Source organism: Tamandua tetradactyla, chromosome 23 (assembly GCF_023851605.1).
Source record: "Tamandua tetradactyla isolate mTamTet1 chromosome 23, mTamTet1.pri, whole genome shotgun sequence".
Taxonomy (NCBI): Eukaryota; Metazoa; Chordata; class Mammalia; order Pilosa; family Myrmecophagidae; genus Tamandua; species Tamandua tetradactyla.
Genome location: NC_135349.1, coordinates 13,925,605 through 14,069,783, shown reverse-complemented (window position 1 = coordinate 14,069,783; position 144,179 = coordinate 13,925,605). Strand labels below are relative to the sequence as shown.

At 41.4% G+C, this 144,179-nt stretch overlaps 2 long non-coding RNA genes across 4 annotated transcripts; one reads left to right on the top strand and one right to left on the bottom strand.

The window, feature by feature from the left end:
• Nucleotides 1–35,027: 35,027 nt before the first annotated feature.
• Nucleotides 35,028–94,448, bottom strand: LOC143666499 (uncharacterized). 3 transcript variants are annotated; one of them, XR_013167664.1, is made up of 4 exons: nucleotides 94,248–94,448; nucleotides 76,473–76,611; nucleotides 72,991–73,084; nucleotides 35,028–35,204 (listed from the first exon to the last, which is right to left on the bottom strand). It is a non-coding gene; the product is annotated as an uncharacterized LOC143666499 (long non-coding RNA). The 3 variants fall into 3 exon arrangements; XR_013167665.1 differs by lacking the exon at nucleotides 35,028–35,204 and adding an exon at nucleotides 53,410–53,713; XR_013167666.1 differs by lacking the exon at nucleotides 35,028–35,204 and adding an exon at nucleotides 55,662–55,892.
• Nucleotides 94,449–108,974: 14,526 nt separating this feature from the next.
• Nucleotides 108,975–112,304, top strand: LOC143666502 (uncharacterized). Its single transcript, XR_013167669.1, has 3 exons — nucleotides 108,975–109,262; nucleotides 110,329–110,415; nucleotides 112,171–112,304. It is a non-coding gene; the product is annotated as an uncharacterized LOC143666502 (long non-coding RNA).
• Nucleotides 112,305–144,179: the final 31,875 nt, after the last annotated feature.

Below are 144,179 nucleotides of genomic sequence, written 5' to 3'. Positions count from 1 at the left end.
TTACAGGAAAGCAAAGATTGGAGATGGAATTTCCAGGAAAGATTTGTGGAAACTCCTTTTGTCTGATGGGCATGATCCTTGTCTACTACATAGGAAGCCAACAAGAGTTTTGTGGCATCTGTGTAAATAGAATTACTGCCAGTCTGAACTAAAAGGCTCAGAAAAGGGACAAAGTGAAAGTAAAATGTGTTCAGAGGCAGAACCATGAAGGGTAAGGTCTGAAGTCAAGAAACCTGGGGCCAGGAGAGCAGACTAACCCAAGTATTATGAGAGGGTGAGTTTGCCCCAAAGGCAGAAGACTACTTTGCAGTGGAAGAGTTGTGCCACCTCAGGCCTTGGAAAGGGTGGAACACATTCCTTGGGGATTGGGGAGAGCCTGGCTGCCACCACATGGTGGCATTGAGCGGGTGCCTGGAGATGGCAGAGAGCCTGGGTGCAGCCCTGATGCTTGGAGAGGGTGGAGCCGAGAAAAGGTGGTCTCCCTAATGTCCTCCAAGGTTGCATTTGGAGAGAGGTGGGTCGCTGCATAGGCCCCTGCAAAGGGTGGAACTGCTGCTTTCTAAAACCCTGAAGATAAATGGCTCTCAGACTTTGAAATCTAATGGAGCTTGCCCTGCAGGTTTTCGAAACTGCTTGGGTCCAGTGACCCTTGTGTTCCTTCCCCTTTCTCCCTATGGAAATAGGAACATCTGTCCTATGACTGTCTCTCCTTTGTATGTTGGCAGCAAATAACTTGTTCTGAGTTTTATAGATCCAGAACCAGAGGAGAATTTTGCTTTGGGGCAGACCATGCCTGTAGCTGACTTTGTTGAGATTTTGTACTGTTTCTGACTTTTATTGTATTTGCATTATTACTGAAATTGTTTTAGGCTTTCTGATATTGTTATGGAATGAAAGTATCTTTGCGTTTTGAAAGAACATGTCTTTTTGGGGTCTAAAGGGTGGAATGTGCTGGTTTGAATCTGTTTTGTACTCCAGAAAAGCCAAGTTCTTTAATCCTCATTCAATATTGATGTGTGGAATCCTTTTGATTATTTCCGTGGAGATGTAACCCACCCAATTGTGGGTGGTAACTTTTGGTTAGATGGTTTCCATGGAGATATGGAAACCATTCAAGGTGGGGTTGCTTAGTGGAGCCCTTTAAGAGGTAACCATTTTGGAAAAAGCTTTAGAGCAACCAGAACGGACAGAACCAACAGAATGGACAGAGCCCTGGGGAAACCATTGAAGAGAAATCTAGCAGATCTCATCCTGTACCCTTCGAGCTGAGAGAGAAACCCTGAATGTCATTGGCATTCTTGAACCAAGGTATCTTTTCCTGGATGCCTTAGATTGGACATTTTGCTTTAATTTGGGCATTTTCACAGGCATAGAACTGTAAACTTGCAACTCAGTAAATTCCCCTTTTTAAAAGCTGTTCTGTTTCTGGTATACGGCATTCTAGCAGCTTGCAAACTAGAACAGGGTGTTTATAATATTCTCTTATTGTTGATATTGTCTCATTATCTTCAGTTGGTTCTCTTTGAGTCATGTCTTTTTCAATCTTTATATTGTGCATTTTTCTCTTGTTCTTAAGTGCTCTCAACAGAAGTTGATTTATTTTTTTCAAGTCTTTTCTAAGAACTTCTGGCTTTGATGACACACTCTGTTTTGATTTTATTTTAAACTTTATTATTTTGTTATTTTCATCCTACTGTTTTTTCTGAGTTTATTTTGTGCTCTGTTTCTGACTTCTTAAATTATATGCTTTGATTATTGTTTTTTAGCTTTTATTTTTTCTAATATAAGCATTTAAGTTTATAAATGTGTCTATGAGTATAGCTTTAGTGCATCCTAACAGTTTTAATATATAATATTTTATTATAGTTCAGGCACAAGTATTTAAACAATCCCATGATTTCTTCTTTGACTCACGAGTTATTTTAAAGTGTATATGTTTAAATGTCAATAATCAAACGTGGTGATGCAAATGTAACATTGATTAGTTATATGTTTGGAAATTTTCCAAATAAAACTTTTTTTAAGTGTGCTTCTGAAATATTCAAATATGAAGATTTTAAAGTTATCTTTTAAAATTGTTGGTATCTGATTTAATTAAATTTTAGTGAGTGTAGTATAGAGGATGCCAGTTCCATGAAAGGTTTAAGGAACTTTCCGGTCTGTAATGTAGTTAGTTTTAATAAATGTTTCTTAAGTGGTTGAGAAGAATATGATTTCTCTAATTGTTTGGTGCAGAAACACATACACACACATATTCATTAGGTCAAGCTTGTTAATTGTGTAGTTCAAACCCTCCGTAATTTACTGCTTTATTTACTCCTAGGAAAGATGTGTTTTACTCTTCCACTCTTTTGATGAATTTGACAATTTCTCATATGGTTCTTTAATTTTCATATGATAGATGAGACTTTGCCATTAATCATGAGCAAACATAGAATTGTTAAATCTTTCTGTGTCCATGATAGCAATCCTCTTTTTATTTTAATGAGAGAAATTGTGGGTTTACAGAAAAATCATGCATAAAATATAGGATTCCCATATACTACCTGATTATTAACACCTTGCATTGGTGTGGTACGTTTGCTACAATTGATGAAAGCATATTTTTATAATTGTACTATTAACTATAGTTACTATTAGTACATTGAACCCTAAAACCCAATGAATTTAGGGTTCATTGTTTGTGTTGTGCAGTTCCATGGAGTTTTTTAAAAAAATTTTATTCTAGTGCCCTATATACAACTTAGCATTTCCCCTTTTAACTACCTTCAAATATCTAATTCAGTGCTGTTAATCATGCTCACAATGCAGAGTCAAGGTTTTAAATGTACAGAGCTTCTATTTAGCAATATGTATATTTTTGGCAATGGATGTGTGATGTTACCACAATCCTCTTTATTCCTAACAGTGCTTTTTGCTTTAAAGTCTATTTTATTTATCAATATAATATACCGAATTTTACTGTCCTTTTAATTTTCATTGTGTATACTGGTTCTTTAAAAACCCAATCTGACATTCTCTATTGACTGGTGACTATCAGTCAGTCCATTAACATTTATGACTGGTATAGTTAAACTTCTTTCTGGCATCAACGTTTCTACTTTCCATTTGATCTGCTTTTTCTGTTCTTTGACAGTTTTCTTTTCCTATCTTCTTTTGAATCGATTGTATTTTGAAATTCCATGTTTTGCCCCTACTGTTGAAAGTTATTCATTTTATTTCTATTCTTTAGCACCACCCTTAAAATTTCAATATGCTTCAATAGCTTAAAGTCCAAAGTTAATTAATATTTCCCTCTGAACTATAATGGACCTTTGGAACACTTTAAATTCAATCACTTAACCCTGTCTTACATATTATTGTAGATCAATATTTGGTTTTGTGTTGATTATTCCTTTTTACCCACAAATTAGATATTATTATTTTTGTGGTTTTATTTTGCAAATGTTTTAGATCAGGGGTCAGCAAACTTGTCCAAAAAAGGGCCAGATGTGCTGCAGTAGGGTCTTCACCACAATGATTCAATTCTGTTGTTGTAATACAAAAAAAACCCATACACAATAAACAAACGAAGGAGTGTCTCTGCTCTGTTAAAGCTGTATTTACAACACAGGCAGTGGACTGGACTTTGCTAACACCTGCCTTAGATGTCCTGATATGATCATCACCTTATTTAGGTGCCATTCCTTCTTGAATTTTAGACTTTCCTTCTAGATTTCTTCTTTTTCTTCAAGTAAATCCTTTAGATGATCCTTTGGTGGAGATCTGTTAGCCATAGACTTTCTCAGAATTTTTCACTTTGTCTTTAATTAAAGCTCCTTATTGGATGGAATGATGGTTTAGGTGGATATTTTCTCTCTCAATACCTGGTAGGGGGTGGGTGGGTGGTAAGAAAAAGCAATCCTATTATTTTCATATTGATTTTCCAATTAAATTCCCAGTCTCAATGAGCTAATAAAAAACCCCAACCTAGTTCCTGCTGGGCCAGCCTCCCATCACCATCTTCATAAGACTATGTTTAAAAGCTCCTACACTCACTCAATGGTGAGGCATTAATAAAAACGAGAGCCTCTTAGCACTTTAGAGTTACCATTCTATGCTTTTTGGCTTTTATAGGGGCCATTAAAGAATTCTGGAGGCAGTTTAATTAGCATTGTTGTGCAGGTGATCTGTCATTTGTATTTAGTTCCTCTTCAAATCTGGTGGTTATTTTTGATGTCTAATTTTTGCTCATTTTTATTATACGCTTTATTTCTTTAAATATTTTAAGGGCAGTTATTTTATCATCTGTATCAGATTATTCTAATATTGAAAGTTCTTGGGACTCTTGTGTGTTATTCTTGCTGACTACTGCTTGTGGTGACTTTCTTCCTTGTTTATTTTTGCAATTTTCAATTGAGCTCATATTAAATAGGAGATTCCTGAAAGGGCCTGGATGAGAGTCATATCCTCTACAGGATTGGTGCTTTCCTTGTTAGTTGCCTGTTGTGCTATCAACCTTAGGTCGCTTTCGTCTAATTACTTACCTTGGGTTTTCCTGCCCCAGCCAGAGAGTAAATACAACCTCGTGCTCATCTGAGGGCAGGACTTGAATATAACTTCTCAGAGGAGATCTCCCCTCCCTCAGCCTTGATTGAGACAAACACATGTGGATTCCTGTCTTAGTTTGTAAGCTGCCGGAATGCAATATACCAGAAATGGAATGGGGAATTAAGTAAATTGCAAATTTACAGTCCTAAGGCAATGAAAATGTTCAAACTAAGGCATCCAGGGAAAACTACTCTGATTCAAGAAAGGCCGATGGGTCCAGAACACCTCTCTCAGCTGGGAAGGCACATGGCAGTGTCTGCTAGATTTCTCTCCAGGCTTTTTCAATGGCTTCCCCGGGGACGTTTTCCTTCTGGATTTTTGAAGGTCTTTGGCTGTGTGGGCTCTCTTGGTTCTAAAGCTTTTTCCAAAATGGTTCCTTCTTAAATGGGTCCAATAAAGAACCCCACGGTGAATGGGTGGAGACGCATCTCCATGGAAACCATCTAATCAGAAGTTGCCACCTGCAATTGGGTGGGTCACATCTCCTTGGGAACAATCAAAAAGATCCACCCACTATACTGAATGAGGATTAAAGGACATGGCTTTTCTGGGGTACAGAATAGTTTCAGACCGGCACAATTCCTTTCCTAGCCGGAGGTTTTTTTTTTCCTGGCTCACCTTTTTATTAGAGTGCAGTTCTTTAGGGGTCCTGGTTTTGAGTGGGGAGTCCCAGTTATAAATCCTCACCATGCCCATATGGAAAACTTGCCCCTTCATTCCTTGCCAAGCCCTTAAAACCCAGATCCAGGAATCCTGATATCCTGACATCCCAGGGTAGTTTTGGTGTGTGGATGCACTTACCACTTTGATGTCTGCCCCCACTTCATTTGGATCCCTGGGAATTTTTTAAAATTTCTTATGAGCTTTGCTTATAAGTATAAAAAGTGCATTTGCTGTAGTAAACCCAGTACCTATTTGTTTCACAGTGGAAATTTTCCCAGAATACTTTTCTCACTCAATTATCAGAAGAAGAATATGAGAAGAGTCTATCTCCTGCATTCCATTCTCTTCTTTTCATATATTTTGCAGTTGTTTTGTTAGCATAAGTGCTAACACTTCTCCCCCTACCACGCCCCCTGTGCTCATATTTATCAGGATCAGTCCTATTTGTTCCAATAGAGTGTGAGTGAAATCTCCTGGACTCTGCTGTCTTTCTCTTTTCCTTGTCTTAGAATGCAGCAAGTTGTGAGGTTGGGGAAGGAGGGAGGGAGGGGAAAAGGGGGGTGGGGGGGGGAGGGAGAGAGAGAGAGAGAGAGAGAGAGAGAGAGAGAGAGAGAATGAGTTGGGCCGTTACAGCAGGTGGATTGGTTTCTGATTTCCATTCTGCAATTTTCTTTAAAATCTCATCCTAGAGTTCTCATTGAGGTTACTCTTGGGCCTTGGTCATTTTCCCAATTCAAGACAGAGCCTTAAAATTTCTCTTTGAACAGGTGTTTAGTCCCAGGGGTCTTTACTTGACTTTGTCCATCCCCTCCCAGGGGCTGTCTTCACTCTTCCTAGCCAATGACTGGCACAGGTGACGCACACAGGTTTTGACCACCATATTCTGGTTTATGCGAAGAGAGGGACAAACGTGGATGTCTGTGTTTCTTTCCCTTCCAAGTCTCTCCCTCCCTCAGGTTAGCTTGTCTTATTTATTTTCTTTCTGGCATTGCTAAATCCCTGTTATTGCTGAAGATAATTAGCTTTGAGCAATTATAATCATTCTCTATTCCCTCTCTAGCTTTCCTCTCAGCCAGGGAGATGCAAAGGTGAGTCACTGGGAGAGAGGGGAGGGCTTCAGTTCTTGAAACATTTTCTGTATCTTTTCCTGCAACTGCACACACATCTTAGCAGCCTGTTTCTCTAGAAATTAGAAGGTATTTGTGAGATGGTTTAGGACTGGGTCCGTTTAACATCTTTATTAGGTTCTGTTTTGGTGGGACATGGCTATCAGAAATGCTAGACCTTTACCCTTAGCCCTTTGGAAAGGATTATGGCATAAGCGTGTGGGTCTTATCTCCTTCTCCTCCTTCTGCTATTGATTGCTCCTATTTTATGCTGTTTTTTATTTATCTTTTAAACATACTTTGTGACTTTTGAGAGCTGAAGAAACTGTATCCCCGCTTTATCCCTTGCTATTTCCTTACTTGTACATTATAGAGCCATCAGAACCATGCACACCTTGCTTTCAGTATGGGGTGAGGGCCTTGAAATCAGAAACACACAGATTAAAATTCTAGCTCTGCCATTTATGGTGATTTTGAGCAAGTTACTCATTCCCTGTGTGTCTCAGTTTTACCCTTTAATATAGTGATACATATATTACTGTTGTGAGGTCTGGAATACATATATGAATAAAACAAGGTTCCTTCAATGAAAGAGGTCATTTCCAAGGACAGGCTGAAAAAATACTCGTTACTTCAATGGGAGAGGGCTGAGTTCAGTGGAAGGATGCTGTGGAGGACCCACAAGGGGAACTTAAGTCTTGGTGGTGGTAGAGGAACAAGTGAGGGGGAGGTGTTACTAACGTGAACTTGAGGGTCCAAGTGAGCGGTAAAACTAGGAAGGATGCAGGAACAAGACCATAGTAGCCTTAAATGTCCTTCATTGGATTATGGAGTTTATCTTCTTAGTAAAGGCAAATATTGGACATTTTAAAACTGAGAGGTGTCATGATCAAGTTTGTGTTTTAGAAATTCAGACAGAGTAGCACTGAGAAAGATGGGTTAGAGAGAAATGGGGTGGACTATATGAATTCAATGCAACAATATCTCCTATCCCACATACTGTTCTTACAATGTGACTTTGACATACCTTCCATCGAGAAATATCTGGTTAGGCTTAGGATGCTATGACTTTCATGACCAGATCAGAAAATGCAATGCAAAGCACAAGAAAAGATGCTCAAAAACATTAGCCATGAAGAAAATGCAAATCAAAACCATAATGAGATACCACATCCCACCCACTAGGACGGCTAAATGGATAATAACAAGCGTTGATGAAGATCTGGAGAAATTGGAACTTTTGTATTGCTGGTAGAGATGCAAAATAGTGCAGCCATCGTGGGGAACAATTTGGCAGTTCCTCAAAATGTTAAACATAGAATTACCATATAGCCTGGCAATTCCAATCTTAGCGATATACCTCAAAGAATTGAAAGTAAGGATTCAGACACAACTTGTACTCCAGTGGTTATTATTTACAATATTCACATTTGCATTATTCACAATAGCTAAAAAGTGGAAACAACCTATGGATCTGTCAATGCATAAATGGATAAATGAAATTTGGCATATCCACACAATGGAATACTATGCAGCTATAAAAAGGAATGAAATTCTGATACATACTACCACATGAATGAATCTTGAAAGCATTATGCTGATATAAACTGGGCACAAAAGGATGCATATTGTATGATTCCACTCATATGAAATATCTAGAGTAAGCAAATTCACAGAGACAGAAAGCAGATTAGAGGTTACCAGGGGCTGGGGGGTGGAGAGAGTAGAGGGAGGAGGGAGAATGGGGAGCTATTGCTTAATGGGTAAAGCATTTCTATTTTGGGTCATGAAAAAGTTTTAGTGATGAGAAAGTGGTGATGGTAGCACAATATTGTCAACGTGATTAATGCCACTGAAGCGATTTAAAAATGTACATTAAAAATGTCAACCAATGACAAATTTTATGTGATATACGTAAATGCATTTTTTAAAGAAGACAATACAGTTTCTTCTAGCTCTCTTGCTATGTTTGCTCTTGAAACTCAGTCACTATACCATGAGGATGCTCAAGCTTTTGTGGATAGGCCCACATGGCTGACCGCTGCACCAGTTTACGAGCCATATGAGTGCACTGCCTTGGGAGTGGATCCTGTAGCCCCTAGCTGGGCCCTCCCAGCTGATGCTACATGGAACAGGGAAGAGCTGAGCCTGCTAATCCCTGCCCCAATTGCACACTTGAGAGCAAAATAAATTATTGTTATTGTTTCAAAACACCATGGTTTGGAATGGTTTGCTACATAGCAATAGATGACTGATAGAAGGAGAGAGAACAAAAGCAGGACATCAACGGGGAACATAAATATTCAGTCAACAGAGGATGAGGGCCTTAGCTAGAGCATTAGTTAATTAATTGGGAAGAAACTGTGACATGCCTGACACTGTGCAATGCCATAGGACTAGAATTTGAACTGAATAGACCACCCTTTCCTTCCAGAGGTTGAATAGCTCATGGGCAATGAGCAAGTGTAAATGTGGAATGGCTTTCCTGAGGTTTTAAATGTATTTGTCTGAAGAGATATGCTCTTCATAGCCAACATTTAGAGAATATTCTTTAAAAATATATAGACAAACTAGAGAATGCATTATTACAGGGGTAAAAGTTTTGGCATCCAGATAGCAGGCAAATGATACTGGTTTTTCTTGTTTTTTTTTTTTTTTTTTTTTTTACATGGGCAGGCACCAAGAATCGAACCGGGTCCTTGGGCATGGCAGGCAAGCATTCTTACCTGCTGAGCCACTGTGGCCCGCCCGATACTGGTTTTACTATGTAAGCCCTGTTGAACATTTTAGGCAGTGGAGATTTCCTAGGTTTTTTTTTTTTTTTTTTTCTCCATCAGAGAAAACCTTCACTTCATGTGGGTACTTTCCTTGCTCCCCTGGCATTGTGTGATTTTTAGTTCAAAGCACAAAGCACTTGCTTTTTGCGTCAGTGCGTGTTATATTTTCTTTTTCTTTTTTGTAGAGGCAGAGAGTGGGAGGATTACCACCGTTTTCTTTTCAAGTGCTCTCAGTCTCTGAGATCAAAGGAAGGGCTTTAGAGTCTTAGTTTGTCTGAGATTTTAATATAAGAACAATCTTGGTTTGGGTCTTGAGTAAATCATTTTCACTTAAACACCAGTGAGAAAGAGCACTAGCCTATATGCCGTAAACCACAAAGTCCTACACAAATGTCAATTATTTTAAAAAGGAATTTGGGCTTTAATGATATTCAGGGAATTGCTGGTCAGTTCAGACATTTCATTTAAGAAGTAAGTATTCATTTATTCTGTGTCACTCCTACATTTGCAAGAATAGCCACCACCACTCTCCATCTTATTTTTTGCCCCAAAGTTTTTCCTTTCTTTCTCTTTCTTTTTAACCACCACAACGAAGAGTCAACTTCATGCCCTGATTCGCCTTGTCAGCCAGTGCAATCTGGCTTTAATTCTCATCATTCTACTGGGAACGACCTTTTGAGTCATCAATTGCTTTTTGTTGCCAAATTCGTTGACCTCTTCTTAGTGTACAACTGGCCCAAACTCTCTGCAGCATTTGGTACTGTTGATTCTTATCAGTTCTTGATATTCTGGTCTCATCTGGTTTCTGTGTTAACACTGTTGATTCTTACTTCTCTTGTTGCTTCTTCTGCCTTTCTTGTTGGATTTTCTTTCTCCCTGTTTTCAAACGCTGATGTTACCCAGGGTTTAGCTCCTAAATCCTGTCCAATCTCCCTAGACATTGCCATCTACTTCCAAGACTACTGCCTATCTAATGACCATCTATATTCTTATGAATCTCAAAAACCCTGTCCACTGTCCTTGAAGTACAAATGCCTAGGACTGAGGATTGAAAAAATGAACCAGGTATAGTCTCTTGCTGCAGGGAGCTTACAATCCAAGAAGGGAGATGAGATGTGGACACACAGCGTCAAGAGCTGGTGTTATGCCTTTTTAAGTTTGGACTTCCCTATTGTGTCTAGCATATAGCAGCTACACAAGATTTAGGGTAATATGACCAAGAGTGACTGCTTTCATTGCACAGAAGTGACATTATAACTGGAGAGGTTTAAGACTGACACAAAGGTGGATTTCCTGTTTTATTTAAAACTGGAGAGAGGTCATGACGAAAATAAAACTCCATGCCATTTTTAACCTGTAAGTAGGAATTCATCAAGCAGTGTTGTTTAATTATAAGCAATAAAAATGGACTCCAGAAAACTGAAACAAAGAAGAGAAGTTTTTTGAAAAGACAAGCAATACTTCTTGGTATTGAAGAAAAAATGGAATAACGGGGCTGCTGGAAGGAAAGGTGCAACAGCATTCTGGAAACCCCAATAATGCAAACACACAGGCCATCTCTTTAGGAAGTTGACATCAATGACTCACCTCCAGCTGTCTTCTTGTCTGTTGTTGTTCGGGATTCCAATTATTGGCCATCTGGGGTCATGTGCCCATTCCTGGGGTCAGAGATTGCCCCACCAGAACACCAAAAAATGAAGATCTGTAGGCTAAGACCAAAAACACCGACCATAATGGGGGGGAAAAGTGGATTAGTAAAGCAAAGTGTCTGGTTCACTGGAGGCATTCAATAAAAGACCATTGAGCAAAGAAATAAATGAACCAATAGTTGGATTTTTAAGGTGACAACTAATATCTCTATCAATGGTACTAAACCCAGCTGAAGCTTTCAGGGCATTTGAGTCTGGCTGATGTGATGAATAAAATATGTTTCTATCCAATTGGGAAGCAAGTGCACTGTATATAACTGACTTATTGGGATTCAAAAATCACCCTGGTCGTTACCAAACCAAATGAGAATAAACCCAGAAGAAGCATCTGTGCCTCACACTATTGTTTTCTTCACCGATAGGAGCATTATGGGATGTTAAGGGATGCCAGAGAGGATGCAATAATGTTCCTCTGGATACAGAACACTTGAGATTTGACAGTTTCACATTTGTCTTTATTTCTGTTAAGGCAGGATCCTGACAAGGCTATATTTCGCCACCCACTTTCGCTGTTTTCTTGTAAATGGTAGTGAATGAAAGAGGGGAAATAAAGACACCTTATTAATCAACTTGGTTACAATTTTAGAGCACTGTGCCCAGAAGGACACACTGAACTATTAGTGTCAGTCAGGAAAACACATGACTCAAACAAATTAAAGACCTTAGAAATTCAACAGGTAGATTGGAGTCAGGTTTCTGGGCAACCAGACATTGTGCCCTTAAGCCTGTCTGGGTAGCATTTGCTACTCAAGACATGAAAAGCACAGCTCTATCTATCCATTTGTCCCTTTTCATGCCTTAAGCCTTGCTTTAGTTTAGGTTTTTTTTCTGCAGCTGCACCCAACTTCCAGGCACCATCTACTGTTTCCCTATTCCTGTGGACCAAACCAGCCCCAAACCACTAAGTTTAAAACTTCAGCCGCTAACCTTAAAGCAACAATTTATTATTGTCTCTTACAGTTCTGCAAGTGGGCTAAGCTCAGCTGGGAGTTTGTTGCGTGCAGGTCTCTTAAGCCATTGCAGTCTGATATTGGCTGGGGCAGAAGCCATTGAAGGTTCACCCAGGATGGATGTTGAAGATAATGGTTTCACTCACCTGTCTGGTCCCTCAGCTGGGAAGGCTGGGCCAGCTGGACATCTCTCTATTCCCATGTGGCTTCTCCATGTGTTTATCTTAAGCTTCCTCATGGCATACATATTTTAGGATAGTGCATGCTTTCCAAGAGCCCTAGGTGGAAGCTGCAAGGCTTCCTGTGACCTAATCTCAGAAGCTACACAGAGTCACTTTTGCCACATTCTATTGATTTTAAGTAAGTTGCAAAGTGTTTTAGTTTCCTGGGCTACTCAAAGCAAATACCACACAATGGGTCAGATTAGACAATGGGAATTCATTTGCTCATGGATTTGAGGCCAGGAATATGTCCAAATCGAGGCATCATCAGGGAAATGAAGTCTTCCCAAAGACTAGTAGCCAGCGATCCCTGCCTTCTTTGCCACACAGCAAGGCACATGGCAGCTTCTGCTAGTGTCTCCCTTCTTTTTCAGGGTTTCCTCGATTTCCACTCTTCGCTTTGTCTGAATTTCATTCTTTTTTAAAGGAGTCCAGTATTAGGATTAGGACCCATCCTGATTGAGGTAGGCCACACCTCAACTGAAATAACCTCATCAGAAGGTCCTATTTACAATGGGTCCATATGCACAGGAATGGGTTAACTTTAAGAACATGTTTTTCTGAGGTACGTACAGTTTCAAACCATCTTGGAGGGCCAGCTTAAATCCAAGGGGAGGGGATTAGATGGGAGTGTGAGGACCAGGAGGCTTGTCTCATTGGGGAGCCATCTTTGAAGAGAGTCTACTATAAGTCCCTTCCCATGCATGTTACCTCTGGGGTTTCCCATTCTGGAGTCCTGTTCCCTCAAGCCACATGCATTTGTCTGTCTTCCCCCAGCCATATTGCTCCACCATCCTGCCAACTTGCCTATGTCATTCTTACTTATCCCCTAGACCTCACACCAACAACCATCCTTCAGGAAAGCAGTCCTTGACTGCCCAGTTTAAAACTCTGAATGGGTTCCTTTATCTCATGGCACCAAACTCAGTTTGTCCTTACATCCAGCCACATGATAACTTGATGAATAGATGTCTCTTCCACATCACCAAGCTCAAAAGAACGGTGACCCATGTTCTATTCATCTGGTTTTTTTAAAAATCAATATGTGCCCCTTACACTTAGCACATAGAGACTGCCCAGAAACCTTTGTTAAATGGATGAATGAATGAGCCTTCCCCTTTTCAGACTGACATGTTCTATTTGGGGGACTTCTCTTTCAAGAGGACCCACTTAACCTGTTGGGAACAAACCTTCTCATGGAGTAAAAGAGATTTGGTTCAATGTAGGAGACCAAGAACTGCTTAAAGGAATAAGAAAAGAGGAGCAAGCCAGTGGGATTTTCAGAGACTTTGTCTTCTTACTGGGACACAGAGGAGTGACATGGCAGGATGGACGGAATTCCATAGGAATGATGTATACTGGACATGGAGAGCAGGATGAGTGAGTTTCTACCTGAGCCAGGAACTGAGAGCAGTTGTCCCATGTAACACCTGCAGTAGGGAATCTGGGCTGGTGGCTCTGGCCTTGGTAGGTGGGATATTTAAGCAGAAAGGCTGGTATGAGTCTGGAAAGACTGTCAGGTGGATTCACAGCACGTTCATGGAGCCCCAGGTGACTGGAAGGAGGCTGAACCACCACCTGAGATCTAAAAGCTAGGAGGCGTCCTGGGGGGTTGAGGCACAGCATTGTAAACTGAGAGTCCCAGGTTCACCAGCCTTCTGAGGCCACACCTTCCTTTATTAACCAAATCCTGTAAGTCCAGCTTCACTGTCAGAACCTTGATGTTTTCTCCTTCTTAGGCATGCTGTCTGCTGCTGCATCATCAAATTCCTGGTTGTCTGGAACTGCTGTGCCCCTCTGCACGATTTCACACCAAAGGTGAACAGAGGTGCCTCACCGTCAACCCACAACTGACTTCACTACAGAATCTGGGATTGGGAAACAGTGGAGAACGAGAGCACAGGGCAGGAAACAAATTAAAGCAGATATCAGGTGTTGCCATTTTTAACATGTATTGGCCAGTCCTTATTGCGGAAAGTCTCCTTAAGGCTGTATTTATTTCTTCCTGGTTATTTTGGGGAGGCCCAGTACTCCTTAAAGCAAAGACCCTGTTGCAGCCACCTCAGCCAGCCCCCCAGGAAAACTCTCTGCGCCTACAAGGTGAAGACTCGAAGTCTCAACATCAAAAGTACATATTTTTTCATTCTTTCTCAAAATACCTTAATCAAAGAAGATGCCTTTTACCAATTTTCACTGGGGGGTATAGCAGTGAAAACAACACACACAGTCCTTTTCCTTTTAGGTTCTGCTGCTCCTTCTCACTGCCCTCCCTCCTGTTCTAGTTTGCAAGCTGCTGGAATGCAATATACAAGAAACAGAACAGCTTTTAAAAGGGGGGATTTATTAAGTTGCAAGTTTACAGTTCTAGGCCTGTGATAATGTCCAAACTAAAGCAAGGTTATAGAAATGTCCAATCTAAGGCAGCCAAGGAAAGATCCTTTGGTTCAAGAAGGCCTATGAAGTTCAGGGTTTCTCTCTTAACTGGAAAGGCATATGCTGAACATGGCAACATCTGCTAGTTTTCTTTCCAGGCTTCTTCTTTTCATGAAGCTTCCCTGGGGAAGCATATTCCATCTTCATCTCCAGAGGTCTCTGGCTGTATGGGCTCTCGTGGTTCTCGTGGCTCTCACGCTTTCTCCAAAATGTTTCCTCTTTTAAAGTATTCCAGTGAAGTAATCAAGACCCCCCTGGAATGGGTGGAGTCACATCTCCCTCTAATCAAAGGTTAAGACCCACAATTGGGTGGGTCATATTTCCATGGAAACAATTAAAAGCTCCCACACAGCAATATTGAATGAGGATTAATGAACATGTCTTTTCTTGGGTCTGCAAATTCAAACCAGCACATCTCCCCTCCCTTCCCTGTCCCCCAGTCCCTTCCGTTCAAAGCAAGCATCATCTTGGTATTCTGCACCCTGCCCCCCCCCTAAATGTCAGTCTTATGGAACTGACAGGGATCTTTAGCTGCCAGAGGCAATTTTCAGCCTCTGCCCACTTCTACTAACAGGGCTGGCAGATTTCACAAGAATTTCTCACTTTTCTAAACCTGAACAGTTTCGCTTTTTTTTTTTTTTAACTATCTTACTGATAATACCAGAACTATGAATTTTTGTTTAAAAATGGTCTGATTCTCAAATAGAAGTTTATTCTGTAACTTCAATATATCACTTGTTTTATAAGAATGCACACAATTTACCATGGAAAAATACAATAGTTTATAAAGACGGAATTCATTTGCCACCATATTATTTTTATTTTGTTTTGTTTAATTACCAGCATTGTACCAGAATAACATTTAGTTTTGTCTTTGCAAATTCAGGCAGCTCTTGCTTTGCATGATAGTGGAGGACCATAAATGGCTGTGCAAGCTGAAACTAAGCAAAGAGATTTTTTTTTTAATTTTTATTTATATAACGTACAAGCACATACATTCTTAACATACAAACATTCCATACGTGGTGTACGATCAGTGGCTTGCAATATCATCACATTGTTGTATATTCATCACTTTGATCATTTCTTAGAACATTTGCATCACTCCAGAAAAAGACACAAAAAGAAATAAGAAAAAACTCATACATACCTGTCATGGTCAGGTTCATGTGTCAACTTGGCCTAGTGGTGGTACCTGTTTGTCTGGTTGGGCGCATGCTGGCCTGTCTATTGCGATGAGAACACTTCATAGAATTAGATCATGATCACATCAGCTACATCCACAGCTGATTCCATTTGTAATCAGCCAAGGGGAGTGTCTTCTGCAGTAAATGATGCTTAATTTAATCACTGGAAGCCTTTTAAGGTGGATTCAGAAGAGACAGGCTCTCTCCCTGCTTTGATCATTGAGCCTCTCCTGTGGAGTTCATCCAGACCCTCCATGGGAATCATCAGCCTCACAGCCTGCCCTGCAGATTTTGGACTCTGTGTTCCCACGGTTACATGAGACACTTTTACAAATTTTACATTTGAGAGTGTTCCCTGTTGATTCTGTTTCTCTAGAGAACCCTAACTAATACAACACCATACTCCTCCCCCCTCCCCGCACTGACTACCAATACTTCCATCTATCTAATATATATATATATTTTTTAATGGGAGTTTTTAAGCTTTTTTATTGTATAGTATAACAAAAATACAAAGCAAAGAAATAAAAAGGCAATAGTTTTCAAAGTACTCTTCAACAAGTAATTACAGGACAGATTCCAGACTTTGTCATAGGCAACCATAGAGTCTCTCATATTTTTCCTTCTAGGTGCTCCAGGACATAGGAGGCTAGAGGACTTAAATATTTTTTTTATCATCACAATCAACTTTTTCCTTTATTTTTGGTGAAAAATAACATATATACAAAAAAGCTATCAATTTCAAAGCACAGCACCACAATCAGTTGTAGAACATATTTCAGAGTTTGACATGGTTTACAATTTCACAATTTTAGTTTTTTACTTCTAGCTGCTCTAAATTACTGGAGACTAGAAGAGAAATCAAATTAATGATTTGATATTTAAATTCATTTATTAAATCCTATCTGCTCTGTGTAACTCCACCATCATCTTTGATCTTTCTATCTGTCTCTGGGCTTTGGCCATTCTAATATGGGGTAGGGAGATGGAACTATCTGATGTTCTGGAGAGGCTGGGCTAGGTTTCAGGACTTATCTGGACCAAGGATCCATCTGGAGGTTGTAGGTTTCTGGAAAGTTACTCTAGTGCATGGAACCCTTGTGGAATATTGCCCTATGTGTCCTTTAGGATTGGCTGGAATGGTTCTGGTTGGGGGTTGGCAGGTCATGACAGGTAGAAATGTTTACCTGAAGCTTGCATAAGAGCAACCTCCAGAGTAGCCTCTCAACTCTATTTGAACTCTCTCTGCCACTGATACCTTATTAATTATGCTTCTTTTCCCCCTTTTGGTCATGATGGAATTGTTGATCCCATGATACCAGGTCTGAATTCATCCCTGGGAATCATCTCCCACATCGCCAGGGAGACTTTCCCCCCTGGATGTCAAGTCCAGTGTAGGGGGGAGGGCAATGACTTCACTTGCAGAGTTGGGCTTAGAGAGACTGCAGCCACATCTGAGCAACAACAGAGGTCCTCCAGAAGTAACTCTTAGGCATGCCTATAGGTAGTTTAAGCTTCTCTGCTACCTACATAAGCTTCACAAGAGTAAGCTTCCCGATCGAGGGCATGGCCTATTGATTTGTGTATCCCTAAAATTTGACACAGTACCAGGGGATTCCCTGATGTAAGGAGTTTAATAGTTCCCCAATATATATATATTTTTTAATTTTAACATTTGTTCCCCCCATCATTCATTTACTCCTAATCTACACATTTTACTCATCTGTCCATACTGTAGATAAAAGGAGCATCAGACACAAGATTTTCACAATCACACAGCACACTGTGAACTCTATATAATTATACAATCATCTTCAAGAAACATGGCTACTGGAACACAGCTCTATAGTTTCAGGCACTTTCCTCTAGCCTAATTTTAGGCTAATCTAAAAGGGGATACCTATATAATGCGTAAGAAAAATCTTTAGGATAACCTCTCGACTCTGTTTGAAATCTCTCAACCAGACACTATTTTGTCTCATTTCTCTCTTCCTCCTTTTGGTCGAGAAGGTTTTCTCAATTCCTTGATGCTGAGTCTCAGCTCATTCTGGAATTTCTGTACCACGTTGCCAGGGAGGTTTACACCTCTGGGAGTCATGTCGCACGTAGAGAGGGGGAGGGTGGTGAGTTTGCTTGCCGTATTGGCTGAGAGAGAGATAGGTTACATCTGAGCAAAAAAGATTATGTAGGATTAGTCTATCCTTTGCAGGGATAAGTTTCATGTGAACAATCCCCAAGACTGAGGGCTCAGCCTATTGGTTTGGTTGTCCCTACTGTTTGGGAGAATATCAGGAGTTCTCCAAAAGGAGAAGTTGAATTTCCCCTCTTTCTCGCCATTCCCCTAAGGGGACTAAGCAAAGAGATCCTAATGATTAATGGGAAATGGGAAGCAATTGTGATTTTTCTACAACCTTAAAATTTTTTATCAGATCATTAAGACTTTCTTGCAGTCAGGTATAAATATTTAGGGAGACTTTAAAAAGTAAAACTAAAATTTACTTGGTACAATGTCATTTTAAAAATTCGAAATGTTTAGAATTAAAGGGTTTTATTTATTTGTTAAAAGTTTATCAGGGGCGGTGCATAGTGGCTCAGTGGCAGAATTCTCACCTGCCATTCCAGAGACCCGGGTTGGATTCCTGGACCCTGCCCATGCGAAAAAAAAGCTTATCGGGGTAGTTGGAGCAGGTCTTGTCTTCTTTTCTTGGTATATCTTAGGTTACAAAGAGAGCACCTTGGTGAACTGTGTCATTCCTTTCTAAGCTTGAATCCGCTTCCAATGTTTTATTCTTTGCACTTTCAACATCGTGAAGTGTCTCTGAGAGTTCTCTTAATGTGAAAATTTTTGCAGGTGTCATTTCCTCTCGGACATCTTTATCTTTTTCATTCCAACTACTTTCCTCATTTACTGTGATAAATACGTTAAGTTCACCTTTGCCGAATAGTCTTTTGCTGCATAACCAGAGACTTGGTGGCAATGTCAAAATTCCTGTGGTCAAAATGTGACTGCGTGATTGTGAAAACCTTGTGTCTGATACTCCTTTTATCTACGGTGTGGACATATGAGTAAAACACATGGATTAAAAATAAATAAATAATAGAGGAAACAAATGTTAAATTAAAAAAATGTATATATTGGGTAGATGGAGATACTAGTGGTCAATGAGAGGGAGGGGTAAGGGATATGGTATGTATGAGTTTTTTCTTTTTTCTTTTTATTTCTCTTTCTGGAGTGATGCAAATGTTCTAAAAAATGATCATGGTGATGAATATACAACTATGTGATGATGTTGTGAGCCACTGATTATACACCATGTATGGAATGTTTGTATGTTAAGAATGTATGTGCTTGTACACTGTTGTATCAAAAAAATTAAAAATAAATAAATAAATAAATAAATAAGAATATTAAAAAAAATTCCTATGGTCGGCTAGTTCTTCTATAACACTATTTATGTGTGAATCAAGATTTACTTCCAGCATTATCCCTTCATTTCTTTGCTGTACTTTGATCTTTGTTGGCCAATTGCCTCTTTTGATTATCCATTTTTATAAAATGTTCTATGGATTTACCACTGGAAACAAGGCGGCAGCACAACTGCATGCTTTCTGTCTGTATGGGAATTGAATAACAGATACGAAGTGTCTTAGTTTGCCAGGCTACTATGATGGATAGCACACAGTGGGTTGGTGTAAATAATGGAAATTTATCAATGAGTAGTTTTGAGGCTAGAAGGAGTCCAAAATCAATATATCAGTAAGGTTTGTTTTCTCCCTGATATCTGCAGTGTTCTGATGCTGGCCATTAGCAATCCTTGGAATTCTTTGGCTTGCATTGCTGCCTCCTATTAAGTGGCAATGTCCTCTATGTTTTGGTTTCTGTGACTTTGTAGTTCTCTTTATGCGACCTCCAGTGATATGGATCAAAACCCAACCCAAGAGGGCTGTGTGGTGGTGGCTCAGCAGGTAGAATTCTCACCTGCCATGCAAAAAAAAAAACACAACAAACCCAAGAGTGCACAGGAGGTGTGCTGGTAGAATGTTCGCCTTTCATATGGGAGACCCGGGTTTGATTTCCAGACCATGCACCCAAAAAAAACCCAACCCAATTCAGTTGGGCCACACCTTAACTAAAAATAACATCTTCAAAAGGTCCTATTTACAATGAGTTCATACGAAGGTGCAGATTAAGATTAAGAACATGTGTTTATTGGGGTATGTAATTCAACCTACCACATGCAATGACCAACCAGGAAAGACTTTCAAAGATATGATGTGATTGGTCAGCAATCAGGAGCTACATCTGTTATTTATGTAGCAATTTGTGCATTGATGTGCAAACACCAAAGTTTTTACTTTATACATATATTCACAGTTAACATATAGCAGTAACTGAAATTCGAACCATGTTGCTGGAGGACTATGTTATTTAACTAAACCATGGTAATTGAAATTCGTGCCTATCAGAGCCATGCGAACCAAGGACAGCCTGTATATGCTAATTAAGCTGCACTGTGTATGGGCTTTGCTTTTTGGGTTCCTGCAATTTAGAGCCATATATGACCTGAGAAAATAAGTCTTGATTTTTTACCAGGGGTTTGCCGTTTTGATAGGCATATAACCTATTTTGTAATTTAAGAACTGCCTAGCAGCTGTTTATTATACATTCCTGCCTACCCTCCCCCACTGGCCTGCTATGAGCGTTAATATTTTTCCAAAGGGCTTATTCACCTTTGATTTGGATCATTGAAGCCAAGTAGGAACTAGAAGCAATGTTTATTTATCTTGTTTACTTTAGCTCAGAGTTGTCTTATCTATAAACCACCACCTATTTGGCTTAGGTTGCTGTTTTAGTTTGTCAACGCTGCTGGAATGCAACATACCAGAAATGGAACAGCTTTTAAAAAGGCAATGTCTAAACTAAGACATCCAGGTAAAGTCACCTAGACTCAAGATGGCCAACGGTATGGAACACTTCTATCAGCTGTGAAGGCATGTAGCTGGCATCTGCTGGGGTCTTTGGCTTCTCATTCCAAACAGTTTCCCTGGGGCCCTTTACTTTCTTCATCTCCAAACGTCTGGACCTTGTATTGCTATGAGGCTTTTTCCAAAATAGTTCCCTCTTAAAGAACTCCACTAAGCAACCCCACCTTGAACAGATGGAGCTACATCTCCATGGAAACAATTTAATCAAAAAGATCCTACCCAACAATATGGAATGAAGATTAAAGAACATAGCTTTTCTGGAGTGTATAACAGTTGCAAACCAGCACGTTCATTAACTTTAAATTCATTCATTCAGTTATTTGTTAAAGATATATTAGGCACCTTCTGTGGTAAGCTCTGTTGAGGATACAAAAATGAATTTAACATGGATAGTGCCCATTACAATTTAGTAGGCAGGCTCAACATTATAATTTAGTTTCATGTTAGAATTCTTGTTAACTTCACAGTCTATTTTTCTTACTGTATTTTGTCAGGCTTTTGGGAAATGAATTCCAACAAAAAAAAGCAACTGAATTCCTACTGATGTAACAAGGAGGGCTTAAAGCATTAATACGTTTGCATAAATACCAGCTTACTGATTTTAACAAAACTTTGAGCCAAATACATTTCTGGTTTAAAGTAAATGCATTTCAAATTTCACTTATCTGCATCTATGATTGCACATGTGGTCAATTTAGGGAAGGAAAATTCATAGTCCTGGGATTCATTATTATCATTAGGAATAGATTTATAGCCATTTCTTGGCTATAAATCCACAGATTCTTTTTGTTTTTAGAGTTTAATATTGTTATTGCATCCCCATCTTTTTAATTAAAACTTTCAAACATACAGAAACGTTGAATGAATCCTACAAAGAATACATATATCCACAAATTAGGTTGAACAATTGTTAGCATATTTGCTTTACTTATATATGTAGTTGAATACATATTTACAGTTTTCTCTGAAACATTTTAAGTTATAGAGATCATGACATTTTATTCCAAATTATTTAATCACATTTTCCCTAACAATAAGAACATTCTTTACAAATAACAGTAGCATAATTGCACCTACGAAATTTGTTATAATTCCCTGATACCACCTTATATTGAATTCTTATTTAAATTTTCCCTATTTTCTCCCCAAATATCTTCTATAGGTATTTTTCTTGAACCAAGAATTAATCAAGAGTTACACTTTATATTCTTTGTCTATTTGATCTCTTTCAGTTTATAATAGATCCCTAACTACTTTCCCCTTGACATTGATTTTTTTAAGTTGGAATCTATAATTATTTGTACATTATACATTTTAGTTAAATAATGATCTGAGTTTGAGTCCTAGTTCTAGCTGAGCAAATTTGAGGTCAACTAACTGTTAAGAGCCTTAGTGTACATATCTGTATTAAGGAGGTTAGAAAAGATTAGAAGGATAATGCATATGAAATTGCTTTGTAAATGACAAGAGCTATACAGTCTCAGTTATTTTTAATGTGATATTTTAAAAAGTTATTTTGAAAGTCATAATGTTATAATATTATATTGCAAGTTTTAAAAATCCGAGAAAGAGCTGTTTTCGATAAAAAATAATTAACAAACTCTGTATTCTATAAAATTCATTTGAATTTTTCTTCTTTCCCCTCCTTTAAAGCCAGTATGAACACAAAAAGAAGGTACCAATGTGCATTTTCATCTCATCACTGCAGTTTTAAAATGACTAATAAGACCGCTGACCAGGGGCACACAGAGACCCTTCCAGAGACCTCAGTCCTGCCAGCTGCTGTGTGGTGAATCCCCAGCTCTGCCCTCTTTGCTGAGAACCCTGTGACTGGGCTCTGGCCCAAGATGAAACTCCGATAGGACTTTTGCTTTTGTCCTAGATGGAATAACAGCGAAGGGATTTACGATCCTGTCGTAAAACACCCAGACCAAACATATAGACCAATGTTTTTCAAAGACCAGTGATCCCCCAGAGACAAGAAACAAATGAGGTGAGCCCTACAGTTGCCTCAGTTTACTGTTGTGCATGAATTGAGGAGATGGAGCTGAATGCCCACGGAGAGCACAGTGATTAGAGTTCACAGGGCAGGCTACAGAAGAGAGGAGTGAGATGCCTCCTCCAGTGCTCAGCAGAGCGCTAATCAGAGCATGCCTGTGAGGAAACCAAACGGATTAGAAAACCCACCTGGTATTCTTACGCAACCAGCAGTGACGCCTGTTTCCACCCAAGGGACTGGGAAAACGTATAACTCCTGGGGCATTGGGTAGAGTACTCAGGAAGGTGTTGCCTCAATACTGGAGGATAATTAGCCTTGAATTGAACCCTGCTCCAGCTCCACCTAACAAATCATAAAAGCACGACCAGAAAAGATCAAACTGCTTCTAAGTAACTTAACTGTGTCCCAGAACAAACCTTAACAATAGTCACAGGAATACAAAAATATCCAAAATCCAATAAGAAATATTTACAATGTCTGCTATCCAATAAAATATTTCCAGACATACAAGGAGGCAGGAAAACAAGATAAATGTTACAGAGACTAACCAATCAATTAAAACAACCCAGAATTGGCACTGATGTTAGAATAAGCAGACAAGGACATAAAAATACTTTTTTTATAACTATATTCCATATGTTAAAAAAGTTAAGTAGTCATGGTATATATGAAAATAGGATACAAATCAAAGTTGTAAAGAGGAAAATTATAATGACTGAGATGAAAAGTATACTGAATGGGATTAATAGAATATTAGATATAGCAGAAGAAATGGCTAGTGAACTTGAAGACATACAAATTGATATTAAAAATGAATCAGAATTTCTTGGCCCCCATGCGCCAAAAAAAGAGAAAGGAATTGGAGCAAAAATAAATTTTTAAAAAATGAACATTGCACCAGCCATCTGTGAGATAACTTTGAGCAATCTAACATACATGTAATTGGAGTTCCTAGAGGAGAGGAAAGAGAGGGGAAGAAAAATTTAAAGAAATAATGACCAAAACAATTTTCAAATTCGATGAAAACTATAAACCCACAGAGATGAGAAGCTCAATGAAACTTAAGCATAAGAAATATAATGAGAAGTACATGTTGGCACATCATAATGAAGTCATTCAAACCATTTGTAAAGAAAAAATGCTTAAAGCAGTCAGAGGAAAAATACAAGTTATGTACCAGCAAAATTAAAATAAGGATAACATCAGATTTCTCATTGGAAATCATGATGCAAGTGAGAAGACAGTGAAGGAATATTTTAAAAGCACTAAAAGAAAAATCTGTCCACCTAGAATTCTATGGCCATTGAAAATCTTTCAAAACCAAGGTGAAATAAAGATATTTCAAGTATACAGAAGCTGGAAGAATTTATCACCAGCACATTTGCTCTATAAGAAATATTAAAGAAAGTACTTCCAGCAGAAGGAAAATCATACCAGTTGAAATATGGATCCACATAAAGAATGGAAAGCACCAGAAATGGTAAGTACATGGGTAAATATATAAGAATTTTTTCTCATTATTTGAACCCCCCTAAAAGACAATTGACTGCTTAAAACAAAATTATAACAATGTATTTGAGAGTTTTTAACATATATAAGTAAAATGTATGAACATATGTGAAGCAGTAAGCTATCATTTGAAGGTAGACTGTGAAAAGTTGAAAAGAGCAATCACTAAAATAACTTCTAAGAAAACAAGGGAGATAAATAGAATCATAAACAATGTGAATTTAATCCAAAAGAAAGCAGAGAAAGAGGGTAAAATTTACAAAGAAAAGAATGGCAAGGTGATAGACCTAAATGTAAACACATCAATAGTCACTTTAAACGCTGTTGCTTGGTGCAGTGTTCTATATATGTCAACAAGATTTTGCTGGTTGATTGTGTTACTCAATCCTTCTGTATCCATACTGGTTTTCTGTTTAGTATTTCTATCAGTTGCTAAGAGTTGAAGTCCCCAACTGTAACTGGATTTATCTTTTTCTCTTTTCAGCACTATCAGTTTTTGCCTCAAATATTTTGAGGTTTTGTTGTTTGGTAGAACCATATTTAGGATCATTGAGTCTCCTTGGTTGATTGATCCTTTTATCATTATGTAATGCCCCTTTTTGTCTCTAATAATTTTCTTTGCTTTTAAATCATTTTTTGTCTGATATTAATACAGTTTCTCTTACTTTTTATTGGTTAATATTTGTATCATATATCTTTTTCCATTCTTTTACTTTCATTATGCCTATTTGTTGTAATTGAAGTGAGTTTCTCGTAGACAAGCCTACTGGTGGATCATGTTTTTATTTTTTTATATCAACTCCGCCAATCTCTGTTTTTTTTTTTTTTTGTATGTTGTATGGCAGGGTCACATTTCATTATTTTTCCATGTGAATATCCTGTTATTGCAGCACCATTTGTTGAATTTTTGTTTTTTTGTTGTATTTTGTTTGTTTGTTTTTGGGGAAGAGCATGGATGGGGAATTGAGCCCAGGTCTCCTGCATGGCAGGCAAGAATTCTACCACTGAACTATCCTTGCACCCCACCCCCCCAATCTCTGCCTTTTAATTGGTATATTTAGACCATTAACATTTAAGATAATTATTGATATGTTAAGGTTTAAGTTTGTCATTTCATTGTTTTCTGTTTGTTTCCTCAGTTTTTCATTCCTCTCTTTCTCTTTTCTTACCTTCCTGTGGATTACTTGAACTTTTTTTTTTAGGATTCCATCTTGATTTATTTATAGTGTTTTGAGTACCTGGTTTTGTATAATTTTCTTAGTGTTTATCCTAAGTATTACAGGCTATTGGTATCAACACTTTACCATTTCAAGTAAAGCGTAGAAAGCTTGCTTCCACAGTCCCTTTATTCTCATCAGTTTTAAAACATAATGGTTTTTAAGTGTTTCCTCTATGTACAATGAGCACTATATTAGATAAATAGTATTGTAATTTTTGCTTGGTAAGTATTATTTACAAAACTCATTAGAAGGATAGTTAATCATATTTATTCCTATTTTCACCTGTTTCCATCATTTTTCCTTTCTGAAATTCTAAGCCTTCTCTTGTCACCATTTCTTTTATATTTAGGGGACTTTAGCTAGTGATTCTTCAAGGGTAGGTTTGCTAGCAACAAATTATCTAGTTTTCTTTCAGTTGAGAATGTCTTTATTTCTCTTTCACTCTGACAGATATTTTGGCTGGATATAGAATTCACAGTTGTTTATTTATTTATTTTTTCAGTATTTGAAATACGTGCCAGATCCTTTTGTACTCCATTTCTTCTGGTTTCTGAGGAGAAATCTTCTGTTATTAGTGTTGAATTGGTGTTCTCTAATTACTGTGTCTTTTCTCTTGCTTCTTTTACAAATTTTCGTCTTTGGTTTTCAGAAATTTAATTATGATGTGTCTTGGTGGAGATTTCTTCTAGTTTATCCTATTTGTGTTTTGCTCAGATTCTTGAATCTGTTTTCACCAAATTGGAGACATTTTAAGTAATCATTTCTTGAGTACCTTTTTCAGTTTCTCTTTGCTCTCCTTCTGGAACTTCAGTGATAAGAATATTAGCTCTTTTGTTATTGTACCACGGGTCACAGAGGCTCGTTTCCTTTTTTTTTTCAGGTTATTATTTTCTCTTTTGTTCAGATTGGATAAATTTGATTGATCTGTCTTCATGTTCACTAATTCTATCCTTTGTCATCTCCACTCTACTATTAAGACCACCCAGTGACTTACTTATTTTGGTGATTATATTTTAAGTTCTATAATTTCCATTTAGCTCTTTTTGCTTCTATTTCTTTGTGGAGGTTTTCTATTTTTTCATTTTTTAAAAAGAATTTGTAATCACTTGTTGAAGCATTTTTGTGATGTCTGCTTTAAAATCCTTTTCAGGTTATTGGAACATCTGATTTACCTTAGGTGTCTGTTGATCGTATTTTCTCATTCAAGTTGTGGTTTTCCTAGGTATTGGTATGACAAGTGATCTTTTTACTGTATCCTAGATATTTTGAATATTATGTTACCAGATTCTGAATCCTGTTTAAGCTTTTTTTTTTTTTTAAATTTATTGACTTATAGCATAAGGGACAGATGAGTGTGTATGTTCAGCTTCCTACTGATCCCATCAAGACCCCTGCCTCATTGCTGAGGGTTGGATGGACCCATGGATATTGGGGAGTATGAAACTGGAGGTTTGACTCATGTACTTTTGTTGCTTCAGGATGGGAGCTAAAGCTCAGTTCCCTGCTGACACCAGGGGAGTAAATGGGCAGAGGGGGCTGGGTGTCAACAACCCCACCTTGCACCATTTGATGCCAGATGGGGGTGGAGGCTCAGTTACCTGTTGGGCTCCCACTGACACCAGAGTGGGAGTATAATAGAGTCTTGACCAGCCCCAGTGCTCACTGCCTTTTTCAGTCTCATTGATACTAGGTGGAGGTAGATAAGCCCCTGCTGGACTCTACTGACACTCTCCTGGAACAGCCTACTTCTATCAGATGTGGCAAAGAAGTTCAGCTTCTCACTCAGCCCCATTGATACTGTCCCAGCAGGGCAGTTGGAAGACCCTTGCTTACACTGGGTGGGGGATAGAATATTAGTTCCCAGCTTGGTCCCACAAATGCTATCCCAGCAGGGGAATGGTGATCTGCCACCTGTTTCCACAAGTGAGGCATGGATAAGCAGCTACCTTTTCAGCTCGACTAACACCACCTGGAAGGGGAATCAGAGAGTCACCTGTTTCCACTGAGTGGAGGATGGAAAATTAGACCCTGATTCACTCTCAGGACTACTGCAAAGGGGAAACTGGAGCTCTGCTGCCTGTTTCTGCAGTGTAGGGAAGTGCAACCAGCTACTGGCTTGTCTTGTTGACACCAAATGGCAAAAATCAGAGCTCTGTCACTTGCTTCCATGGGGTGGGAGGATGGGGCAGGAAGGCCAGCTCTCTACTTGACACTGTTGAAACTGTGTTTTTTGAAGGGGTGATTTTTTGTCCCTAACAGTGTTTGTTGGAGTAAATAGGGTATTGCCAAAAAGGTGTTCTCTTCTTAGGCTACCCTTTTCTGGTCCTTTGACTAGGGAGGAGCAGGCTTTTCTTAGAGTGTTTTTGTTTGTGTCCCACTTGGAGGCTTCTAGAGCACTTTGCGCAGGATATGTGGGAGGCAATATAGAAACCCAGGGACCTCCCTGCCATACTGTTCCTCAAGTCCTGAGGCTCCTAGGAATTCCCTTTTCTTTCCACCTTTCAAAGTCTTCCCATGCTTGCTTGTTGTGCTATACCCAGGGATTTTTTAATTGTAAGGAGCAGGACCTGAGAGGAACGAAGCTATTCCATCTTCACTGGAACCTATCCCTTTATTCTTTTATTGACTGATAAGTCTTGCTTGGCATATAATATGTTCTCATTAAATGGTATATATGGTACTGTGGAAGGGTCATAGGACTGAGAATCAAGTTTGAACTGACACTGTAATTCATTACAGCTATCCTGATGATTGAGCAGAATGGGCAGTAGGTAAAGAGTTAATTTTAACGTATTTATTGTGCTCCTACTATATGAATAAGGCTTTGATAAATATGATGCACCCGATAATAATCATTACTCTCTTTCCTTAATGCTTTTCAGTATATAAATAGATACATTGTCTCTGAGCATCCTTACAGTATTGCTCTGTTGGGACCTGACTGTGTAACCTTTATTCCCATGTCATAGGTAAGATGGTCCTGGTGTAGTTGAATTAGAGCATATGTACAAGTCAATGTCTGATGCCAAATGCTGCCTTTAGACAAAGAGAAGCTGTGGGTGAGCTAGGAAGAAAAGCTCTGTCTAAAGTTAATTAAATGTAGCCAAGTACCCCACATTTAGCCAAGTGAACCCACATTTCTGACTTCTGATAGAATTCCCTGATTCAGAATTTTCTTTCTTCTCTTCACACCTCAGTCTGACCCTTTATTGGCTCGGGGCAAGATAGTAGCCTTAAATTTTCTGCAAGTTAAGACCTAGCAGGATATCTGAGCCCAGTTTTGAGGGATAGTCAAGAGCTAGCCATGGTGACAAAAATCCACATAAAGTTATAACCCTAAACCTAATCCCATCAAGATGGTAGCCACAATGGTACCAGGCCATTTATGACTTATGTTCAGGGGCAGGTAGGTTCATATTAGGTACCATACCCAGGCCCACATGGACCTCCTTCCATGGATAATGGGTTTAGAGTCTCATCATCAGGCTTCTGAGTGCCTTCATGAGTTGTTGATGCTCTCACTCCTGGGCCTTGACTCTGTCTTTTCGAATACAGACTGAGTCAGAAGACTCAAACCATATAGGCACTAAGCTTCTCTTCTGGTTTAGCTTTCACTTTGTATGAGGCCCAAGAATGGGATGGGTCCATTGGTTTTCACTTTACGCAATGTCTAAGTGTGACCTGATGTAGGAGAAAAGACCCCTGGAGCATGTGGACCATATGGTCTTGAGTGGCTTCTGGGTGTGTCCCCTGGAGTCAGGAAGATGAGAAGAATGTGTGTCAGTGCATTTCCTCTGGTCTGTTTCTCAATTCATCTAAGGCTTGACATTGTTTAGTTGTGATATAATAGGCCACTATTCAACATTTCTAAGCCTTAGTTTTCTTATCTGTAAAATAAGAGAGTCCAGTAGACGACTACTTCTAAGGCCTTCTTCCTCTAAAACTTTTTGTGTCTTAAGGATTATGGGTAGGGAAAAAGAACAATAATAGGAAAAACCTGTTTTCTGGAAAGCTGTACCTCTCTCCCAAAGACGTTGGTCATTGTCAAACCCAAAATATTTACCAGCTTCCCTCTCCTTGATTTTCACAGCTATGTGTATTTTGAGAGAAATACAACCCATGTGTTTTTTAAATTAATTTACACTTAACTTGACAAAATATTGTTTCTCATAGGTTTTTGATGTCTTGGAAACCTTTTCTGCCTTCTTTATAAGCCATTTCCTTTTTAGAACACAGAGAGTTGGTTGTATTTGCTTCAATAAACTCCTGAGACCTCTCACTTGGGGGTTAAACAGTTCTTGAATTTATTTGAACTTCCAAACCTGTAAGGTTGGATTGGAGCCATCAGCTCTTATCTTTGTGGTCTCTCCTCACAGGAGTATCTGATGCTTTTCCCACCAAAATGAGCCTTATTCGGCTCCTGCATCATCTCTCATTGGTGCAGGATGCATAAATTAAGAGTCATCCAGCTGAAATGTTGTAGACTTGATATAAATGGAGTCTGATCTTCCCCCGTGTCCTGTCCTCATGCTGGGCTGCTGCCTCCTCTCCTTGGCATTTCTGCTACTTGCTGGGAGCAGAGCCCTGCTCTGGTGCACCTGGCAGAGCACAGACCCTTGCTCCTGGTCTCCTCTGCTAGGTGCCTGTATAGCTCTCCAACTCCAGCTAATGACCATGTTCCTGCTATATATAGACTGATTGGCCAGCCATGGATGTCCCATGCCAAATCAGACTCAGGCTGTCAGCATCCCAGTTCATAGATTCCCTCACACGGTTACTTCCTCCAGGAATGTCTGGTAAGGGATGAGCCCCGTTTTCTGCACATCACTGACCTCCAGCCTCTATTCTTTTAGAAAATCTGACTCTGGGCAAGGGTTGGCCTACTGGATTAAACTCGTCTTAAACTCGGTTCTTTGGTTCCACGTTTCTGGTACTTTAAATTGTTGGCTAGTCTCCAAACTGCACAGGCTCCTCCCCACTGGAAATTCTGATCTCCCCACCCTAATACACACTGGGTGAGAGCGAGTGGACTAGCTGCAGGTGAGGCTAGAGAGATAGGTGAAGGCTTCAATTACAGTAGTGGATCTCACATTTCAGCGTGGACCAGAACGTCTGGAAAGCTTGTCAAACTCAGATTGCTGGGCCTCACCCCAGAGTGTCTGATTGTCTAGATTTGGGATGGGACTTGGGAATTTGCATTCCTAACAAGTTCCCAGGAGACGCTGAAGCTGCTGGCCTGGGGACCAGGCTTTGAGAACCATTGTATCAAAGCAAGACTAGCTGTGAGCAGGAATAAGAAGAGCAAGGCTTTGGAAGGAGGCTGTGATGGCTGAACCTGCTGTTATGGGGCCCTGGAGTACTTCCAAGGACAGGCATTGGGCCCTAAACAACCCTACCATGTTGGCTTCCCTAGTCCCCCTGGCCACTCTTGCCTGAAGTGAAGACAGACAAGGATTAAATCATCCACAGAGGTCATCACCTGGAGCAGCCAGTCCCTCCCCAGCCCTTCTCCAGCCTCCCTCTGCCTCCTAAGGCAGCCCTCTCCTGAGTCCCTTCTGCTGAGGAAAGCATGGAGGTGAGAGATGGTGAGTGTAGTCTACATGGGTGAATTGATAAAAAGGAAGCCAAAGAGCCTGTGAAATGCTGAGGTTCATTCTGCCTTTCCTTTTTTGGACTTCAAATCCCCCCCACTTCTGCTCTTTCAAGCGGGAACTTGGCAGCCTCCACTCCTCTCCCTGGCCTTGGAATTGATCTGCGCTGGTGCCCTTTCCAAAGGAGACCAGCCCTCCTGTGCAGACAGATGCGCCCGGCTGCCATTTCAGCAGGCGCATCTTGCACCTGGGTGGAAAAATGGCCATGCTAATAAAGAATTACAATTTACATGAGAATGACAAGGGGGAAACGTGAAGAGACTGATAGGGTTTGCCCACAGCCAAATCCTTTCTGCCTGAGTACATTCGATTTGAATTCCTCTAGAAACACCAGCTCCACTGCGCTTGGGCAATATTGAAAAGGTCAGCGGAGGCAATGTCAGACATGGACTGTGGCTGCTCTACAAGAGCTCTGGTGGCGATGCATAACAATGTATTACAGTGGTCACCAGCACTCTGGCTCTCAGACTGCTCTCTATTTATCGGACAGCAACAGATTTTTCTTTTTCATTCTCTTTCCCATCTTTTTTGTGCTCCCCTTGAATATCGGTATAGAGCCAGCTAATAAGTTTTTCCAAGTCACAGCGAGGATAAATGTTTTGATCTGACCCACGTGCAGCTCTCCTCAGAACATTTGCACATTAAATATAAATCGCTGCAACTCCGGGGGCTTAGAGGTCTGCACACGGCGCTTACCTTGGAGAGCATTTGGCATAACACAAACCTTCTGATCCTCTGCCCTGTTTTGCCTCAGGCATAGTCCTGTTGAGGATCTGTTCTCTGGGCTTTGAGGAAGCAGATCTGTGATTTGTAGGGAATAAACAGTGGATTGGAAGTGAAGAGACCGGAGGGGGTGGGGGCGGGGTGGCTCAGGCTGCGTTCTCCAGAAGCAGACGCTGGGGCAATGTTTGGGGTGCGTGATGCCTATTGGGGATCCCTAGTGAAAGGAAGGGGAAGGAAAGAGAATGGGGCAGAGGAAGAAGTTGAACTGGGTGCCGGTCCTATAAGGGTCAAGCTCGCCCTGGGTCACATGAAACTGTTGGGGCCTTTTGGACCCCACCTCCTCCAGGATGTGGCAGTGGGCACACGGCGGTGGAGCCAGACCTGGAGGTGAGGACAGCTGGGGCCAGCACACCACCAAGTCCAGGCCGTGACCTTGGGGCAAGACACAGCCTTTCTGGCTCTACTTCTGTTCCTTTCAAAGAATGGAACTGGGTTGGATGATCCCTGGGTTTGCTTCTTCCGGATTGTGTGAAACAAGGGCCAGGGGGGGAGGTGTTATCTCTGTTCCCACCCGGCCACAGGGAGGGCTGGCCAGCCTGGGAGGATTCGGAAAGACACACATCTGGGTCACCTTCCTGCCTCTGCCCTACAGAAGCATCTCAGCCATGGGGCCTGGCTTCTCCGCTTGTGCCCAGCCCTGGAACCAGGATATGGGGTGCAGGAGAGGTGTCTGTGCTGGCCATGACCCCTTCCTTCCCTCGTATGTGGTGGGAGATTGCAGGCATCCCCCTCCCTGCCTACATTGCAGACGGCTCTAAAAGTGGGCGGAGAGAGTAACTGGAGCCTAAAGGGCCAAAGCATTTATTGGATTTTAGTCAAATTTTGAGCACAAAGAGAAGATCTGTCAGCAGTCCTGGGAAATAAAAAAAACAAAACACATGACATGTTTTGAAGCAGGTTTTTTAAATACTCGCCTGCAGGGTTACAAAGTGGCAACAATCAAGGCCTGTTTGTGGAATACCTAGCATGCATCAGGAACAGACTTAAAACTTGGGTCCGGGGCCGTGCACGAGACACGGTTGTTTTCGGGCTCTGAGAGACTTAACATCCGGCAGGAAGACAGGCAAAGCAGTGCCATGTAATTAAAACGGTTTCAGCTGCGATGAGAGCCAGGTGGAAAGTGACGTGGGTGCAATGATGGAGAATGACAGAGACCTGCTTGGACGAGGTGAGCAGGGGGGGAGTCTCAGGGCCCAGGGAGAGCCAGGTGAGAGGCAGGTGAGGGTGGAGGGGCTGGAACCCAGAGCACGTGTTTCCGAGAAGTTGTACCAGCCTTTAGAATTCCCGGAACTTACCTATTTGGATGCTGTTCTGTAGTTTCTATAATTTTTTCCTTTTCTCCTATGTGAATATATTTCGATTTGAAAATATCCACCTACCTTGGGTGTTAAACTGGAAAATAGAAAAAAAAAGAGGATTTTTTTTTTTGATCTATAGTTGGACCAGAGGTGAAAGGAGATGTTCACTGGGGCAGTGAGCCTCAGGGGCAAAAATCAAGCCAGATGGGAGACTCCAGCAGCCATGCCACCTGGGGGTAATGGTCCCCCTTCCTCCACCTCAGGCTTCCGTCCTTGCCTAGGTGCCTGTGCGTCCTGGATGCCTTTGGGTGTGTGAGCTTCTCCTCCCGGGGTTTCCTGGCCAGGCAGCCTGTGCTGCAGAGAGAGGGCGTGGATTTGGAGCCCTGGAGCCCTGGCGTGGATTCCGGTTCTGCTGCTTGTTGGTTGAGGCCCTGAGCTCCTTATTTGCCTTTTCTGGGTCTTTCCCTGCCCCTCTGAAGAAAAGGAAAGCACCTGCAGTACTAGTCTCTGGGGTTTGGCCTGCAGAACCTACGGCCTGGAGCAAAGCGGGCGCTTGCTTCCCTCTCAGGTGTATTTAACCTGGCAATCAGAGTAATTTGCTTACAGTGTAAGCCAGGGTCAGAGTAATTTGCTTACAGTGTAAGCCGGGGTCACGTGGCTCCTGTGTTCACAGCCCTCCAGTGGCTCCCGCAAGAGCAGACCCCTGTTCTCTCTGCCTTTGCCTCCTTCTCCCACCCCACTGGCTCCTCACACTTCCTGAATTCCACCAGCATCCTTCTGCCACAGGTCTCCCCACCCGCCCCTCTGGTCTCAACCAGTCTTCCCCATCGCCACAGCTTTCCTTAAATGCTATTTTCGCAGTGAGGTGCTGTACCCCTTTAAATGTATACTCCCCACTTTTTGTCCCCCTTCCTGTCCCCTTATTATTCTCCCATAGCCTTTATCCTATTTTAAATATTTTTTCTTTTATTGATTTATCTCATTGTCTACTCACCCATCAGATTATAAATTCCATGACGGAAGGTTTTTATCTGTTTTGTTTATACCATAGTATGCAGCACCTATCATTTTCACTAGCACATAGTCGGTTTCAAACAATATTTGTTGAATGAATGAAGAATGTTTCTTTCTTCTCTCCTCCCATGATGCTCTGAGGCAGGGTTGGCCTTCCCTCCTTTGTGTTTCTAAAGCATCTTGGCACATTTCTACGTCGTCTTACCCGGGCTTGCCTTCCTGATGTGACACTGAGCTCCTCGAGGATGGGGCTGGTATTTGTCCTCTTGGGGTGTCCTCCAGTGTAGCACAGTGCCTGGCACATGGTCCTGGGTCCAATCACGATAGATCCATTGCAAAGCTGGCATCGAGGGAAAGCTGCCAGGCTCAACGTCTTCTGTGCTCAGACCTCTGAGGAGTCAATTCAACTCAATAAACATTCATTGAGTAATTTCTATATGTCAGACACTGCTCTGGGGACAAAAAAAAAATAAGACAAAATTTCTGTCCTTAAGTCTACTGGTAAAGACAGAGAAAATAGATGCAATTGATTGTTTTTTTTGGGGAGTGGGTGGGTACATGGTCTGGGAATCAAACCTGGGTCTCACCTGGAAGGTGAGCATTCTAACCACTAAACTACAGTTGATTCTTTATATTTGCGGTTATGTCTATAAAGTCACTATGAACGCTGAATTAGCAAAATCTTGAACCGTTGCTCTGAAGGGAAATACAGGGTTAGCGTTCCCATGAGCTTCTAGTCACATTTCATCATCTGATCAATATGTAACAATATTTTATGCATGTCTCTGTTTAAAGACACCTCATGGCTTTTGCTTCCTCCTTAAATTTGGATTAAGTGATTCCCTGAGAAATTCTTTGTTTTACCAGCCTTTTAGAGATTTTTTTAGATGTCCCCTTTTTGTCCCTTCTAGAGACAATACCGTACCTTCAGAGCATTTTAAAGCAACTTTTAAATGCTGTTTATAGTAGGAGAACTGAAATAAGAAGGCAGAGCACCGCTGTTTGACTTCAGTTGGGAACCTGCATGCCCGGCAATTCAAATTTTTCACTGCTCGTCCGTGTCCGTGAATAACTGCAAATGGCCAGGGAAGTGCCACGAATATGGAATCTGCAAATAATGGAGATCGCCTGTAATTCTAATAACATGGTGGTAAATGCCATACTGGAGGTAGGCCAGGGGTGGTGAGAAAGCACATGTGTCTTCTTAGAGGCCATGAGGCCTGCGCTGGGTCTTGACAGTCTGCCACTTCCCAGAGAAGGTGCAGGAGGGAGGGGTGGGGGGTGTGGGAGACAGACTCTCTATATAAAGAAAAAGGCTCGAGCAAAGGCGTGGAAGCATGGAATGGCCATGTGTGTGGGCAGCTGCTCTTGGGTTTTGTGGAAATCCAAAGTGCATGGCAAGGAATGAAGAGAGGTGGGTTTGGAGGAATGCAGATGTGGGGCCAGGTGATGGAGGGTCTTACACGCTGATGAATTTGAGCTTTATTCTGAATGAGGTAGGGAGTCATTGAGGGGAACTGTGAAAGGAGTTGGGGACACTCAGCATGAGGGGCCATTTGCTGTCTTCCATTCTGTGAAGAATTATTATAGGAAGAAGGAGATTTTGCATGTCATTCCACAATGCTGGCTGAAAACAAGCAATACTCTCTTTCTTTTTTTTTGCATAGGCAGGCACTGGGAAATGAAAGCTATACTTTTTTTTATAATCCTCTAAGCTATATTTCTGAGGCTTGGCTGCCTGCGTGGAAGTGCAGACTGCATTCCTGGAGGTTTTGAACCAAGGGATGGAAATTTTGGGTAGTGCTTCTCCACGTGCTTTCAGCGCACACCACCAGCATTAAAACCACCTGGGAGGCCACACTGTCATGTTACTACATCTTCAAAGGATCCTACTTACAAATAGATTCACACCCATAGGAGTGAGGAGCAAGATAAAGAACATGGTTTTTGTTGGGGGAAGTAATTCAATCTACCGTATTCCAGGAATCTGCATTTTAAGCAAGTGTGTCATGAATTTTGAGAACCGTAGCTGGAGATGGGAGTGTTTTGCATAGAGAGCTGGACTGGGTGACCTCTAAGGTTCCTTCCAAAACTTTTGTCTCTTATTGTCCACAGAAGAGGATTTGAGAAGCTATAGCTGGACACTTTTGGCAGGGGGAAGGATGGGAGATGGGATGTGGCCTACAGGTGTCCTTCTAGATCATCTGCCTGACGAATTGTTTTTTATCTCTCTTCCTTTCCTTAGAACTGGCTGTTCTAGGAGGTTTAAAAAAAAAAAAAAAAAGATGGGTCTTTGTCCCAACCCATTTCCTTTAAGTCATTTCAATCCATCTGTTCACTGATGTCAAAGAAATGCACCAGGAGAATGAGATTAATTGGGCTGAGTGTAGATCAGAGTTTAGGAATAGGAAGAAAAGAGGTTCTTTAAATGTGATGACTACTTAGCCCTAATGTGTCCGGTGGAACTAATTTAGTTTTGTAGCCCGCGTGAGCACAGGGAGCCAAAAATAACCACTCACGTTGGCCCTTCCACTTTCAACTTCTTTTGGGCATTAAACCCTCCCTACCTCACCTGCCATGCATCAGGAGGTGGCCTGAAGGTTTGGCCTTTAGTACTTTGTGTTTCTCCCTTATATTTTGTTACCTTCTCAGCTGTGAATGTGAGTGATGAATTTTTCTTATGAAGTCACTGCTGACACCTCATCACAAGAACTTCAGACCTGTTATTCAATTTGTCAAACCAGATGATACAGCCCCTGAACTTGTTTAGAAAACATTTTTACAAAAATTAAATTACACTTTTGCCATCTTCATCCCAGTCTCCAGGGTGGAAAAAAAAAAACAAACCAACTGAGTTGAGCAGTCTTTGTGTGTTCATTTTTGGTTGCACTGCTAGATGCTGAAATGGGCTCCAGCTGGGAAGCTGCGTTCATTCAATGAGAATTTATTGTTTATTTCGTTTTATTTTTTGTTGCCTCCATTATTGTATGGTAAACATTCTTCTCCAGCATTGCTCCAAGATTGGAGAATGCATAATTTAAGTTTCAGAGTCACACCTGTTTTCTATTAGTTGTTGTCCATTATTTTAATTCTCCGCCTATTGCGTGTGTTCTGAAAATGTAAGTAAATCAATGTCTTCATTCAAAAATGAGACCCTGAGTAGCATTTCACAAGCGAAATTTGTATTATCCACATCAAATGTAATGAAGACTTGCAATGAATAACTCTTGATTATCAGGTGCACATATCCTAGGAATCCAAGAAGTAGAATAATTAGGAGCAGCGCGAAGGTTTCCAAGCCATAGATTTCACAGAGGAATCATGCTAAGTGATTGGGTAAAAGAATGAGGGTGCTTCAAAAGTGCTCTCTGGAGAGTGAATGTGAATGCTGCGTTTAATGGAAAATAATCAGAAAACATGCTTTTGACAGAAAAAGAGCAGAGAAAGGAAGAGAGTACCCATTAGGGTCAAGAAACCCTGGTCCAAGTTTCCTCTCTGCCAGTAACCAGTATGATGGTATGAGTTGCTGCCCTTTCTAGAACCCCCTCCCCATTTATTTTTTGATAAAAATGAAAGGATCTCATTTGCCCATTTCAGATAAAGCCTCTGCAAAAATGTCACGACATGGAAGAAAGTGATAGCATGCATTCATCCCAGTATACATCTATATTGGTGTGATATTTTATTTTGTTAAATTAGGTATTTGCGCTAAGTTGTATCTACTTGGTAAACAACTAGTTTTGTTTTTCTAAAAAACACAAAAAAAGTTAGACTCCAGTGGAGAAAATGGTAAGCAATCATTCTCAACCAGATACTTTATCTGAACTACAGTACACAGAAACTGACTTGAGTAACAATTTTCTCAATTTTTCCAGTGATGGGACCAATATCCTTAGCAGGGATATCAGAAGAGGGGGCATCTTCTGGTCTCTTTACATTTGTGCAGTATCCTTCACCAAAGACTTGGACCCAAGAGAACTATAAGTTGTGTGTTCTTGGGAGCTTCTCAGGATTAGTGTTGCTTTCTTCAGAAAATGTGGACTTGGGTGACAAACCTTCTGTCAATGCTTTCTCCATTGCACTTGCATTGGTACCCATATCACACATAGAGAGGTTTCCCTGCATTCTTTGGGGGGTACTGGTTTTGTTAAGCCCAAGGACTTATAATTTCCAGGTGTGTAGTAGATGCCCCACTGTCAACTGAAGTACTGCAGGGAAGGGCTTCTTATTTAACCTGTCTTTTCTCTTCTTAACCATGACATGGCAAGCTCATTCTCCTGATTTGTTAAATTCTTTCTATTTTAAACCTAGATCAAGTCGATGAAGGGTCAGGATTAAAGCCCAGGTTTCTGACTCCTTGAAGAGGGCTCTTTCCACCATAATGCACTGCCTCTTTTCTAGGTGGTTTCCACGTTGTGCTTGGCACACTCAATCATGGAGTACGAATGTAGACTTTAACAACATTAAGTGCGTGCTTGTGTGTGTGTGTGAGAGAGAGTAAATGTGTCATCATAGTGTGGGAAGGTCAGTCCACAGTTGATGGCGTTATGTGCTGGATGTTGGAAAAGGGAAAATATAGTCTAGAGCTGCATGAAAATCCTGACTATTATTTTCTCCCAAATCCCAGTTTCCACTGAAGTTGATGGAATCATCATTCACAGTATTCACCCCTTCCCTCCTTTTATCAGAACTATACATCCTTGGACTTTGCGATATGACTTTGAGGTAGTTCCTGCTGGAGAGAGGGTGGATCCATTTCCTAGTACGATGGATGTTGAGTGTGATCATGTGACCTGCTTTTGCTAATGGAATGTGGGCAAAAGTTATAATGTACATTTGTTTTAATTTCTTTGAAGGCCACTCCTCATCTCTTTGATATCTGTGCATCCCATATGAAAGGCCTTCTGTTACCTGGGGCTAACTACTTAGAGAAGTAGGTAGAGACCAGAGGGGCAGCTTTCCTTCCCCTTTCTGACTGGATTCTATCAGCACAATTGTCTGCAATTCCTTATCATGCTCCACAAATATCATTTCCTTGCCCCAGAGCTTACTAGTTGCTCTTTCCTTTCCTTCCCAGACTAATTTTAATTTGTTCCTTAAGGATCAGCTCAGACAAAACCCCCTAATCCTCTGAGGAGGAAATCTGAGTGCTATGCCCAGGCTTGCGAAGTACTGCTTTGCTCTTTGCTGAAGTATTCTGTGTGTATCTCTCATAGTGGGCTGAGGGGTGTATAGGGGGTGAGGAAGTGGATTCACCCTCAACCCACTACTCTTTCTAGAAGATGGCTATAATCTGTTTCTCTCAATAGGCAGTGAGTTCTTTGAGAATGGCAAGCTAAGTGCTGTTCACCTGGGTAACCTCAGTTGAAAAATAAGTGAAATTGAGCCACCACGATACCATTTGCCCTGCCAGAGCAAGCCTTGCCTGATGCCAGCTCTCACTCTGCCCTTTTCAGTCACATGAGTTGATGTACAGTACTTTATTATCTGAATGACATTTTGTGTTAATTACATTGAGATTTCATCCTAGCTAATATCTGGTATTTTAGCACTATTCTCTTGCTTTCTGATCTCCAGTCTTCCCACCATGGTTTTCACTTGGTCTCACTTATCTTAAGGGGATAACTTATTATGATTTGCTAGGCTGATAGCTAGAAAGGTCACATTCCATGTTTGAAAGTGAACTTCTATAGACATGACATTTATTTGCTGGCTGATGCTACAAATTATCTCTAACTGTTTTTGAGTGTGCAAATTAAAACAATACATTAGGCAGATAATCCTTTAAAGAAAAACATTTTACCCATTAACTAAAGAATAAGTAGGGTGGTGCAATGGTGGCTCAGTGGCAGAATTCTCGCCTGCCATGCCAGAGACCCGGGTTTGATTCCTGGAGCCTGCCCATGCCCCCGAAAAAGAATAAGTAAATGTTCTAAGTAGGCATAAAAACAATAAAAGAAACTTAGATTTTATCTAAAATGTATTTTGAAAGAAAAAGCATAATGTAGCCAGGCAGCTTGGATGTTCAGGCAAGCAATGTGCAGGTCTATAGGAGAGAAAAGGCCTGGTTCCAAGGTGTCTGAGCCTAACATTATGCTAACCTGGTGACTTTGGGGAAGCTACATCCCCTGCTGGCCTTCATTTTTTGCTTCTGTAAAATGAAAGAAGAGAAGCAGATGATCTCCCAGGTCCTTTCCGGCTTTAAACTTCCATGATGTATGGTGGTTTGAATTCAATTGATTATTTTCCAGACTCTTTCGTGTATGTGGCTCAGCCCCAGCTCTCCCTGCTCAACCTTTCTGACAGTGATAAGTTGCAAAGTCATATAGAAGGGAGTTTTCTGTCTTCAATTCAGGAGACATATCTAGCTCTATTACTTGGGGTAACTCAATTCAATTCACATTTGATTCAATGTTGACTGAATAGTTACTTCAGCCAAATTACAAAGGAGGCTCCTGGTTTCCCTTGTGGACCTTGGAAACCTGATGATTTTCTACTCTCTCTCATTCAATCAACAAACATTTATTGATTGTCTACTGTAGTCTGGATATTGAGCATACAAAGATAAATCAAATGGGGCCTCCATCTGTTGAGGGATTACCAAACAGTGCTCTAAATAAAAACAGGCTCTGAAGTCACACTCACTTGGGTTAGACTCCTACCTCTCAATTTCCTGGCTGGGTAAAGTAATTTTATGGATTTATGCTTGATAATTTATTCTGCAAAATTAGTGGTAATAGTAGTATCTATTTTAGAGGGTTTGTGTTAGGACTCAATATATAAAGGCTAGCAAATTAAGTGCTCAATATAGACAGGTTAGTGGCTCATGTGTTATAAAAAGTGTAAGTCCAATAAAAGATTTAAGGGTTTATGTAAAAATGCTTAACTTTCACTGAATTCATGGAAAGACGGCATTTGCACTGGGCTTTGGAAGCATTTTGGGGTCTTGTGGATAGGGAAAGGGTTGAAGGAGACTCTGGACTGAAGGAATGGCAAGACAAAGCTTGCAGCATGCTTGTGATAGGGGATGAAAAGTGAGACCATCAGCCCTAGGAGATAAGATAGGAAATGTAGGATTTAGTCATAATCTGAAGAGCTCTGAACATCAGGGTGAAGGATTCTTTAGTCAATAGGGAGTCATTGAAGGTTTTTCAAGGGAAATGACATCATACCTCAATTTTAGAATTTGAATTCTGGCAAGACAGCAGGTCCCAAGTAGGAGAACAGTCAGGAAGCCAATGCAGAACCCCAGGTAAGCCATCCAGAAGGCTGTAACCAGTGTAGTAGCAGGAGGACAGAGAAGGAGGAGGAATTTAGAGGTAGAGATGACAGGCTTTGGTAACTTATTAGGTGGAGGAGATGAAGAAAGAAGGACAACAGAATGAATGTTGATCCTATCAACTGAGACAGGGAATACAGGATGCCAGTTGGGTTGGAAGATGATGGGGGAGGTAAATTTTTTTGTTTAGTCTTAAAGTACCTATGAACCTCCCTCCTCCTGCCCTCCCTCCTCCCTCCCTCCACATACCCTGTAAGTGATGCTAGGAGTTGAATAAAACAGGCTTGGAAGCCATGGTTGTAGAGCTTGTAACTTAGAGGAACAGAGAACTATGTAGTACCACAAGGAAACAAACAGGGAGCAGGGAAAAAGAATAATAGCAGTGGAGAGCTCAGCGAAGGCCTCTCTGGAAGGTAATGTCCAAGCCAAGACCTGATGGACAAGAGAGGAGAGAGGAGCCTTGTAGGCAGAGGGAATGGCATAGGCACAGGCTCTAGAAAGTAAAGGTGGGCAGTGTGGCTGGTAAAGAGCATGGAATAGGGAAGAAGTCTAGGGATATGCCATTCTTAGGCCTGTAGGATGTCATGAGAATGGGACATAAATAAAGCATGAATTTAACATGAACAGATTTAAATTCTAAAAGAAAATTCTGGGTACTGTATGGTGGAAAAATGTAATTGGGGATATTGGTTAAATGACCATTCCTTTCTAGACATAATGGTGGATGAAATTAGAGTACCTCACAGGTTGGAGCTTGAGCAAAGATTTACTTTGGAGAGGGCTGTCCATGGGAGTGAGTGAAAGGGAGGAATCAAGGACAATTCCCAGATTTCTGGTTTGAGCAATTAGTAACTGGCACCATTTATTTACTATGATGAGGAAGATGGGGAAGGAACAAGAGAGAATCAAGAATATGGGTTTAAACATCATACATTTGAATTATCTGTGAGACTTCAAAAGAACTAACAAGTAGACCATTGGGCACACCAATTTGGAGCTCAAAGAAGAGGTCCATGCTGAAGATAAAATTTTGGGAGTCACAAGCAATCATTCCTGTAACAATATTTGTTGAGCACTTACTATTCCCTAATAACTGCTGGAAATAAATCAGTAATAAGACAGACAAGGTACCTGCCTTCATAAGATTTACATTCTAGCGATGAAACTAGACTGTAAGCAACTAAATAAACAAAATAATTAACAAATTTGTTAAGTGATGAGATAGAGTAAGCATGGGAGGCCATTTAGACACTTTGAGCAGAGAAGGCTCTTTGGACGAGGTGATATTTGAGGAAAGGATGAGAAGATTTGGGGGAGAAATATTTCAAGGGCATCTCAAAGCTGAAAGACTGGGAGCTGTGAAATGACCTGGCATGATCAAAGAAATCAAAGAAGTCCACTGAAAGAGTCAAAAGCCCTAGGGGAATATCAGAAGGAGTCAATATTTATGTCAGTTAGAAGAGAGGAAGAGAGCAGTCACCCATGTGATGTCCAGCAGGGTCCTGGAACTCCAAGCCTGGGAACTGGGAATCAGGCTTGTCCTAGAGATTGGGATTTGGGCATCAGAAATGCAAATGTGATAAGTCAAGGAGAAGACATGCTTACTCTTGTAGAGTGCATGGAATGAATAGAGAAGAAGGGAACTAGGCATGAAACTTTGAAGCAATGAACAAGCTCTGATGGAGACAGAGAACAAGTAGCTGCGAGGTGAGAGGAAACAGGGAGACTGGCTATAGGGAGGGATATGTTCAAAAGGTCTAGGCAGTTTGTGGTGTGAGGGGCAGCTCAGAGGCCAGGGAGCAAGGGAGGGAGACGAATGAGCAGCTGAAAAGGCACTGGAATGATGGCAAAGGAAGTTGGATTACAGTGGGCTGGCGCAAAAGCCCAAGAGGTAAGAAAATGGATTCAGCAAGTGGGAACTGTTTCAAAATTTTTGCAATGAGTAAAAGAGAAGATGGATTGGATTATAGTTTGACAAAGAGGAAGATTTGTAGGAAGTTTCTTTGTTTTGAAGAATTTTCTCCTTTCCTGAGAATAGGCTCTGTGCCAAATCTGTGCTCCTGTGCTGAGGCATCAGGTGAGCTTGCTCTTCAGTGTCTGGGGCTGCCGAAGCCAAGACCACACAGCTACTGCCCACTTGGCCCCAAACCCTTTCTTTTGGCTCCTGTAAAGAACCAAGCAACCAACCAACCAAGCAAAGCTAGTACAATGATCCAGCATATTCTCCACATTTTACTCTAAGATGGCTGGTGGGTTTTGTCATTCCTTGCCAGATTTCCAACTCATATGCCTACTTCTGAAAGCCTGTGCATAGAAAGTGCACAATAAATAGCTGTGGTTTGGTTTGATGGATTTGCGTGACAAAGGACTTTGCTGCTTCCATAAGCATGTCAGCAATTTCTCATCACAATACATGGTGGGCACCGACTCTTTCAAAATTTACAGCATGTCATATCTGTGGGAGGAGGGTGTCTCCACTGGAGACTCTCAGTTTGAGGATTGATATGCCACTGACTGTTCTTTTCAAGCATAAGAAATTTCCTTTGCCAACACCTCACTCTTCTAATTGCATTTAAAAACAGATAATGCTTTAAAAAGTCAAATAATATCAAGTGCAGGTACTGGGGAAGTGGAAATACAGTGTAGGCAGGATGTGCATGCCTCCTCTGAGATTCAAGATGTCAAACTGTGTTACTTTGGTTATTGCTTTACAGTATTTCAAATCGTGTTACATTATATCACGCCACTCTGGAATATGAAGTGAGCCCCAAACTGTCGAATAATGGGCAAACACAAGGGTTGCCTGACAGTATGAATTATCCTCGAGTGGTTTGGCATAAAGTAATCACACCACTCCTATAGGGACAGGGCAAAAAAAAAAAAAAAAAAAAAAAATAGAGCTAGGTACTCTGCACCGAAAAGTATTGTAATCAGATGCACTGACCCAACCCCAGCAGCCACTGCCAGGCTTGTGGGTCTGTTCCCATGTCACCCCACAAGTCACTCTGCGGACACCTGCATCTGAAGAAGGGAGAGCTGTCCCAACCCAGGTTCTTCCAGATAAATAGAGCTGTTGCTCATCCAGAAAGGGAAATCAGTGGCAGGGGGAAATGACCATTTAATTCATCCTGCAAGACTGCATTTCCCCATCAGGCTGGTAGTCGCCTGATTCATGGCCCCTGCCACACAGTCACAGAAGAGTAGGAATGGTCTGGTTCACAGCTCTGAGGATGTGGCTTTATTTTACCAATAGGCGTTTCACAAACTGTGTGTGTGTGTGCTGCTTTATAAAAGCGAAGACATTCTATTTTTAAAAGTGCTTTTTATAATCTGGATTTGCATCTCTATTAAAAATTGCAAATAATACGCATTTAAAATATGAGCTGCAATTGCAACTGGTGGTAGTGGAAGCTTGGGAGAAAATGTCCAGTGGAGAAGTCAGGCAGCGAGGCATGGTTTCATTGCTTTCCAGCAGCCTGTGCTTCACTCACCCTGTGGACAAAGGCGAGCTTGGTCATGGGCCAAGTCCGGTCTGGAGGGGCATTTTGGAGGCAGATTGAAGCCAACTGCTGGTGTGAAGAACTTCACATTTTATTATGAATAGCTGAAGGGGCAGCTGGGACAACATTACATTGCATCATGATGGGGCTGGAGCCTGGGGAGCGGTCAGCAAGGTTGGTTCTAAGGAGTGACCAGAAATTTCCTTTGCCAACACCTCACTCCTCTAATTGCATTTTGAAACAGAGCAGAGGATCAAGAAGAGTGGTTCAGAATGAGCACTGGACCTGAAGGGTACTTTGTCATTTTATGCAAAGCAGGATCAGTTAACTTAAAGGAGCCAGAGATAAGTGACATGCTAAGAGATCATTCTTGTTCTCCTCCTGGATTATTTCCTATGACTTCCTGACTTGGGTCCTATGATCTAGCCTGTGGCTTCCCTTTCCTCCCTACACACTGCCATTTGTTTCCTTAAATGTGTCCTTGTCAGGTTCCAGCTTACCCAAGTTGGAGCCTTTCTTCAAAGCATGACTTAAGTTCCACCTTTTGTCGGAAGCCTTTCCTCAATTCTCACCCAATCCTGCTCTCTCACTGGGCTTCTCTGGAAAATTACTGTTATTTTCACTTTATCTTATAGTATTTCTGGAAGATTAGGTCCACTCCTGTGTGTCCTGGGAACCCATCTGTGGTTCTGGAGCCGTCTGTCTCAGAGGTTTTTTTTTTAAGGACAAAGTAAGAGAATCACCCAGAGGCTTCCAGAATGTGTGATTCCGATTCTGTTTTGGACAGAGGATGGCAGAGGGAATGCATGAAAATTCAGAAAGACTCACCTCCCAGCAGTGGAGTTTTCTGGCAGTGGGTGTGACTTCTCCTGCCTGGTCAACACCCTCTCCTGTCCCTGAGTGCACTGTTCCAGGGCAGTTCTGGATCTCAGTGGCTCACTCAGTCCATTCAGGAAGGGAATGAAGATCCAAGGAATCTGCCTCTGGGTGCCATCCCCAGGGCTGGTGACACTTAGTAGCAGATCTCTGTGTCCCCCAGGGCCCTGCCCCAGGAGATTTCTTGCTCTTTCAGAGGAGGCCTGTTGGAGCTGCCCAAGAAGTTGTTCCCTTGGGTGGCTGTGCAGCATTCCCCAGAAGACCTTGCAAAGGGGCTCATCACCTGCCCCCACTTCAGAGTGTCGTTGCTGCTGCAGGTTGAATGAGTTCCGCCATAACCATTCACTCTAGAGACTTATTAGTCAGAAGGGAATGACCCTTTGGGTGGGCCCTTTCAAAAAATGATGTAAGGGGTGGCATATCTATTCTTCTTTTATGACTCAGATTTGACGTCACCTCCTCTGGGGCCTTGCAAGCACCATGTATCTCCAAGCACAGGGGAAGCTCTTCTCGGTACCTTGTTAAACTCCTTGGTTACCTCCTTTATGGGGCCACTTTGCAGTGATCTGTTTACATGTTGAGCTCCCCATCGCAGCCTTTTGAAGCACTTTGAAGAAATAGAACGGTTTCCATATTGAGCGTATAAGCCTTTCTCATGACTCAGAAACCTCATACTGTATATTTATTTCAATTTGTTGTGTCCCTGATCCCAATGGTAGAAAAGTTAAAATACCCCTCAAGTGAGTTAAAATTTTTTGTAATTTAAAAATTTTTTATTTGGAAATGCTTTCAAACTTACAGGATAGTTATAAAGTAATACAAACCCTGTCAAAGAACGTCACCATCCCCCATCCCCCAAGATACACAGATCCACCAAGTTTAGCATTTTGTCTTATTTGCTGTATCATTTTATCTACCCATCAGTCCATCCATAAAGTTATCTATCCACCCGTCTGTCTGTGTTTTTATCAATCCATTTTCTGAACTCTTGTATAGTTTGTTTATATCATGCTCCTTGAACACTTAATTCTTTCATGTACATATCCTATGAGCAAGGATATTCACTTATACTGCAGTTATCAAGTCAACAAAATTTAAAATAGGTATAAAGCTTACACTCTCTACTCCAATTTTTATATGTCTCGAAAATATCCTTTGGGGCTTTTTCTCCTCCATTATTAGATTCTGTCCAAGATCGTGTATTGCATTTAATTGTCATTGTCTTTTTAGTTGTTCATTCTTTTTTTTTCTTTCAATTGTAGAGACATATAGACAATATAAACTTTCCCATCTCAGTCACTCCAGGGAGCAGGATGAAGATGATGTGCGGATCTGGGCATGTTTAGAGCTGGGCTTAAGCCAAACGTCTTAGGGAAAATATACCTAAACCCGCATGTTTGCCAGCATTTCCCATTTACTTTCTAAGACTTTGAAGCCACCAAGAGTCAGAGTCTGTTTTTCTTAACAGGAGTTTTTGATAGCATTTGACGACTGGCAGTGATCTTATCTTCTTTATTGACTTATCCGAAAGCTGTATACTTCTTTTCCTTTGCTGCCACGTATGACCTGGGCCTACAGTACAGGAGTTACAGGATTATGGATTCTTAGTCACTTATCCAATATCTCTCTGCTGGATAAGGCCACGTTTGAGGATGTAGCTGAGAATGGCTTAAATGCACATACCTGAGGCAGCCTGGCTAGGTCAGAATCTGGAAGTACTTCCCACTTGCTGGATGGTGAATTTGATTGGGATTGATCAAAGATTTATTGCATTCTATGACTATATACCGAATGCCTACATGGTGCCAGCATGGTAGCTGCAAGTGCTTGGAAGAATTCCAGTTCAAAATTTCAAGTAAGGTATCCAAAGATAAGGCAACAGTCCATTGGTGGTGGTCCAGGAAAGAAGTCTGTATCTGTATACCTAACACCAAGTGCTGGAGTTGCCTCCTGGTCAGGAAGGTAGGCAGAATGTGTCTGCAGTTGGAAATGGAGAGAAACTGAGGTTGGTAGTTGGCATCTGAGAAATCTGAGAAAAGATATCAGGCACTTGGATCCCAGCCTGAATTTCCAGGACCAAAGTCCTAGTCCTGAAATGGGGTAGTCTGGAGAGATGCTAAGAGTCTAGCCAGGTGCTGGTTCCAGAGAGACAGATAGTATGTTATGAGGCCAGGACCCAGATTCTAGAGGGAACCACGATTGTTGAGTCCTGGAGTGCTGGGCTGTAGCCTTCAAATTCCACCTACCTAAAGCCAGGGATGGGGTAGAGCTGCACCTCTGGTTGGAAGGCAAAGGCATCTGTGGCAGAGACTGTTGGGACGTTGCCCAGATTTGTCTTTGTGGCACAGTATGATTTGCATGCTTGCCTCCTAACAGCTCACACTTGTACCCTTCTTCAGATGATTACTCTTGGGCTGCTGGAGCTGCACCGCCGGATGCACCAGACAAGAAAGTTTGCATTCTCCTGAGGACGCCCACGGTCATGACTTTGAAGAGTAATGACCTCAGTGGGATAAATTACATGCCAGGTGTATTAGCTTCCTTTTGCTGCTATAACAAATCAGCACACACTTGGTAGCTTAGAACAACACAACACAACACAAATTTATTCGCTTTCCCTGCCTCTGTTGTGGGATTCTGTTAGGCCAGGTCAGGGAAGCATTCCTGGAGGAAACTGATTAGCGAGTCACAGGAGCAAAGTAGGAAAAGCAAAGGCGCCAAGGAGAGTTCTGAAGTCCCAACCTCAACCTAATCTCCTGGGGAACCCTGGGCTGGTAGATCGAATAGGCCTACCCCTCTTCACACACACCCCCAAGATACATCAGGTCCTGATTCCTGGAACCTGTAAATGTTACCTTATTTGGAAATAGGGCCTTTGTTTTAAGGCTCTTGAATGAGCTCATCCTGCATTGTCTGGTTGGGCCCTAAATGTCACAAGTGTCCTTCTAGCAGAGGTGGAAGGAGATGCGATTCACACACAGAGAGGCTGCGAGTAAAGAGAGGCAGAATTTGGAGCAATGCAGCCTCTAGTCCAAGGGCTGCTGGCAGCTGCCCGAGGCTGGAAGAGGCGGGGAGTAGACCATCCCCTAGAGCCTCTGGAGGGAGTGCAGCCTTGCTGACATCTTGATTTTTTCCTAATAATGTTGATTTTTGGCCTCTGGTCCCCAGAACTGGGAAACAATACATTTCTGTGGTTGAAGCCACCTGGTTTGTGGTACCTTGTTCCAGCAGCCACAGGAAAGGAGCATAGGCCCCCCTTTGACTCTCTTTCCTTGCCTGGGGCTCCTAGCCTTGACCTAAGGTACGGGCAGGGTTTGGGCTGGCCTTGTTGTATAGAACACGTTTCTCTTCAGAGTCAGAGAAGCCAAATTTCATTTCTACCTTCAGAACCACAGAAATACCATCTGGGAGAGGTTCGTTACTTTGCTAAGTAAAATGACAGCAGGAGTTATGGGATTATTTAATATTCTCATCCATAGCCGAAGACACATCGTGGGTCAGGTTTTTACCACCATTTCATCTCTTATCTACAGGAGACCCTGGCAACGTAAGTGGGAAATACGTGGGTGCCAGTTATTGTACATCATTTGGCTTAATAATAAAACAAAACTGTTGTTTACTTTGAGCCTGCTTCTGGAAAATTACATTATAGAGGACCTTGTGAATTGACAGAACAGAATCCTTAATATTATTATTTTTAATTAAATTATATAAGAAGGTCTGATCCCATTTCTGGGCCCATGCTGATAATCCCTGTGTGTGAGCAATGAAAATGATTAGAAAAAAAAAATATATATATATGCTTTATATATATGCCCAGGTCTCAGAATAAAATGCAGTTGTGAAACAGACCACTTATGATTTCAGTAACTAAATCTAGTCCACAATGTACCCAATTTAATGGTCAGTTTTGTCCTTAAGCAAATGGTATTATACTAAAATTCCCATGTTGAAATAAATATTCCTTTTGCAATTGTCCTGTTTCAGATAGCCTTATGTCACGTTGGGGAAATCATCACAGAGTCAGAAGCTTCGTGTGGAGAGGGGAGGACAGAGAAGACAGCCATCCTGGCATAAATGTTGCTTGAGTTAACCACGTGATTTAACCACAGTGGATGTATTTCTCAACCCCACTTGATGCTTGGCTCTCCCAGGGAAGAGACTTGTGTGAACTTACCTTCTTTCTCCTCCACTTTGAGGACATGGCCTGGCATGCAGAAAGTTCTCAATAAACATTTGGCTTCCAGTGTGGGTTCAATTGAGTTCAATTCAACAAACACAAAACAGCCTAAAGGTTTCTGGTGTTGTCACAGTAGAAAGCTGTTGAGAGGTTGGGTAATAAAATCCACCTCTGGCCACTGGTGGTTTTGTATAAATTAGATTTGCAAATGAGTTAGAGTCTGCTTTGTGAGTTAGACCTTTGTTTATTTAGGACTCAGTGAAAGGAATCCTGCCATTTCCATTCTTGTCAAACATCTCGGCAGTATCCAGTTTTCCAGGTCCAGTGTCTGCCTGGATTACTTGAAAGCTACAGCCTGCCTGGCGACGGGGGGCAGGGTGGAGGTGGAAGGTTTTTATAAGGACTCTATTCTCTTCAGTTTTCTGAATCCAGGATTTTTATTGCCAAGCCTATTCCTTCCGTTTCGATTCAGTGGGACTAAGGAGGTTATTGTCCGTCCTGTCTGGCTCCATTTAAAGGCCTCCGTTTGCTCACACTGCAGAGTTTATCCAGAATACCAGGTTGTCTTTTTAACTTCTCATCATTCTCAGTTCTCCTGGGTCCTTCACCGAGTTCTCCTTCCTTCTCCCATTTTCTTTTGGCTCCACCATTTTTAATTTGAACTGAGCTGCTGTCCTGTCTCTGACCTCGACATGCCTTTGCATGATGGGACTTGTGGCATCTGCCCTCTGCCTCTCACCAGCTCCCTGTGGTGCCCCACCCGAGTTCAGGTCCCTCCCCCCCTCCACCCCTTCCACTTGCCTTGTTCCCTCAAGAGTGGGGAATTGGCCTACTCTTGTCATAAATCGCTTGGGAAAAGAGAGCACAGGCTAAGGCCAGTAGATGAAACATCTGCATATTTTTTCTTCTCCATTAATTCTTTCTGTGGACTCCTTCATTTCCCCATGGCCTGCCTGCCTTGGCTCCTCCTACCTGCGCTCACTGATGCTCCGGGTGGATTTAGGCCACCCTTTCATCTACCCACATTCCTGAGCCAAGCCTGGTAGAGACCACATTGCTGTGTCTCTCCATGCGAAGACTCAGTTTTGAGTTATTCATTGGGCTGTCTTGATCCTTGAGAGGCTGCCCCGGGACTGCCCACCTTATCCCACTGTGGTCCCTTAGTTACTCCACCATCCTTTTGTTATCTGAGTTCCTGTGCTTGATTTCCCTCAGACTTGAGCTTCCCCCTGCTTCTAATTCTCCATCCTTCCAGCTCCCCCAGCCCCTGGACAGATTACTTACTCTTGTCAGTTCCCCACCCCTGCCCTTTGAGCAGATCCTATCCCAGAGAAAACCTCCTGACCATTTGTGGATTTCTGTACTGGCGTTGTTCATATGAATGTTGTTCAACCTCAAATTAACACCAAAGACCTTCCTGAATTATGATGAAAAAGTGCCGGGCTCTCTTGGACACTGGTTCAGGCCTGGTTTTGCTGACTTTCCAGTATTGATCAGGCCAGTATGCTCTTCACCCTCTTCTCCTCACATCCAGGCTGTTTCATCCAGGCTTCTCCAGAGAAACAGAACCAAGGGCTTAGTTCATGCAATGAGAGATTTATTATAAGGAATTGGTGCACCTGGTTGTAGGGGCAGGCAAGCCGGAATGCCACAGGGCATTTCCGCTGAGGCTGGAAATTCCCACAGGAGTGATGTGTAAGTTTTGAGTCCAAATTCCTTAGGCTTGGAAACTCAGATAGGAGTCGGGGGCGGGGGGGTGTAGTTTTGAGGCAGAATCCCTTCTCCTTCCTGGAACCCTCTGTTCTTTGCATTTAAGTCCTCCTACTGATTGGATGAGGCCCACCCACATTATCAAGGGAAGTCTCCTTTAGTTAAAGTCAGTTACATCAACTGATCCCATCTGTGGAATCCCTCCCACAGCCACATGTAGACTAGTGTTTGATCAAACAACTGGACACCATAACAGACCCAATCTGGCACATAAAATGAACCATCACACATGCGTTAACAAATCCTGAGATATGCCTGTATGTTTGTTTATTTCACAAGCATTGACTTTTTTATTTTTGTATGCTGTATGGCGGGGGTCGCATGTCATTCTTTTTCATGTAACTATTCTGTTATTGCAGCACCATTTGCTGAATTTTTTTTTGGGGGGGGGGCAATGCATGGGCCAGCAGTCGAACCCAGGTTTCCCACATAGCAGGCAAGAATTCCACCACTGAACTACACTTGCATCCCCCCAAGCATTGACTTTTAGGTAGTTCAGACAGCCAAAACGCAAGCAAGAGCACACGTTGCAATACAGAGGAAAACAATTCCATGCCATATGGGTGATGATGTTGAGACTCATTCAGAAATATATTTAATGCCTCAGATGCTCTTGGGTGTTTTTTAACACTAACACTTGACTGAAATTACTTTATGCCCTTGTATTTTTGTGTTCTCTGGCTGTTGTCTTTAGATACATGAGTTGTGACTTCTAAAGTAACATGACTATGTTTTAAAACAAATTTACCACATCGACTATTACTAGTTTGTATTATGTGCTATGATTTTTCAATGCTCCTTCATAGGCTTCAGTATATTTCACTAAAATGCATGTTGCACGTTGAAGCACTCAATGAGAGCTTCTGCATTTGTTCCACTGATACAGTCACTGCACAAACGTTTTGGAAATCTTAATTTGGGTTCAAAAGAACATCACATGACATGCAAAACAAGAAGCATCTTTATAGTAGCCTGGAGTGGTAGGTATACAAATGCGAGTGAGAATCAATCAGACACCTGGAAGGCTTGTTAAAACACAGATCATTGCTCAATCCCTCAGTTTCTGGTTCAGTATGTCTGGGGCGGGGCCTTATAATTTGTATTTCTAAGAAGTCCCCAGGGAATAGGGATGCTGCTGGTCCAAGGACCCCATTTGGATCTTGACCCTACCCATGAAACTCTTTAACTACAGAGATAGTTCAAGGAAGCATATACCAAAATGTTCGTAGCAGATGGTTTTGTAATTGTGACAAATTAGAAACAAAAAGCAGGAGAATAGATAAATTATAGTATTTTCCTACAGTGAATCACCCAATGAAAGTGAAAAATGAATGAACTAGAGCCACATCTGTCAATCTGGATAAATCTTACAAATTGACTGAGAAAAGCAAGTTGTAGAAAGATGAATATAGTACATTATTGTTTAAAGTTCAAGAATATGCAAAACAATGCCATATGTCATTTAAATACATTTGCAGTAAAACTGTAAAGACACCTGTGGGAACGAAATACCCCAGGTGAGGAACGTTAGCCATCCTGAGCAAGGGGGGAAGAAACGCCAGCGATTGGAATGAAATACCCCAGGTGAGGAACGTTAGCCATCCTGAGCAAGGGGGGAAGAAACGCCAGCGACTGGATAAAGTGGCACAGGGAGGACTTGAAATTTATTTGTGATGTTTTATTTCTTAAACTGGGGGGGTGCATTCACAAGTGTACGTAATATCATCCTTTAAAACTTTTTCATGATATTAAAAAAAAACAATAAATGAATACATGACCAAATTACCACCTTGTGGTGCTTGCTTTTACAAAGCCGAGATACTTCTACGCAGGTTTTTTTGCATTTCCATGCTAAACTACACCCCATATTTTCCTCCCCCACATGGTAGTGCTCTCATAACCCATTTTACCCATCTGACTTGGTAATGGATATCTTTGATGGCAGATTAAGTTCTTGGAAATGGCATTAGGCTTTGCCACAGTGAAGAAAGTCTGAAGATGGTACTGTGGTTCTGAAAATGGATTGTAAAGAGCATCATAGTTAGGCAAACATAGACTTTTCATGGACATACTCTGAATAGACAATATAGAGGGATATGGGTAGAGTGGGAGCCCGTGAATGCATATAAAGTTATCAAACCACATATCAGAAGGAAGGCTGAGGTTTCGTAGCTTCTTTGTTTCTCAGAAGTCAATAAAAACCACTCTGTGAAACACCTTTACACTTAGCCTGCTAAGTATGTATAACATTTCTACAGTGACTTCCTTCTATACCAGGTGGGGGCATTTTCAGAATTCTGCTCAGAATAGAAAGAGGGAGGCCTTTTTTTTTTCTGTAGATATTCTGTAGATATTCCCACTTTCAGCCGTTCCCTGATGAGAGATGTTGCCATTACAAAAAGCCTGATACATGTGATATTGACTTGGCATTTGTGTGCTGGGCTTTGAGGACACCAGTACTGGAGTCTGCAGAAGCACAGATCCGTGTTCTGCAATGGACAAACACTTGGTAAAGCATTGCCTGCAGTAAATTGGAAAGCAGACTTAGTGCTTTTAAGGCTGCAGCTCTAGGGGATGAGGTTGGAAAATAGAATATTTTGAAGTATGTGCTGGATTTTACTTCAGCAAAGGAAAGAATGGAAACTGTTTTTCGTTTGTTTGTTTTTTTAGTTCTGGTTCTCTGGTCCTTGCTTCGACACTGTGTATATTGAGTGTATGAAGGGCAGAGAACGTTTCTTTTGGTTCTCTGTAGATAATTTACTACATCATGAAGAGCTTCCTAAGAACTAGATGGCAATGCCTGTTCATCAGTCAATTCCTATACTTTGTGCTGGATGAAGTAATGGAGGCTCTGGGTTGTCTCTTCTGGGAAGTGGGGGAGTATATCGCATTTGTGGAAAAGGAGGAGAGAACAGGGCATGTGGATATGATGGCCAAAAGAAACAACAGTGGTGAGATGGCTAACTGCCTGCCGACAGTATCTTTTGTCCCAGGGTTGAGAGAATAAGGGGAAAGTATTGCTGACCCCCACTGGCGTCTAGATGATTGGTTTTTGCCAATGAACTGTGACTTAAGTGCCATTTCCAAGCTAAAGAGGTTAAAAGGTGTTTGTGCCTCCTGTATCCTATTTCACTCTATACCCTGGCTGGACTCAGAGAACTCTGAGCCAGAGAGAGAAGGAGCCAACCACAAATTGGAAGGCATCTGGGGCCCTAAGTCAATTTGTGGAAGGCTATTGACCAACTAGGAAAGCCTGCAGTGCACTGCTACTTAAACAAGAATTAGCTTTATTTTGTGATAAGCCACTGAAACTAAGTCTTTATTTGTGACAGCAGCTAGTGTCGTTCAAAATAATACATGTGCATAGAATTTCAAAAGCCCTGTCTAGAGGCATATGAAGGGCAGATATCACTGTTCTCAGACCCAGTAGTGAGGACCAGAATGAAGACAGGAACAGAATAATTTTTCTATAAGACTTCTCCATTGGAGATTTTCTCCATTTCTTACTTTGGTCCTGGGTGATTGTATTCTCAATGGAAAATTAACTTTGCTGGGAGGCCTTGTGATGTTACCTGCCCCCTGCCCCTGCTTTTTTGCCCTTCCATGTGGGCTTTTACTGGGCACTTGAGGGAACCAGGAGAGCTTTGTATTTTGCATTAGAGAGCTCTCTATTTTTGATGGAAGAAACAAGCAAATGCATCTCATTTGCCACTGGTCATGCTGTGATGACAGATAATTAGAAACTTTAATCAATCTTGTTTTGTCAGCATGACTCTCATATCAAAAAGAGACTGGGTTTTAATAAAAAACCACAAATAAATATAAATTTAGGACTATGAAGCATCAATAATGAAGTATAATGATGTTAAGTAATGATATCTTGCAATACTTTCACCAAACCTTTTATATGTATGAAATTCGTTTCCTCCACACCTCTCTGAGTTTTCATTTGCACATAATTTTCATTTATTTATTTGTCCTTCATATCTCACAAATCACTGCTTCAAGTTTCATGGACGTGGATGAAGCAAGGCTCCATCTCAGGCCACAACAGTTGTCTCAGCATTTAACACTTTCAGAACAGGCTTTTGAATCAGACAACTCTAATTTAAATTTCCGATTCTATCATTTTCCAGTTCTGTGACCTTCAGAAAGTTGTCTCATTGCTCTAAGTGCAGCCTCTTTCATGATCTGTAAATTAAGGATACATTTTCCAACCTCATAATGCTGTATTAATCAAGGGAGGTAATAAACGCAAAGTATCCAGCATGCTGTCTGGTGTAGCTTGAAAATACGTGCTTGAAAAATGTTACATTTTTTTTCTGTGTCACTTTCTAAAACAGAACATTCTCCCTGCCATCCCCCTCTTGCAGGGAATAGATTCTTTAGCTCTGTGCCTAGAATTTATCAATTTTTTTTTTACACCCTCCCTTCACCATTAAGAGCTTGTAGAGGGGCATTTGGGCATGTAAACGAACCATGATGTCAAGTGTGCTAGTTAAGGTATTTTCTGGATGCACCAGCAGCCCAGGGGAGCTTGGCTGCACACTCCTTTCATTGCCCAACTTGGAGAATTGTATATCTTAATCTAACCATTTGCAAAGAGGAGAAGAAATCTTTCTTTTGGAGAATGTGAAAGATTGAGGTATGAGGTGGCCCACAGTCCTGGAAGGCATTCTGCATGTCGAGGCCTGTTGACTGCATTTTGGGGCTTGTTACTATGCCAGAAATTCTGGAGAGGTTTTGGCAGAAAGACTGATTCTGGGAATCATGAGTATGTGCTGTTTCTGGTGTGATGAGGGATGGAGCTTAGTTAAGGATACAGCTAGAGGCCAAGTAGTACTTGGGTTGCGCACACTGTTTTAATTTCATTCGGTTTCACGTGTGATGGCATCCAAAGGCTTGCATATGTATGTTGGATGCTGTACATGCCCTTCACGTTTTAATTTCAATGTCTTTATTCATGGTGGTTCTACTCCCTGCTGCTTTCTCTCCATTGATCCAAACCATGTCCATTTTTCCAGACTCAATCGAGGTCTCCCTCTCTCCCCAAAGTGTTTCTTGGCCAAATCTCCTCTATAGTGATCCTTTATATATTTTTTAACTTCATTTCACTCATAACACAAGTATGCAGTTCATATTACCACCAGCACACAATTTAAGGTCATTTGTATTTTTCTTGACTTTGTATGTTTATTTATGTTTCCTTGATAGTAGGCTTGTTGATATAAACCTTCATCCGTTTAACCATTCAACCAGGCTGTACTGGCCCAAGACCCACCATATGCCAAACATAATGTTGATTGCTTTCACAGAAGTTATTATTTTTTTATTCCTCACAAAATCTTATGGTGGACTTATAACCTCATTTTTATAGATTCTTCTTTGAACCTTAGATTTCTCAATAATTCGTCCACAAGTTCAGACTCTTTCAAATCACAAGGTAAATGGGAGGTCTGAATTTTAAGCTCTGGTCCCCAGTCTAATTGTCTTTCCTTTATACCAGAGAAAACTCTCTCAAGGTTGACCACACTCGCTACTTGTTTTGTATTCATCAGAGTATTCAGTTATATGCTTCACGTATAATTAAAATGTATTAAATCTTGATTAAGTCTTTGAGAAGGACACTGTAGGGATGCTTTCTAAGACTCCTTCTTTACTTTTAACTTAATTTCTTCCTTACTTTAAGATGCTAAATGGAATTAAAAATGCGAGGTGATTTAAAATTATGCATTAGGATTTTGTTAATAATGTTATGACTGTTCTTAAGATAAATATGATTTGGGGTTCACTGAACTGTTTGTGGTTTGCTTATATGAGTTGGTTTATGGTTTAGTACAAACTGGTGAGGAAGAAGACAGGGTCAGAGTTGGAGACCCGGGACCTAGAGCTAGGCTGTGCTAGTGCTTTGAGAAGACTTTGATGTTATTTGGAATTTGATATTTATGGGCCTGCTTAGTAGACAGAGTTAACTGGGAGCCCCAAAAGTTTGTTCAGCTGACTTGTTCTCTAGCTGCATAGGTTTGCTTTAAATGAAGCTGGGGGTCCACTACCAAGGATGCTTCTATCTGCATAGTGACCCAGGATCATGGCCATCCTTGGGAAGCCATGTGGTCAACACTGGACTATCTTGACCATCAGTTATACCAAAGCACCGCGTAAGTCTAGAATGGTGGCTGGGTTCTCAACACCTGAATCCCCCCAATTTTTCCTGCCTCAACATCTCCCAACCCCACCCTACAAGGTACCTAAATGAAAAATATGCACAGAGTGAAGGATCAGGAAAAAGCACACTTTTATACCAAAAAGTTTTTGTTCTAAACCATAGTGTGGTCCATGGTGAGCTAGACTGATGGGGTGGAGGCTTTTTTTTTCTTGGCCTAAGACACAGATTCAAGGCAGGATGGGTGTCCTCTTCTGCCCCTTTGCTTCTATGACAAATCACTTCAATTTTGGCCTTCTATATCCTTTCACTCTAAAGAGACAGGCCTATTTAAGGAAACATTAGCAACCCACTGGAGAAAGGAATAGAGGTTTGCTCTCACGCCGAATATAGAGCTAGCCACTCATCCTTCCTGGAGTGAAGGACCATTAACCTTTTGAGAAAGAGAGAGAGAGAGAGATTGAGATCTGAACAAAAAGGTCACAAAGATATAGTTGGACCTTCTCAGGGTTGACGGCTTCTAAATAGGAGCTTCCTCTAACCCCCCTTTCCTCCCCAGGTCTATAGAGGTAAGAAAGAAAAATGAAATACCAAGTGAGGAAAAGAAACAGTACCTATTCCCCTGACATAATGACCCAATGACTGTTTTGTGCTTGACCAATGCACTTGGGCTCTGCTAGAGGAGAGGGTTGAGGGTGGTAGAGAGGAGTGATAGCTCTCTCTATGATCCAGGACCAGGTACTGCTGATTCTGACCAGGTAAATGTGGAAGCATCAGATAAAGGTGCCATCAAAACCTACATAGGGAGTCAGAACTGAATTCTGAGAAGGCCTGTACTCAGGCCTTTGGGTGCCTCTCTCATTTAAAAGAAGTCGATCATCGGTTTGGCAGTTTTGGGGCTCTATCCAAGGTCTTGCATAGGAGCTTGCAGAGTTGGGGGAGCTCATAAAACATACCTGGGAATGACACTGCCATACTACAAAAAGTGAGTAGGAAACACCAAAAGTGATAGGAAACATCAAATGCTATGGGTCTGGCAATACTGACAAAGAAGAAAATGGAGATGACACAAACTAAATACATCAGGAATTAAAAGAAGGACTATCCTTAGTGGAGAGATAACAAGGGACTTCTAGGAATAACTCCACACCTAAAAATACTACAACTTATATGAAATGGACCATTTCCTCAAAAAATCACAAACTGCTCAAACTCACCCAAGAGGAGAGAGATAATATGAGCCTTTAATTAAATTCATTAAAGAAATTGAATTCAAAGTTGTAGACCACCTGAAAAAGAAATCTCTTGAACCAAATGGTTTCACTGAATATCACAAAGCATTTAAAGGATAAATATCACCAGGTCCACATAACTTTTTCCAGAAACTAGAGGGGTAGAACACTTACCAACTCATTCTATTAGGCCAGTATAACATTGGTATAAAAATAGGTAGAGATAATATAAAAAAAGAAAACTACAAACAAATTCTTTATGAATATAGGTGAAAAATCCTTATAAATATTAGCATATTGGTAAATTGAACTCAGCAATATATAAAAAGACAAGTGTACTGTGATAAGTGGAGTTTCTCCTAGGGATGCAAGTGTGGTTTGATATTCAAAAACTCATCAGTGTAGTCTACCATATTAATAATCTAAAGAAGAAAAGCCGCATGATCATAGTAATTACTGTAGAAAAAGCATTTGGTAAAATTTAATTATTTGTGATACAAATTCTCAGCAAATTATGAATAGAAGGGAACTTCCTTAATCTGATAAAGGGCACCTATAAAAAATTATAGCTAATGTCACTTTATTGTGAAAGACTAAATGCTTTCCCTTCAAGATTGAGACCAAGGTAAGGATGTTCACTTTCACCAATTGTATATTCAATATCATACTTGAAGTTCCAGCCAGTGCAATGAGGCAAGAAAAAAAAAGGCAAACAGATTGGAAAGAAAGAAAGAAAGAAAAATATCTCTACTCACAGGTGACATGTTTTCCACATAGAAATTTCCAAGGAATCTATAAAATGCGTCCTAGAACTAAGAAGTGAGTTTAGCAAGATCATAAGATGAATTTTAGCAATGAAAAATTGAAAACATAAAATAAAAACAAATGCCATCTATAATAATTCAGGAAATGAAATATTTAGGTACAGAATCTGCATGCTGAAAATTATAAAACACTGATGAATGAAATTAAAGACCTAAATAGAAGAAGGGGTATACAGCATTCATGGATTAGAAGATTCAACATAATAAAGATATGAAATCTTCTCACATTGATCTATAGATTTAATGCAATTACAATGAAATGCAAGCAAGAATTTTGTAGATATAGTAAAACTTATTCTAAAATTCACATGGAAAGGCAGAGGAAACAGAATAGCCAACATTTTTTTTTTGACAAAGAAGAATATAGTGGAAGGAATCATAGTAGCCAATATTAAGATTTGACATAAGACTACAGTAATCGAAACCATGTGGTGTTGGCAAAGGAATAGACACCTAGATCAATGAGAACAGAATAGGGGGTCCAGAAATAGACCTAAATAAATATGGCTAATTGATTTTTGACAAATGTGTAAAGGAAATTCAATGAGAAAAAGTAGCCTTTTCCATAAATGATGTTGAATCAATTTGAAATCATATACTTCCTTTTCTTTGTTTTTTTAAACATTTTTATTGTGAAATATTTATGCAAGAAAGTGAAAAATGTCTAAGTACAGTTTAATGAGTAGTTATAGAGAAAATTTCAAAGTATGATATGGGTTACAGTTCCACAATTTCAGTTATTTCCTTCTAGCTGTTCTAAGAATTAGAGGCTAACAAGAAATGTCAATATAGTTATTCAGTAGTCACAATCATTTGTTAAATCCTGTCTTCTCTGTTACAACTCCTCCCTCTCATTTGATCCTTCTCCCAGTCTTCAAGGATATTAAGGCAATGACCATTCTAATTTCTTCATGTTGAAAAGGGGTGTTGACATTATAGGGTAGGGGATACAAATGGCTGAGGTTCTTGGAAAGACTCTGGGTTTCAGGGCTTATCTGGCATAGGAAAAATCTAGAAATCTTAAGTTTCTCATTGCATGCCTCACAATTTCGTTCCTTTCTGAAGGTGCTCAATATTCTATTGTATCTATACACCACAATTCACCCTTCTGCTTCTCAGCTGATGTAGTCTTTAGACACCTCCTTCCATTGGGTAGCATGAATAATGTCACTATGAACATCAGTGTGCAAATGTCTGAAAAGGAATCTTGATCTAAACTTTATACCTAATACAAAAAAAATGAACTCAAAATGGATCACTCATCTGATGTAAAATTAAAACTTTCAGAAGAAATTATTGCAAAAACATCTTTGTGACATGGGGCTAGGCAAAGAGCACTTAGTGATAATATCAAAACATAATTCACAAAAGAAAAAACTTATAAATTGGATTTCATTAAAATTATAAAATTTTGTTCTGTAGAAAACACTAAAAGAGTGAAAACACAATACAGACTGGGTGAAATATTTGCAAATTTGCATCCAGAATATAAAACTCTCCAAACTCACCAATAAGAAAACAAACAACCCAATTGAAAAAAAAACAAACAGGTAAAAGCTGTGAACAGACACTTCACCAAACAAGATGTGTGGATGTCAAATAAGCATGGGAGAAAGATGTTCAATATCATTTGCCATCAGGGAAATGCAAGTTGAAACCATGATGATATATCAGAACACACCTACCAGAATAGCTAAGTAAAAAAAGTTACTGACAGCACTAATATTTCCAGCGTGGAGCAATTGGAACTTCCATGCATTGACATTAGCAGTGCACAGTGGTGCCTGCACTCTGGAAAAGTTTGGCAGCTTCTTTAAATTTAATCATAGGATTCCCATTTGACCCAACAATCCCACTCCTAGATCTACCCCAGAGAAATGAAAATACATTGTCACGTGATGATTTGCACACACAGGTTTATGTTAGGTCTGTAGGCTTTCCAGCAAAATTGGAAACAGCAAAATATCCTTCAGTGAGTGGATAAACAAATTCTGGTGCCTGAAATGGGATACTACTTCACAATAAAAGGGAATGAACTAGTGACACACACAACTTGAATTCTGCATTTCTCTTAATGAAAGAAGCCGGCCTCAAAGTTTACATACAGTGTGAATCCATTTTTCAACTTTTTTTTTAAATTGCAAAATATAACATGCATACAAAGCAAAGAAAGAAAAAAACTAATAATTTTCCAAACACACTTCAACAAATAGTTCCAGAACAGATCCCAGAGCTTGCCATGTGTTACAATTCCATCATCTCAGATTTTTCCTTTTTGCTGCTCCAAAACACTGGAGACAAGAAGCCATATTAATAAAGTGATTCAGCAGCCACACTCATTTGTTAAATCCCATTTTCTCTGTTATACTTCCTCCTTCTCCTTTAATCCTTCTCCCAATCTATAGGGATCTTTAGGCGATGCTCTAACCTTTTCATATTGAGAAGGGGTGTCGACATTAAAGGGGAGAGGGATGTATTCAATCGATAATCTTGGTGAGGCTGGTCTCTCTGGGTTTCAGAATTTATCTGATTTAGGAACCCTCTGGGAATTATAGGTTCCAGGACAGCAAACTTAGTACATGAAATCTTTATAAAGTCTTAGTTCAAACACCAGGTGCTGCATATATTCAAAAACTGTCTCCTCTTACTTGCCTTGACATGCCCTGACATGTCCAAACATCTCTCCTTCTTGCAAACCTTGCTAATCTAACCCCCTGCCTAGCAACTCCTGAGCACATATCACCACACCCCCTAACCAATCCACATCCTACACGACTCCATACCAGCCATCCATCAAAGTTTCCCCGCCCCCGTTACCTCCCCTTCACCAACCCTATATATTCCCTGTGTTTCCCCCTCTCGGGAGCCTAGCCTGTAAGCCTTGCCAGCCAGCTAGGTTCCGCGAGCCACCCCTGCAATAAACTGTTGCAAATATTCGTTGCTCTCGGTTTATTGTGCTTGCGCGCCCTCCAGACCTTCGAGCCCCGTGGTTTCGGCTGATGCCGCTCTCCAGCCGACCCACACCCGAGGACGAGACCCCAGTGCGGTCGGGCAAGGCAAGCCCCACGCCGCAACCAGGTTCTTAAGAGTCAACTGGAGTGATGTTGGTTGGGGTTTAGCAAACCATGGCAATGAACACAATGAAATATCTAACTAAAGCTTGCATAAGAGCAGCCTCCAAGAACAATCTCTTTATTCTATTTGATCTCTCTTGACCACTGATGCCTTAATTTATTACCCTTTCTTTTCCCCTTTTGGTCCCGAAGATATTGTCGATCCCACAGTGCCAAGGCCAGATTCAGCCTTGGCAGTCACGCCCCACATTGTCAGGGAGATTTTTACCCCTGAATGTCATGTCTCACTGTTGAAGGAAGGGTAATGATCTTCTTGGCAGGATTGGGCTTAGAGAAAGACAGGCTACATCTGAGAAACAAAAGAGATTTCCTGAAAGCAAATCTTAGGTCTTGGTATGGGTAGTCTTAGCTTCTCCCCTACAGAAATAAGTTTCATAAGGGCAAGCCTCAAACTCAAGGGCTGGGCCTATTCTTTTGGGAATCTGCAATGGTTGAGAGGGTACCTAGTTTCCCAGATGGGAAGGTTTAATAGTTCCACAAATAGAGAGAGTCCTCAAGGGACTCTACCAATACTTTTTAATTATCAGCCCACCATAGTCTGAGAATGTATCCTGGTGTTACATTAAGCTATTCAGAATTACCAGGCTTCATTACTGTTCTGGACTGCACATGTTTGGGTTTAAATATCCAGACAGGTTGATTTAGATTATATGTTACCGAAAATTTAGGTTCTAGACATAATAGGCCTCTCTGCCTTTGGTGTCATATAGTAGGTAAAGGTCTAGATAGAGTATATACACGATCACCTTTTACCCTGAGTTCTGATTTATCTTATACCCAGCCAGACTGGCTTCATTTTTAACTCTAAATGAAGCCTGATCTCCTTTTCGGTTAAACTGTTACTATAAATAGCTATGCTAACTTTTAGGGCTGTAGCACTCCATTTCTGTGTCTCAGGTGTCACAGAATTATTCAAAGTTCCAGGGAAATACAGACTGATACACATATAACTCAGTGTCTCAAAATCTAGAAATACGTTTGCAACTTCAGACCAAGTGTTGCTCCTATAAGGGCTTACAAATATAGGCTCCAATTTCCTTTTACATATTTTCTGAAAGAGACCTTAGCATATCTGTTTTTTTGTTTCTGGCTTATTCTGCACAACACATTGTCCCCAAGGTTTATTCCATTTACTGCATGCCTCTTGACATCCTCTCTTTTTGTAGCTGCACCATGTTCTATCCTATAAGTATATCACAGTTTGCCGTTCTGCTTCTCAGTCTCTGTACCCTTTGGCTCCCTCCATCTATTGGACATCATGGATAATGTCCAAAATAAACAAACCATGTGATACAGTATCCTCACTTGGCTGTACAATCAGCAGCGCTCTCTATTTTAGACAACTTACATTGGTCCATAGCGATAAAGAACAGACAAACACTGTCACCAACTATCAAATCAAAACTACCCCTTATCACCTGTCATCCCCCCCTCCCCAGTTAGTTGACCCTGGTATTGCAGTGGTACTGTTGATGTCTTCCTGTTAATTATTGGCTATAACATGCATTTTTAGTTTTCCCCCACAGGCCTCTATTATTGACTCTTTGTCCACTACCAAACCGTTGAAGTAGTTCATGCAAGAACTTCTTATAATTGTAGATTTAGTAGTGGGATACATGGCAATATACATCACCTTTCAATCATATTCACCTTCAGTGTGATAGTATTACTTATAACCCCACTAATGAGTTGCCATCACTTCTATCCATTACCTTGCATTTAGGCTCAACCTCATTGGGTAGGTAGCCTTTTCTCCCCATCTCTAGCTCTTGTATTACCTCTAGGTCCACTGTTTCTGCAGTGTAAACGCTGAGGTATCTTTAGCAGAATTATAATAGCGAAGTCATATGGTATCTGTCCTTTTGTGTCTACCTTATTTCACTTAGTCTTATGTCCTCAAGACTCATCCACATTGTCATATGCTTCTGGACCTCATTTTATCTTACTGCTGCATAATATTCCATCCTATGTATTTACCACATTTTGTTTATCCACTCATCTGTTGATGGGCACTTGGATTGTTTCCATCAATTGGCAATTGTGAATAGTGCTGCTATGAACATCAGTGTGCAAAACTCTGTTTGTGTCACTGCTTTCAGTTCTTGGTATATACCAAGAAATGGTACTGCCAGGTCATAGGGCAGCTCGCTATTTAGTTTTCTGAGGAACTGCCAAACAGTTTTCCGCAGCAGCGGCACCATTATACATTCCCACACAACAGTGGATAAATGTTCCAATTTCTCCACATCCTCTCCAACATCTGTAGTTTTCTGTTTGTTTAATAGCAGCCGTTCTGATAAGTGAGAGGTGATATCTCCTCGTTGATTCCATTTTAATGACACTCTTGAAAAGATAAACTATAGTGACAAGGAATGGATCAAGAGTTGACAGGCTTTTGGCATGGGGGAAGGGCTGGCATGGGGGAGTTTTGGGAGTGTTATGGGACTCTCCTGTATCCTTTTTGTGGTGGTGGTTCCATGGATCTATACGTGTGTTAAATTCACAGGCACTGTCCACTGCAAAATGCCAATTTCACAGAATGTTAATTAAAGAAAAATATTCTGGGCTCTCAAAGAAAGACAAGAACAGGGGCTGGATTGAAAGTGAATAGGAAGTAGGATATCAGTTCAGACTCAGGGGAAGAATAAGATTTAAAGTGGACCTCAATGAAGGGCAAGGATTTCAATAATGGGAGAAACGGGAGATGGATGGTGTTTGGGGGGACAGGGTGTGCCAGCTGAAGACACGAAAAAGACACTTCTGGGGGCTGCGCTGTGGTGGTGCAACCTGGGAGAAGAGAGTGAGGGCACAGGGTCATGCCAGCACCACATTGTAGGGGGCTCTGACAGCCCACGTGAGGTCTTTCTACCAAGCTCTTTGGGGGATTTGGAGTTATTAAGCAAGGTTGAACAGAGATCCCAAACCGGAAATCCAGGAGGTTCAAATTCCAGGGGATTTTAAGCTTCCTGAAAGCCCTACAGGGGGAGAAAAGATACTGAAAAAGGGTTTCTTCAATTTTCATTTATAAAATTCCTTCTTAAGTTTACCAATGAGACCCTCCATAAAAGATTGTATTCACGAGGGAAATAATTCTGGGATTGATCTAAATCCTTTAGTCTCAAAGTATTTATGTAAACATCTGTCTCAGTCAGGGTCCCGGCAGGAAACAGATGGCACACTCCGAGGGGGCAGCCGAGGAGAGTGCAGTGACAGACTCCTTACACAGACGTGGGCAGGGTTAGGGGAACCAACAGGAGGTTCTCGGGTACCCCTGGACTCGCCCCTGGGCCTGAAGCTGTAAGGCAACAGGAGGGTTCTTGAAACTTTGCAAGAGCTGATATTGTAGGAGGAGCCTACATGGAGTGTGGCCTGTGGGAAGGAACACAGCTTTGTGGGAGTAAATATCCTGACCCCTCTCTCCTCCTGCCCTTTGATTCTTGCTGGTGCCCACTATTGACCAAACTCAATGAGAGCCCAGGGATTCGGCCCAGTCTCCTGGGGGACTGGGAGTAGGTGGGGGTGGGGAGAAATGTGAAGAGCAGATCTATAGGGGGAAATGAAGAATAACGAGCGCATTGTCATTGCCCACTTGGGCTCAGGTGCCAGGTAGGCAGGGACCTCAGTTTCCAGGGGCTGCAAGGGGAAAGGAGGAAGCTGGGGTATTGGCTGGGGAAACTGAGTTAGACATTGGGATGGCATTGTTCTGACCTTGTGAGGCAGAGCCAGGGGCTCCCGATGTACCTTGTGGATAGATCTGTGAAAGCACTTATTATAGTGCACGAATGACTTGGTTAAAAGTTCAGTGCATATATGTGCCTGGCACAAATGCTCTTCGGAATACTGAGGGGATGAAGGTGGGCCAAGTTCAGGACTCCAAGCCAGTGACCGGATTCTGCGGAGAGATTTCCAGTGATAAGGGCTCACATTTCTGGGAAGGCGCTGGAGGCATTGCCTGGGGACCCAGGCTGGCTGGCTCCTCTCCCTGCCTTTGTTCTACTTTATTTCCATCAATCAGAGATAAGGAGAGCAGCCTGCACTAATGGGATGGAGCATCAACCACAAAGAAGTAGGAGTCAAGAGAAATTATGAAGAAGGAGCTCTGGGGACACGGATGCCTCCTGCCACGCTGTTCCTAATTAGCAGCAGAGGTACTCGGGACCCTTGGAGACCAGCTAACGACCATTAATGCCATGAAAGAGAGTTGCCATCACTGTCACCATCCCCAATGCTTCTCCTTCAGTCCCCATGGCATCTTGTTTTCTTGGCAGGTTTCGATCTTGGCACGGGCTTGATTGGGTGACACCGAGAATGCCCCGAAGCTATGCCCCTAAACTGTTCTAGGACTGCTAAAAAATCATAGACATTTAGAATTGGAAAACCTCAGAAAGCCTCTGGTCCAATTTAATTCAGTCTGCAGAAAGGAAACTGAGGCTGAAACAGGCTAAGTATTCTTTATTGTGTGCTTACTACGAGCTGGGCTCTGCATTCAGCACTTAACATGTAGAATCTCATGTGTTGGGTACATCACACCACAGGGCAGACACTCTTAGCAGGAGGCAACCTAAGGGCTAGAATGAGATCTCCCAACTTCAGGCACAGTCCACCCTATGTGCTGCTAAGGCACCTGTCCCCCGAGGACCACAGCACTGGGTGCTGTGACAAATATGAGAACATCACCAGCAACTCGGGAAAGATGTCCTTGCAGGGTGTGCAGGGTCAGACTAGGCTGACTCAGCTGTGGGTGGAAGCACCTGCTAACCAGCAGCATGGCTGACTACAAGGGCAGCCAGGCAGGGTTGATAGTTATTATTTCCTGATGATGCTTAACTGCCAAATTCTCCTCTTGCGCACGTGTGGGATACCTTAATATGACATTTGCCACGAGTCTCTCTCTGGGTCTCCTAATACCAGTATCATTAACTTGCCAGCCAAATGTGTCTTAGCATCATTGCCCTCCACTATGACCTTTCTACTCATTTGCTCTCACTCATTCATTCATTCATTCCATTCAAACTATCTACTGAGTTATCTACGACCTGCCAGGCACTCTGGGTGCAGAAATGGAAAAGAAAGTCTGTATTAAGACAGGAATCAGCTGGAACTAGCTTAACAGAAAAGGGATGTTTCTTGTATGGATATTGGGGAATTCCCATAGAAAGGGGAAGATGGAAGCAAGACCTCTGCAATGCTTTAGAATCAGCTTTCATCTCTGGTTCCTTCCATGTACTGGGCTTTGTTTCTCTCTTGTTCACAAGCAGCAGGAGATGATATTTGGAAGATTCAGCTGCCCAAAGACAGCTTGACGTTCTCTTGGCTCAAAATCCAGATTCCTGGGAATGAAACTCTAACTGGCCCCAACACAACATGCCACGCCTGATTTCACTTAACTAAGGTGAGGGAAGCCCATCATACTGAGTAATATGGCTGTCAGGGCCTCTGGGATGTCATCTTGTGGATCCGGGTGTTGGAGCAGACCCAACAGCAGGGGACTGAGCAGACAGACCAGCAGGGGCCCTTTCACAGCTTCCGCCATCTAGGAGCTCGCCTGGAAGCAGAGAAGAGGGAGGAGGAAGCCTACAAATGCTGTGCACTGAAGAGTTCAGGAAAGAAGGCTTTTCCAGGTGCAAGAACCTGACTCAGCTTGAGGGCTGTGCAGAAGGTTCTGTGTAATAAACACCACCAGGGCTGAATCTTGGCTGCAGAAGAGGAGGTGTCCATGTGTGCCTGTAGGTGTGTATACATAGTATATGTGCATGTGCATATATGTGTATATGTATGTATGTCTGGGCAAGTATGTGTCTCTGTGAATGTTTATGTGTGCATGTGTAGCAGTGGAAAGTTGAAAAAACAAAACAGTTTGGGAAAGCCTGTTCCTTATGGGAACCTTAGTTATTCTGGAATTTCTAAAGCATAAAATGCAAGGCACAAAGGCTGGGGAAGGTGCTAGGGCATGGAAGCCCTCGTATGCCTTGCTGAGAAGGTTAACTTTTATCCTGTGAGTGATGGATATCCAGCAGAGAATTTTGTAGCAGGGAGAAGAAAAGCGATCTGATTTTCTTGTTCAGAGGATCAGGCTATTTGGGCGACTTGTTGTAGGGAAATGAAACTAGAGTTGGGGAGTGGAAAAAGATGGTGTGTTGGTCCAGGACTTCCACAGAGCAGAAGCCAAGGCAGGATTTAATGGGCAGGGATTTTATTAGGGGAAACACCTGGGATAGGAAATGGGGTGCGAGCTGGCGAAGGCTGGGTGGGCTGTCAGACTCCAATGCAAGCCTGGCCTTAAATGAAGGAAAGTTTGGTGAAAGCATCCTAGACTTCCTTGCAGTTTAGCGAAAGTTTGGCAAGCCTATCGGGGACTTCTTGACCCGCAGCCAGTTATCACGGGAGTCCATGTCTCCCAGGAATGAACTTGCCTTTGTGTTTAATTCTGCCAAGCTCAGTCATTGGCTGGGAGCACAGATCCTGCAAGGATTTCAAAGGGCAGCCTGAAGCCCTGGGTCAATTACACTCCCAGTAGTTGGAGGTCTATAAGGCACCTTCTCATGGCTGTCACAGAATATAAGGCAATAATCCAGAAAGATTATTTAATTAGATTAATTAGGCTAATTAGACCACTAGCAGTGGAGCAAAAGGATGTGAGAGAGATTGGAAGGTATAAGAAACTGGAATTGATAATTGATCAATTACCCTTATGTGCCATTATATACCATTGTGCAAGTTGTGCACTGCACACAACTTTCCCACATGTGTGCAGCTGTCTTGGAATAATATTGTATTTCTATGTCCTGGAATGTCTGGCCTAGTGCCTGACACAGAGCAAGCATTTAACAAATGCATATTGAATATGAAAAATACAGTTTCTGCCACCAGGAAACTAGTCGTCTAAGAGGGTGATGAGCAAATACACAATGAAAATATAAAGTGGGCAGTGCTTATAGCAGGAGAGAGACTGGACTCTAAAATTCATACAGCTCTAAAATTCATGCAGCTAGTTAGCGGCTGATCAGTGACTAGAATCACCTATCTCACTGAGCCAGCCAGACAATTCCCAGGCCTTGGATTCATCAGCCTGGACAAGCAAACTAGAAGGTTCATTTTCTGAGCAACTTTTAAGTGTCAGGAACACCCATTCATGATACAACAAATTCAGTAACACCAGCTGTGTTCCAGGCACCGTCCTAGGTGCTGGGAATTTAGCAACGAGCAAAACAGACAAAGCCCCTGCCCTTGTGGGGGAAGAGCCATGTAATAAATAAAGAATAAAAGAACTCAATAGATCGTTATAAGTGATATGGAAGAAATAAAGCAGAATAAAAGGCACAAGGGGTGTGCGTGTGTGTGTGCACGTGCGTGTGTGTATTGGGGGAAGAATTTGCTGTCTTAACTTGGGTGATTAGAGAAGGCCCTACTGATAAGGTGATATTTACTCCTAGATCAAAAAGAGTGGAACAAACTGTGCTGAAGTCTGCAGGTCTGGCATATTTGTTTCAGCATGTGCAAGGAGGTTGGTGCAGCGTGGAGTGAGAGAGAGAGTGTTAAGAAATGAGGTCAGGGGTAAGTTGAGGAATGTCATTCCCGGGAGTTGGCTGGCCTTGCAAGTCCAAGGAAGGACTTTGGGTTGTGCTCTGACTGAGAAGTGAAGCCGCTGGAGGACTTTCAGAGAAGCGTCCCATGGCCTGTCACGTTTGAAAAGGACCTCTCCAGCTGCCGGTTTGAAGAAATACAACAGGGAGGCAAGAGCAGAGGCAAGGGAGGCCGGCCTATGGTGGAATTAGAATTAAAATTAGTACTAAAGAGCTTGAGCCGTACTAGATTCGGAAGTGTCTTTTGAAACATCAACAAATGATTAAATCAGGTTAAGTACCAGTTGAGTGGTTAAGTGCATTTTTTCAAAAAAAAAAAGCAAATTGTTTGAAAATTGATCATCACTTTATCGCTCCCATGTCCAGTCTTAAAAAAATGAAACTAATTCATTCACTGAAACTTCTAGTTCCCCAACAATGTTTAGGATAACCACAGTTGTTCTATTCTTAATTCTAAACTGAGCTCTGTACTCTATTATCACAAACTTTGTTTAACCATACGGTCAAAATCCTTGTTTAATTTTGGTTTTCAAACATTCTGTTCTTGTAAAGAAACAAATGCTCTCAGAAGGGTCTGCTTCAAAGGCACAGAGTAAAGCAGTTTCAGACTGTTAAGTGCAGTTGCTGTTGACATACTGGTCTTCACTTTAGTTATCACCTTTCCAGCTGCTACCCCTGGAAAACCTTTTGGTGCCCTTGTTCGGGAGTTCTGCTACATTTTTATCTTTAGAAAAATTAACAAAAGGGTTTTTTCATTCTTAGCAGCATTAAACATGTTAGACCTTAATCTCGGTTAGCCCAAGAGAGAATGGCAGCTGGGAAGTTAAAGGGAACTGGAATGAGGATTCCTTCCTAAATTGCTGGGAGGAGGCTTTTAACAACCCAACCTTTGGAAGTGCCTAAAAAGTTCTGACCCTCCAAGAAGGGTTCAGAGTGAGTTAAAAAGGAACATTTGAATAAGGCCTTGGGGATAACACCAAGGTGGCTTAAGTAGTAATGGCAGTAAGTGTCAGAGAAAGAAAGATAATGAGTTGTATTTTAGCTGCCCCAAAGGGTAAGAATTCAAACAAAGCTCAAAATCGTCTGTAATCTCAGTATCTGGGGCACACAGAGAGAGAGCATTTCTGGAATCACCTAGAGCGCCTTCCGATCAACACTGCAGTTACTTGCTGGGCAAGTTGCTCACTGCACAGGTCCAGTCCTGAGCTCAGCTGAGGTCCCTCATGGATGTGATGGGCCAACTATAGAGCAGGCCTTCTGCTTCTTTTTGATCCACTGGCTTCCGACTTTTCTTCCAGGACTTGGGCTCTGGCCTGGGCGGCCTCCTGGATAATTTCATTGGGTTTCATGATTTGATCCCTGCTTTGGCCTCTGGCCTGATACCTTTGAACCTGGATAACCTGCTCTTTGTGCCTGCCACCGTAGGTCACCTACTGGAACCAACAGTCCACCAAATTGTAGATAGAGTCATTCCTCTTATGGATAAAACATCCATTGGAGCACACACGGGCTAACTTCCTGGGGGGCTGTCCCTGCCAGGGTCTGAAACCGTGGCTTATACTGAAAGAGCCTGGGTTTGGTTGTCACAGGAGTGTTTCAGGGGCAGCATAAATCAGGGTGGGGTTAAGTAGACCCCTGTGCTTTGGGAGGCAGCTGAATTGATTGGCACAGCCTGTGCTTCCGTGGTGCTTTGAATGGATGGGTCTGCCGATTCCTGGGGGTGTGAACTTCGTCAAGTAATTTTCTGAGCCTCCCGTCCCAGTGTTTGTAGATCAGGGACATCATAAGAATCAAATGCGGGAACCACTGTGAAAGAGCCCTTGCTCAATAAATATTTTTTCAGTGCCTCTGATTACAGTTTGCTAACTTGGACTTATTTGCTAATACTCCAGGCCATCAACCTGCCTGCCTGCTGCTCTCTGGTACCTGCCTACACTCTCCTGCATTTGTTGGCTTGTGGGCCCATCACCAAACCTACCCAGACTTGAAGTTTTGGCCAGACTCACTCACTTATTAGAGGACCTTTCTTTACGCTTTCTGCCTCATCCCATTCCTTCAGAATTAATCCTCTTACTTTCTTGCTCATTTCCTGCATGATCTAAACTCTCTTTCCTCATCCATAAAATGGGTATAACAGTGTACCAGACACAGTGAAGTCGGGAGATTTAGGACCACGTTGGGTACTGGAGAGGATGCACTAAGAGGATGCAGCATGCAGCAAGCACTGAGCAGGTGTTAACTCTTCTTATTATTGTGGTCGCTATTTCTAAACTCACTGCCCTAGCTTGTCCCATGAGCCTCCCATCAAACAATGACATAGTGAGCGGTGTGAAAATTCTCCTGACCCTCCTACCTTTTCTCAGATAACTTAATGTTCTCTTCCTCTCGTTTTCTCGTCAGCATCCGTCCTTCTTATGAAATTGATGGAGCAATCATGGACTAAGAGCCTGCAGGAGTAAAATAAAAGCAAGAGGCAATGGCTTTCCTCTCGGAATTTATAATCCACATCCAGCTCTTTGAAAACAAACACTTAAAGGCTTTATTTCTTGCAAGCAAATTAAAATGGGATTGTTTTGATATAGGAGCAATCACTCTGACTTATTTTGGGTACTGCAAGTTCTCAAGAAAAAGCTGTATGGGATCATATCAGGCTGGCATGAGCATGAATCAGGGTGCTAACCCTCATACCTGAGGGGATTTCTGTAAGAAGAGGAAGGGTACAAGGCTGGCTCTGATGCTTTTACCTCCTTGTTGAGGAAGTGACAGCCCTTATGGAATCCATATTTGTTATCTCCAATGTATTACTTATCCATCTCACCCGTAATCTCTACTTCAGACCCTATAATGGTAGATTTTGTATTTTAGACCTTAGAATTCTTCCTGTGTGAGTATTAACGTATTGAGGATCTTTCTTTACTAATTCATGACAGATTATTCTCGAGTGTCTCTTTGCTGGGAGCAGAATTTCAGTGTGCTAAAAGAAATTTTTAAAAATGAGACATTTTGCAAAAGGCACTCTCCTCTGTCCCTCCAAAATAGAGCAGAAAAAACACTTATTATAAGAATCATTTCTGAGGGTAGGTTGACTGTGTGTGCATGTTAAGGGGAGGGGAGTGAGGGTGGGAGTGGGGTATGAGGAGACCCCGGTGTAATTCCAGAGAGTAGATATTTTATTAGAGAACCGAAAACAATGCTCAAATCATTTTATTCGAATTATAGTCTTTATTTTCAACTTTTAAGAATTTTCTCACAAATTATTGGGATATTGACTTTAAAAGTCTGGAAGAATGGGCTATAATGAATTATTTGTTATTGTTCAACTTGCCCTAAGAGGTCTGTGTTTTCATGAAAATGATGGCTTTACATAGCCACACTAAATTCCTGTATCCTTTACCACTTTCCTTTATGACAATAAAACTTCAGAGTCTCTCCTAGGGATGGATCTTGCCTTGCAGTTACTCATGTGCAATTTTCTGTTGACATCAGTGTGAATTGCCTGCCATATGGTTGTCAGCAGACTCTTGTCCTCTGCTGGGTAGCTACTCCCTTGAAGTAATGGATCCATTTTTCCCAAGTGAATCTAATTGCAAAACAGTAAGTGACTGCCAAAGTTGGTGCTATACAAAGGTTTTGGTGGCTCAATCGGGGAGACCCCACCCACCCACCCAAGAGCTATTGTATATGTGATTATAGGCTATGCTTCCTGCATTCTCTGGAGTGGTCCAAACCTCATTGGAAGTGCCATCTGCCAATGCCCAGGTCTTGATGCCTCACCTGGAGTTGGGGGGTGGACAGGTGGCGGGGACCCGGTGCTTCTGATAAGAACATGAACCATTTGCAGAAGAAAGAGCTGAGCAGAGATTTTGTCAGGTCAGCTGGATCTTGGAGACCAGGGTTATAGGAATTCAGGCCTCATGAGACCTGCCCCCCAACTCAATAGTGATACTGGATGGGATCCAGAACCATCTCTGGTTGGCTGGACTGTTTGTCCATATTCAGGATCTTATTCCAGCTTAACACCTTCCCAACCAAGGCCGGTTGTATGAAGAGAGGCCCAATGACAAGGCAGGCGCTTAAGTTTTCTTTTGCATCCTTGGTCAGGGGTTACCGAATACAGACGGTGTGTCTGCTTGGTATTTATTACTCCCCCGGTCCTCTGTTAATAACAAGTGCTGCAGACCCGAGTCTCCTGGTCATTCTAAACTGTGAACAAATACCACGGGAGATATGAAAAAGTACTTATTGTGCAAAGCTGTCCTTAGAAACCCTGGCTTTGGACAAGAGAAGAGGTAAGAAATGAAACCTGAAAGAAGAGCCTTTTAGTTTTGTGCCAAGGGAGGCGGGAGCGTTGCAGGACCCAGGAGGAAGTGAATGGATCAGGTGGGGCGTGGGGGCGTGGATGGAGTGGGAGGAGAGCTGAGAAAGTGGGTGAACAGGCAAACCCAAGGGATTCCTGTTTGTGTTCATGCGTCTGTGCTGGGTGTCTGGATGGGGGTGGTGGAAGGATGTCAGAGGGGCAGGGCGCTGGGGTGGGGGTGGGGGATTTCAGGAGTGGCACGGAACCACGGGTGAGAAGCTGTGGGGTGACGTTAGGGCCCTCTGGGGAGGCCACAGCCTGGCGTGCTGCCTTTTCTTCCCGAAATTCTTAGCTTGGCTGGCTTGGCTTTGCACCCATCTGCGCTGATTTGGGAGCCAGTATAAGGCAATTAACACTCTGATGTCTGACTCTAAAGTCTGGGGAGGCCTGCGGTGTGCTGGGGTGGTGGATTTCAGGGGTTGCTCCTACTCCTGAGAATAACCAGCTACTCCCCTGCCCCACAGAAAATGGAACAAGAAGAGGGCTTAGAGAAGGGAAGGAGGGATTTACCTGGATTTGATGAAGGATTTCCTGGCTGTGAAAGCACAAAGGGCAATTTGATCTTTGGGATGGATGTCCGCAAGAGAGCTGAAGTCTCCTTCCTTCCTGCAACTGGAAAGTAGGAGGAGTGCAGCTCCCCAGAGCGGCTTGTCTTAAACAGGTTGCCCTCTGGAGGCAGCGTCAAAGTCCATCACGTGGCCAACTCTATGGCCAAGTAATTGAAGACTGGGAATCAAGGAGAATCAGGGCTCATTTCCCTCCTTTCATTCCATAGGCATTGTACATAAAACCAGTCATTTGAATGCTTCAATTCAACATTGGGAAAAAATGATGGTTAGCATAGAAACACTCATATTTGAACATGCAATTGATAGAAATTTGTTCTATCTATAGACACCTTTCACAGCGGAAATAGCAAAACGATATTTGCCAAATTGGCCAAGTCATTAGGAATATATTATCCCCTAAATGATTTAATTGGTAGACAGCGTGGTGCAAGGAAGGTTATCAGCCAGGAGACCTGAATTCAATTTTTTGAGTTGAGACGTGTCTCAACTTTGGGGAACCTCATTTTTTATCATCTGCAACATGAGATGCAAAGCTGTTTCTGTTCTTTCTACTCCAGGGAGTTTTGCAAGGATCAGATAAGAGAATGTGTGTGGAAGTGCTTTGGAAACTATAATGCATGGGGCGAAATAGGCCTTAGGAGTGATACCTTTTGCACTTTTGCTTTTATTTTCAAACAATGAGTGTGCTCATTTTCTTAGGCAGTATTCCTGAGATTATAGACGCAGACAAAAACCATTATCATCAGTTAGGTGGTACATAAAGGATTGCTGAATTTGAATTTCGCTCAGGATGCTTTTTCAACATTGAATTCAATGACATATTCCTTCGGTTCTGTTAAAATGATCTGTAAACTATGTCGCGCTATTCAGATTGAAAACAATTGTAGAATAGGAATATTAATAGCATACGTTTTATTGGAAGATGTCCCACGTGGTGGATAAAAGCCCGGGCTCTGAAGCCACACTCCTTGGTTCAGATCCCCTCTGATACTTCCTGGCACTTTGATCTTGGGACATGTAACCTCCCTGTGCCTCAATTTTCTCATCTCTACAATAGAGATAATGATATTAGCACTGACCTCTTAGGGTTGTTGTAAAAATTCGGTGAGTTAAAACACAGGAGGTTCTTAGGAAGCCCTCAGTATTGTTTAGTTAACAGAGTACTATAGATAAATGGTGATGTAGCCTCTGGGTTCTCTGTCTTAGAACAAGAAACGACCCTGTCCTTGAACTGCGAGGTCACCATTTACCATTTTCTTTGATCAAGTCTATTTATAGACACGTAACGATTATGAAAATAGGCTCCGGGTATTAATCCAGACACTCAACCATGATATACACCTGCTTGTTTCTCAAAGAGATTGTTATTGAGACATAACTCACATTCCATCAAATCCATCACTTTCAAGTGTACATGCAGTGGATTTTAGTATATTCCCATTGACGTGCAACCACCACCCGTGTCTAATTCTAGAACATTTTCAACCTGTCGAAAAGAAGTCATTGCCCATTCCCCACCCCTACCCCCAGCCCCTGGCAACCACTCATAGGCTTCTGCACTTGCCTTTTCTGGACATTTAATAATAATGGAATCATAGGATATGTGGCCTTTTGTGCCTAGCTGCTTTCACTTAGCATGATGGTTGCAACTCTTTTTTGAGCACCTACTCTATATTTATAATCTCCACAACCAATCTACAAAACAGAAATAATCTTCTTTTCAGATAATGAAATTTAGGCTCAGAGAGCTTAAGTAACTTGCCTGAGATCTCTGCCCAGCCTAGTGAACCTGCCTGAAGGCTTGATTTCCTGCTGGATGGATGGCTCTGCAGCTCAGAATGGACCACCGTCTCCTTGTCCTGGCACTCACTTCAGCCATCCTGCCACCCCCACCCATCCTTTGTCCCACTTGTGTCCATGGAGACTGACCTCTACCATTGGGATCACCTGGTTCCTTTGCCCTCTGCCATCCTGTGGGGTTTGGCCAATGGAAGCACCAGCAGAAGATGAGAGGGTAGGAGGAAAGGTTGGGTCCTTCTTCCCTGCTCCTTCTCTTCAGTGCTTTGTCTTGGCTCTTGCCAGGCTACCCCCGTAGCTCCTGTTATACTATTTTCTCTCCTTGCCCCTCCAGTCCTAGGGGTGGTAACAGCTTGCTCCTCTATCCAGTCTCCAGTGCCTCACCGTCTCATCTGATTCTCTAAACCTCACCCACAACTAAATATCTCCTTGATGGCAGGCTCTCCATTTGAACCATTTGGTTGAATTCTCTTTCCTGCCAGGACCCTAAGAGCTAATCAACAAACTTCGTGTGTATCACTTTCATGATTTTTGCCATCTCTGAGCACCACCTGGGCTCTTCTTTATTTGCTTACTTTTTTTGAAGTCACCTCACTATTGCTATTTACTTAGTAATGACTTCAGCTTCAATCTAACAACAATATCCATGAAATCATGGGCTTGCTGTGTAAGTTTTCTTTTTTCCCAATGCATGTTATGTAAATATACATAACTCTTTTACAGAAACCATATCTAGGTACCATTGGGAATCGATGATCTCGTAGGCCCCTTTCATCTCAGACAAGCTGTGATTCTAGATAAATGACTGAGTCTTTGGTGTTTGTCGTAAGTTGAAAACATCTCAGTTGTTTATAGATTTAAATTATTTTCTTTCAGCTGTATCCCTGCTGTAAACAGAAAACGAGGGAAATAGTTCTCCTCTTTATTCTTGTGCTGATGAAAAGCTTCTAAGTGCTACCAAATGTGGAAAAAAAATCATTTGGGCTTTCATTGTATTGTTGTGCAAAGAACGGAGATAAATTCGGTTTTGTGCAAGGTGAAATTTTCCTTCCTCGGGTGGCCCTCGCAGTGGGGGGGTTTGGAGGAAGCCAGAAAAATGGAAACTTGATTAATTGTGTTCCTTCCAGGTAAGGGACCCGGATTCTGCACAGTGTTGACAGAGAGGTGAGGTGTGGGTACTGCAGCTGTGTACGAATCCTCAACCAACCAGAAGGTGGTTTGACCAGCTACAGCTGTTTTAAGGCAAGGACAGAGTGAGACAAGGTGAGGCTCCAATCAAGATCAGCCTCTAGCTGCAATGTTACATGCCTAGCTCCTTAAAACCTAATACTCTGCCTCTCATCTCAGCTCTTCCTTTTGACTTTGACCTCCAGGCTTTGAGGATGCTGGTTCCACCGCTTATGGGCTGTACAATCCCCATTCAATATTCATATCATACAAGAGTTCTCACCCACATTAGTATGCATGAGAATCGCTGAAGGGATTGTTAAAACAGAGGTTGCTGTGCCCTGTGCCCAGAATTTCTGAGCTAGGAGTTCAGGTGGGGCCTGAGAATTTGCATTTCTAACGAGTTCCCAGGTAACGCTGATGCTACTGGTCTGGGGACCACACTTAAAGATATCCTGAAATAACACTCTGGATATCTGCCAAGTGCCAGGTCCCCCAGGTCCCTAGGATAGGAAGATGAACAGGGCAGGATTCTTGCCTCAAATTGCTCTCCTAACAAATAATTCAAACTCTCCAAGGGTCGGTTGCCTCATCTATAAAATGAGAATAACCGTACTTACCTCTCAAAGCCATTGTAAGAATTAAGTGATATTGAGTCACAGACCTTTACTATCTTAAAAGGACACATCTTGAGACCTTTGCAAGTCCTCAATTCTGTGAATACTATTAAACCATGTAATTTTCTCCATAAAATTTGGTCAAGCATAAGTGAAAAATTTTAAGTGACCCGTTCAGACCATTAATGATTCCATAAATATAGGATTAAAGCAATTTATAAAGCAATTAAAATAAATTCTTGTTGGAATGCTCACTGAACAGTTTCAGAAATTACTTTTCTCTTGATTCTCTGTAGAGTCTTTGGGGGCTCCAAGCAACTACCGATTTGCTGTTTTACCCTTGAATTTATCCAACGCTTCTTTTTATGTTCTTTTTAATACCATTATTTACATTCGCAATTGGCTTGTGACTGGATCTTCCCCCCACCCCCATAAAGGCACAAAATATTTTTCACATCACAAGTGCTAAAGGATACTTGACACTGACTAGAAAAGCAGCACGGCCACTTTAAGATACAGAGGCTATGCAGTCCGAAAGGCTTGTTCATTAGCTCCAACACCTGTGACTCCCGACCACCCCAGCGGGTCTTCCATGTTGCACAACTCCAGAGGCATCACCCACAGGTTGGTCTATGTAAACCAAGGTTCTTTTGCAGGGAGGGGTGGCTCTGCCTCTCCACATGGAGATCTAACTTGTGACTCAGTAAATTACAATTTACCATCTTGCAGAACCTTCAGCAAGAATTGTCAACCCAGGTCAAGTCAGCAAATACTAAGATTCTTCTGGGCACAGGAGTGCCTCAGATGTTTCAGAAAGCCTTTTCCCGGTTTACACTGTAATCTGGGTGTTTCTAGCCTTGAGTCTAATCTCTAGAACCTTGGCTCTTAATTTAGCATCTCCTCCAAGTTATTCTGTTGCCTTGGGCTAGCCTGGTCACCAGATTTAGTTGGCCTTTTGGTCTCCACTCCCCAATTGCCCCTGGAAGGAATTGGACTCCCTCGGTCTGTAACATACCAGGCAGAAAAGCAAGCTTGAGTTTTGGTGGCACATGTCACACTTCTGTTGCATGATCCAGAGTAAGGGGTGTAGCCCCTTCACACCCCACTGTCTTCCCCCATGAAATGGCTCCCCCATGACTGATTTATATTTCAGAGAATGAATGAGATGATAAGAAGTCACAAAGTCATGATATTCTTTTGCAGGAAGGGCTGTCGTATATCATCTGCGTTGGCTAACTCCTTTATTTTTCCTGGTATGTGTAAAAAAAAATCGTTGTTTTGCTTTTTCCCAGAAAAGATTTGATTTAATGCGGTGATGTTATTATCAAACAAAATAAAAAATCTAATATCTTTATGGGATAAACTTAGCAATTCATGAAAATCAAGTTTAATAAAAAGTTGCTTTCCTACTCTCCTGAATTTTGAGGTATTGGTTCCTGTTAAACAAGTGTCTGCTTCTCAGGTTAAGGAAAGCCCCTGTTTCGCTCTGAATCTGTTTTCAGTTCTGGGGGCAAGTGTGTGTTGAGCAGAGGGGTCCATTTGTGTAAAGACCTCCTCCCCACTTTCCTAGTAATCATGATATTTGGGGTAAAGGGGGACAGAAACTATAGAGAGCCCAGCACCTGTGCTTTGGATTCCCTTAAATCATTTACTGAAGCAGCTGGCTTCTGAAACCCATAAAGTTATGTCTCAAGGGTTGTTTTTCTTGTGTGGCTCGCAGTGATTCTTTTCTGATTTGTTGGCTACCCATCCCCAGCAAGAGTCCTAGCCATGTTTGAATATTCAGAAAGGGCCGGTCTGGAATTTGGCTGTTTAAAAATTAACACACATTTCTTGTTAGGTTGGAATAGCAGCAGAAAGCTCAGTTCAGGGAAAATCCTGGATCCAAGAGTCCTTTCAGATTCTTAGTCCTGAAAAGACATTTTCGCTCATCTCCAATGTCTTCATTCTAATTCCATTACTTGGGGACATCACAGCAAGTCTTATTCTACCTCTTTACAACAACTATGCAAATATTTGAAGATAACTGTCACCGCTTTGACATTTCTTTTCCTAGCTGAGGATGCCAGTTCCTAAAACAATTTCTCAGATGACCTGCTCTTAGGTTCCTACACTCTCCTGGTCACTTTTTCCCAAACACTGCTGTTTGTCTGTTTACTGATTAAAGTGGAGTCCCTAGAAATAATTGCAATATTCCAGGTGTCATCTGACTAGAGAAAAACAATGTGGGACTGCCCTGATCTTCAGTGCAATGATGTGTTTACTTAACTATGCTTTGGGCAAACCATAGCTGGAATTATATTCACATGTTCAGTAAGAAAATGGTTGATTAGACTGCCTCTCATGCAAAAACTCAAGTGTTTGGAGGTTCGGAAAACATCATTTAGTAATAATAATAATTATAATAAAAATAATAGAAACCATTTGTTAGTGCATAATTTTACATGGGCTGTCTTATTTAATTCTCATAATTCCAAAAGGTAGGTATAAAGTGTAATAATGCCATTAAATCTTTATTTGCAGATGAGGACACTGAGGCTCAATAGTGTTTGCCAATGTACCCAAATCCGCCTGCAAGTAACTGCAAGATTAAAGGCCTGTCTGCTTTCCATTACACTCCATTACTTTTTTTCTTTTTGGATGGTCTGGTGAAAAGAGGTCTCTAGCCTGTAACTAAGAGACTTGCTGCCTTCGCAGAGTTGAAAAGCCATTATTTATAACATGGAAAAGACTTTGAACCTCAGTGGGAGAGAACCACTCTGGAGAATGCAGATGGGACATTTGAAACAGACACCTTCTAAGATTCTGCGATAAATATAATTCTTTCAGCCCCTAAGCAGTGTCGACTTTCCAAACTGAAGCAAAGCCTGTGGGTTCTATCTCCATGACACTGTTACAGCCAGGGGGTCCAACATTTGCACACACAAAAAAGAAAATAAATAATAATAAAACAAAATAAAATAAAAGTAGTGATGTGAAATGTCATGCAGACAAAGCAAAGTCTCGAATAGTCTTGCCGCTATTGGCTCTGCGATGTCATGAAATTAGAACAAGTGTGCTTATGTCTCTGTGGGAGAATCACCTCATGGGCTTATTCAAAGTGCAGATTTCCTGGGCTCAGGTGCTCATTCAGCAGGTCTAGAGGGTGACTCTGGTGTTTCCATTTTATGAAGCTTTCCAAGTGCTTCTGACCCCCAGCTTTGGGTTCTAGGATGGCTTAATTCTGTCACGCAACCGACTTCAGAGCAAACCAGCTGGACTGACTTGCAGGTGCTGAGCTGGCTACCTGTCTCTGGCCTTGCACAGTTTCGGGCTCACTCAGCACATCTGTCCCGCCAGGGGTCTTAAGAATAGTGACACCTTAACCATTCCCAGGCTCCCATGCCAATAGATGGGTGGAGACTCATGAAGTTGTCTTTAGGTGAAACAGCAGATTCCATAATTATCAGTATTCTTTGCATGTGCTGTAAGAGTTTGCATAATTTCCCTGTAGTAGAATGTGGAGAAATCAAAACAATAAACTCAGAGATCCACCAATTCATTGGAGCACAAAATTTAAATCTGGGTTTGCTAACAATATTTCAGTTTCTGGGCAGATCTAACATGGAGAGACTGAATGATTGTATTTCCATCTTTACTTTGGGAGGAGTTTGTTTACTAATTATTTTGGTCAAGAATGGTAAAAACCTGGAATTTTCTGTCGCGATATTTACTTTTGTCAGACAAATTTATTGCTCAGCGTTGTATTGATTTTTTTCTTATGAACACACTCATCAAGAGATCACTCTAGGTCTTAGAGTGAGAGGAATTTAGCATTCAATTTAAGCTTTTTGGATGGTAAGTTCTTGAATGGAGAAGATAAGCATAAAAACATAATGATAACCAGTTATCTATTGCCTTACAGTTTACAAAGCATTTTCAAGTCATTGACCTTGATTGATTCACTTGTGGCCCTTTGAAGTAAGGAGACTGAATTTATCAATGGACTTTTTTTTTTTTTTTAAAGATATATAGCCATTATTCCATCTGTGTGTGTTTTTCATTCATTTGTGTTCTGTTTCCTTGTTAATGTGCAACTCCTGGGCACTGTGTCCTTTAATAGAAAAGCTTTTATAAACCCAAACCTAATCTAAAGAGGCTGCACTTTTGCATCCTATTTAGAGAGGTAAAATTAAAATGAAATGAGTGCAAAATCTGTAAAATAACATCTTTCAATGAATTATCTCATTCACTCATTCATTCATTTCCCAAATTCTCATTGAGCACCTTCTCTGTATCAGGTATTTTTCTTCCATCTATAGCTAGTTTCTTGAGATGGTATTGGGTCATGGTTAAAAATACTGGCTTTGGTTGTGACATATTTGGCCACATGCCTCCTCTTTTGCTGCGTGTGACTTTACCCAAGTGACTCATCCCTTTTTAGTTAGGGTTTTCTTTCTGGTGAAATGTGGATAATAATGGTACGAACTCATATACGTGTTTTGGGGGGTGAGAATTAAATTAAACAATGTGTATGGAGTATTTGTCACATTAAAGGGGGTCTAAACATTATAGAATAAAATCTTAGGCTACCATGAAAAGTGCTGCTCAGGGAGCTGACACACAGTCAGCAAGGACGCATTGGTTCTATTTGGCCATATGCTTAAGGAGAAAGTGTTGCTCCGGTATTTAGAAGCATTTCCTACAAGAAGACCTTTAGGCCCTCAACCCTGTCATTAGCTAATGTGTCAGTTTGCAAAATTTTGGTTCTAAACCCCAGAAAATAACTTGATGTAGCTCACAGCATAAAGAGAATTGTACTTCTTCTGGTAACTCATTAGGTAGTAGGGTTAACTTTACGCAAGGCTTGATCTAGCAGCTCGAATAACTAAAACCGGGTTTCCTTTCATCTCATCTAATGATGGGTATCTTAGGCTCCATGTGGTGGCCCATATTGACTTCCTCCTTGGGTAAAAAGAATGGCTGTGTCAGCTGTGACCCCCATGTCCTCCCAGGACCAGGGCTGGGCTAAGCCCATGCAGGCACTGGCCTCAGATGCAAAATGCAAAGGGGCATGCAAGACTCAGTAATCAAGATATAATGTAGTATTTAGAAAAATAAATGAAAATTATTGCAAAAAACCCATGCTGAACAAATATCAAGGATTTAAATAAAGGTAGATTGGGATCGATGGAAGAGAGATGGTTTCTCTCAGTAATTCCAACAAGCATATCTTTGCTTTCCTGGGCTGGATTGAATTAAGTCCCCTCCTGAGCCTCTGTGGTCAAGGGAATGGGATGTGTCCATTGGCTTTAGCTAACGAAGGCCCACTTCTGAAGCTGGGGGCAGGGTCAACTCCATCCTAATCAAATGGCCATGGATTAGAGAAGAGCTGACCCCAGGAAGAAAAAACATGAAAATCGAGAGTATTGTTGCCCTGGGGAGGAAGAATGAATTCTAGGCCTCCATAAAGTAAGTTTCACTATAGGCCTCAATGCCATTAATCAGATTCCCTCTTTCCTTCCACCCAGAACAATCTGCTCATTTGCTTGCTTATTGCAAATGGACATTTATCGTGACTTGCAAAAGTTCATATTCTTTTTATGTTGCCTCCCTCCCCTACCCTTGTTTGTTTGTTTTTAATGATGTCGAGAAGGAAGAAGTGTTGATGGGAGGGGGCGGGGCTCTAAGAAGTTTGGGTGCCCATGGACCAATGCTGTTGGGATGAGTGGAATTGCTCCCACAAGCTCTCATTTGTATCTGTGTACAGTTGTTGTAGCAGCAGTTGTGTGTATATGCGTGTGTGCATCTGTGTGTGTAGAAAACTACACACCCCGGGAGAGGTTGTGAACCAACTGGGCAGTGGTATATTAGGGACAGGACGTGGAGACCTTCCTCAAATCACACAACCCGGGGCGGGCCGCGGTGGCTCAGCGGGCAAAGTGCTTGCCTGCTATGCCGGAGGACCTCGGTTCGATTCCCGGCCCCAGCCCATGTAACAAAAAACGGAGAAACAGAATACAATAAAACAAGAAAATGTTTAAAAATGTTTCCCTTTCTTCCTTCCTTCTATCCTTCCTTCCTTCTCTCTGTCTTTCCTTTAAAAAAAAAAAAAAAAAAAAAAAATCACACAACCCAACCCAGCTGTCTCCCCTGGGGAGCGCCCTCCTGTTTGGCACAGTGGTGACTATCTCAGCACATTCTCAGTGGGGTCCTTACTGAAAATCTCTATGAGAAAAGGTGCTGTGGATGGCTCTACATGTATTCTAGATAAAGTCTTTCCATGTGCAATAGCTTTATCTTACTATAGGAACCTGATTTTTTCATCTCCACTCTTAAAAGATTAACAAACCGAGACTAAGAGCATTTAAGGAAAAACAAAACTCTAAGGACAGAGAACTGGAAAGTGGCTGAGATCAGATGCAGATCCAAATCATTCTAGCCCCAAGGCTTATGCTCTCTTCAATGTACCTGGGCTAATGTCCCTCACCTGGCCTGGCCTGATGGAGTGGGGAGATATTAGACCCAGAGTCTGGGGGCCAGGTCTGCTTCTGCCTCTGTAACTAGCTGCCTCCCCTCGGGCAAGTCTCTTCCCATGTCTGGGACTTAGGGTTGCCTTCTACATCATAAGGGTCATTTTTAAGTTTCCTTCCTAATGGAAGAACACTTTCTTCAAATGAAATCCTAAGATGGCCCTAAGCTGGGTCTTCTGATGGAGACAATGGGGCCCTGGGGAATTGCGGTGAGGTTGGGATCTCAGAGCCCTACCAACTCAACAAGTCACTCCCATTGGGGAGCTCCTGGGACCTCCAAGGAGTCCCTGTGATTTTGCTGAACACAGTTTCAAGACGCCTAGACTAGACCAAATCCTTTCTAGTTCCACCATTTTATGGCTACAGTTCCGAGTGTTCTTTGGAGGAACCAGAAGAGCAGAGAAATTAAAGAGCTTGAGGCATGAAGTAACTAAGGAGAGAAGAGGGAGAATTCAGAAAATGTAACCAGGTTATCCAGTTGGAGATGGAAGGACCAACCTGAACTTAGTTGGAGGATTAATCCAGGTCATGTTTTCCTGCTTTGTTCTCTGAAAGTCTCCTCAATCCCCCGCCCCCATCCTTTATGGATATACCTTTCGTGGTCTTTCAGGACAATATCACTGTCTTCTCTGTGAGTTCAGAGTCAATTACAGGAAACCAATGACATGCTGGTATGATAAGTGTTAGAGCTGATGAGATTTAGAAGGAAGGGGATGAGGAGACTGTTAAGCTGATCTAAGAATGGGCCGATTTTAAGAGTTGTAAGCAGTCGGTAAATAAAAAGGCAAATCCTTTCTTTTTAATTCTTAAAAGAAATCCATAATGGGTTTTCCTCATAAACTGCAATTATTTTTAAATAGCGCTAATGAATAATTTAAAGACCCACTGGGTTAGGCAATTAGTTTTAAGTGTGGATTAATTGCTTTCTTTATAATATTCCATATTCATTTTTTTTCAGCATAATATGGACAGATATTTTATCTTCTTTAAAAATATTTTATGTTTTCTAAAATGTTCTGAGAGGTGAGAAAAGAAGCTGCTGGAGTCATTGTCAAGTGTGACTCATGTGATCCGGTGGCTGTGCCTGCCCCTGCTTTTCGGGAACTGACAAAACCATGGAATCTGGGGCTGGAATTTTATCTCCCCCACTGGTGGTCCATCAGACAGGATGTTACCTATGGCAGTGGACAGCAAACTTTTTTGATTTGTGACCAACAGTGAGAAATTGAAGCCCAGTAAGAACACATACAAATATACCCAGAGACGTGTCCATGCATGTTACATGGAACAGAAATTCTAGGACAAAATGCCCAGCTGTATTGATGCCCATGGATACTTCCTATTCCATGCTATCCCACTCAACTTAAAACATGGTCCAGCATAATGACAGCCGTTGGTGGAAAGGAAATGGGTTGCTGGGGTGGATGGCCAAGTTCTTTCTTCATTTGAGTGGTGCTTATCAAAATGTTCATAATTCAACTTGTAATAATTCACCCAGCGGCACTATTGTTTTGTGTGGTTATCTATACCTGTGTTTTATTTTACAATACAAAGGTTAAAAAAATGTATGCTCCAGCAGCTTGAAAAACACTCTCCCAGGGGAACAGAAACCTGAATAAATTGTCCCACAGCCTCCTGCCCAACTTCATTTTGATTTTAAAGGAGAGAGGAACTTAACCTAAAAAATCCAAGGGTAATTTAAGAGGACCATGGAAAGCAGAGGCAGCAAAGCCAACCCTCCGGTCATGCTGTAGAATGGGTCTGGGGAGCTTGAATCTATGAATCACATTTTCAAATCCAAGTGTTCTAGTTTGTTAACTGCTGGAATGCAATATACCAGAAATATATCGTTTTTAAAAGGGGGAGAACAATTTTTAAAAGGGGGAATTTATCATGTTGCAAGTTTACAGTTCTAGGCTGTGAAAATGTCCACATTAAAGCAAGGCTATAGAAATGTCCAATCTAAGGCATCCAGGGAGAGATCCCTTGGCTCAAGAAGGCTGATGATGTTCAGGGTTTCTCTCTCAACTGGAGAGGCACATGGTGAACATGGTGACGTCTGCTAGCTTCCTCTCCAGGCTTCTTGTTTCATGGATCTCCCCCTGTGGCATTTTCCTTCTTCACCTCCAAAGCTCTCTGGCTGCACGGGCTCTGTAGGTTCTGGTGGCTCTTGTGGATCATGTGGCTCTGAAGTTTTCAAAATGTTTCCTTTCTTAAAGGATTCCAGCGAACTAATCAAGACCCGCCCCCCCCCCCCCCCATGGAATATGTGGAGTCACATCTCCCTCTAATCAAATATTAATACCCACAGGTGGGTATTTTCCTTGGAAATAATCTAATCAAGTTTCCAACCTACAGTACTGAATAGGGATTAAAAGAAATGACTGCCTCCACGAGATGAATCAGGATTAAAGAATGGCTATTCCAGGGTACATAATCCTTTCAAACCAAGTATATCCCCCTCTAGTGATCCTGAATCACTGGCAGGGCAGACACCTGGACAGACAGGACCTGCCCCCTCAACTTGGGGGTCCACAATTTCTTTGGAAGGAGGCATTTGCACAAAGACAGAAAAGGGGAGAGAGTCAGAGAAAACCAGGTAGGGTATTCTATTGTTGTGAACTTCTAACTTTAAATGCCTCTTCACCCTTTCAGAAAGAGGTATAGGCTTCTTAATCTACTTTTCCCTCCACCCTTCAGCTTTCTCTAAAAGGTGCCTAAGTTTAGTTAATGTTTAATATCTATTTCTCATTTTGTTGATTTTGATTATCTTGATGCATTCCTTAAAAACCATCAGACCTTTTTTGGAGAGTAGTATTTCAAACAATGTATGTGGAGGTTGAAATCTCGGGTTCTGGCTTTGGCTCTGAACCACATTAGCTTTTACGTCTTGAGCAAAGGGAAGTGGATGTTTTTCACCCATCAAGAACTATCAATTCTATTACTTTTGCTCTCTGAGGACACTGTGACTTGACGCGTTTGTCTCCCAGGTAGAGCAAGTTTTATTTAGAGTTAAGAAAAATTATCCAAAACTTGGAAATAAGACAAAAAAGGTGAATGACCCAGGCTCACCCAAGATGGAGAATGTATTTTGTTCAACATTCCGGTTACTTTTGGTTAAAGGTCCTTACTTGGTGAAGTGATATGTTGTGCTAGTTTGACAGGATTTATATACTCTAGAAAAGCCATATTTTAATCCTAATCAATCTTGTGGGAGCAACCATTTCTTTTAATCTCTATTCAATAATGTAAGTTGGAAATTTGATTAGGTTTTCTCCACGGAGATGCGACTCACCCACTTGTGGGTATTAATCTTTCATTAGAGGGAGATAGGACTCCACCCATTTCAGGTTGGCCTTGATCAGTTTACTAGAATATTTTAAAAGGGGAAGCATATTGGAAAAAGCTTCAGAACGACAAGATAGCTATGAGAACTACCAGAGTCCATGTAGCCAGACCTTCAAAGATGAAGAAGGAAAATGTCCCTGGGGCAGCTACATGAAGCAAGAGGCCTGGACAGAAAGCCAGGAGACAGTGCCATGTTCACAATGTGCCTTTCCAGTTAAGAGAGAAACCCTGAACTTCATCAACCTTTCTTGAGTGAAGGTAACCTCTTGTTGGTGCCTTAGTTTGGACATTTTTATAGGCGTGCTTTAATTGGAATCATTTTCATGGCCTTAGAACTGTAAACTTGCAACCTATTAAATTCCCCTTTATAAAAGCCATCCCATTTCTGGTATATCGCATCCCGGCAGCTAGCAAACTAGAACACATGGTAACTTGGAGATTTTTTTGTCTAGTAAAGATGCAAGTAATTTCTGTCTGGTAGAACTGATAGCCCTAAAGATTACAGCTTATTATTTTTTTGGACATTAAATGGTTTTGTATCTAACTCAGCAATTGTATTCTAAAATTTCTTTAGTAAATTATCTTTAAATACCTAGCTTCTCAAATGTTCTTTAAGCCAATTTAACATATTACTGGCTCCCTCGCTAATTAATGAATTGAATAAAATCTTTGACATGTGTTCATTTTATATTTACATAAGAGTTAAAATTTTACCTTTTTGAAAATTATGCTTTTTTTTTAGGTTATTCTACAGAGATGCCCAAGGAGACTAACCTGACGACGTCAATTAAACTACGTGGCTTAAGAAGTGCATCTCAAGAGCTGCGTTATCCCAGGCACGTCTTCCCTTGGCTTCCAGAGGGAATCCCAGGTGGTAATAGAACTCGGAATTTGCTGGCTTTCTATTTCTCTACCTTTTTTTTTTTTTTTCTCTGCTAGTCTGTGGAGTATGTGTGTGTGTGTTTGTGTGCATGCACACACATGTGTGTATGTGTGTTTTCTGGTTCATTATTCCCCACTGGTGTTAGCAATACTTGGGAATTTGGTTTTATGATCTGACCTTTTGGTGATTTCTTACAGATGGATAATGGAGCTCTGATGAGACAGAGACTCTGGCTTGTAAGTTTTTTTTCTTTTTTTATTGTTTGTAAGCACAAATCAATTAAGAATTTCACGCTCACTGGGAAGAAAAGCTTTTTGAGATCTGAACCCATGAGCTTTTGTGTTTCTGGGATTATTTTTGATTTGTGGCTGAAGGTGTAGAACTGAAGTCATGAGCTCTTTATATATCTGTATTGTCTGTGTGCCTGTAATTCAGAAAAGGGTTTGCTATCTCATTGTATGAGTATGAAATGTTTTTTCTACCTCCAGATTAGTTTATTGCATGTCTTAAAATAAAGTTCTGATCTGAATGGCATACAGAAATAAAGGAATACTTATATAGATCTCATATTCCCCTAACTTAAAGAAAATGAAGAAGCTAACACTTTAAAAGGGTTAGATTAAAAAAATCCTCCTTATAGAAAAAGCTACTTAGAATTATATAGGAATCTGAGTTCACATAGTTAAGATGAATCTTTGGAAAATTAGACTGGTTTAATAATTTTGTTTTTATAAAATAAACAATATGAATGTATCTTTCCTTGAGTTTATTACTGTGGAGTAGACTAAAAATATGCAATTTATATTGTTATAAGATTTTGGATTCTTTTCTTATGAACTTTCTAATCTTATATTGATTTACTGATCAAATAAACTAACATTCCCACTATATAGCATTTAAGATTATGAAAAATGTAAATTTTATCTTACTAAATTGAATGACAATTTTGACAAATGTTTGTACAGCAGTATTTATGCTTTCGAGTATGCCAGCTTGTATATAATTTCCAACCTCCTCAGGTAACTATTGAAACTTTGGCCTAAAATTAAATTGTGTTAATTAACTGATAATCATTGATTACCTAGATAATTTTTAATAATATTGAGTAATGAAACATTGCTTACTAAGCATCATTTTAAATTTCTGTACTTGACATACTATTTTTATATGCTATACACTTGTTTTATTTTTGGATCATAATAAGGAAACTTTTACATTAAGAAAGTATGAAGGAGAAGTGTGTGGCTGCAGAAAATTCTGTCCTATGTACTCATGAGCTTTAGTCTGCTAAAATTCTTGTGTATTACAGTAAGTTTTCAACAACCTTTCTCCCAGTTTTCTAGGTAAAACAGAAGTTAGTTAGTTTGATATTGGTGATAAATGCTCTAATCACTATTCTTTAGCATCAAATTGGAGGTCCCAGTCAGAGCAATAAGGTAAGAAAGAAAGCAATGAGTTTCCTTACTTAGGAAGGAAGAAGTAAAGGTCTCTATTTGCAGATGGTATTGTTGTCTACATAGAAAATCCCAAATAATCCACAGAATTATTCTTAGAATTAATAAGTAAGTTTAGCAAGGTTGTAGAATACAAGGTCAATATATAAAACTCAGTTTTTTTTTTTAACATATATTAGCAATAAATATTTGTATGTGAAATTTTAAAAGCCCAATACCATTTACTATGACCCCAGAGCTATGAACTATTTAGATATACAACTAACAAAATATGTACCTCTACATGCTGAAACTCTAAATTGGTGATCAATAAAATAAAAGACCTAAACAAATAGAGGCATGCTCATGGGTCAGAAGACTTAATATTGTCAAAATGTCAATTCTTCCCAAAGTTTATCTATAAATTCAATGCAATACAAATCGAAATCCAGCAAGACTTTTGTAGAAATTGTAAAGCTGATTCTAAAATTGATATGGAAAGGCAAAAAATTTAGAAAAGCCAAGAAGAGCAAAAACATTTTTAGAAAGAACAAAGTTTGGAGGACTCACACTCCCTGATTTCAACACCTATAAAAAACTATGCTAATAAAAAAAAATGACATATTGACAGAAGGATAGATCAAGGAAACACAATAGATAGGCTAGATATCGACTCTCATTTGTAAGGTAAATTGATTTTTGACAAAGGTGGAAATGCAGTAATGGAGACATGATAGTCTTTTCAACAAATGCTGGAACAGCTGGATATCCACTGCAAAAGAATCAATCTCGATCTTGTACCATATTCAGAACTTAACTCAAAATAGATCATTGACCTAAATGTAAAGCTAAGACTGTAAACTTCTAGAATAAACCAAGGGAAAATCTTTATGACCTTAGGTTAGGCAATTATTTCTTAGTATGGTAAAAACCATGATCCCTAAAAGAAAAAAATAGATAAATTGGATCTTATTGAAATTAAAATCTCTTGCTTCCAAAAGACACCATTAAAATAATGAAAAGACAAGCCACAGGTTGGGGGAAAATGTTTGCAAAACAAGGACTTGCATTTAGAATACATGAATATAAAACAAGTGGCCCAATTAGAAGTTGTCGAAGATTTAAACAGACATTTTCCTGAAAAAGATATATGGAGGACAAATCAGCAAATGAGAAGATGCTCAGCATGACTGGTCATGAGAGAAATACAAAATAAAACCATGATAAGATACCACTCCACATCTATTAGAATAGCTAAAAACAAACAATCAACAAAATCCTGACAATAGCACCAAGTGTTGGTGGGGATATGAAGCAACTGGAATTCTCCTATAGTACAGCCACGCAGGAAAGAGATTGATTGTTAAACATTCATTTACCACAAGATCTAGCAGTCCCACTCCTAGATATGCCCAATTGAAATGAGAACCTATGTTCACACAACAACCTGTACCCAAGTGTTTCTAGTGTCTCTATTCATAATCACTCAACACTGGAGACAATCCAAATGCCCTTCAACTTGTGAATGGGTAAACAAAGGATTGTACATCTGTGCAATGGAGCACTACTGAACAGTAAAAAGAAACAAATGACTAGACTCACAACAACATTAGTAATCTAGAATGCAATGACTAAGTGAATGAAGCCAGACTCAAAAGGCTGCATAGTCTAGGATTCCTTTTATATGCCATTCTCTGTTAGACAAAACTGTAGGGACACAATAAGTTCGGTGCTTGCCCAGGATTGGGAGTGCAGTGAGGGGTTGACTGTGTAAGGATGAAAGAGGATTTGGGTGTGGGGGGTGGTGAAGAAGTGTTTTATATTGGATTTGTGGCCATGGTTACTCAGCTGAATGCATTTGTCAAAAATCCGTAACTTCCCCCTTAAAGGGGTGAATTTAACTGCCTGAAAATTGTACCTCAATAAAATATTTCTGGTCCTCAGAGCTTTACTAGAAACTAGCATGTATGTAAGGTGATAGGATTAGGCTTTGCTTTTCAAGAAACAAAATGTAGTTGATTATTCCCCAAATAGCAATGTATTCCAGAATATTAGAGTACAGTGAGTTTTATAGCAAGTTGTAGAGAATATGAAGAAAGTGAATTTTATGTCTGAGTTTATTATAAAACCTCAGTCTGAAAAAAAGATGCAAAAGATGTCAAAATTTCAGCAAAGTTTGCTCAATATGGATGGCCTTATTCGCAAAATGATGATGTAGAAAAAGAAAATTCATGGAACATTTTCTGCTTTGTATTATACATGAACTCGTAACTTGAATTTATCTTTCCCTTAAAAGAATAAACTGTTTTGTGAGGATAGTAGAGAAACTGTTTCACTAGTATAGTTTTCTGGGTTTTGTTTTGACTTTCTTATGTCTTTAAAAAACAATAAAGAACTGAGATTACTCAGCGTAAAAGAGCTTGGATTCTTTCCAATCATGTTGCCTTTTAGTATTTTATTTTTAACTTTGATTAGCTAGGTAACCAAATGTTTTCCTTCAGGTGTCTATGAACCCATCTTAATCAAGTGACCAAATATATTTTGATGACTCTTGATTTTGCCCAAGTTTGGATTCGAATTGAGAAAACAAAACAACATTTCCAGGACAGTTTTTCACACCTATAACAATATTTAGATTCTTTAAGAGTTCCCATGGAAATCATAAAGATTTGTTATTTCACCTTACAAAAAGACAGATGCTAGGAATAATTAGGTTTTTCTTTTGTGTTGCCTCATATTTCTTAATTAACTCAACATTATTATAAGATGCATGGGAAAAATTGTTAAATTGAAAGAGATGTTCAGCCTTCCCTAGGTTAAGTTTCTATAATTAAAATGTTATTAATACAGGTATTGCAGAAATTGTGTGCTTCCCTGGAAGGCCCTAGAGATTGGTCAATACCCTCACTACCCATAATATTTCTTACCTTTAGGAGAAACAGTGATCAAACCCTATAATAGGGTTTGGTTAAATAGTTAATGCACTCTACCCCAGTATAGAAGTTCCTTCTCCATTCTCTTGTTATAGGTTGCTGTATTATTGTTCAGTCTTATGATTAGTCTCATTGTTCAAACTCATAATCAGATAGGCTTCTGCTTTCTTCTGATGCTGGCCTGAAGGTTCTAATTAAGGCCACTGGTTAGAATCTTTTATTCAACAAAGGTGAGCCTCATGGCCTTCTGGGAAAGGATTGTACCAGGTTACCTAAACTGTTGGCATTTAAAAGAATAGACTCTTGGGTAAGGCTTCTGGGATCACACAGCTGAAACAACTTTCATATTGTATCAGTAGACAGTCAGGAGGATTTCCAGAACTTTTTTTTTTTTAGCATTTTAAAATTGTTTTATAATATATATTCACATACCATGTAATTATCCAAAGTGTACAATCAGTGGGTCACAATATCATCATTTAGCTGTGCATTAATCATCGCAATCAACTTTTTTTTTTCTTTTCTTGTAAAATATAACATGTATAGAAAAAAGCAATAAATTTCAAAGCACGCTACAACAATTAATTGTAGAACAGATTTAAGAGTTTGGTATGGATTACGATTCCACAATTTTAGGTTTTTGTTTCTAGCTACTTCAAGACACTGGAGACTAAAAGAAACATCTATATAAGTATTCAGCACTCATACTCATTTGTTAAACCCTACCTTCTCTGTTTAACTCCACCATCACCTTTGATCTTTCTCCCATTCTTTAGGGGTATTTGAGCTATGCCCATTCTAACTTTTTCATATTTTAAGGGGCTGTCCATAATATGGGATGGGAGGTGGAACTAGTTGATGTTCTGCCATGATTCATTTTAATCTACTTTGTGAATGCATATTACTAACCCAAACCCAGCAGAATAAGAATAAATTGCATAGAACTGAATGAATTGATGAGGGAAATTTAATTTTGGTTATTTGTTTGGAATAGTGTTGATGTTTTATCATTGCATTTTCATGGATGTATGAGGAAGCCCTTTCTCTTTCCTCATCTCTAACTTTCTATTTAGTAGCCTCTGCTTTTAGAGTGAAGTGCAACTTGTAATCGCATCTGTTTCTCACCTGATCCCTCAAACTTCAGAAATAAATACTTAATGAGTCTCTGTACTTTTTATGAGAATATAGCTTTGTGTAGATTCATCATAATCTGTCCTCTCTTTTACCAGAATAATAGCACAACTCAATTGTGTAACTAGTTCTATACCCGGAATGTCATATTTGAGAAGGATTCTCACTCAATCAGGTGGGACAAGTCTATTGAAAAAGTGACTGACCTTCTGTATATAGCCAATTCCTAAAAATCCCTCCCAAGGAAACTAGCTTGGTACATGGTTTACAGGGACCCAGTGTCACAGTTGGTAAGGAATTTTCTGACTGCTAGGTCAGGGACCTCAAATTTGGAGAACTTGGAGAAGATCTATATTCACCCTAAAATATAGATATGCCACCTAGTAAAATCTGGTGGACAGAGTATCCTGTACTTGGTTCTCTAGCCTTAGGATAGAAGAACAAATAATAGAGGCTTTTAAAAATCCAGTCTAAGTTTCCTTATGAAGATTTCCAGACACAAGTTGCTCAATACTATATGGCTCTTGATTTTCAGACCTACGTAGTAAATAAGTTCCCTTGCTGCACATATGTAAATAATCAGGTCAGGCATGCTAACCCCTGCTTTTCAATGTTATCTTGAATCCTTTTTGGAGATTATTTATGATACCAGGAGGATATTGGTGAGACTGTTGAATTTAGAAATAAGGCAAAAAGGAAGTGGAATGTCCTTTCCATGCCACCATAGGAAGTGGCCCACCCAAAGTTTAGGGGCTTTATCTTGTTCTACTTACTGTTTGATGTTGATTAAATGTCCCAGATCTCATGAAGTTGTAAGTGAAGTTTTATAGATTTTTATTTAGAAGAGATGTAAATAATTTCTGTCCAATGGAACAGATAACCCCAAAGTTTACAGTTTATTGCCCTTTTGAACATTAAAAGATTTTGTATCTAATCCAGAAATGTTATCCTAACAGTTCTTTACTAAATTGCCTATAAAATGACCTAGTTCCTTAAATGCATTTTGAACCAGTCTTAACATCTTCCTGGTTCCCTCAGCAATTAATGAGTAGAATAAATTTTTGACAAGTGTTCATTTTACATTTACATGAGTTATGATTTGAAATGTTTGAAAGTTATACTTTAACATTAATGAAGATTTGTCTTTTCTTTTTTGTTATGCTAAATGTGAGGGGTGTATAACCCAGTTTATGTAATTTCAGACAAAACTGGAGAAAAATGAAGTAGTTTTGTAGCAGTGTATGAATTTGTTAAGTTTCTTTTTTTTTTGGAAACATGTATTTAAAAATTGTCCATAAACTACTTCCCATGAACCAGCCAGAGGGTTTGGACCTCAAAATGAGATACCTCTAGTTCTGCATGAGATTTAAGCTAAGTGTGCTTTTGGTTTGATTCTATATCTGAAAATTGTTATTTGAAGAGAGATTTAAAAAGGGTTCCATTTCAAAGGAACTGTAGTAGATTCTAAAATAAAATCTGTTGAATGAGCTTCTATACTGAGAACCACTGTTCCATTGAATTTCAGGGTCCTTGTACTCCAGACTTTCTAGTTGGACCCATTGGCCATTGCAGTTGAGAATAGAATTGGCCATGTGTTCCTGGACATGGGGTTTTGTTGGCCTAGGTCACTATCTGAGTCCCTTTCCCCTGTCCTAGCTCAGTCTTTGATTCCAATCTACTCATTTTGCCCTGGCCAGAGCTTCCAGCATGAAACATTATTATGACTGCATCATTGATGACCAGATTTCCAGGAGATTCAGCAAGTAATTTGGTTGATTAGGGATAAGGTGGAGGCAGAATGAGGAAGAATGGATGGAATTGCAGCTGGGTTCAAATTCACCTCTGGTTTGGAAAACTTCACCAAATGCATCTATATTCATGCTATGTTCCATTCTTAATAAGAGAAAATAAGTGACATAGCTGAAAATAATAGGCTTCATTGAGTCAGGAGCTCTTGAGCCCATAATTTTTAAAGAAAATCCAATAAACTCTTTGAAAACAGATTAAATTGTATTCAAATGTTTTAAAAAGGAAGCAAGACAATTTTAAGAGGCTGTTTCTGTCCTCCTGGCAGTAGGTGATTGTGGTTTCGCCATGAACATGGTGAAAACTGTCGGATCCAATATGTTTTAGAAGTACAGTAGAGAGAGTTTATCAATAAAATTGATATGGGATATGGGAAAAGGCAAGTAGCCAAGATGACCTCTAGGTTTGCAGTGGTGTCATTTATGGGCATGGGTTGGAAAGAAACCAGCAATGAGAGTGTAGAGTAAATCACTAGTTCTCTTTGAGACCTGTTATGTTCAACATGCCTTATAGCATCCACTTGCAAATGGTAGAATTTCTAGAGCTCAGGACAAGATCTAGGTTGGAGAGAGATTAAGTGTTCCCAGCTCATTTGAAGCTGTGGCACGAAATATAAATATTATAACCTAAGGAAAGAGAGAGTGTTGATTAGGAAGAGAGGAACAGAAGAAAAGAAAGCTGGGGATTGCCAACTCCTAGGAGCTTGAGGGAGGAGAGCAGGACCTAGAAAAGAACACTAGAAGAATGAATTTTGAGGTAGAAGGAAAACCATGAATATGCAGAGAAGAAAATATTTCAAAAAGCAATGATGAGTGGCATCAAATCCTCCTAAGAGATTACATGGAATGAGAACGAAGAATTGACCATTGGCTTTGGCCTGGCAGCATCAGAGAAGAGGTAGAAAGGAAAGTTCAATTTAAAAAAAAAATTAATTTTATTTACATGTATCCCATATCCACTAAACATACACTGCCCTTTCTTCCCCTCTAATCTACTTCCTGTCTCTAAGGATTAGTGATTTCTAGACATATCTTATAAGTGACATCATAGAGTATTTGTCCTTATGTGTCTGTCTTATTTCACTGGGAATAATGTTTTTAAGTTACTTCTCGGTGGCAGCATATTTCACAACTTCATTCTTTCTTATGGCCAAATGATATTCCATCATGTGTATGTGCCACATTTTGTTTATCCATTCATTTATTGATGGGCACTTTGACTATAGTGAAAAATGTTGCTTATAAACATTGGTGTACAAGTATCTGTTTAAGAACTTGTTTTTACTTATTTGAGTATATACCTAGAAGTGGAACTGCTGGGTCATATACAATCCTGTATTTAACTTTTTGAAGAGCCTTCAAATTGGGAAGCTCCATTTTTACTGAGTCTATTTATTAACCATGGAATTTGGAGTTAACCAGATGAAAATAATAGCTACTATTAATTATGACTCAGGATTTACTAGGTATTTTACAAAAATTACCTCATCTAATTTTCCATACAATTGTATGAGGTAGGCAGCAGCCATCCCTCCCATTTTACAGATAAAGAAAGGAAAACAATGTATTTAAACAAGTGGCAGAACTAGCATTCAAACACTTCAGAACCACACCTTAACCATTTTTCCTCCTACAGACTTTTTAAGCCTTGCCGTTCTTTTGATTTGGGGTAAGTCACTTCACATCTCAAAGACTTGATTTCCTACATTTATTTTTTCATGAAATGTGGGTCCATTCCCACAGAGTGTATGTGAGCTGAGTTGAGTAACTGTACGCAGGCCCCCAGAATAAAGCCTGACACACAGTAAGTGCTCAATTATTATTGCGTGCAACCTACTCATTTTACAGATAAGAAAACAAGTCCCCACAGAGGCCCCAGAGCTTGTCACAGGCACACAGAGAATGTGAGAGTAAAGACTGTGCATATTTCCTGACTCCTGGTCCAGAGGACTGAACTCTAAAAACACCTGACAAGCTGTCTCTTGAAAGTGCCCTACCTAGCAGCCAAAATATTCCTTGATGCAGACCCAAGGCACTTGTGAGCAGTTCAAAATATTCCCTGCTCTGGCAACAAATAACTCACAGTGTCATTACCTGCCTGATGCCCTTTGAAGCAATGTCGTTCCATGCAGGCTCTGTCGCTGGAGTGACAGTCCCTCATATTGTACATCTCCCAGAAGCTGACATTCTGCTTTTGTGGTTTAAAATGCTCATAATAGATCATGGAAAACACCAGTTCACTCCAGAAAGCAGAAGGTATATGTGAGGTTGTTCTCTGGGTAAGTGTTAGAAATATCTGGAAATATTTTTTTTCCATTTCAATCTATTTCAGTTGTGTTTTGGTGTATAGAGAAAATTCTAAAAGGTAGAGCTTGATTTTTTGGATGGTTCTAAATCTGGAATGTTTACATGGTGTCTTAGAATCATGTACCATGACTGTGGCAGGGACTCTAGAGAGTGTGTAGAGCAGTGACTTGTACCCTTGGAGCTGTAGGGGACTAAGGGATCCTTCTAGGAGCCCCAGGTGACACAGGCAAGCAGTGAGATGAAGGGACAGGGCTCTGGCTGCCCACCCCCACTCTAATCAGAATAGCCATGCCTTAAGCTAGTCTACAAATACGGCTTGCCATAAACTGCTTTTGGGGCTAAAAAAGGTTTACAAACTACTGCTTTAATTACTGCTTTAGTTTTCTTATGTTACAGATAGGGAGACAGGTCCAGATAGGAAAAATGATTTGTCCAATATACATGAGTAAGCCCGTGTCAGAACTCAGATTAAAACTCAAGGCCCTGAGGCCTCATAGTGTTTTTTCTTTCTTTTTCCTGGCACTCAGGACAACAACTTGACTTTAATTCTTAGCCTTATTTCTAACACAGGGGTTAGTAAACTTCTTCTGTAAGGGGAGAGATAATGTTTTCAGCCATGCAGTCCATTCAGTCTCTGTGGTGACTACTCAACTCTGCCCTGGTAGTACAAAGCAGCCACATCTAATCTGTAAACAGATAAGTGTGGCTATGTTCCCACAGAACTTTATTTAGCAAAACAAGCAGCAGGCCAGATTTGGCCTATGGGTTCTAGTGTGTTGACCCTTGCTTTATCATATCAAGAAAGTACTGTAGCATTTCAGGTGAATTAAGGGTTGGTGGAAAGAAACTCCACTCATACATGGTAAGAGTTGATGAAGTTATCGATTTATTTGGCTGAAAGCTCACAGTCTGTTGGAAAGGTGGACAGGTGACCTAGTCATGAAGCAATTGGAGTTGTGCTCCAATATATGATCACCCAGCAAAGGAGATGATGAGCTCTTCTCAGGACCATGGGTGGGAAATTCAGGAGGGCTTTACAGGAGAACCCTGAGTTGGCCTTGGAAGATGTTACCAGGTGCAGAAAGGAAGTATTTTAAGAAGTGGAAACAGCATATGGCAAAACTCTGGGAGGTTAAGAATGCAAGGGAGAGACTTAGAAGGGTCTTGTGTGTCCTGTTGTGAAGACTGTTCTTTATTCTTATGGGCGATTGAGAGCCACTGAAGAGGTTTTAAGCAGGGTTGTGAAATGAACTTCAGGAATTTCATAGGTATTGGTATGGCACCAAGGAGTGAATGGAATGGGGTTCTGGCCATGGTGAGATTGGGGCAGGGGGCAAATGAGGAAGCTGTTAAAATGGCTTGGGTGAGAGATGATGGGTCAAAGGCAATGGCAAACTTCACAGTGCCCACTTCCCCAGAGAAATTCCATTCAAGAAGGTTTGTGAATGTGATAGGTGATGCATATCTGTTGCTTTTAACTTATTGCCTCAGAGCCAAGAGACTTAAACCTAATGCCTGTCTGCTTCTTATTAGCTGTGTGAACTTGGAAAACGCAGACTCTCTGAACTTCAGGTGCCTCGTGTTCTAAGTGGTGATTTTTTTTTTTAAATACCAAAAACAAACAAACACAAACATTCTTAACTTTGATCATTCCGTTCTACATATATAATCAGCAATTCACAATATCATCACATAGTTGCGTATTCATCATCATGATCATTTCTTGGAACATTTGCATCAATTCAGAAAAAGAAATAAAAAGAAAACAGAAAAAAATTCATACATACCATACTCTTTACCCCTCCTTTTCATTGATCACTAGCATTTCAATCTAAATATATTTTAACATTTTTCCCCCTATTATTTATTTTTACTCCATATATTCTACTTGTCTTTTGACAAGGTAGATAAAAGGAGCATCAGACACAAGGTTTTCACAATCACACAGTTACAATGTGAAAGCTATATCATTATACAATCATCTTCAAGAAACATGGCTACTGGAACACAGTTCTACATTTTCAGGCAGTTCCCTCCAGCCTCTCCATTATATCTTGACTAACAAGGGTGATATCTACTTAATGCGTAAGTTTGTATTAAAAGAAAAACACTTTGTTCTGTGTTAAGACATCAAAAACAGGATTTAAAATGGAGCTTAAATACATTATCCTGTTCAATCTACTCAACTATTGTCAGCCGTAGGTTTTTAAATCACCACTTCTTATGAGACTAAAGCAAAAAAATGTTTATTTGGTACAAATTTCATATTTTGACAAGTGCATTTCCTAATATAACTTATGTAGACAGCTTAATTGAACACCATAAGTACATGGAACCTTGAGTCCGGCATGAGATTTTGTGGGTTTGTCCAGAGTGACGTCCTGATAAATCCCAGAGTGATTTGAACAGTGAATGAAGAAGTATTTGCAAAGTCCCCTTTGGGCAATGGTGAGAAAAAGGGGGAAAAATTCAACTTCCCCAAGTTGAATTCTTGATATTCTCACAAGCAGGGGGGACAACCAAATCTATAGGCTGAGCCCCCAGTCTTGGGGTTTGTTCTACTTAATGCATAAGAATAACCTCCAGGATAACCTCTCAACTCTGTTTGGAATCTCTCAGCCATTGACACTTTATTTTGTCTCATTTCACTCTTCCCCCTTTTAGTCGAGAAGGTTTTCTCAATCCCGTGATGCTAAGTCTCAGCTCATTCTAGGATTTCTGTCCCACGTTGCCAGGAAGGTCCACACCCCTGGGAGTCATGTCCCACGTAGACAGGGGGAGGGTGGTGAGCTTGCTTGTTGTGTTGGCTGAGAGAGAGAGGCCACAGCTGAGCACAAAAGAGGTTCCCTTGGGGGTGACTCTTAGGCCTAATTTTAAGTAGACTTGACCTATCCTTTGTGGTGTTAAGTTTCATATGAACAAACCGCAAGACTGGGGGCTCAGCCTATAGCTTTGGTTGTCCCCCCTGCTTGTGAGAATATCAAGAATTCAACTTGGGGAAGTTGAATTTTTCCCCCCTTTTCTCACCATTCCCCAAAGGGGACTTTGCAAATACTTTTTTATTCACTGTTCAAATCACTCTGGGATTTATCAGGACATCACTCTGGACAAACCCACAAAATCTCATGCCGTACTCAAGGTTCCATGTACTTATGGTGTTCAATTAAGCTGTCTACATAAGTTATATTAGGAAATGCACTAGTCAAAATATGAAATTTGTACCAAATAAACATTTTTTTGCTTTAGTCTCATAAGAAGTGGTGATTTAAAAACCTACGGCTGACAATAGTTGAGTAGATTGAACAGGATAATGTATTTAAGCTCCATTTTAAATCCTGTTTTTGATGTCTTAACATAGAACAAAGTGTTTTTCTTTTAATATAAACTGAATTCTCAAAGAGATTAAACCTGAAGAGATTTCTATCCTTCCAGTGATGGGCCCTTGCTCTGGAAGTTGTAAACCGCTGTGGAAATGGGGAATCATTTAGGCATTTCTCCCAGAGCATCAGAATACTCTCCCAGGCCTGAGAATGGATTTTAAGATGTCTCTTAGGCCGGAATTTTAATAAAGTGTACATTCCTTTGTAAATTACATTGCTCGAATGAAAATTTGCTATATGCTACAAATAGAGATTGCTGCTAACATCAGTGCCAAATGAGAATTCCTTCTTTTAAAATTTGATTGATGTTATTCTCTTGTGCATTCCTGAAACAAATACACTGAAGTCAGGTGACTATAGCCCAGTCTTAAGTGATAATTAGCATGATGGTTATTCAATAAAGATGTTCTCCTTAAGTGTGCAGAAGGCATCCACACAACTAGCTTCAATTTCATGCTGAAGGGTGCAAAAATTCATTTTTCCCAATTGTTACCAAGAGTCCCATTTTAATTTGTTTGCTATTCTGGTTAATACTGAGACCTACTTAGTGTATCCATTGAAAGTCCTTAAGAATATTAACAGGAAATCCTCATAGAATCGCTGCAGAGTTTTTAAATGTTTGTGAATTACCCTGACAGGCTTTTTAGTTTTAACTCACATTAAGTAGATTTCATTATTAACAAGAATATGTGCAAATTAAAATGAGGCCATTAACATCTTAAATACGCTGGCTTTTTTTTATAAAGAAAGCAAGTTTGAAAAACATTGGGAAAATGCATTTTGCACAAAAGAGGTGCCAAAAATAGAGAGAAGAAACCAAATTTAACCATATGAATAAAGACACACTGATTGTGTTTACAAAGACTATTGAGAAATACAATTTAGAAGAAAGTGAATTGGACTGGAGGTCAGGGAGCCTGAGTTCCAGTTTGAAGTCAATTTGTCAAAAACCAATTTGCTGATGGACAATTTGCTATATGGTCAATTTGCCAAACAACAAATTCCAAGGATTTACTAAACTTACCAGAAATGGGTTTATTTTAAACTATTGGATGAAATGTTTTGAAAAAGCTTTAGAAGATTTCAAGGACGTTTTAGGGGATCAGCGTCCATTTTGCCTCCAAGACGAGATTTCAAGGATTGATTTGCCTCTGCCTCAGCTTCCTGTGGGTGTAGCTCAGAGAGCCTGGAGCCGAGAGGAGTCCTTTTCTGGAGGGAGGATAGGGAGTTCCTAAAGGGCAGAGGGGCAGAAAGCAGGGGCCAGAGTGAGGCAGAGGCACAGATGATGGCGATGGGAAGCTGAGAGCAGTGTGGAGCAGAGAGGACGAGGGGGTAGACTGGAGCAAGAGAGGGTGAGAAATGGGGGGCAGTGACAGGAAGACTGGGGCTTATGCTGACGGACTCCCTGCCATCGTGGGTCCAATGGGCCCAAACATGAACCGCTATAAACCTAAAAGTAGTAAAAATAGAAACAAGGTTTTTGCTTATTTAAAAAATATTTTTATTAAGAAATATTTTTATGAGAAACACGCATACAGTCCATCCAAAGTTTACAATCAGTGGCTCACAGTATCATCACGTAGTTGTGTATTCATTACCATGATCATTTTTATAACATTTGCATCACTCCAGAAAAAGAAAGAAAAAGAAAAAGAAAAAAACTTCATATGTCCCATACCCCTTACCTCTTCCTTTCATTGACTAATATTTCAATCTTTCCAATTTTTTACCCTTTATCCCCCCCTGTTATTTATTTTGTCCTTATTTTTTTGCTCATCTGTCCATACCCTGGCTAAAAAGAGCATCAGACGCAAAGTTTTCACAATCACATGGTCACACTGTATAAGCTATACAGTTATACAACCATCTTCAAGAATCAAGGCTATTGGAACACAGTTCAACAGTTTCAGGTACTTCCCTCCAGCCACTTCAATACACCATAAACTAAAAAGGGCTAACTAGATAATGCATAAGAATAACCTCAGGATAACCTCTAGATTCTGATTGAAATCTCTCAGTCACTGAAACTGTATTTTGTCTCATTTTTCTCTTCCCTCTTTTGGTCAAGAAGGCTTTCTCAATCCCGTGCTGCTGGGTCCTGGCTCATCCCGGGAGTCATGTCCCAGGCAGGGAGGAGGGCAGTGAGTTCACCTGCCGAGTCGGCTTGGAGAGGGAGACATATCCGAACAACAGAAGAACACTTGTTCTTCAATGAGGATGTCCGTGTCCGGGCCAGCCTCCCTAATGCCAGGCTCCCATCTTCTTGGAACAAGTCCTTAAATGGCCTGGTCTTGTTCAATGGAACAAATCTGCTGAGGCCATTATATCTACTGTGGTAGGGGGAATAGTTTCACTACCCCAGATGCCTACATCTTATTGGCTGGGATCTGTGAATATGTTAGACTGCATGTCAAAGAGGAAGTACCTGTGCAGATGGCATAAGGTTGCCAATCAGCTGAGCTTAAATTATGGAGAATATTCTGGACTATTCAGGGGCCCAATAAAACCACAACGGTCCTTAAAAGTGGAAAAGGGAATTGAAAAAGAGGTCAGAGTCAGTGTGTGTGGGACTCATCCTGACATGACTGTCTTTGAAGGTGGAAGGAAAGGGCCATGGGGCAAAGAAAGCAGACAGCTCCTAGGAGCCTGAAAAGGCAAGGGAAGGGATTCTCCACTAGAGACTCCAAGAGGCAATGCACCTTGCTAACACCTTGAATTTAGCCCAGTGAGATTCACATTGGACTAGAGAATTGTCCCCTTTTTAAGCTACTAAGTTGATTATGATGTGTCACAACAGTAATAGAAAATACATGCGATCTAAAATTTTAAGTACTCCCAATCTATGAACCTTTTGCCAGTCAGAGGAAGCATTTCCATTTTACAGTTTACCTATTGTTGTTTTATAGATTTAAAACAGTATCCTTGACTGCATGCTTTGATGCGTCCCTTCTCACTCGTGTAGGCTGGTAAAACTGCTTTCTGGAGGTGTTTGAATCTTGCTGTAATTTTCTTGAGATGTGTATAAAGTCAGGCTCTGGTCAAATGGTCAGTTTGGTTTTGCCTTTGCAAACTCTTTCAAAAAGCAATTTTGTATTGGAACTAACTTAGTTAAAATTGTGAAAGATGGTTATAGTTACTAAGAGAAGCTGCAAGTATGTCGCTGTGGGAACAATAGTTTTTAAATCAGGAATAACAAGCCCTAACTGTAAAGAGCTAAAGTAGGGAAGGTAGGGGAGAGAGTCACCCCTTACCTCCATCTCATTAAGAGAAAAAAGCCTGTGGTTTCTTGTGAATTCCATATGTTCAGCAGACATTGCCCTGCTGTTCTGTGAAGGGCAATAGTACGTATATGGGTTTTGGATCCAAACAGTTTTGGGTATGAATTCCTTCACTCATGTCAGCTACAAGTCCAAGGGCAAGCTACATAATTACGTTGGGACTCATTTGTGTTAGTCATGAAATGGGGATTACAATGGTATTTACCTCCTGGGGTTGGTGTAATTACAGGAGATGACATGTGCAATTTGTTTAGCACAGTGTCTGGAAAGGAGTAGGGACTTAATAGGAGAAAGCATTCTGATGCCTAGACAAGAGATTGTGGTTGCAAGGCTTAGATGGTGCCTTCCAACCCCCCTGTGGAGAAGGACCTTTTGAAGATTTCCAGCCCATCAAGTAGTGATAAGTGTTTCTCCTGCACATGACTGGTTGGCAGCTCAGGCCACAGGGGACTCACCTCCAGAGCCAGTCAAACCCTTCTGGCCTCTACCCTACTCAACAAGATAAAATATGTCCAGTACTCTTCTGAATGGCCATTGCAACAATGCCAGAAAAGTTCTGAAATATGTCTTGTCGGTTTCCACCCTTGTCTCCTTGTGAACCAATAACAAGTGGCTTGTGAACTGGTACAGTTTTGGGCTCCATATTTTCATTGAGACCTCTGGACGGTTATCCCATCCGTGGGCAATGACTGTTTGCTCTCTCTGAGGTCACCCATGGGTGTCTGGCAGGAAGGGCGGAAGGGCAGAGAGAGTGGGGCAGTGCCCAGGGTGAGTGCTCATGGAGGCTGAAAGCAGACACAGCGAGATTGAAGACTGGATTACGGGTTCACAAAGGACCACCGTGAAATGAAAAGGCACAACTGGGTCCGAGGAGCCAAGTCCATGGTGCGGAGCTGGGAAAGTAGCAGGGCTGACAGGGAGAGAAGCTGGAGGAGGACCAAGTGTCAGCAGAAAGGTCGTGGGAGAACCGAGTGAGGCGTGAATAATGGAAAGGCGGACCTGGGGCAGCTCCACGCTGGGGCCGGTGTGTGTTCTGGCGCAGCAGACCCTGGGGTCAGGTTGTGATGCCAGAGACCTGGCCCGTCGTCAGGAGACTCTGCCTTATGAGACCCTGGGGAGAAGTTTCCATCCCAGCTCAGAGTCAGGACGTGTTGCAGCTTCTCTCCAGAGTAGTCAGTCTGTTTCTGCCTGATGGTTAGAATAGTGGAATTGCCCAGGCATCCCTTTTCCCACACTGGCTGCAGAAAACCTTGGAGTAAACATGTGGCCTACGCAGAGCCCCACATCTGGCCTCAGAGGCGTGCGTGTTTTAGATTCAGATCTGGATTCATTTTACATTCTTACTCTGGTTTGAATTCCCACCTACATTTAAAAAGATGTCGGGTCTTACTCCTGAAATAAAAGGAAAAGTTATGCTTTAGTATTAAAGTTCTCTTCACTTTGCAAATAATATTCTTTTCTAATGATAAAATCCTATCATCTTTATGCTTGGCATATAGAAAGCTTAGACAAACACAAGGAAAAACTCATCTGTAATCCCACTCTTCTTAACATTTTGGAATCTTGTGTCCCACTGAAGAGTCATTACTGGAATAGATAAACAACCCTTGACCTTCACATCCAATATTCTGTGCACTTAACTGTCCTGCCGCTCAGGCTGGGGAAGATTTGTAAGAGGAGGCTTTCCAGTTAGAAACGTAATTGCATTTGGAAATAATTATCAAGGCTGGGCCTATATCTAGACCACCTTGCCAAGTAGTAAGGAAACCCAGCAAGGCCTGAAACCAGCTTAAAAGTGGGTTGTTTTTAAAATGGTTATTGACAGCTGTTCACTGATTATTAGCTGCTAGTCTATTTTAATGAATCCTGGAGCTTTTAAACAAGTGTTTGTGGATGAATGGCAGCTCTATGAGTAGGAAGGTAGCAAAGGAAAAGAAAAAAGATGGTAGTTGTTGAGTGGCAGTGTCTCTGCATGCCCCGAAGTGGAAGGGCAGGAAGGAAAAATGAACTCTTTCATATAGCACTGTGACCTTAATTTAGGGGTTTATTAACATATAATTAGGTCATGCTTTAGAGCCTAAAGAATGTCAGAGGAAATGTTTGCATTTCTAAAATAATTAACGAAGACCCTTACTATGTTCTGTTAGTCCATCTATCATTCAACTGAAGTGAACTGAGCACCTATTTTGTGCAAAACAAGAAGCCAGGCATCAAGGACCAAAGATGACTTACTCGTGATCTTTCAAGAAGACCCCCTTCTGGGGTGAGGGGGAAGGTAGATAATCACGATTGTTTTATAACTATGTTTTGCCTCTCAAAGAGCTTTGGAAGCATAGAGGAACAGCAAACTGAGTCATCCTTGGGGGGCAGGATAGCAGCTCCCCTAAACAACCATAATTTCCCCACACAGAGAAAGGCAGAGTGGGGCAGAAAGGACTGCAGAGCTAGTGACAGCAAACAGCTGCCAAGATCACTGCTGGAAATGTGTTGAGTCCGGCTGGAGTGTTGAATGGAAAAGCAGGGCAGGTAGCGGCTTCCTGCTGTGGCTTCCCCCTGGGGCGCCTCCTTTCTTTATTTCCACCCCTTGGGGATCAACTCCCTCTATTCCATTCCTGCTATTGTCCTCCCCAGCATGGGCTCTGTCTGCTGGATTGGGTAGAGCTGAGAGAGCATGGGAGGAATTCAACAGTTGGTAAAGGCTCAATAAATGCCTGCTACTTTTTATTATCAATATTAATGGCTGTCAGATAGCTATGAAGTTACAGTCACTTGAATTTGCATGGCTTTGAGAGTGTCGGCATAGGAGTTTAACAGCAAAAGGGGAAGTAGCACCACACTGGGGTAATAACTTTTAATTGTAAGCCCCATGAAAATCTCTCTGAATGGCAACAGGCAAGAGACGATCTTTCCTCGAATGACTTGCTTCAGAATGCTGGACCCAGGCTAGCACTCAGCTCCCAGAGGAACAATAGGCCAACGGAGAAAAGAGTGGACTGGGCTGCCAGGTTTCATCAGGGTCCAGGCGGGGCACCTGCTGCTGTGAGTTCCAAAGCTAGGGGACAACGTGGCACCACCTCCCCTGGCCTCCCAGAAGACGGGGATTCCAGGGTAAGTATGTGAATGTGGGATGGCTTAGCTAGAAAGACAGCTCTTCAGTTCTTCCCTCTGTTGGGATTTGCTAATGTGTCTGGAATTGTTGTACTGCAAACACACCAGGCCATGATACATAAACCCACAGCATTTATGTTTTGAAATGTCAGACCTTTGAGTTTTAAAACAGACTTTAAAAAGCTCGAGAATCTGGCAATTAATCAGCACTCTCTGCTCAGAATGAAAGCACAGAATGGTTTGTTGTGTCTCGATACACAGATGGATATGGCTGGATATAATTACTTTTTTCTCGATGATACTCAAATATCCATTTGTCTGATATTTTTTCCCATTTTGTAATTTACTGTTTGCATTTGATAGACACAGCCCAGTAGTTCCAGGGGTCTGCAAATCATTTTTTCATAATAGGTGCTGCTGTTATACTCAGAACCAAGGCCGCTGGGTTTCTGACCTCCCGTGAGATCAGGTTCTCCTTGCCTTGCGGTCACTGACTGGCCGCCACTGACTGACAGACAGGTCCATGGTTTGTATTCTGTCGCTTTGTTTCCTGGTTTCTGTCTAAACAGAGCACAGAGACCTCTGTCCAGATTCCTTTAATTAGCATCTTGGCTTTGTGTTCGTTCCGTTGCATGGTGTCCTGTCCTCTCTGGCTGCTCAGATTCATTTATTCCACCACCAAGAGATACTGAGCTCTCTGATAGACCCTAAGGGTATGGGAGAGACAGGACATAGTCACTGCCCTTTGGAAGTTCACGTTGGAGCAGATTGACAGCAAAGTCTGAGTTGAATTGAGGCAGAGACAAAAGGAGGGCAGCCGGCAAATGGGGTAGTGGAAGAGGCTGATTGGAATACTTTCCTTTTTGAAAGCTGACCATTTTCTGGTTTAGAATTCAGAGAATATTGTGTTAGGTAATTGAAGTTCCATATTTTTCTATACGTGAATCAAAAACATCATATTTAGTGCTGTTTTGGCAGAGTGGATAGAATTTTGCTACGTTTGGTATCAGAAGTCCTGGGTTTTGGTTCATATTTCTGAGCCTTAATTTTTTCCTCTGTAAAATAGGAATCATCAATGCTGTTGTCAAGAAGGGGTATGACCCCATTTGTGTGAAGTTTGTACTCAGAAAAGTCTGATCTTGTGACCAAATAGGTAAGACATCTTGCTCACTTACATATGTATTACTACTTTCATAATATTTATAGATATTGAGATTAATAAGGTTCTATTATATTTTAAATAATTGCCTCATTCGGAGTACCTTTTCATAAAGTTGTTATTCATTTTCTCAAACAATGTATAAAAAATGTAATTACTATTTTTTTTAGGGGAGAGGGCTCCTCCTCAGTTTTCTTGATAGTAACGAAGACTCCCCATACTCTGAAATGGTGGGAAACATTGAAGATAAAGTGGGAAATGTTATTTATTTTTTCTCATGAGCAGGCACCGGGAATTGAACCCGGGTCTCTGGCATGGCAGTCGAGAACTCTGTCTGCTAAGCCACTGTGGCCCACCCGGGAGGTATTACTCTTAAAAGTCGGTCTCTGTTTTCTGTTCTCTATGGTACTTGAGCCTATAAAGAAAAATCTGCTCTGAAAGTTCCATCAACTTGGAAAATAACCAAGAAATGTCTGCTCAGCAATAGCAGTCCACATTGTGCTTTTGAACCCTGCTGTTCTAACTGCAAGGAACTATGATGCCGAGGGAAATTGGCTTTTCTCAGACCCATCTGTCAGGTGTGTCTCTCAGAAGTGAGAAGGACCCCCATCAGTAGATATTACAGGGTCGTGCGTGTGACTTGCCCCATTTTCTTATTTCCTGCTTCTTACTTGTAGACTGTCATTAAGGGTTAGAATTTTCAAAACATTCCTTTTACTATTCCTGGTAAATGATCTCCTAAGACCTGTGCTGACTACCCCACCCCAGAGTGACAGACGGGACCTTCTGCTTGCTGTTGATCTCTGGCACTGACCTAGATTTTTCTGGTTCTTGTCTGTCCAGCCCAAATCATACCAGGTGCAATATCAACCATTTTTGTCTGGAATCTTAGTCAATTCATCCACTAACTGGGATAGAGCTGTCATGCCTTAGACCATGATATTTATCTCTCAAGACATAAGTTCTGTCTGTTCTATATTATCTTGTATTGCAAATTAAGGCATGCTGTTGAGTCCCTCTAAATCTCAGTATCCTAATCTGTAGAATAACACTGTATCAGTACATGTCCTCTGGGAAGCCTACCCTAAGGCGTAGTTAGATGTCCAAGAGCTTTACATGTAAAAGATAAATATGAGATGTCACAACTGTAGCAGGGAAAGCCCTCAGATGGTGATGCAAGTTTGATATTTGTGAAAGGAGAGTGGGAAGGAATAAATACAAGGTAGGAAGAGCCTCAGATGGTGTAGCTCTGAGAAAGTTTTAGCCAGCCGAAGGGGGAGCTCCAGTGCAGAGATTGCCCATTGAGAAATCCTATATTGGGCAGAAATGGCCACGTTTTAGTGCCCCTTTATGCTCAGTTGTTGACTAAGAACTGTCTGGGAAGACCCGTCTGGACTTGCATGCTGGAGGCTGTCAGCCAATTGCACTCCTTGCAGTTAAATGGCAAGTTCTTTCTTGAAAGGAGATCTGAATGGCATATCAATATCAATATCTAATCTGTATCTAATCTATATCCACATCCACATCCATATCCATATCCATATCCATATCCACACAGACATATCATATATTTAATGAAGAGCCAGGGCAAATTCATCTCTAATATCTTAACTCAAGCTACAAAAATCTCTTCATAAGCCTTTTAATTGTGTGAACATTTATACATGAACACATATCCCAGGGAAAATTTGCCATATTTCTTCGAACCTAAGGCACAATTCCCCTGAACATCTGAATGGGTTTCACCAGGGTTGACGCCCCGGGCCTACACTCCACCAGCAGTTGGCAAAGTTAGAGCCCAGTGATGAGAACTTGAAGTGCTCTGGACATACACAGATGGATGGCAAGTTCCAGGATTGCCTGCTGCCTGAGGAGGAGCTGGAACTCCAGGAAGAAATTGGTGAGTGGGCCACTTCTCACTTCCCAGGAAGGGTCTCACACCCCACCCACTTCAGTGTTCTCTCTGGGCTTTATTCCAGTTGAACTGTCTATGATTCCTTGAGATCTTCACTTTTAAGAAATATTTTGGAAAACCAATCTTGCTTTCATGATTTTAGCCAGTTTCTTTAAAGATAGGTTTAAAAGGAGGCTGCATGAGTCTCAGGCCAGAAGATACTGTCCTTGAGCAGAAATGAGCCAGATCATCAAGTGAAGACTTTGTGGTCCCAACAGCAGCATTCTCACCTGCTGTCCTAAGGTTGACCCATGAATATCTTGCTTGACTCTGTTACTCTCCTTCCAACACTCAGCTTCACCACTGATCTCCCATCTTTGGAACAACTTACACCTTCCTGTGCTTCCTTGTATGTCTTGCCTACTTCCTGCTTCTCTGGTCTGATCACCATGTTGTCCTGGTTTCCATCATGTTGATCCCTTGAATCCCGTTCCTGACACCCTTTACTTATTCTTTAGTCAGAGCCTGGTATCTGTTAATCATTGGCAGGGAAAAGTAGTATTGCCTTGTTTAGTTTGATATAAGGCATTCAGTTAAAAATGAGATGGGACTATGAATTTCAAAACCATGGATTAAGAACCTGGGAAAGGGGATGGGATAGAAAGGAATGAATGGTGAACAGCTATTTGGATGTGAGGGTGATGGAGCTGAGACATCTGTTATTTAAATTCATGAAGCACCAGGTTTATTTGGCCTCTGTGCTGGAAACTGGGATACAGTGCCCAGATCTTCCTTGAGAAGTGAAGGATTAATTCTCCTGCTGCTGGAAAGACTAACAGAGGCACTTCTTAGCTTTTGGCTCTTTTATTGGCTGAAAAAAGCTAACTTATCCGAGGTTGCAAGCCCTTTCTGTGCCTAATTAATGCAAGGTTATAAAGGTCCAGACTCCTTGCCCCTTCTCAGGACGGGTCTGAAGTTCCAACCCAACTTCAAAGCTTCCCAAGAAATATGTTGGGAGCATAGTTGAGATTGCATTGTAGTTCAACTAGTCCCTCTGCCCAGTCCTGCTTCCTTCCCTTCCCTATCATGGGTATTGATCCCCAAAACTCTTCCTAAACACTTCTCCATTTTAGAATCTGCTTCCTGGGGAGCCCAACTTGTGCCCCTTTCCCTTATAGTTCCACCTACAAAAGAGGAGGTCCATGCTTTAGATGAGGGATTTTGAGTAGCAATAATCCTCAACTCATAGTCATTTTCTGATCGTTGTGAATTAAAACTTTGACATCTCAAATCAAATATTCAATGAAAATCTGCTCTGTGTAAAAAAAAAAACAAGCTGAGTTTTGTCACTAATCATTTGCAAATTGCCTAAATGTGTCCCACAAAGAGTAGGTAATAATGATAAACGATAGAGATACAGGATTTGCTCCAAAGAGATATAAGTGGAAATTCATATTTGGTTTCCAGAGGGCATCCTTCAGTCAGCCTTGAGTCCAAGGCAGGAAGATGTAAGTGATTAGAAACAGAGAACCTCAGAGAGCCTCTTCTAGATTTGTTCATTAGGGATGGAAGGCCAAGAAGTAATTGAAGTCTCAGCCCTCTGTGAAGGAGGCAGGCAAAAGTGAAGCAGGACATCAGTTGGTCTGGGGTTCTGGAAGACTGAGGGTCAGGTGGGGGACTGGAGTATAAGTAGGAGTAGAAGTCATATTTGTCACAGAGTGTGAGCTCACTCATCCAAGCATGGAGTAAGCCTATAAAAGCAGGGGAGATGGGTATGTAGTTGCCTACTCTGCCTCATCAGAATTGTCTCAGAAATGAAGTTAGGGTAGGTCTGAAGGTAAAATCTGAAGAAATAGATGAAACCTAACTTGCACAATTAATGGAATATATTCCATGTTAAATTCTCTGGCGTGTCATACTTTCGGGATCAGAGTTGGCTTTTTCTAGGACTTTTACTGTAATTGGCTATTAGAGAATAGTTTTCTGGCAGTGAACTTTACCCTAGGATGACCAGTTTGTTCCACATGTTGCCTGTGTAGCTTTCCATAGTCACATAAAGCTGAAACTCCTACTCAGTCACTTTGGTCAAATGCATGAAACAGTCAAGTCGGTGTAGAATGGAGGTGGAGGTGGTTGTTCCACTTTGTCTATCATTCAGTCGAGTTGGGCGCCCTTGTGTCTGCACGTGGCATTGGAATAAGAACTGAAGAATGAGCCTGGATACACATTTCCTCCCACCACCACATGTTTATCTGGCTCAGGATAGAAGGATGGTATACACATAAGACTGGTGGTTAAAGAAATCGTGGCACATTCATAGAACTGCTAGTAATTCACAGTGTGTGCAGCACAGAGTTTGAAACAGGAGGTGAGTCTAGAGCAAACGAAGAGAGGTAGATCTGGAAGGGCCTTGTACAGTTTGTGATGTGTGTGGCTTTATCCCCAGAGTGGTGGAAAGTGGCAGAAGAGTCTTGAGCAGGCAACCAGCCTGGTCATATTTGCTTCTAGAAAATGCACTCTGGCAGAAATGTGGAAGGGTTGAGAATTGGTGTAGAGAACCATTAGAAGTTTTAGCCATAATTCAGGTGAGAGGTGACAATAACCTTGGTTAAGGAAGTGTTAGCGATGGGGAGGTAAGTGCACTGATTTGAGGGAATGATGAACCAGGGAAATGAACGAGAATGTGAACCACTCAACAAGGGAAACTTGGAGATCAAAGCCAGCAAAGGGGTCACAAGGAAACAGGCCCAGCTTCTGAGGCTACACTCAGAAGGGCTTGTTGGGAGCAGACCTCCTGTGAAGGCCTCTCAAAAACAGGTTTTACTGTCTTAAGGATTTTTTTACCAACTTGTCTGCTCTCATTCCAGGAACTACTTCAGTATGTCTAACAGGTGAAAGACATGTTAAAATTTGTGTTTTCAGAGTAGTCAATGAATAGAAGCTAGTCTAGATGAAGTCCTGTCACTGGATGATTTGATCTAACAATTAGCAAAAAAAATCCCTCGGTATTTTGGCATCGGGTCACCCCTTTTCCCGTTGCAATGGCATTGTACCTGGTCATTTGGACAGTATGGAAGAACTAATACTCAGTCTAGGGCATCTGAAAGAACAGGATAAGTTACTTTATCTTTCCCAGCCTCAGCTTTCATGCCCACAAACTAGGATAATAGTTCCTGTGCTTATATAGCTGTTGTGAAGTTCAAATGAGTTACTTTCCCAGCACAGCACCTCACTTGCCATAAACTTCAGTAAGTGTTGGGCAATAATAGAAATGTATGATGTGTCCCTTTGCATTAGAATGTTTTGGCTTCTTCATATCTTCCCAGGTCATGGAACAGTCTGTGTTTTGAGGCGCTCTGAAAATTTTAAGTTCCACAGTGAGCTTCTCATCAGAAATGCAACCACCCTGCCGTTCCTCAGCGAGCTTTCCCTGCCTGCCCATCCACCTTTTTCCAATCCCCCCCCCACCACCCCCAACCCCAAACCTTAGCAGAGTGTTGGGAGCAATGGAGGAAACCTGTTTGATTACACTCAAAAGTCTCTCCGGGAGTCTCCAGCCCTGTCAGGATAATTTGGCATGATTTTATGGAAGTGAGCCTTGGGGAAAATTCAAATGTCAAACATAATTTGGTATTTGAAACATGAGAGTAAAAAGCTTCTAATTTCTTTTCATCTGTGTTTCCCTTTTGCACTCTGTCCAGCTTCCTCCACCTCCCTTGGCAGCCGTTACCCTACAGCAGGGGCTGAAGAACTCATGAGATAACGCAATAGTAGTAGGGGGCAATGTTTGGACCTCCCTATGTCATTGCCTTGAGATTCAGCCTTATCCCTTCTCTGCACACCTGGTATTTCCTAAATGATGAATGCCAAAGGCTCAACTCCATGAGCATTGATTATATATATTCGGTAGATGATGAGTTAAAGTTCTCTTAAGTGTTACTAATATACCTATTTCATATAAAACAACACAAACCAAAGGGAAACTTTTGTCTTTGCAAGTTAAAGATGGTGTAATTCCAGAAAGTCCCATCCCACCCCAACAGTGAAGTTGGATGGCTCTGTTAATCAGACTCTGAAGGGTGGGGTCCCAGCTCCCCCTTTTACTGACTGTGTGACCAGCGACTTACCTCCCTTCACCCACCAGGTGAGCCTGAGGTGAATGGTGGCAACAACTGAGCTGCAAAGTTCGTGCTGCCCAGCATTAACTTTTGGAGGGAATAAAGAATATGGCCACATGTCCACCTTCCAAATCTCACGCAGGATATCTCCTGTGGGCCACACTAACCCAGAACTATGCAGACAAAGAGATTTCAGCTTGGTTAAATTAACACACTACAAAAACTATAAAAAGTGTGTATGTCAAGTGTCTAGCCCAGAAAGACACTCAGTAATCATGTATTGCTGCTCCCCTTCCCTCATCCCCTCACCCTTAGTTTTCCAGGCTGCTACGGTAAATACCACACAGTGGGCTGGCTCAAGCACTGGGAATGTGTTGGCTTACAATTTTGGGGCTAGAATTGCAAAGTTAAGTTATTGATAAGACTTGCTTTTTCCTGGAATCTGTAGTGTATCTTGTATCTCTGCTTCCTGTCACGTGGGAGGAAATGTCCTCTCTTTTCTGGTTTCTGTAATTTCCAGGTTCTCTTTATAAAACCTCTTGTAATCTGGATTAAGGCCCACCCTGTTTCAGTTGGGCCACACCTTAACTCAAACTCACATCTTCCTATTTATAATGGGTTCATACCCACAAGAATGCAGATTAAGAACATGCCTAGATTGGGGTACGTAATTCAATCTTCCACATACCCTTTCATCTGCCCTTGCTTACCTGAGTTCTTGAACTTGGCTAAAAGAACAGCCTTAGGAAGAGCTCTAGAGGGAGTACAGGGATCCTGTGGGGTAGAGGGCAGAAGTGTATGTGTGCCCCATTCTGAGATAAAGAGTATAGATTGGGGAGAACCCATTTTGGATATTCTGGGATATTTTTCTCTTGTTTTTGTGTGGGTGATGAAAGTATACTTTACTACTAGGTCTAAGTGTCTGGCCAAGGCTAGGAAATGCCACCGAGAGCTGACACTGTCTACCCACCCCGCACCCATCAACCTTATTCCTTTTGTTCTTTGCTTTCACTCTGTTCATGGGTAGATTCATGATCCACCTAGCCCAAGCATGTCTTCTGGTTTTTATTAAGCAACTTGCTTTCATTGAGGATAATTTTGTCATCCCAAAGCATGATGGGACATTCTCTTTGGGGCAAAAAACCTGCCTTAAAAATCAGGACATTTAGTAACATAGAGTTTAATTCCATGTTAGGGGGCCTTGGAGATCATCTCATTATCCTAATTTGTTGGGAGCTCCACAGACATCAGGTTTGCATTCCAATAACTCCCTCCTAGCCTGAAAGCAGAGTGACAAATCAATTAGCCTGACATCATTTCTAGGACCCAACATGTGCGGTACTTCCCTTTTTTGGTTATCCTGGGTCTCCTTGGGTGTTCCTTTCCTGGATCCCTTTATTTCATCTGGCTCCAAAGCTGTCTAAATCACTAGATAAAGGGTACTTTTATTGATTACAGAGCATATAGTCACGCAGATAGCCCTCTAAAACCTTGCCTGCCTTGGCTTTATAGTTTCTTTGAAGGAAGTCGGGGTTTTTCCATTAGCACATTCTAAGATCACTTCCTCTTGACCATTAGTTGGTTTGATGAGTTACTAAAGACATTGTTTCCCTAGCCAATAAGTGCACGGGGATGATGAGATGCCCCGTTGGTTGGGCTTGCATCATTTAGTATTATCGTAGGTGGACAAAAAGTAGTTGGGATGGTCAAAGGTATGGCACAAAAGAAAAGGGTCAGAATGCTGTGTTGGAATGAGTTTTTTTTTTAAATCTCTCAAACAGTGGTTCTCAGAGTGTAATTTCTGGTCCAGCAGCAGCTGCATTACCTGACAACTCATTAGAAATATAAATTTTTGGTCCCTGCTCCAGACTTACTGAATCAGAATCTCAGGAGATATAGCCCAGCAATCTGTGTTTTAACATGTCCTCCAGGTGGTACTGATGGCTGCTAAGGTTTGAGAATCACTGCTCTAGAGTTAGGGACAGACTGATTTCCTTGACAACTACAATAGTTGCACATTTGCTCAGCCAGTCCATACGACAGGTGCATATGTCATGTTGGAATGAGCTGGAACATTCAGACAAAAGAGGCTTTTCTTGACTGATATATTTATTCAAATCCTTAACTTTTATAGATAAAAACTTTGAGGCTACAAAAAAAAAAAAAAAAAGGCTGGTGAATTTGCCTGCAGTCTCATAGTTGTTTGCAGAAAGCAGAATGGATTTTAGCTCTCCAGGTTCCTCTTTGGTGTTGTATTTTCCATGCTACATGCTCAACAAGATATGGGGAGGACAGATGGATGATAAGGAGAAATGTTGGCAGTAGATAGAATATTTTGTTGGGATTAGTGTCTTAACCAAATTCTGCCAATTTCTAGATATGTCTCAATCTCTTCATCTGAAAAATGGGTTAAACAACCCATGCTCTGCCTAAGTCAAACTGTAATATAAAGCAGCAGCAGCAGCATTTTCTAACAGCATCCAGCTTTCCTGCCTGTCCTGCTCTGGCAGACAGGAGGAAGAGATCCTCCTTCCCAAAGTCAGCATTGTCAAGGAGGCCACAGAACTCAGCACACAGAAAAAACTATCCTTTCCTTTCATTGACTAATTCAGATGACAGCCTTTCCCATTCTGGCTATAGCCCTATCAAAATCAGTAAAACAACCACTTATGTGATAATCATTTTATCACAGGGCTGCTATTGTAAATAAGGGATAGAGGACCCTGTGCCGGGCCATCTTTACAACAGCTCCATCTAAATGCAAATGCAGATCCCCTACCAAACAGTGAGGTGAAAGCTTTCCTATTAGCAGGCAGGAGATAGGAGAGTTAATTTAATGCTAAAACATTCCCTTGCAAGGAGAGCAATTTCCCCTGTTGAGCAGTGGCCTCATTTTCTCTCCATGACCACTGTGCCCATAATATGATAATTTTTACCTTTTTAAACTTTGCTGAAGGAAAAAGTACAGTCATCTATCTTTGGAAATGGCTCCTTCTGCATTCATTTTATCTACAGAAATGCAGATATTTGTCTGTTTGGTGAATGAATGGCCTGGAAAAAGCTGAAAGATGAAGATGACTTCCGTGCCGGCATGTGTTGGGATTCAATGCCTGTACTTGACTTCACGAACTCCCTGCAGGCAGGCTTTCTGTGTGATGGTATTTGCTTGGCCCAGACTAATCAGCACTTTTTCTTTCTTCAATGGAGCCAACTTCCTTGTGCTGGGAGAAGAGGGACTGAGAAGAAAGAATATGCAAGCCTATTTTCATGCAAAGGAATTATTTTAGCAGTGGGTTGGGAAGAATTAAAATGGGTCTTTCTTCCTAAACATTTTGGACAAGATGCTGTGAGTTGTGTATCCTTGAGTACTTAGCCTTGCTGAGGCTTCTTATGGGTTATTGGGATTGGAGATAATCAATGTATGTTTCCCGATAGAGAGACATGGAAATTTGTAGTTTATAAGCCCGTTTCACAAAGCTGCCATGCCCCACACTTCCCCGTATTATCACAGATGAGGAAATGGGCTAGGTGCTGTTTGCCCAAGATTACACAGCCAACGAAGAAGCTACAGACAGTTGAATCAGGTCTATTTGTCTCTCCCATCATCCTTGAAGAAGGAAGGGACAAGTCTGTCAGAAGGCCTGGCCCTTTTGGCATCCCCACTGCAGCCAGGACTCCCTTCTTCTTTTTTTCAGGATTGGACCCACCCAAGCCCTGAAGTCAGTTCTAGCTGTGCACTAGAAGGTGGTAAGTCTTTTGCTTACCAGCTGGGTGATCTTGGGTAAGTTATGGGCTCTGTTTCTTCCTTTATGGTGTAGGACTCTTAATAGTATTTGGCAGGGTTGTCTTGGGAATTTGATGAGATAATGCATATAAGTACTTAGATCATCTTGGCAAATAGCCATTATTCAAACAATTATTGGGATCTCAGTGTGCAGCTACTTTTGTTTTGCTGCTGTTCCAAGAGCCTGCTTATCCTAGCTCTGGCTAGGTCTCCCTTTGACTCTCTGCCTAGCTTGTCTGTCACTGGCCCCTTTCCCACAGTCTCTGTTGGTTTCTCTGTTTCAGGACCTTCCATGCCTGAACCTTTTCCCTAGTGTCCAGGCCCCATTGGCTTTCCAAGGGCCTACAGGGTCACTCCAGCCACACTCTACCCTTCATGCTGCAGTCCTGAGTGCAGAGAATCCACCTAGAGAGTTAAAATACTGCTCTTCCCCAACCACAAGCACTGCTGGGTCTTGCCTCCATTATTTAGCAAGGTGGTTGAAGGAACTGCCCCCGTGGGGAAAGGAGTTATGAAGCCCAGTCCAAGGAGTGGGCAGGAAGTCAGAGGAAACCTGTATGCATCAGGGAGGGATTACTCCACTGTAATGGAGGTGTGAGAAATGCCATGCTTCTTAATTTAAACCCCACTTAGCTGCAGTCATTGAGAAGTCTGATGTTTGGGGTTTTTCCCACATGAGAACCAAAGGGCTTATGTAGTCCCACAAAAATAAGGGTGGGATGCTATGTCCTGGGTGTAGCCATGGCAGCTTTAGGAGAGTGGTCCAATGCTGCTTAGTTATGCCCCTCCAGTCCTCTCTGCTGACAACAAACTTTGCCACAGAGATGTGGGCTGGTGATCCCAATGAATGGCACTAAGCCTCCATGGGTGCAGCCCTGCCCACTCCAGGCAGTTTGTTGGAGTGAATATGGGTCTCTTGCTTAGTAGAATCAGGAACACACTCCTATCACCTCAAAGCACTGGCTTTTAACCTCTTATCTTCTCAGATGATGCATTGCATTGCCCTTGAATGGCAAGTGAAGGAAGGGCAGGGGCAAAATCTACCTTTGTACCAGAAAACAGAAAAAGGCTGTCTATTCCCTCCCAAAAGGGAGCCCAAATTTCAAGACACTATAACCTGGCTGTCATTCCTTAGGGGAGGAGGGAACAAGTTACCCTTATAGTCCTTTGCTTAGGAGAGTCTGGAGATGACAGGGGGCAAGACTCCAACTAATTTCTCATACTCTAGGTAAGCATTGGATAATTCTTATAGCCAAAGCAAAGCCTGAGAGTGGCTATTCTAAGGTTTCAAGGGCTCTGGGTATCACGGAGATGACCCAGTAGGTTAGGCTTGATGGAAGGAGGTTAGATTTGGTTCATCCTGGAGAACACCTCATTGCTAAGGTATCTATTTGAGAAGCTCTGGATAATTGCCCTTGGGAGAATATCTCTTTTGGATTTAAATGGACAATTTATTATCTGACCAGTTCAGGTTGCAGAGCATAGTCTTGCTGCTGTCAGTGATGAGGTTTTGTATCTTTCTGGGCTGTGGACACAAGTGTGCCCAGGAGTGCTTGGGAGATGGTGGTGGAACCCCTCACCCTGTTGGTGCTGTATTAGGTGGATGTTCTAGTTTGCTAGCTGCTGGAATGCAATATACCAGAAACGGAATGGCTTTTAACAAGGGGAATTTAATGAGTTGCTAGTTTACAGTTCTAAGGCCGAGAATTAAAACAAGTCTATAGAAAAGTCCAATCAAAGGCATCCAGGGAAAGATACCTTGGTTCAAGAAGGCTGATGAAGTTCAGGGTTTCTCTCTCATCTGGAAAGGCACATGGCGAACGCAGTCAGGGCTTCTCTCTCGGCTGGAAGGGCACATGGCAGACACGGCGTCATCTGCTAGCTTACTCTCCTGGCTTCTGGTTTCATAAAGCTCCCCGGGAGGCATTTCCCTTCTTCATCTCCAAAGGTCGCTGGCTGGTGGACTCTCTGCTTCGTGGTGCTGCAGCATTCTCTGCTCTCTCCGAGTCTCTCTCAATCTCTCATTCTCCAAAATATTTCCTCTTTTATAGGACTCCAATAAACCAATCAAGACCCACTCAAATGGGTGGAGACATGTCATCCCCTAATCCAGTTTAACAACCATTCTTAACTAAATCACATCAACCAGGGAGATGATCTCATTACAGGTTCAAATATACAGTATTGAATAGGGATTATTCTACCTTTAAGAAATGAGACTTATATTAAAACATGGCTTTTCTTAGGGGGCATACTTCCTTTCAAACCAGCACAGTGGACATCTGTATTCACATTTCATACTTGCAACAAAGTGAGAGGTAGATGCTCACATTTCCCTTATGTTGCAGATGAATAAATAGTAACTTGTGAATGAAGAGACAAGAACAAAATTAGGTGGCTGTTAGAGGGAGTGAGGATTCAAACTGAGGCAGGGTGAGGCCAAGACCCACGTTCTCAACCACTGAGCTCTTTTGGGAGGTATCTGAAATGTGAAGTAGGAATACATCCTTCCTTCCACAGACTGCCAGTCTGCTAGGAGCTTATGGTTCATTTCATTTGATTTTTTTTCTTTTCAAACCAATGAAATTGCCTAGGATGGCTATTTTGGGTATTGGCTGCCCATTCATAGGGTGGCCTTGCAGGATGCTCGTGCTTCCACTGTGGGATGCTTCCCTCAAGGCCATGGCTCCTGGAATCAGGGAAAAGCTACTGAAAGTAGGTCAGTGAGAGGCTCCTTTGAGTAAGTGGGCATTGGGAGAGTAGTCTAATAAAGACAGGGTCCTAGACCAAAGATTTATCAGCTCTTCTCACTGAAAACTCTGGAGTAGCACTGGTTTCCTATCTCAAGTTGGTTTGGTTGTTCAGCTTGTCATTGGATTCTCTGAGATGCCTCAGTATTTTTCCCTCAATACTGTATTGTTATCATCATCACCACCATTATTGTTATTTGCTTAAGCTAGCTCATTATTTTCTATTATTGCAATCAAGACACACTAAACACACATACATATATTCTTTAAACCACTACTGAAAATGGACTCAGGAATCCCTACCCATCAAAATATCCAGTGCCCAGGTCCTAGGCTTTCTTGGATCAGCCCTTTGGCTGTCTTTAAGTTTAGAGTTCATCAAAATGTGTCAAAAAATCAGAGCTGTTATTCTGTTGAGTTGTCAGTGTGGACATATCCAGAACCGGTGAGATTCAAAAGAAAGCACCTAACTCACAAGCTATGAAAAAGTGACTGAAGTTAAGAAAGTCAAACAAAATAAACATCATTTACACTAAACACAGCATTGCCCTAAAGGGCAGCAGACTCTACTGACTAGAATAGTTAGTTGAATCTATAAAATGTTTGTGAAACCGATATTTCTGACTCATTGATCTTTGTAAACATCCTTTTTTGACCTAATGAAGCGAAGAAAAATTCAAAGTATCCCCCTTCTTCATGGTTGTTGATTTCCTTTGTTTATTTAGCTGGCAAGAGCATCTGGATTCAAACTCCATTCTTTCTGGCTCTAAAGCCATGAGTTCAATCACTATGTCAGTGGTTTTCAAACTTTAGCAAGCTCAAGAATCACCCAAGAAGCTTCTAACAGTTCACCTTTCTGGCCCAGTGTGCTGGTTTGAAGCTATTATGTATCCCAGAAAAGGCATGTTCTTTAATCCTCATTCAATATTGCTAGGTGGAGTCTTTTTGATTGTTTCCATGGAGATAAGACCCACTCAACTGAGGGTGGTGACTTTTGATTAGATGGTTTCCATGGGGATGCGTCTCCACTCATTCAAGGTGGGGTTGCTTGCTGGAGCACTTTAAGAGGGAACCATTTTGGGAAAAGGCGTCAGAGCCAACAGGATGGACAGAACCCTGGGGAAGCCATTGAAGAAGCCTGGAGAGAAAGCTAGCAGACATCGCCATGTACCTTTCTAGCTGAAAGAGAAATCTCTATTATCACTGGCCTTCTTGAACCAAGGTATCTCTCCCTGGATGCCTTAATTTGGACATTTTCATGGCCTTAGAATTGTAAACTTACAACTTATTAAATTCCCCCTTTAAAAAGCTGTTCCTTTTCTGGTATATCCTATTCTGGCAGCTTGCAAACTAATACTCCATCACCCAGAGATTCAGAGTCAGTAAATCTGGGAGTGGCACACAAGAATCTGCTCTTGGAGAGACTCCTGAGCCAAGTAATACAAGGACCACAAACTGAGAAATATGTCAGTACCTAAATTGCTTTCAGAAAGGTAGCACTTACGAAAAAAGGAATTATACACTAGCCTAATACACTTAAAAACCTATTACAAATTGGGAGAGGAAATTATACCAAGACCAATTTTCCTATAATAAAAGTCAATTTTGCTTTTTGGTTCCCTTTTTGAAACTGAAGCCCCCTCTGCCCTTACCATTTTCTATGGGATTATGACATTTTTGTGAAAGATTATTACTTCAAATAAAAAAATAAGTATTTCTAATCCCCCTACAAAAATATATGAGTGGAATGAAGGGGACTTCTAAGGTTTAACCAGTGAGAAGTAACAGGATCTGACTGGTCCATCCTTGCTTTCATTTATCAGGGGGCTTTCAGCCATTCCAATCTAGTTTAAAGCATTTCATACTTTCTGCAGAGAAAAAGGTGTTATTTCTATTAAGAATTGGATGCTGGGGCTCCAGGCCACATATAAGCTTCTTCTAGAGATACTTGGGGTGAATCTTTCTGGTTGCCAAGAGCCTCTCTGCTATTTTCCACCCCACTTTCCTTTAAGGGATCAACCACTGATCAAGGCAGTAAATGGGATTTGAAGTGCCATTGATTCACTTGGCCTAGCTAATTTTTTTTTCTTCTCTTTGTCCAGGAAAAAAATGCACCATGGAGTCAGGATCTGGATAGGCTGATCTGAAAGAGATGCTGAGGGTGAGCCCATGTAACAAATTAAAGAGATAAAAGGCAGACTTCAACTATATAGATTACTTACAGTAGCTGTTCTCCTTTGTATGAATCTTTGCCCCAATTAATACTCTCTACAGCCGTAAGGTAAGATTATAAAGTAGGTAATAAGATGCTGTTAAATCCTACTGTTTTGAATGAAACCTTATTGTCTAATTCCCTTGGCTTTTCTGTACTGCTTTCAAGAGGTTTCAAAACCAAAGATCCAGAAATATAGGGCTTCCTCCCCCTCAGCCTGGGAGATAAGTAAAAATAATTGATTCTTCAGGGCCTTTAATTTGTCAGGATTGCAAACTGAATCCTCAAAAGATTGGGATCCCTTTGTTATATAAATGTTTCTAGGATGCAGAAGGCTGAAGGCAGAGACAAGAGTTGAGTCAGATGGAAAAAAAGGGTTTTAGGATTATCTGTGTGAGTTTATATTCAAAATTTTAAATGGTCCTTGCGCACGTTAATAAAATCATAAAACCTGTTCCCAGTACTGCTACTCTGGACTCTGCAAAGGTCATTTAATACGTGGATCTTACTTTCCTCATCTCTGAAATGACTGGACTAGGAGCAGTTTGGTGTAATTGGGTTCAACATTCAACTTGGAATCAGAGGCCCTGCAGATAAGTTCTGGCTGTGCTTGTTACCATGTGCTTATGGAGAAGTCTTTTACTCTCTTTGGAAGGGAATTTCTCCAACTGTAGAATGGAGATACCCTTAGAGGGTTATTGTTCACCCACACAGGCATCTATGCAGTCATCCATGAATACAATTCATTCATTCATTCATTCATTCAAGATTTGTGAAGCCCCCAGCATGGGCTAGGTACCAGGACATAACTACGGCTAAGCCATTCTCTCTAGCCTATAGAAGTTCAAAGATTTTGGGGTTGACAGAGCAGTTAATTACAACATAGAGGGTTCAGAGCTATAGGGAACCTTGGCAGCATATGGTCACCTAACTCAAACTAGGGGTGGGAGCTTGTAGAAAATATTGTTGGTTGCCAACCCAATAACCAGTTAGAAACTCCTTTTCCAATTGACTCACTTTTATTCCCTCAATCTGAGCTCCGCTAATCCAATCACAACAACTCACCCACCCCCGTAGGTGATTAGTTTAGCCATGTGTATGTTACATAATGCTGATCTGAGGAAGGATTACGAGAAATATTTCCTTACTCTTAAAGAGAGACTGTAGCAGAGGGAGAGCCCTTCTCCCACTGGATGCTGTTATGACCTCATGTTTTTTACAGAGCTGTGGTGGTCACTAATGACCAAGATGGAGCTGAGAAGACAGGAAGAGGGTGGTGGGGCAGAAAGATGGAAATGCATGGATCTTTGATGACATTGTTGAGCAGTTGAAAAGGCCAACCTGAGGACCCTTTCCTCCTGGGACATCTGCTTGTGAGATAATACATCTTTGTTATTCTTGAAGTCAGGTTTCTGTAACATGAGCTAAAAGCATTCTGGCTAGTGATATCATGGTTAGTTCCTGAAGAAGTAGGAATGCTCAGAGGACCAGAGCAGAGAAGGGCATTCATGAAAGACCAGCTAGCTAAGCCACGTAACCTCTGTGGCTGCCTGTCTCGCTTGAATCTGGAGCATGTTTTCATGCAAGAGTCTGCGAATGTAACGGAACCCTGCTCTGTAAAGGGAGGGTACAATTGAAAGGCTGGTTTTGGGCTGTTTAGAGTGAGTTTACCCATATTGCTCCTCCTATTCCACAAATATCTTCTTAGCATGCCAATATTGCTATAGGCACTGATGTTCTGTTGACATGAACACAACATCTTAGAATCTCAGTTTGTAGGACAATGCCTGTGACAAGAGCATGGATGGATGGCAATCCAGCTTCTGAATAATTCTTTTAATGGGACACTCACTATCATATAACATACCCCATTTTAGCTGTGATGACTAGAAAGTACTTTCTTACAGAGAGCTGAAAATTTGCTCCTCAAAATTGCTTTTCTTCTCCCAATTCTGCTTTTGGAGCCTCATGGATTAAACGTGCTTTCTTTCCTCTCTCCCCCCGCCTCCCTGCCCCCACCGCCCCAACGCTGTCTTCTTTCTCCTCCTTTTTACTTTTCATTTCTTTCTGACTCCTCAACCCTGGCTTTTTCATCTCTACTTGCTGCCTCTAGGCAAAACATCTCCTGCTCTTTCACCATTTCCACGTTATGACCTGAATTTATTCATCTCCCCCTTGGTAGAAAGTACAGAGAAAAACCATTTTTCCTTGTCAGATTAAAACATTCCTTACATTTTCACCCTATTTGTAGTCTTCTTCCCTACTGATATGTGGATTTCATTTACTAATTCATTTTACTTTGGTCCCATTTATGCCAAACTCTTTTAAATACACCTATTTTAGAAATGGGCCACCCAAACCCTGAGGGTAGAAGAATCACTGTAATGACAGTTGAAATGATCTGTGCTCATAAGGGATCAGATATGACATTTGTACCCTCCTCTCACATACATAAACTTATTGAGTCTGGGTACCAATTAATGAGGTACTATTTATAATTTTCCTTGAAAGCAACCGTTCGTTTTAAAAATAGCTTTAAAAAAGGATTTTATTATGCAATGAAGTATCTTAAAGAGGACTGCATTCTGCACCAAAAAAAAAATGAAGGGATTATTTACATTGGGTTTGTCTGCATATAGCACTGAGGGGATTACTTGGGCCTGGGACAGGGGAAGAATTAGAAAAAACGGACATAGGACAAGCAGATTAAAAGAATACTAAATATGTACTACAGGGTCTCCCTTATTTCCCACAGTATTTCAATACAGTTTCCACCGAATAATTCAGGACTAGAATTCACCTGGTAGCTTACCTGGGGAGGTTTGTGAATGGATGACATAGAATTACTAACCCTGTTCTTAACCGCGGGTGAAGTATACTCATTCATAATAATCAGAATTGTTCTCACTGTTTAGAACTAGGAGGAAAAAGAGAAAGAAGCAAAACTACGATGGAAAGGCTCTGCTTATCCAGCCTTAAAAAAACACCACAAATGATAAAATAACTAGATTATGCATCAAAACTAGCACTCAGATTCTGCCTTGAGATTTTTGCCCTTCCTTTTTTCATCTTTCCAGATAGTAAAGGAATATATGTAAGTGAGTCTTAAAATATATGGTAGTGAGTATTTCATATCGAGGAAACAAAAATCTGCATTTAATGCATAATTTCTGATTTTTGAGAAAGCGTGTCCTGAGGGCTACCCTGACTTCACCCTAAATGGCAAGAAGCCAGCTTTTTCACACCTGCAGCAGAATCTATTCACCATGTACTCCATGGGCCAGCTATCTCTTTAACAGGAGGATCTTGCTAGAAAGCATTCCCTGTCTGCAAAAGCAGAAATGGAATAGAACTGTAGACCAACTGGTCTAGTGAATCAAAAACAAAAAGTGTCCTGAACCTACTGGAGAAAGCTGGAGTTAGCAGCTTGCCCAATTCAAATTTCCACACTTCTTTCCCACCAATTTCAAGATCCTATGTTAGTGCATTTCTTAATTCCTCAGTTGATCGATTGGATGTTCCATTCCATTTGCAAAACCATTTATTTGCATTGCATCATCCCAAGTCTTTTAAAAAAATTCTACACAGACTTGATTCTGTGGGAGATTCTGAGTTTCGGTAGGGACTTGTATCAGATAATTGAAAGAAGTGAGGGCACTTGCAAATTAATTGCCACTTGATAGTAGGATGAGAGAGTTTGAACAAATTCAGCTAGAGCAATATTCATTTGATGATTTAGTTTTTGTGTTTGAGTGTGTGTAGGCAATATGGTGGGGAATAGGTAGTTTGCACAGAGGAAAGCAGAAAGGTTTTTATTTTTGAAAATTATATCTGGTCAATGGTCAGCAATAAGAGACCTGTTGTTGTTCAAGGTAACATGTTGTTAAAGATTCTCTATTGACTCATATCAGATGAAAATCTGTCCGTACTCTGGGCCAGCTGAATGATGTGACAATGACTTTGTTGCTCAGAATACTTGTCTATGCCAGAAATTTATTTTATAAAGTCATAAGGTTCTATCCGCATTACATTCCAGCATCATAATGTAATCCACCCATATTTCTGGATTATGTATACAACTGCTAATATTTATTGGGCAGAGAGACGAGCAAGCTCAGCAATCCAAGGGGACTGCTCTCCTTTGAATATTTCTATGATTGATTCACAGGCATTTGTTTCCCAGCCCTTCACCACCACGTGATTGTAAGCTTTGTGACAGCAACAGGCCCTTTCTCATGCACTTTTGGTGTTCTTCACAGCTCCTACCATCTGGTTAAGCCTAGAAATTTTTATGAGTGCATTTTAATGGTCAGTTTGCTCCACCCAGTTTGGGTTCATCCTCTCCATCTCCCCCCTCCCTTCTTTTTTCTCTGTCTCTCTCTGTCCCTCTCTTTCCCTCTCTCTACTTCTCTCTCCCTCTTTCTCTATTCCTCTCTTCTCCCTCTCACTTCCTCTCTTTCTCCATCTTTGTCTTTTTTCTTTCTCTTCCACTCCCATCTTTCTCCCTCTGATCTTTTCTCTCTCTCCACTTCTTCTCTCTTCTCTCCATCTCTCCTCTCTCTTTCCTTTGTCTCCATTCTTCCTACAACTTTCTCATTGTCTCTCTCAATCTCTTTCCCTTTCTTCATATATAAATTCTTGCTCTGATATTACCCCTCATGCATTGCCTTACTGCATTTTAAGAATGAGCTTTGCTTTCCTTAGAAATGTACCAAAGGAAGTAACTTGAATGCACTTTCCTCTGACATTTACATGAATTGCCTGTATAAATTCTCCAACAAGTAGATGGGTAGAGAGCCCCCTATGAACACTTCTTCTTGGAGAAAACTGAAGAGATTCTCTACAGGCAACCCAGGTGCTGAATTTGTGTAATGAGTTGCTGGAAAGCCCAGCAGATTTAACATTAGCTTTTCTCAGGCTAATGCCGATTGTGAAGAAAAATTAGATAATTGACAATTGTGCAGGTGTATGAGCCAGGCAAATTGTAATGTCAGGGGTGACACATAAGGAGATAATTTTTCATGTAGATAGGAACATGGATGTGTGCATTTTAACTTTCAAAAGAACCAAAACTGAGGTTTTTTTTTAAAAGACTGAAAGTGTCCTCAAATGGGATGTTACAAATCAGTGTTTTATGGAAATAGGCAAGAAGAAAGAAAGATCAAGAGGAAGCCCTGGAGAATAGAATAGATGTCAACACTAAAAGGATGCAAGGCAGATCTAAGCCTTGAACAATAATGTCACTCCAGGCCCATTGGCACTTGAGTACCAAACATCAGAAATCCTTAGAAAAACACCAGGGCCAGGTGAGGACATAAGCTCAAAGTTGCCCCAAGTCAGATTGGGCATGATTCTGGCAATTTGATCGCATGCATAAAGGAAAATGATGACCACAAAAATTCAGCATGGATTCACGTGAATTCAGCAAGAAAATGTTTGGCAATTTTCCTTTACTGGCTCCAATTGTGGAACAGTGGAATGGGATAAGAAAGCTATACACAAGTAGACTTAAGTTTTTAATAGTCTCATTTTGGAGTTCAATCCTCGGAACACGAGTTTTTACTATATTTTCAAAAATTAATGAATGGATATATAAGTAAATATAGTATAATAAAATGGAAAAGCACCATGTGAGACTCAACACTGACAGTGTCATTAACCAAGAATTGTGATTAATCCAATTTTGTGGATTCATTGTCCTAAAATTATCCATAGGTTTGGGAGATTAAAGGCTCAGTATAGGATGAAGGACTTTTGTGTCTTGAATGTTGTTCATGTGAAAAAAAAAACCTAAGCATTTTCATTGGCTATGAGTTCATTCTGAGCCTGCAATATGGCAAGGATCCAACTTCTTTCCTCTGAGCTGGGGTGTTCTCAGTGGGAAAGCCAATAGCTTGAATCATTCCAGGATCATTCCATATGGGCCAGGTAAAGCTGTGCTGGAGTGTTGGAAACAGATATAATTCAGGGAACAAGTGGAAATTGTATCTGGAAATGAAGGCACAGGCCATATTATAAGAGCTTAAAGTGAGACTGTGAGGGCAGGGTCATGGAGGATCTGGAAAAGTCTGGAAGCAGAGTGTAATAAAGGAAGAAAAGAAAGCATCAGGATATGGGGTGTAATGAAGTGAGAATGTCAGGAGCTAGAATGCATGGGATGCCCGCTGTGTGCTGAGGGCCGGGTGGGTAGGCTTGTCAAAAAGCACAAAGCTGCTAAAAAGGCCAGTGGAATCTCAGGTTGCATTAGTAGCAGTTGAATGTTAGGGAAGGGAAGTGACCGTCCCATTGTGTGTTGCTCTTTTCCTATTGTCCCTGGACTGTGGTGTTAAACTTTGGGAACCAAGTCTGGACAAGAATAAGATCAGAACTTCGGGCTCCTGAGGAACACTGAGCTGGTGATGTCCATGCCCCAGTGAGGAAGATACTTGCCAAGTGGAGGGTTGTGAATTAGCATCAGACAATTAGAGAAAGCCCAGAAAGACAAGTGGTCAGGGTTACTAGGTGTATTGTTGAGTCACTGGCAAATGTCTCTGATTCCACATTGTCTGGCAGTGGTCATATCCCAAAGGCTCAAGTTTTCAGAGTCCCAATGGCCTGGTGGGAGATGAAGGAGATGGAATCATGCTAACCAGTGCTCAAGAGTAGGGTCCTGGTCCCTGGAAGGACTAGAGGCAGTAAAGAAAGGAACTATAAAGCTAGAACTTTGGACAGAATAAAATAAAAAGGATGGAGAATTGTGGGACAGTGCATGGCCTAAGATGAGAAACCAGATATCTGTCACCAGAACAAGGAGGAACTTGGGTCTTAGAACTGGGCATGGGGTCTTGGTGAGTCTGAGCATCTCTAAACCATGGGTACAGGACCTCTCCTGCTTCCCTGTGTAGTGCTGAGCCTCCAAGCGTAGTTGCAAGCATTTACTGGGTTCTATTTGAATCCACTCTCCATTCAAAAAATATCAACAATGGGTATAAGGCCAAATTGTTGATATGATTCTTCTTGCAAAGCTTTTACATCAGAAATACATCTCAATTTTATCTCTAAAATTTGCTCTTCCAAATCTACATGCCTCTGAATTTCTGGACTCTGTATTTCTATTCATTCTTGCTTGCAAACTGGCTACTCACTTTCTGAGCTAATCACTTTCTTATATTACCTGGCAAAATGAAGACAACAGCAATCAACAGACAAGAAGTTTGTCCTCCAACTTCTTTCTCTAGAGCTACAATATGTTGATCTGAATTCTAGGTTATAGCAGGTAACATTTTTAGCACATACTCATCCTGGCATGGCAGCAGTTGTCTCTTCTAGATTCCAGTAATGGTTTTCTTAGTGTTTATCCCCAACTCCTCAGCTAATCCCACTAAGAGACTGAGCATACAAATGGTTAATGGCTAGACAATATATAAAAAGAGAATTCCTACCCATGACTGCCAGCATTCAGCCTAGGAAGCCAAACCTACAATCTGCACCAACCAGTCGAGGAAGCCAAACCACAACTCCTGTAGCAATTGGCCCAAAACAGCCAGACTTGATCAATAACTGACAGCTTCTCTAATTTTGTCCCTGCATCCAACTTAGGACCAACTGGAGGAAGCTAAATATGCTCCCCTAACCAATCACTAGAAGCCTTGCTTCTAGTTAGCCTGCCTTCAGCTTCCCCAAGCCAAGAGCCACCAATCAGAACTCACATGGAGCCTTCCCCTTTTAAACTATTAAGCTTGCTTACACCTCTATTTGCCTTTGAGTCTCTGCCAAATGCAAATGATGGTGGCTGACTCCCTTCCACAGCCAGCTCTGAGTAAATAGCCTTTGCTTGTTCTCATTTGGGTGGTCTTCATTTATTCCCAAGCCACATATTTGAGGGTTTTCTTATGGCAGCACTTCATTTTTAGGTACCAGTTTATGTATGACTCAGAGTGGACTAGATGATGTTGAAGTAAGGAATTCAAAATTTCAGTGAACATTTATTTTTTGCTCATCTTGTGGGCCCACTGAAGGTTGGCCAAGGGCTTGGCTCTCTCACCTTCCCACTTAGGGATTCAGGCTGAATCCTTGCTCCAGCTCCCTGCTGCCATGTTTGCCAAGGCAAGAGAAAAGGAATGTAAAGAACAACAGCTCTTAAAGGTTGAAAAGAGATTTGATATATCTTTTTACATTTCGTTGACTAAAACAAGTTACATGGCCACACTTAAATTTTTCAAGGATCGGTCCTATCATGTACCAGGAGGACAGGGAGAAGGCAATATTTGGTCAATAGCACTAATAACTACCATAACTGATATTCATCAATGGCCACGCACTGGTTTTGTTACTCTGTATGTGCTAACTAATTTAGTTCTGGTAGCCTTTTGAAGTGAGTACTATAATTAACTGGCTTTTTAAAGATGAGGAAATTGAGGCACAAGGAAGTTAAGGAACTTGCTTAAGGTCACATTGCTACTAAGTGGTAGAGTTATGGTTTTAACCAGGAGCTCTTGCTCTTAATCCTTATATGAAACCACCTCATGATGGGAGGATTTTCTGTAACTTGCCTAGATGTCAAAATGCTGGTTCCCTCTGCCTGCAAGTAAGAGGCACATGGCCCCACGCCTGGGCACAAGAGGGCCCCCAGGGCAGAGGATGGGTCTAATGAACCCGAGAAAGCAACTTTTGTTCCGGGACCCCTTTCCCTGTTTAACAAAGAGCTCGGTGGATTTTAGTGGAGAGGTGTTTCTGAACCTGTGAGACCAAAGAGGCTGGTCCTGCTAGAGCAGGTGAGGATGTCATTAATTTCAAAGGCTCACAGCAGTGGTTCTCAGCCAACCAGGTCATGGCAGCAACTCCCTGTGCAGCATCAGCATGATTCTGCAGGACCCTCGATTCTGCAGGACCTCCTTTGCCCTGCTTTGCCTCTGGTAATTGAGCTGCCTGACCTCTGCGGGAGGCTCCCTTCTCCTCCTACAAGAAAGAGAATTGATTTGTCAAACATATATCCACATTACTTCACCTGGGCAGATTCATTCTCTCTGTGAGCTACACATCGTGCTTTCAAAGTCAAGCACCGAATCCTGCCACAGGCAATACCCAGGATTGTAGAACTCTCTATTACTTCTCTCACTGACATATCTGAAATGTCAAGATATAAGTAAGCCGTATATTTGTTTAACTGAAATTGGACTATAAATGCCACATATATCAGATAGGTCTAGAACCTCTGTTAGCAACTCAGAACCCCAAGACAAATAGACTGAGGTTCTTTGTTAAGGACCAGAACAAAGTTCAAACGGGGGGTCCTTGAGCTTTTGGGTGGGCTGCATAGAGTTCTCCCCTCTCTCAGCCTCCAAGAATTAATGTGTTGCCTCCTGGACCTACAGGGAGCAGCCACTCAAATCCCACCTCATTGAGAGAGGTTCTAGGTACCAATAATCTATCTAGATTTTAAAACCTTTTAATGAGTGAAAATAGGAAATCATAGAGCTCAATGAATTCTTACAAACTCAGGACACCTGTTATAGTTGGCACCCAGGTCAAGATGTTGAATATGACTAACTCCCCAGAAAGTCCCGTTCATCAAAGGCGACCTGTCCTGACTTTTAACGGAATTATTCCATTGTTTGAAGTCACAACAACCTCATGCCATGCCACGTCTATGTATTTACCCAATAAGTACTCCCCAGCTGAAAGTCCTTATAAGTATGGTTGTTTTCACTCTCAGGTCAATGGAAACTGTGCCTAGAAACACATGCCCCTAAGATTGCCCATCAGAGGGGCCAGGGATGCAGACTTTCTCAGACTTGGCATGTGAGTTTCTTATATGAAACCCATCTTTCTTGGCTTATGCGTCAGTTTGGATCCTATAAGAGGCAGACACCAAGATGGAACTAGACAATAGAAAGGTTTACGAGAAAAGCACCTATAAAATATAAAGAGGAGGAAGCAGGAATAAGTTGAGAGAGCCTTCAGACCACAATGCAAGGCTGCACCCTATGAAGGGAGATAGGGAAGAAAGGAGGATTGGGTAGGAGAAGTCTCAAACTGCAGGCAAAGGCTGCTCATTACAGAAGACCAGCTTCATCAGTCAGGAATGGCCTGGCTTTAGTAACCCAGATGTTCTCAGTCCTTGGCTGAGAATAGCCTGGGGTTAGTGTGGCCTAAGAGCACACCGAATGTGTGGAAGCTGAGTCTTCCAGCAGGTTCTCTTCAAGGGAGATCTGAATTCTGCAACTCCATGACCGTCCAAGGTGACTTTTTCTCTTGTGGATGCATTGAGCTTTACTTTGTTCAGCCTGTTCCATTGAAACTATGTCTCATTGTCATTGCCATGATCACAGAGTGGGAAGTCAAACTGACCTGGGTTTGAGTTGTACCTGGATCCTTCATTTTCTATCCGCATGATTTCACTTCTCTGAGTCACAGTTGCCTCATCTTTAAGATGGGAGAAATGGTTCTCATCTCATGAAGTTGCTGTTAGGATGACGTGAGATTATTTTAAGTAGATCAGAGTATGTGACATGAAGTAGGTGTTTCAGAAACTCATTTCCCTTTATTCCTCCTCTTAAAGGATTCCTCTTCCCCCTCAGTAGAGTACACTTTATCGGAGACGTGGGCAAAAACATATTCTGCAATGCTGGGTCCCTGACCCTGGGCAAGTTCATCACACCCCACCTAAGTCATGGGCCCTTTCAGCAGTCTGGTGAAACCTATAGATCCCTTCTTAAAATAATATTTTTACTAATTTTTTTTTTTTTTTTGCATAGGCAGGCACCGGGAATTGAACTGGGGTTTCCGGCATGGCAAGTGAGAACTCTGCCTGCTGAGCCACCATGGCTCGCACTAAAATAGTATTTTTAAAGAATAAAATGGAATAAATAGAATTAAAGAGGAAATTGATTGTGTTTAAAGTATTTATTAAAATATTAGACAAGCAATTTATTATATAGTAAAGATCTGCTTCTTTGTTAGCACATTAAATAAGTTCTAGTGGTGGATCTAATAATGAGCATAATCTGAAGTAGTGATGAATGTAAAAGATACGATGGGATAGCTGCAACAAGTGTAATGCAACTCGAAAATGTCTGTGATTTCTACTAGACATAAAGTTTCAGGTACTGAAGGTTCTACTGCAGTTTGTTGTCTATGTTCAGAGTTGAAGGAAATGCCTAATTTCAGTTAGAAGTGAGGGGAAATTAAAAGGTTAATAATTTCTTTATCCATCCAAATTAATGATGAGGTACCCCAGGTTAAGCGCTGATGTCTTGGATGAATGGCACCTGCTACTGTCTTTGAAGTGGTGGGGATGCCCAGGTGTCCTTTTTCATCACCCCTTCCCCGCCATGAGTTGACAAGTGAGCCCAAGGCCCTTTCTTCATTGATGTTGGCATTCAGTCATGTGAATTTGTCCTCACAGGTTGATAGGAACAAAGGAAACCTGCACACACCTGGGTTACTCTAATGCCCTTGATTCACTTTCCCATTTGTCTACACAATGTAGCAGTCAATTCATTCATTTTCTTTTTTCCTCTTCCCTCTATTTCATTCAATAACTCAGCTAAAAACTCCAGATCAGGTTCGCTTTTAGAATCTACTCAGACGATCTGGTATGATATAACTATGGCAAATATATCCCCCCACCTGCCAGTAAGATATCTGAGAATCCTACAACAGGGGAAAGTTTTCATCCCAATGTGAAATGCAATAGTAAAAGCCGATCACACTTGGGAAGCACCTAATGTGTCGCAGCAGAGACTAGAAACGTTTCATATGCTTTATCACTTAATGTTCACAACCCTATGAGGAGTCACTTCACCTGTTCCAAAGAGCAAATTGGAAATCAGAGAGGTTAATAACATTCTCAAAGTAATGTAACCAGGATCTGAATTTGAAAGCTCCAATCTATTCCAAATCCTTGAAAATATTGTATCATTCCCTCCTTTACAAAATGCCCATTATTTGACTCAGGTGTGAAAAGTTGAATCACCAAACGTGAGGTAATAAGTATAGAGTTAAGCATGTTTGTTTCATTGCCATTTACCAGTATGTGACCTTGGACAAGCTACTTAATTTCTCTGTGCCTCTGTTTCCCCACCTATTAATGGCTTAATAATGGTATCCCAAGGGATTATCATAAGAATTAACTGAATTCATAAGTGTAGCATATATAGAGCTATGCCTAGTTCGTCAAAGTGCTCCATGAATGCTAGTTATTATCTTTGTGAAACAAACCTGACTGTAGCAGGTTAGAAGAATAAAAATCTTCCAGTGAGGCTCTCTCAGGTTCTAAGCCCTTATGATGAGCCAGGCACTCCACAATCTGGTCTTTTCTGACCATTTCAGCCTGAAATTCTGCCACTTTCTGACCTCTGGAAATTCACATTCCAGCAGCCTGCCTACCTGTGGACTTTTCTGTGGCCACTGGTTATTATCCTCCCTTATTCCTATGGTGTCTTTCCTTCCCTTCTTCACCTGGTTAGTGTCCTCAGCTCAGGGCTTTTCTTGATGATGTCCTGCAGAAATTTCCAGGCTGGCAGGGGCTCCCTCACTCCATCACACTCATCATTAGACTTATCCTAATCCACCAATATTGGGTACCTTTTTACTGAAATGAAATGACCTACAAATGGTGTCTCACCTCTCTGGAAGAAGATTCTTCAGAGCCAGAAACTATTTGTGTTTCATTGAATGGCCCCTTATCTCAACCTATCTCATTTTGACACAGAGGAGGGGTCCTCTAATCCCCTTCCCACTGGGTAGAGGGAAGTGTTGGAGTAAATACTCTCTCCACTGGCCTGTAGTTTGCTCCTCCAAAGAGAAAAAGAGTAGCTGATTGATTGCTGAAGATTAATGTCCATTTTTGTCCAGTGGGCATTGTTCCCACAATAAAGGCTGATGTCAGGGCATGACAGAGAATCTTCACCCTCCTGAACCGCTTGCTCCAGGTGCTGTGATAAGCTTACAGGCCCTGTCCTTCCTCCTGTTAGAAGTTCAAGCAGGGCATGCTTCCCCAGGCCCACTATACCCCTGAGTCCTCCATCTGTCTTCCTCTGATAGAAGAATAGCAAAGGTCAGCTGTGCTTTACAGCCTGGCTACTCCTGTACTAGGTAGGAGGTAGAAAGCCTCCCATGTTCTGTAATTTAGCCATCTGTGCTGGTGTGAAACTGTTTCTGTAACCCAGAAAAGCCACACTCTTTAAACCCAGTCTCATGGGTGTGGACTTATTATGGGTGGGGTCTTTTGATGATGTTGTTCCCAAGGAGATGTAACCCTGCTCATTCAAGGTGGGCCTTAATCTGCTCACTGGAGTCCTCCATGAGGAGAATAAAGGACAGAAAACATAGAGAGAGCTCAGAGCTGACACAGAACGCAAGGAGATGAAACCAAGTGATAGGTACTTGGAGAAAAGAAATGTCCAGGAGGTCTCACAGGAGCTGAGAGAGCCATTTTGGAAACCAACTTGAAGAGCCAATAGACAATACCATGTTTCTTCCCTTGTGACAGAGAAACTCCAGATGCAATCAGCCTTTCTTGAGTGAAGGCATCCTCTTGTTGATGCCTTAATTTGGACATTTTCATGGCCTTAGAAGTGTAAATTTGTAATCTGTTAAATCTCCTTTTTAAAAGCAAACCCATTTATGATATATTGCATTTTGGCAGCTTTCAAACTGAAACACCACTTTTTGCTGCAGGTGTCGGGCATGCTTTGTGGGCATATTCTACTAGGACTTGGAGGGCAAAATGGATAAGTCTTAGTCTCTAACTGCTGACATGATCCATTTGTTTATGTCCAATTCCCTGTGCAGGTTTGGACATAAGTGATGCTCAGTGCACGAGTGCTTAGAGGACCAAAGAGTTGGAACTGGGACAGGCCAAATGGCATCATTTACTATAAAAATGGACAGCAGAGCCTTCCCTCAGGTCCACTTATTGGTCCCAGTGTCCAGACTGTGATTGCCTGGGCCATTGCAGGTGGCTCACCCCCCACCCCCACCCCCATATACAGAAAGATTCTGATTCCACTAAGGGAGATACATAGTTTTACCACATGAGTATTCTCATGACCAACCTCCAGGATGGACTGTGGCAGTCAACACCAAGAATCAGAGTAACATAGACCTATCCAAATGGTAATTACCGATTTCCTGATGATACTCAGCTCATAGGTCAGAGAAAAGAGAATCTATCTAGTAATGCAACATAGATTTCTCTCAAAGTATCATTTTCAAAAAAGTCAAAAACATGACTTGCCAATGAATGTAGAATGAACATGTGTCCAAGGTCTAGCCACTTATTAATAAAGGATCCAGTGAGATGGTGTGGTAGTTAGATTCAGTTGTCAACTTGGCGAGGTGAAGGCACCTAGTTCTGTTGCTGTGGACATGAGCCAATGGTACATGAACCTCATCTGTTGCTGATTACATCTGCAGTCGGCTAGAAGGCATGCCTGCTGCAATGAATGATGTTTGACTTAATTGGCTGGTGCTTAAATGAGAGAGCACAACGTAGGACAGCCCAAGCAGCTCAGCATACCTTATCTCAGCACTCGCAGCTCAGCCCAGGCCTTTGGAGATGCAGAAAGGAATCACCCGGGGGAAAGTTGTTGGAACCCAGAGGGCTGGAGAGAAGGCCAGCAGAGATCGTCCTGTGCCTCCCCGCGTAAGAAAGAACCTCAGATTAAAGTTAGCTACCTTTCCTCTGAAGAACTAATGAAATAAATCTCCTTTTATTAAAAGTCAATCTATCTCTGGTGTGTTGCATTCCAGCAGCTAGCAAACTTGAACAGATGGCAAAGCTGGCTCACAGAATATTTTGAGTAACTAAGTGTTTATAGACATTCAAAAAGGAATGTTAGAATAAAAATGCTAGGTCAGATACAAAATCAGTTCTTGTCCTATAGGACAATTAAAAAGCCATAGTCTTTGGGGTTATTTTTTCTACTGGATAGGAATCTAGAAATTCCATACAACCTCTCTGTGTCTGGGATCGAACTGTATATCAAATAGCAAATTTGGCCAGAGGTATAATCCCCTAGATGATTAAATAATCCTTGGGTGACATGGAAAGGACATGCTGTGCTCTCTTTGCCTTATTTCCAAGTTTTTCTTGGCATTCTTTTGAGTACCATCATTTATTACTTTTTTTAAAATAAAAGTAAACATTTTGAATGTTTGCCATGTGTCAGAGTCTAGGATTCAAACATGGTTGTAATAACAAAAAAATAGCATAGTGGACATTGATTGAGTACTTGCCAATCATGTGCACAATGCCATTTAGTTCTTATGATACCCCTTTTACAGATAAATGGAGAAAAAGAGAGTTCAAGTTAATTTTCTGAAGTCACACATCTAGAAAATGGTAGTACCAGTTTTCAAACCCATGATTGTGATCAGAGCTAATGCACTTAAACTTAGCATCTTGTAGGGGAAGTCAGTTGTGGAAATAATTCAGTGCAATAAAAAGTTGCAGATGTGTATAAGCAGTCCAGGTGAGCCAGGGTCCTTGAACTGAGACTGAGTGATGAGTAGGCAGAGGGAGAGAGCATTCCTGGCAGAAGCAGAAGCAAAAGCCCAGGGGAGTTCTATATGGCTGGAATGTGGCAGTGTGGATGTTGAATAGGGTCTTGATGGGTGGTTTGTTGGAGAATTAGATAGTGAATGCCTTTCTAAAAAAAAAAAAAAGAACAAAAATTTTCCACAGCAATGTATGTGAGAGGGAAATCATCTGGTCCAAGAAAAAGCTTCCTAGGTGTTTCTCAACCAGGGTTCTACTGGAATTTTGTGGGGGACAATTCTTTTTATGGTGGGAAGAAAAATTCTTGACTGTACAGAGGAATCTCAGTCTTCCTGGCCCCTCACACTAAATGCAGTGGCATTTTCAGTCCTTATAAAGCCTGACCTTTCTTAAATGCCTCCTGCTGAATAGGGGCTATCCCTGACTGATTGAGAGCCAGGGCTTGCTAAACCTGAATCACCTAGAGGGCTTGTTAAATTACACTGCTGGCCTCCAGTCCCTGAGTTTCTGATTCAGTAGGATCTTGGGTGGGACCCAAGAATTTGTATTTCCATCAAGTTCCTTGTGTTGTTGATACTGCTGGCCTGGGACCCACACTTTGAGAACCTGGCCTTCTTCCCTGTTATTTGACCTTTCTGAAGATACAGGGAGGGGGACCTATATCACTGACTTTTTCCTTGGAAAAGCTTCCTCCCACAGTCTGAGATTGCTTTGGGACCACATCTTATGCTAACAGCTGGCAGGTTCCCAAGAGCGGCTGGTGGCCAAGCCCTATCTAACCCATGCCAGGCTGTGCTACATTTCCTGTTTTCCAGCTCTTTCTTCTTCAACTCAACTGAAGAGCATTTACTGCCTTGCTCTGCACTACTTCGTGCCCATTTAATCTCCCATTTTGCTTCTGACATCTCCAGTAACCCGACTCTGACACTCCTCACGGATATAGCAATCTCAGCCCACAGGAACAGCTCCTGACAGGGGGAGGTCTATTTTTCCATGTGCTTAGAGCACTCAAGATTCTGGGCTCAGCTTTGTGAAATGGCACTAGAAAGAAGAGATGCTAATAATGGTTCCTCTCTGCATTCTTCTCTTCTCTTCACCAATTGAGTATCTGTAGGTAGCTCAGAATTGAATAGCTGGAGGCAGCTCATAGATGCTTATGTGGCAGAAAGAGTACAATTGTTCAGACCAGGCTAAACTCAAACCATAAGTGAACCTAACCACTGTGGGTACCCAGCCTCAAGCCTCTCTGAGCTGGCGTCATTTTAAAGCCGACCATATATTCACCTCCTTTGTAATAATAAAGTCCACCATTTACTGGGTACAAGACACAGGCCAGGCAGGTGCTAAGAACTAGGTGGGCAGTATTTAAATTCACCCTTAAGGCAAGGGTATGAGGTAGGCGATATAATTGTACCCATTTGACAGATAAAAAAAACTGAGGCTAGGGGGTGTAACATGGCCACTTAATGAAGCATCTTAGATACAGATTTTGCTCTAGCTGATTCCAGAGTTCATGTTCTTAAACAAGAATTGGCAGACAGGGTAGATATAGATTAACTTCTTTATGTTCATAGTGATAATAGTCATTTTTTTTCTCTTTCAGTTAAGAGAGGCACAATTTGTATTTGTATTGTGTGTGTGTATGTGAGAGAGAGAAGAAAAAGAAAGAGAGAAGGGGGCGTAGAGGTAGTGGGAGGAATTGATATTAATTGCTTAATACAATTGCATCCAATGGTGCATGAGAAAGCTGATGATATTTGGTAATCTTAAAGCAAATATATCTAGAGAAGGATAAGAGTGATTAGGATTTTAATGCTTCTTTTTGAAAAGTCTTTCCTTGAAATTCCAAAGTGAATCTAAGAATGGGTAGAGTAGGACATAAAGGGCAGTTAGAAATAATGGCGCCATTTAAAGCAGTTGATGGGTCCAGTGGCCGTGTAGGGAATTTTCTGCCCAGCACATTCCTTCCTCTGGGAAGCCCTCCTTGCCCCCTCTATGAGCTGCCCTAGAGAGCTGCTGCATTTGTTTCCTATTGCTATGTATCAGGTCACCACAAACATAGTGGCTAAAACCACACTCATTTGTTAGCTTGCAGTTCTTTAGTTCAGGAGTCTAGGTGGGCTTGGCTGGGTTCTTAGGGTCTCGCAAGGCTGAAATCAAGGTGTCAGCTGTGCTGGGCACCTATCTGGATGCCTTAGGAAGAATCTGCTTCCAAGCTCATTCAGGTTGTTGGCAGAATGCAATTCCCTTTTGCTGTAGGACTGAGGTCCCACTTTCTCACTGGCTATTGGCCAGGGGCCACTCTTAGCTCCTAGAGGCTGATCTGTGGTCTCTCCACCTTCAAAACCAGAAACAGCACATTGAATCCATCCCGTGCTTTAAATCTCCCCGATACCTTCTTCTGCTGCAAGCCAGAGAAAGTACTCTGCTTTTAATGGGCTCGCCTGATTGGGTCAAGCTCTCCTGGATACTCTCCGTATCTTCAGCTCAGCTGACTTGGAACAACAGGCTCCCTTCGTCTTGTCACAGGTAGTTGGGCCAGAGTAAACATCTGACCCAAGCTGAGCCAAGTAATTCTTCTCCTGAAATACTGAAAAGTAACCCACTCTGCCCCAGGAAATTGGGGGAGTTTTTTCTGAAAAGCAGGGAAGAGTCATGGAAAAGGTTTTAAGCAGGATAGTAATGTTATCACATCAATATTTTAAAAAAAGCCATGTGGAGAATGGAATGTAAGAACCTAGAGTCAATGGAGGGAGTTGAAGGGATCAGTTAGGATGTGATAGAGACCGTCGAGGGCACTTGGAAGGGGCTGAGTGGAGGGAATAGAATGCAAAGTTTTGGTGGAAATTAAAGAACTACAGCTGGGGGATGGGAAGGGGTGAGGCAGGCAGGACTCAGGAGGGAGTGTTGGAACTCTAACTTGGGAATAATCCTGTTAACTAAGATCAGAATGCAGAAGGAGGTTGGGTTTGGAGAGAGCATGAGTCCATGCAGGACATATAGGGGGAGGTATCTGTAGTTTAGGAGAATAGTAGAATCTGGAGGTGGTGCTAGGGGTTCATTGTGAAATGGGGGATGGCTGGAATCTTGGTGCTGGATGGCCTCAGCAGTGAGGGAGGCAATAGAGCAAAGGTCACCTGAGCTCTGAGTTCCCCAAGATGTGTCCTGCATGCCCCAGGCAAGCCAGGTAGAAAGAGTCAGGAAGGTGCTGAGAAAGCAGAGGGGAAGAAGAAAAAGAAGCCATAACTTAACTTAGGTTTAAAAAATAGTCACATTTTTTATTTTGCTTTGGCCAGCCCACTGGTACAATCCCTCTCTTCTACACACCTATACATGCTTTTTGATTGAACTTGAGCCTATTATTTTGTGTGGCCCAGCACTACGTATTCTGTTCTGGGGTTGCAAGAAGGCCACTGGAAATTCCATGGGGCCCTTCAGGAACCCCAGTCCCCAAAGTTCTAATGAATGTGTCTGAACAGTGGAGTGGAAAGGGGAACACTACTGAAGGTTCTTAGA